Below are 143,659 nucleotides of genomic sequence, written 5' to 3' on the forward strand. Positions count from 1 at the left end.
AGAGTTGGGCTTATTTATGGTTCCTCTTCCTCCCTAGCTTTCAAGTTTTCTTTTTTCCAGGAAGAGAAGGAAACCCATCCATAGCACCTGGGTTCTTGACAGCCTGGCCCCAGGTTAATTACCTTACTCCTAGTCTGCATCTCATGTACCAGGTGACAGTGAAGCCAGTGTAGGACTTAAAGGGCAAACCTGGATTCTTGTCTCAACTCTGTCACCAACTCACGACATGATATGGGACATTTCATTTCACCTTTCTGGGCCCTGCTGTTCTGCTATATCAAACAGGAGGCTGAACTTGAGGTACTTGCCGACAATGAGATGCCATTATGAAGGTATTGGGCTGTTCATTCACTAAGAGGCTAAGAGATATGAGGGCATATAGGGGAAGAGAGTGAAGGAGTAGGATGGGGATTGGAATAATTGACATTGGGTGCCTATTCTGTTCATGGCCCTGTGCTGGTCATCCCCATTGCCACCGTGACCACTTATTTTTTACCATTTAAGAATTTTACCATTCTTATTTTGAGAATTTACCATGAGCCAAGAATTACACCAAATGCTTTACATGTTTTATGCCATCTAGTTCTCATAACCCATATCAGGGATCTCCAGGACCACCTTCACATTCAGAGATTCCCTAGAAGAACTCACAGGACTCAGCATATAGTTTTACTCATGACTAAGATTTATCACAGTGGCGTACTAAGGATACATAGCCAAATCATAAGGGAAAAAGACACACATGGAGTCTGCAAGAATCCATGTACAAGCTTCCTAATGCTTTCTTGAAAGAAGCATTTACAAGAGAAATTAGAAAATACCTTGACATGAACGAAAATGAAAACCAAAACTTATGGCATATAGTGAAATCAGTACTCAGATGGGAAATTATAGTTGTAACTGGATATAGGCAATTATAGAAAATGATTATAATGATCATGAATTATGAGGTGATAACTCCTAAGGTGATTTTGGCATGACTCACGTGTCAGAGGGTGGGAGATGGTCTAGGGTGTTACATGTTTTATAAGTAGGAACTTCTGAGCTAACTAGGGATGAGCTGAAGCGTATAGTGTGGGAAGACATGGGGAGGATTGGGGAAAAGGTGAAGTAATTGTTGCAGAGACTGGTCGTAATGATCATGTGGCTGTGGAAGGAGAGGAACAACCCTGGTTGGGAAGAAGAAAACACCTTAGACTCTGAAGTCAGGGGCAGAGGGAGGGATTGTTAATCTATCTTAGGTTTTGTCTGTGAGATATCTGGCCGATTTAACCCAGGCTTTTGCCACTACCCTCAGTTTGACTACTGGCCAGCAAATGATCTTAGTTTAAAAACTCAGAATCCTCCCAACAGCCATTGACTCCAGAAAGGAACAGCCTCATCAAGAAACAATAGAACAGGATTAACTTTGTGGACATTGACGTGATTCCCTTTAGCCTCATACTGTTATGTTGGACTCTCTTGTACATTTTTCACAGATCAGTGATTTTTCTAAATTCTCTAGCATGAATGGTAATGGACAATTGTATTGCCCTGGATTTTTTGCTAGCCAGTTTAGCTGGGGTATGTGCCATTGCTAGTTTTTCTTGTCTCACCTGGATTAATGACACATTTAGTTGGCTTGGCTCTGGGTGTGGAGCCTGACATGGTCTTTCCTCCAGTGAGCCTGGTTATACTACTGTGAGGCGTAATCATGGTCACTCTTGTCCAGTGCTACCTAAGACAAATGGAATATATTTGGCCCACTCCTCTATCTGTACAATTAATTAGAGTATCTGATGACCTATGTGGTAACTTGTGCTCCCGAGAATTCTTTCTGTGTTAGAAGTTAGGAGGTAAAGTTGTAGGGGAATGGCTCTACCATGGTGCCCTGGCAATTTCACGCATATCTATATAGGCCGTGCAGGCAAAGGCTTGAACTATAGCTGATTTGAGTCTTGGCAGATCATCCTGTGATCATTCCAGAACATGAGAGGATGAGAGGAACTTTACAAGATTTTGAGGCCATCTCCCACTTCTGTCCCTATCCCTGTGGGAGGCTGCCATGAGAGAATGTGTCATTGCCTCCCAGATTCTGATGAGGTATGAGGCTTTCTGCCCCACCCTCCTCAGGTTATAACTGCAGACTATAATACTGTTTAGCTGCAGTCTAAAATTGTCTCCTCAGCAAGGCGTATCCCACAACCCACGTTGCAGTCATCCAGCCCCCTTTCGTTTCCGTGTCATTGTTTTTGGTGTGGGTCAAGGACTTGGGGAACTGGGATATTTGGCTACTCTTCCTTTTGCTGTTTATGTAAGTAATCCATTATTATATAAATCTAAAAATGGCATGTTGTATCTTTACTGGTCAAATCAGTTAGGAGTTGGCCTTGGCCTTGCCTGCTGCTGTGTGTTTGACAGAAGAACAATAGAGTAAAAATATATGGTTAATTATGATAGACTATTCCTCTCCTCTTTAGTTTTCTAAAAGATTTTGAACCAAACACTGATCATAGTCATAAGAGACCTTTCTTCAGGTGGACGATGACTTAGTCATCAGTTATCTGAGGGCTCCTTGTTCTGAGCTAAAACTCCCATAATTGTTTTGTCACCAGTTCAGTTTTCTCCATCTGGTCCCAAAGAAAATCATGGGAACATTTTTTTGTATGCTCAACCTGCCTAGTGATCTTCCCCAAGTTAAGAGTCTCTGCTTCCTTCTCAGCACTCACAGACTATCAGCTAGTGTCCCTTTATGAGTCATTCCAGTATCCTCTTAGAAACAAACCAACCAGCCAACAATTCTGGGAGTTCATCTGAGGTCTCCTTTGCTCTGTGACTTTTCATAGGTATGGTATCTGTAAGCTCTCAGTACCTGGGTAGCTATAATGCATCTGAACCTGTAGACTTGAATTCCTGTGAAGCAGACATCATCTTTCTACCTTGTTCACCCAAGAGACTGAATATACAAATGGACAATGGCCAAACCATATAGAAAAATAGAACTCTGACCCACAATCTGCAGCAGCCCGTCCAAGAAACCAACCCACTATCTGCAATAACCAGTCCAAGAGTTCAAACTACTATCTGTAGCAATCAGTCCAGGAAGCCAAAATAACCCCTGTTGTAACCAGCCTCAAACAGCCAGAATTTGAATAATGCTTCCCAACCAATCACATAAGATGCTTTGCTTCTAGTAAGCCCTCATGCCTACAATCTTTAGTCAGAGCATACCTGAAGCCTTCCTTTTTTCCTACTACAAAGCTTTCCCACTTCTCTGCTAAATGCAAGTATGGTGGCTGACTTCCTTGCTATAATAAGCTCTGAATAAATAGCCGTTGCTTGTTCTCAGTTGGGAGGTCTTCCTTTATTTCCACAACTTTCTTTAAAAGCATAGCTTCCTGACATGCTGTGTGATGTTAGGTAAGTCGTTTCCTCTCTTTGGGCCTCACTTTCTTCAACTGAAAAACTGGTTCAACATTTAATCATGCTTTTATTCAACAAACATTCTATGCCACTTAAAGAAATTGGGCCCTAAGAGGTGCTAGACGTTGGGCGGATGTTAGAGGCACAAAGATGAACATATCAAGGACATAGTCTGCTCTCTGGGAATGCAGAACTTAGTAAAAGGAGGCAGATATGTGAACAGGCATAGTCAAGTGAAGGATGTGCTACCTTATACCAGCATCCATCCTACAAAGGTGCAACGAGGTGGAGAGGAGTGGTCAGTGGGAAGAAAAGGGCCAGGAAAGGATTCCCAGAGGAAGCCTCCTCCCCAGCCTCCCCCCCCCCCCCCCCCTAGCATTCTCCTTGATTTCTGCAGCGCCCGGAGCCCTCAGTGTCCCTGGGAGAGCTGGACCACTCTCCCCTCCCTACTTTGCATGGCGAGAAGGGAGTACCATGGAGACGCGGAGCCCTCCACCGTCCTAGAGAAGCCGGAATGGCAAGAGTGCTGCAGCCTCCGCCTCTCGCATGCAGAGACCTGGCCCACGCAGAAAGTGGGGAGCTGGGCATGGGGCTGGCTGGGGCTTGGAGCCTGGCTCTTGTTCGGGCGGCTCCCGGGCCGGAGGCCGCTATGTCAGGCCCGCCCGGGTCTGGAGCGTCCCTCCCTGACCCCGGGCAGTCCCCAGTCGGGCCTGGTGAGCGCTGAGCCGGCGCCACGAAGCTGGCTCGGTTCTGACCCGGGCTCTAGGCCCAGATGAGGGGCGGAGAGGAGGCAGTGCGGCTACCGATAAATCGGGGTACAGCCCAGAGTGGAGGGCCCGGAGGAACAGGCAGGGGCAGAGTGGATTCGACATCCCCCAGGCTTGCGGCGGCAGGGGAAGCACACGTGCAGATGCACAGGCATGAGCCAATTCTGGGACAGAGGTGTCCCAGCACAGAGCGCTGTGCGCGGCGACGAATGGCCAGAATTTCCACGACTGGTTTTACAGAGCTGGTTTTGTTTGAGGTGGGTCTTCAGAAGAACATGAGCTTGCAGGAGTAGGAGGAAGGATCTGGATCTTCAGGCCGGGGGTGGAGGGGGGTTGGGGACGGGGAGGGGTGTAGGTCCAAGGATACAGATCTGGGCAAGGAAAGGGTTTGGGTTCATAACGGAACCGTGACAGTATAGGGCATGAGGGTGGTCTTGCAGGAGATGATCCTTGGGAAGTAAGCTGGGTCCCTGAATGGTGACTGGAATTGTCTGCAGTTCAGAGGAGTTGGACTTTTTTAGGCAGGCAAAAGTGAGCCAGCCAAAGTCTTTGAGCCTTGGAATGCTGGGTAAGTTGCTGTGGGAACATTGCCGGGCAAGGACTGATGGGGATGGACCAGAATTGGCCCCTCCATAGTATGGAGATTGAGATCCTGAATGAGGCAGTGGCTGGGAATTATAATAAGTCTTGATGGCTCCAAGTTAGCAATGTTTGTGTTTCTCAAGGAAGAGAGTGAGAGAGAAAGGCAAGAAAAGAAAAGGTGCAGGAGCTAGGGCTCCCAGAAATACAGAAAAAGGAACATTGGGACTGGGATGTGGGGAAGAGAGAGTAGGGTAGGTACGTTAAGGAGTAGTCAGAGTTGGGCTCTGCCCTGTTGAATACAGCCTCTTGAGCAGCCTGAGTGTTCTGAGGGGCCCTTAGCTGCCTCTTTGGCTGGTGGCAGTGACTGGGAGGGAGAGAAGAGCCAGAGTCCTAGACAGGGGCGGCAGGGGTGGCAGGAGTGAGGGTAGAAGACAGTGTGCCAGAGTAGGTAAGAGCCAGAGAGTCCAACAGGCCTGAGTTCTGTCTCAGCTCTTTAACTCGGGGGATGTTAACCTCTGAGTCTCAGTTTCCCTTCTGTAAAATGGGTCTAATGTCCTTCTCACAGTCTGTGAGATGTACCCAGAGTAATATATGTAAAGTGCTTGGCACAGGCTCAATAAATGTCAGTTGCTCTTGTTATCAAGGGTTGGTGACCTCTGAAGGAGGATACACTGTGGAGAAAGGATGGCACTTAGAGCACATATGTTAGTGAAAAGGGAAAACTTGCAGAGACTCATGAAAAAGATGAGAGGATGTTTGCTGAAGTAAAAATGAAGAGACATGAGAAGATTGGTAGCTGATCCCTTACATCTTTGTAAGTAGGGGGCAAAAATCTGTTGAGAGTTCCCTTAGACATTCAGAATCCAGAAACTCAGTGGGCATCCCCTCCAGTACCTCTTAGTGCCTGGGTCTAGCCAGACTCCAGGCCTGGGTCCTGGGATTGTCCTAGGGCATTTAAACACGTGTTGTTTCAGGAGTCAGTGACCTTCGAGGATGTAGCCATCTATTTCTTTGAGAACGAATGGACCGGCCTGGCCCCTGCTCAGAGGGCCCTGTACAGGGATGTGATGCTGGAGGCTTATGGGGCTGTGGCTTCCCTGGGTAAGGGTCTTTCCCTTTGGACTCTGCCTCTACCCTTTGGAATTTCTTGGCTCCTTCTTCCTCAAAGGCTCAGGAGTCTTTGATAACCTCAGTCGAGTGGCAACTTCAGGCTCTTGGATTCTTAATGACCCAACCTTAGTGGTTGCTGGGAAGTAGGAAGTCCTGGTATCAATTCGGGCCTCACATAGGACTTCCTTACCCCCGGCTGAGAGCTTCTGTTCTCCTGACTCATGTGCTGTGGATACAGTGGGAGGAGAGAAGATTCCTGGTGCCCCTCTGAGCCCTCAGTTCCCACCACCTCAGTTTGGGAGACCCAGCCCAATACCAACCATCCTCATGCAGATGTCTGAACTTGAGAGCTCTCGGAGAGGGAAAGTGCAAGAAAGCTCAGTTCCTCAAAGAGTGAAGTCATCTATTTGCTCACTCACGCTGTTATTGAGCACCCCTTCTTCTCTGTTTCCTGACCTTTGTGAGCCTCCAGGCCCCTCTCCCCTGGGTCTCCTGTCCCTTTCCCCGGACTTCTTTTTCTTGTTCTCCCTAGTAATTTCCCTTCTTTCCCCTCCCGCCCCTGAAGACACAGGCCTGGGAGGAGCCCTGGGATTGCTCCGTGTCACCCTACTCACCTGCCTGTCCCATTTCCTTCCTGTCAAACAGCATTTCCATTTCCCAAGCCGGCTCTGATTTTCCAGCTGGAACGAGGGGAAGCACCATGGAGCTTGGCTCCTCAGGGAGCTCTGGATGGAGAGGGCCCGAGGGGCGTCTCCTCAGGTGAGTGAGGATACACGTGCCAGTCATCTGACCAGTTCCCTTGTCGTAATCTTTAAATTGTCATGGGTGTGTGTTCTCTTAACCTAGTGCTGCAGACACCAGTGGGCTTCCTTGTTTTCCTCTGTGTTCCCGTGGTTTTCCATCTTCTTGAGTCCTTGCCTTATTCATCCGGGCTCCTCTGTGTGCCATCGTCATACACCTGTTTTGCCTCTTCCCCATCTCCACTGTTCTTTTCAGGGCCGTTATGTATCTTTACTCCCTGACTTTTCTGTTTCCTTTCTGATCTGAGGTGGCCTTTCTACTTTCCTGGCCTGCTTATAATCTTCCAGCAGAAGATTCGGACTGCCGTTTGGGGTATCATGGCCATTTTTATCATTAGAAATCACGAAGTCTAAATAACCCTGAGCCAAATACTTCCTGTTCCTCAGCGATTTCTGGTGGGAAAGCCCTGGCATTTGTTTAGGCCCAACACAGGGCTTCCCTGCTCCTAATTTCCTACTGAGAACTGTGTCCTCTTATTGCCCCCCGGCCCCATTTCCTCTTCTTCCCACAGAGCCTCTTCTGTGGGCACAGGTGACTTGAGCTGTGCCCTTAGCTTCCCCACTCACACAGTTCCTTGCTGTGTCTGGAAGTCTTTCCATGTTAGGATACCGTTGATTGCAAGTAACAACCCTATTCAAACGGGCTTAAATAAAAAAGAGGAATTTCTTGTTTTGTGTAATTGGGAAGTCCATAGGTAGAATGGGCTGCAGGTACATTTGGATCAGAATTTCAGTCTCTGCTCTTTGTCTCCTCGTATGTTGGTTTTGTGTACAGTCTGGCTCCTCTCGTGGTTGTAAGGTGATTGGTAGTTGTAACCAGGACTGTGCTTCTTCACACCGATGGGGAGGAACAGAGCAGGCCTTCCTTAGACTTTAACCATTGTGAATCACAATCCCAAGTATTGCTCTGCTGCACCATCTTAAGTCTTATGCCGGCTCTAAATCGGTCTCTACAGCCAGGGAAAAGCTGTGCACTGATTGACTTGGCCTGGATTGCTGGTCCCTGAACGGATCCCTCATGTAGTGAGTGGGATGGGAGAACCTGTTTGGCTTAGCTCAGTGAGGGCCTGTACCAGGAGCTGGACTTGGGATCACTCCCACCCAAAGGGCCTGGCTACTCCCTAGTGGGGGAGGGGTAGAATGGATGTAGGGAGGCACCTACAGTGTCCTCTACGTTCTCTCAGGATCTCAGTACGTACTCTCCCTGCCACTCAAGGGCATTCTCATCTCTGCTTTAGGCAGAAAGCTAACGGCTAAGTTATTCCTTGAGCAAAACCCTAACTCCCTGACCTGCGGCAGCCCTCCTTGGAGCTCATGTCCCTACTCAGAGTCTTGAAGAAGAGAATACTCACGAGGCACGCAGTCCTTTGCCTCAGCAGCATGAAAGGTCATCATTTTTTTTTTTTAAAGTCCTCTCCATATATTTATTTATTTACTTAATTTATTTTTTTATACAGCAAGTTCTTATTAGTTATCCATTTTATACCTATTAGTGTATATATGTCAATACCAATCTCCCAATTCATCACACTGAAAGGTCATCATTTGCAAATTGCAGAATTGATCTGTTTCTTAGGAGGATTTAGCTGGACATTACAAAGAGACCAATCTTAGCTAAGTCTGAAGAATTTTTTAGAGTGGACCTTTGTAAATAGTGGTGTTTATTGTTAGAGTAAGAAGTGACTTCTGGGAATGGCTGAATGAGGCTTTGAGGCCATTTCTTATGGATGCCATAGAGAGACCCATTGTTGATCCTTTGTGAAAAGAGAAGGCAGTAGATAAATAGGTAGGAAGGAAGGAAAGTAAGAGGTGGTGCTTTCCCAACATAGCCTCAGGAACAGCTCCTTGCAATTCTGTCCTATCCTGATACTTTTCTATATGAATTGGCTTTCAACTCCTAGGGGCAGGTGCAGAAGAGACCTTAGTCTTTCCTGTTTCTTCTGGACATTTTAAAATGAGTGATAAGTTTTTGTATATTGGTGAACTGATGGAATCACAACCTCCCTGAACCTCTATTTCCTATCCTTTATATTCTTATTACTCTCAAGTTTCAGGTCATCTGTTTTACCAGTCTTTCCCCCAACCTTCATTCTCCCCTACCACTTCCGTCTCAGCTCCTTTCCTAATGGGCCCCACTTCTCCAGCTGAGTCAGCCTTATTTATATCTTGATCCTGGCAGGATATCCATTTCTAAAGCCTGCTGGGATCTCCCATCTTGAGCAGGTGGAAGAGCCATTGAAACCGAAACTGCAAGGAGAGGGTCCAAGCCTAATTTGTACCGGTAAGTGAGAGGGAAATGAGCACTTTTCTCCCAGTCACACATTTTTCTCCTGTCTTTCCTTTGTAAAACGTTAAAATTCCATTCCATTTATGTTCTAAATAAAAGACCGTCTAAAAATCCCCAAATCAACTAATTAATCAGAGGAAATGTAAACTCTAAACTTTCAGCTTTTATTTGGACAAGTGCAGATAATTAAATTTGGATGGATCTTTCATCTTAGGCTCAAACTGAACAGAGACTTACCTATCTGGCTGCAGTGGTCAATCAATACGTTAAAGGTAAATGCTGTATTTTTCTCATTGTGTTCATTGCTAGGGATCAAAAATCAAGTAATATATGGCTCCTATCCCGGAAAGGCTCACAGTCTGATGAGACATTATACAAAAATGTATAATTATAACAAAATGTGATGCTGTAACAGAGATTTGAATAAGACACTATGGAACAAAGAGACACTTTGCCCAACACTGCCTAAAGTAATTCAGGGAAGCACTTTTCATGGTGGACCTGGTGTTTGGATTGAATGAGAAGACTTTATCTCCATTCAGTGTTGAGAAGTATGAGAGAGTCTTCTTTGTGCTTCCCACCGTGTGTGATAAGCTCAGGGTCCCCAGGTATACCACAGATATTCTTTATTTCTGAACAGGTCCTCTGCTCTGAATCCTGGCTAGTTCTTCTCATGTTATAAACTGAACTACCTAGAAGGAATTTTGACTTAACTCCCTTAGAATTCAATTCAACTATTTCCCAAGAGCATCCCCCACCCCCAACTCCCCACCTGCCTGCCCCATGCTTGCTCTGGTGCTGGAAATCAGAGCCCTCAGCCCTCAGGGACTGTCTGCCTAATTTCTGCCTTTTTATTTTGGTTGCTTTCTGTGTGTTAGCTCTGTTTCACCGTTTTCAGCTAGGTCAGGGCCACTTAGACACAGGGGTGGCACTTGGAGAAAAATGGACATATTAATACCACTTGGTGACCTTAGTCACTCTGTCATGGGTAATGATGACATTTGCAGCTCTGGTTTCTTCTTTCAGAGTCTGTGTCCAAGAGTGAGAAAGAAGGTTTTATTTTGAAGGAGGATACTTTTGAGGAGGCACAGGACCACATGGTGCTATCAGGTGGACCCCAGTGCTGTGGTTCCCAGGAATTCTGGTTTGGAAAAACCTGTGAAGAGGAGAAAAGCAGGTTAAGGAGATGGCCTGCCTACCCCAGTAGGGAAAGTGTGGAGAACACTACATGTGACATTACAGAAGTGATTGTCAAGGATGAGATGATCTCAGTAGAAGAGCATTTGAAGGATGCTGATGTTTATACCCACCTTGTACCTCAGAAAGGTCTACATGAGCAGGTATTCTATATATGTGAAGAATGTGGCAAGTGTTTTGATCAAAATGAAGACTTTGATCAACATCAGAGAATTCATATGGGAAGAAAGTCTGTGGATGTAAGGAATGCGGGAAGACTTTCAGTTTCAGTCACACTGCATTGTACATCAGACGATTCACACTGGGGTGAAACCCTACGTATGTCAAGAATGTGCTAAAGCCTTCGTTTGGAAATCAAACCTGACTGGGCACCAGAGAATTCACACCGGAGAGAAACCCTTTGAATGTAAGGAATGTGGGAAGGGCTTTAGTCAGAACACAAGCCGTACACAACATCAGCAAATCCACACCAGGGAGAAACCATATACATGTAAGGAATGTGGGAAAAGTTTTACTCAGAACCCAGTCCTTCTTCGACATCAGAGAATCCACACTGGGGAGAAAGCTTATGAATGTAAGGACTGTGGGAAAGACTTCATGTGGAACTTGGATCTTGCTCAGCACCAATGGGTCCACACTGGAGAGAAGCCTCATGAATGTATTGACTGTGGGAAAAGCTTCATTTGCAAGGCACGCCTTACTCGTCATCAGAGAATCCATACTGGGGAAAGACCCTATAAATCTAATGAGTGTGGGAAGGCCTTCAGTCAGAATTCTGTTTTGATTATGCACCAGAGGCGCCATGCTAAAGAGAAACCCTATAACTGTCAGACTTCTCACTTTCTTGAACATTAGAGAATGCATAATGGTGATACTTGTTTATAATTCTTATGCTACAGGAACCCCAGCCACAAGATGAGATGACTGCCCACAGTTTGCTGTAACTGTAATAGCCAGTATTGTCTTGCCCCTTCTCCTGAGTAGATACCCTGTACTCCAGCAAGACTGGTCTCTCTGTTCAGCCATATTCATACTAGACAACATTTAGTTGAGCACCTACTCTATGTCAGGTACTGTGCTAACCATTTTACATACATTCCTTAACTTTTCTTAATCCTATAAGGTAGGTACTCTTATCCTCATTTTACAAATGAGAAATCTGACGTTGAAAGAGGTTATAAACTCATTCAAGTTCACTCAGCTAGTAAAGTTTAGAGTTAAGATTGGAACCAGGCCTATCTGACTCCCGAATCTATTGTTCTTTATCTGTGCACATTTCTGCTTCTGCCTGTTTTTATTTGCTCAAATTTCCCTGGGCTAAAAGTTTCCTTTCCTCACCTAAGACCCAGCTCCTTCAGGTGAACAGACCTCTCTTCGTTTTCTAATTGTAGGCAGTACCACCCAAGTTGGTATTTAATTATGTGCTGTCTTATATTTTTTCTAATAGTCTCATGCTGTTAGTCCGGCTAAATGACTCTTTGAGGATCAACACCGCATTCCTTTATGTTTTTCAAATTTTGAAACGTATTTATTTTTGACTAGCTATAACATACTCATGATAAAAAAAAATTGAAATAGTTCAAAAAGGTGTTCAGTGAAAAGTAAATTTCCTTGTCACTCCTGTCTCCCAGTCCTCCTCAGAGACAATACATTGTTTCTGTATCTTTCTGGGTACACGCCCGCACAACTATTTATTAATACTACTTTCCGTAAGTCTACCCCACTTAAAACCGTATTTGATATAGTGATATTGCTGTTACTTTGCCAACTCCAGGACCTTCTCTTCCTCAGAAGTTGTGGGCCTCCTTTAGGTCACCAAGGTAACTTAAGGAAAGCAGTGGAGATAGTCTGGGTTGCAGAGTCTTGGGAGACCTGATTGCCCTTGTGTTATAAGAGAGTACTCTGGGACTGGATAAATGTAAACCAAGTGGGTATTTTTTTTTCAGAAAAATCTGTAGAGCTACAACCCCTCTCATTGCACCACTATCCTAAATTCTCTCCTAGTCTGTCCCCTTCTCATCACCATAATACTTACATCCCGAAGTAAGCTGTGGGGCTATCACCAAAGGAGGGAGAAGTGGTCAATTCATGCTCTATTGGGTATCCTCAATCAGTTAGCAGTGGAAATATAATCCAGTATCTTGGCGTCAGGGTCACAAATGCCCTGCATAGGTCCAGGATCAAACATAAATGGCATGCATAGATTCTATGCAGCAAGTAAGGGGAAGGTGAAGAATTCCAAAATTAACTATACTTGAAATCAAGTCTGTAAAATAAAGTATTTTTAAAAAGGGGATACAGGCTGTTAAAATATTAACTATGAAGAAATGCAGGATATTAATGAATGGTATGAACCATCTTAAAGAGTCAGAGAACCAAAGACCCTATTCAGAGAAGAAGAACGCTGGCCAAAACAGGTGAAACATCCATTCCAGACTCCCCACCTTTAGAGCCATTTTCCAGACTGCAGTTTGCCCCATTGCTATTTAGGCATCCCACTTTATAAGCTCCCAGCCAGTGAATATAATTGTTGATAAAGGAGCAAGGAGGAGAAGCCAGAGGCCTGCTTGGACCAAACTTCTGCTTCCTGAAAAGTACAAACATACTGATAACTGAAGTTTCTGACTGCTGAAGCCAAAGGCCATGTAGTAAGTAGAACTTGGTCTGGTGTAGTCCAGCTAGAGTACCTCTAATAAGCAGTAAAAATTTTATTTTGTACTACACAGACGAGTATGAGTTCACAGACCCATTTCCATTATGAAATGGAAATGAGTGATGTGAGCACGTGTTTTGAGGAAGTTGTTTATTATGCAAATATTACCGAGCACCTGCTTGTATGCAAAGCACTGTGCCAGGTGCTGTAAAGGAAGGATAAGTCAGACCTGCTCCCTGCCTTCCTGGAACATTAATCTAGTGAAGATTAAAGGGACCAACCAAAAAAAAAAATCAAGTGAACAAGATTACTAAAGATTGCTAAGTGCTCTGAAGGGAATGAACAAGGTACAGAAAGTGGGGCCCTCTTTCTATAGATGCTCACAGAAGGCCTATCCTAAGAGGTAACATTAAAGGTACGACTCAGAGGATGAGAAAGAGCCTCTTGTATCAAGAACAGGAAGAACAGCAGGCAGAGGGAACAGCTGTGCAGACTCCCTGATGTGTGAAGAGTTTGACACGTTCAAGGAAACAGAAGGTTTTAGCAAAACAAACAGGGCATGTGTGGCAGCAGTTGGGATTATACAGATCGATGGGCCAGATCATTCAGTTCCACCCTAAGTGAAAAGAAGTCGTTGAAGGGTATTCAGTGGCGGAATGACATGTTTGATTCTTATTGTAAGGTGATGATGAGCACTCTGGCTGCTAATAGAAAATGGGTTGTAAGGGGACAAAAGTGAAAGTAGAAACCATGTTGGAGACTGCTAGCCGTCCAAGTTGGAGATGATGGTGGCCTGGAGAGGGTGGTGGTAATGGAAATGAAGAGAAGGTGGATTGAAGATACATTTTGGAAATAGCATCAGTGAGCTGCTGCCAATGGCTTAGATGCAAGGATAATGGACAGGGAGGAATCAGGGATCGCTTTCTGGCTTCTGACTTGAGCAGCTGAGTTAGACAGTGGTACCATTTACTGGACTGAATAAGACTGGAATGGGAATCGGTTCGGAGATGGAAAAGTCTAGAACTCTATTTTGGATTAACATTTGCGATAAGTGTGAGATGTACAATTAGAAATTTCAAGTAGGTGGTTTTATATATGGTCTGGACCTCTGGGTTAGTGATACCTGGAGCTGTACCTTTGAGAGCGGTCAAACGAACAGAAAGTATTTAAAGCCATAGGAAGAAATGAACGTAATCTCCTAGAGCTGCACTATCCAATACAGTTGCCACTAGCCACGTGTGGGTATTAAAATTAAATTTAAAATGTACGTCCTTAGCCACACTGGCCAGATTTCAAGCACACAGTAACTATATGTGGTAGTTGGCTACCTTATTGGATGGTGTAGGCGTAGAACATTTTCATTATTGCAGAAAGGTCTATTGGACAGTACTGCCCCCAGAGACAGTAGAGCAAAATATGAGGGCCCAGGATGAAGTCTTATGGAATACCAACTCTATTTAGGGAATTGGACAGGGGGAAGCACCAAGGAGAAATGCTAAGAAAGTGCATCATTGAGGGATTGGCAACACTACAGTACCAGTGGCAACATTATGCAGGCAGCAGCTGAAATAGGTTGACTTTCCAATTGGGACTATAAGGAGGTGCTCATTAAAATCCTAAATATTCAAAAGCTCCCAGAGTGCAGGTGATATATATGTTAGTATTTTAAAATGGGAGAGAGAGAGAGAATGAATAAGAATAAGAACCCATGGAAATGGAACTATGAAAGAGAAGAAACAGTTTGGACTTACAGAAGAGGATCATGGAAGTTGATCAACCCTAGGAACTCTCTTTCAAAGATGGAAGTGTTTGTAGGCAGAGTGGTGGAATGGCAAGACAAGTTTTAGAAGTGTCACAATGAGAGAATTAGCAAAACATGGCAAAAGATAGGTGTTCTAGGAGGATTAAGAAATAGCACGTGGAAATGGATGTCCAGTAAGACAAAGTCTCTAGCAGATATGAAAAAATCCTGGGCATTCCACATGATCTGACTTAAAACATTGGTGACGTGGCAAACCCAAAATTCACATAGGTAGGGTAGGGGAGCCTGGAAGATACCTCAAAGAGATTGGAAATTATCCACTGGAGAATCTGGAACTGAGAGTATATTTTCATCAAATTTGGAAGGTATGTTACGGTATGACAAACATTAGTCCGGTGGTATTCACGAAGTTAAGGTTAGGGCGTGAAAGGTACCTATTTAGACACTTAACCTCCAAGCAACTGAGATGAAATACAAATGAGGAGCTTGTGTGACCGCTAAGAGAAAATGTGATATTAAGGTGCTATACAAGAAAACAGTGCTTTCAAATATAAGCCAGGATCAGTATAATTAATTTGCAAATGACAGAAAACCCAAATCTAACTAGTTTAATAAAAGATGTTTATAGGCTCACATAACTGAAAAGTTCAGAGGTAGGACAATGTTCCAATAGCTATTGAGAGGGACAGAGTTCAGACCTAGAGAAGATTCTCTGATGTTGAAAGACAATTCCTCTGGCCAGTGATTGAGATGTAAATTACTTTATAGAGTGGAAAATTGCTTCCTTACTTTAGCAGAAAGAGAAAACAAAAAGAACTGGCTTTAACCATTTTTTTTCTCCGCAAGAAGGACTATATTTGTCTGGTGGAAGTGATATAGATGTTGGAGTTAAGCAACTGAATTGTTCAGCCTCTACCCCCATTTCCAGCATACGTAGTCCAGGCTAAGGTGTGCTTAGCATGAATGCAGCTGGAGACTCGACGTCTTCTGATTTCCACTGTATTGTACCCCCTAAAGCCAATAAAAACTTATTCATTGTCAAGTATATAACAGAAACTTTATTCTGTTGATAATATCAAAAGAAATGAGAAAGAACTCGTGTGAAAGAAGAAGCCAAACAGTACATTTGTCTGGCAGACGGTCAGCTGGTGTCTTGGGTTGTGTCTTATACTACAGATTTCTCTTCCCACAAGAGCACCCGGTAGAAAACTCGACATAGGCTTTTCACTCTGACCCCTTCTCTTTGAGGAAATATTAACTCTGAGTGCAAGGGATCTAACTACCAGGCCCCAAATTTATTTTATTATTTTCCTGGGAGGCTCAAAGGGTATTAAGGCAAATGGGGTTAAGCTCCCTTACTATTTCTGCCTTGGGGGTGGCAGATCAGATTCCCTGATGTTCCTTTGAAAAATACAAGCCTGGGTGAAGAGAAAACAAAAAGAGGGGAGTGATATATGCTGGAAACTGGTGGCAAATAAGATTCAAAACAAAAAGAACCCCCAGGATATATAAAAGGAAAGTATTCTGAAAAGGTGACAGATATACCTGAGGGAAGCCGCACATGGTGATGTTAATATGGAAACTGACAATCAACTCAGCACAAACATAAGAGGTGGGCATGGTCCATCCAGGGAGCCTTGATGCCGGCTCCACCTGCAGGTGGGGCTGGAGGCTGTTGCCCTGCAGAGTGGGAGTTGTTCTGAAAGACTAGTTCTGGTTCATGACAGCTACTCTCTATTTCTCTTCTGTCTGTCCACCAGCTCCTCAGCCCGTAGCAACTGACCTCTGCTCCCACCAAACTCGTTGAACTGAGGTTACTGCCAGCGCCTGGCTTCCTGGGCTTCGTCATCTACCGTATGTATCCCTGTTGATAATTTACACCCCTTGAAAATGTCCTCTTGGCTCTTGGGTCACCACTTTCTCCTGATGTTCCTGACCTGTTAGTTCCTGCCTCCTTTGAGTTTCCTCCATTTCTGTCCACCCTCTAAAGGTAAGTAGTCGCCTAGGGATCCAATCTTGTCCCTCTTCTAACTCTATACAGTGTCACCAGGTGACAGGATTATTTACCCATTTGGATTAAACTACATCTGGGGGACTTCCCTGGCGGTCCAGTGGTTAGGACTCCTCGCTGTCACTGCCGAGAGCCTGGGTTCAATCCCTGGTCAGGGAACTAAGATCCCACAAGCTGCGTGGTGTGGCCAAAAAATAAATAAATAAAAATAAACGACATTTGGGAGCCACATGTACAAAAATGAACTTATTATCCTTACCCACGGGTACACACTAACCCCTGTTTTCTCCACCACCTGCCCACTTGTCCAGGCCAGGAACCTCATGGAAATCTTCAGCTCCTCTCTGTCCTGCACCCTCATAAATAGACTACGTTTTAATGATTCCATTTCAAAGATGCAGCAGCTTGGCCATTTCATTTCCACATCCTCTGGTCTATTCTCCATAGTTATCACGTCAGAGTTTTGTGATAGCTGTTGTCTTTTCAATCCTCTCTCATTCTTAGATCAAGAAAATTTCCTTAAAATGAAAATCAAATCATATCACCCTCTTTCTGAAATTCCTTTAATGATTCTCCCTTGTCTGTAAAACAAAACCCAAGTTCCTTAGGTGAGTATTCAAAACTATGTCAGTGATTGGTTATAATCTATGATTTTATGCTCTCTCCTCAATCTCCCACTTAAGTCTCAACCGCACTCATACTTCTCTGCTTCTCATTCTCAACCACATCTTGCTCTTTCAAGGAATGTGTGAATATATCAGTATAGGTCGGTGGTTCTCAACTGGCAGTGAATTTGCTCCTTTCTCCTAGAAGACATTTGGCAATGTTTAGACACATTTTTTGTTGTTGTCACAATTGGGGATAGGGCTGCTACTGACATCTAGTGGGCATGTAAAGGCCAGGGATGCAACTAAATATACTACAATGCACAGGAAGTCTCCCACGACAAAGAATTATCTGGCCCCAAATGCCATTAGTGCTGCTGTTAAGAAAATCTCGTACAGGGCAACCACATGTGGAAGTCTGTTGATCATATCTACTGTATCAGACAAATAGGTACAAAGAGAAATAGAACACCCATGTCCAAGGAGTACCTATTTACTTTATTGGCAAGAAAACACTACTTGTGTTAATATTGGATAGAAGCTCTGTGAAATGAGCTTTACCTGTGAGAATTTGTGTTGTGTTTTCTTTTGTGTCCTTCAGTTCATGCTTTTAACTACTCTTTGTCCTTATTAGAGTCTTTCTACCAACAAAGACGTGGTGTCTAGCATCATCTGACAACTTTTCCCATGACCCACACGCCTTGCTTCCCTCACCTTCCTGGAAGTCTTTTTTCTTTTTCTTTTTGATTTTTATTTATTTATTTATTTGGCTGTGCCAGGTCTTAGTTGCGGCATGGGGGATCTTTAGTTGCGGCATGTGGGATCTTTTAGTTGCAGCATGTGGGATCTAGTTCCCTGACCAGGGATCGAACCTGGGCCCCCTGCATTGGGAGTGCGGAGTCTTAGCCACTGGACCACCAGGGAAGTCCCCCTGAAGTCTTTAGAGTCAGAATGCCATGAACTTGGGGAAACTGCAGGCCTGAAATTGGGTTGTGAGATTTTTGTCTTGCTGTTCATGCATGATGTGTGAGCAGAGGGAGGAGAACTGGGTGTGACAATCGCAATCATTTTGTCTCAGAACAAACCAGTTAAAGTGTAAAGGTCCACCAGCACATATAGTTTTATGCAGTTGGGAATCCGTGGTCTAACCAGTGGCAGCTGTTGTGTTGCAGGCATTGTCTTTAATGAGTGTACCTCGCAGAATCAATCCACGGCAGGATCCCTGTTTTCCAGGGGTGAACTAAGGAGCTGACACAGAGTGGGATTTGGAAGTAGGTCACTATTATAATACTATAATATTTGGGACATGCCTTATAACTTGGGATGTGATTTTAACATGACTACCATTCTTCTTTTTCCAACTTACCTTCTCCCCACCCTTGCCAGAGCGATAAAATTAATGAAGAATCTTAAAATCCATTGATATATCTTAGGAAAAAAATAGTAGTAGGGAGTCATCAAAATTTATTGTTAAACCATCTGTAAGTCTTGTTTCAGTTTTGTTCCTTTGACTCATTGACTTTATTGCTGAAAAGGACATCTGAAGTTGTCTAGTCCAACTATCTTATTTCAATACAGGAAAAAAGACAGAGGTTGAGAGTTAAGGACTTTTTCAAGGTCTTCCAGTGTTTGCCTGCATTTTTTTTTTTTGAGGAGTGATAGCATCTTTATTATTGCTGTTAATGGAACAAAAGGTACCTAATCACACCAGCTTCTCTTTTGAAAGAAAACTACAAATATCCTAATAACATCACATATCAAAGGGTAGTTACTTTTGCTGCCTTCTGTTAAAAGCAGTTACATGCTAGGAAACCACACATTGCTCACACATTGCCAGGAGCATGGAGGGAACTGAATAGACTGAATAGCATCAGTCTATTCTTATCACATGAAGCCAGACACAGTCAACTCTCAGTAAGCCATTCTCATGGAGGGAACACTGATAATTCACAATAGTTATATCTGCCATTTGAATGCATCACATAGTTTGTTTAGGCTCCTATAAAATTAATTTAAATTAAAAATATGATCCTTAAGCCAGTGTCGACACATGACAAAGAGCATGAGGTAATGGTGCTGGGGAGGCAGGGAAACATCAGACTAGTATTAGTACTGGGCCACTGGATAAACTAAAGGCACACCACACATATGTGGAGAACTTAGCCAAGAGTGGCTAGGAACTTCAATATATTGTCACTCTTTCTAGATTGGTTTTATATTGAGAGCTATGTTTTTCAACACACCGTATGTACATTTTGTTTGTTTGTTTGTTTAGTGGGCAAATTGATTCATTCAGTTCTGTCACTTTATGAGTATAATTTTACTGGGTCGTATTAATAGAAATACATTAATACTCTACATAAGCTAGGTAACATTGAGTACACAAGAATAAAGTACTTAAAAGGGCAAGATCACATCAATAGCCTATCCTTGTCCTGTGGGACAGATAAGGGGATCTTGAATTGAGGTTTTTGATAATAGAGCTTTAATCGGCACAGTCATACTACAGAGAGATGCAGTGGTGTTGAAAAACACAGGCTGTGGATTCAGTCTCGCTCTAATGATGCCTGCATATTTAATAAACGTTTTCCTATCTCTGGTGTGTAGTCTCTAGGGAACTCTATTTACAGTTTGGGGGCTCCACATTTCTTCTTGGCTTATTAATCCTCTGTCCATTATCTCCCCCAGCTTCCTCTCCTGGATGCTTTCCTGTGATCCTGTGTTTATGAATCTGGATTCATGGAACCTACAGTTTTCTCAGGCTCCTTCCTGGAATGATCTCTGCGTTGTCTCAGCATTCTGAGATGTGCCTGTTATCTTCCTCTCGTGAGCAGAGAATCATGCTGCCAGTAAAAACAATGTTAAATGCTAAAACAGAACCTGGGGTAGAGGTTCTTTATGGGAGATGTGATCAGTCCATCTTGCTGATGTATCGTTCTCTGCCTTAAGCTACTGAGAGTCATACTTTTCTCCATAAGAAGAATTGAAGAAGCTAGATGATGACAGCTTGTGTCCCTTAAAACCAAGCCTCAGGTGAGCTTTGTTCCCTTTGACCTCTGTCCACTTGAGTTTTGAGGTAAGCCAGCGCAGGCACTTCATGGAAACTGTGTCCAAGGTGAAGCTGCATCCATCTATATTCACCAAAAGAAGCCTCTGAGAGGTTTCACATAAGACAAGATAGGTACAGAGAAGAGGTACATCTGGCCTGAGAGGACAGGATGAAGCCTGGAACCTGAGTGGTGGCAGCAAGAATTACCCTTAGGACATGGGTGTACATGAGGACAGGCATAAACTAGTCATATGGAAACTCATTCCCTTATTCTCTTATTAAGCAACATTTGAATATATTGGTGTAACGCCAAAAATGTGGGATATTCTAACCAACATTTAGAAATGTTGTAATTGATGATTTGGCATCCATTGATCATAGGGTCAAACTAACAGCCAAAGTTGATTATATTTCCCCTTTGGGTGTGCAAAAATCATATTACAAACCTTCCAACCACAGACCCCAACATCTGTGTTTTGCTTCCTGCCCAGCAGGAGAACGTCCCCACCTAACAACTTCCCACCGCTCTAGTAATAAAGGCTTTTGCCTATGCTTTCTGCCCCCTCCTCTGCCTCCTGACTGACCCCATGGTGCTTCCCCATGGGCCCCCTGCGTGGTGTGGCATGCCCCCTCTTTTCAGGAACTGTAAGTACTTCTTCTTTCAAAGGCAGTTGTCTCCTTGTCTGTGACCTTACCATACATGATTTCTAAAAATCCTGGGTGTATGTTAAACACGGATGAACCCCACAATGTATAAATTTTTATGGCAAGTAATGGTAAATGCTATGAAGGATAATAAAGCAGAGAAGGGGTATAGAAAGGGATAGATAGAGTGATCAGGGACAGACTCTGATGAGGGGACATTTGAACAAGAGACCAGAGTAAAGTAGGGAGCAAGATGTGCTGATATTTAGGGGCAGCTTTTCAGGCAGAGGGAATAGCAACTGCTAGGGCTGAGGAGGAGGGAACATGCTTGGACCATGTACATAGGGAGATGGTGAGGCTTCGGTGCTTAGGAGCGGGATGGGTTCAGCATGTGGCAGGTGGACTGAATTGTGTCCCGCCCAACTTTATATGTTAAAGCCCTAACCTCCAGTACCTCAGCATGTGACTGTATTTGGAGACAGGATCTTCAAAGCATAATTAAGTTAAAATGAGGTTGTTATGGTGGTCGCTAATCCAATCAGACTGGTGTCCATATGAGAAGAGGAGATTAGGACACAGACACCAAGGGTGCACATGCGTAGGGGGATGACCGTGTGAAGAGGCAGCAAGAGGTTGGCCATCTGCAAGCCAAGGAGAGAAGCCTCAGAGGAAACCAACTAGCTGGCACCTTGATCTTGGACTTCCAGCCTCCTATACCATAAGAAAATTAATTTCTGTTAAGCCATCCAGTCTGTGAAATTTTGTCATGGCCTAGGGCTAAATCATGATGGCAAAATGTTACCTTGCAGTTATGGTTAGTTAGTCAGTGTGGGTGAAAGTTTGATCTGTGTTCTCCTGGCCCAGTGTTGTTTTCTCTAATCTTTTATATTGCTTATGTTTTCAGGTAATTTGCAAGCTTCGTGGTAGCATTCCTCACATACCCCTAAGTTGGAATATCTAAGTTATTTAATTTAATTTTTTGTTTGACATTTAATTGATGAAGAGGAGTCTCACCAGCCCACCCAACACAATATCCTCTTCACTTTTCATTCTTTTTTTGTCTTCTGAGGCCGTTCCCATGATCAGATTTCCATTTTCAACAATGTTACTCTCTTGCACCAACCATAATTATCTCGTCTCCTTTTGCATCTTTGGCCATGAGACCAGATGTAGCCCCTTTCCCTTTTGGGTCCCAGGGCTTTTCCTTGTCTTTCTTCATTCCCTATGCTCTGTGAAACCAATTTGTAAACATACAAAAGCTGTGTATTTACAGCATACAGTCGTATCTTTGATGATCTAGTTCCCTCTCTAACATTTGCATTTATTATTTTTTCTCAGGTTGTGAAATCAGGGCTGAATTTGCGCTTTAGGCCTCAAAACAAGACATTTCTGAGAAAAGTGAATCCCGTGGCTTGGCCTCAGAGGAACATTAAGAGACCTTCCCCAGGGACCTGGTTTTCAAGTTACCTGTGAATCAGAGAGCAAGATAGAGAGGCCTTCAGGAAGTCTCATAAGGGATGGAATGAAGAAAAATAAGAGAGATTCAGCAAAGGAGGGAGTAAATAATGAGAAAATTCCTATAAAAAATAGATGTCATGCACATAAGAAATCAGAAAAAAATGTTGGGGTCAGTTCACACATCTGCAATTTCCAGGTGTGTAAAGAGTGTGGCAAAGCCTTTAACTTCAACTCAGCGCCAGCAAGTCAGCACTGGAGAGAAACCTTTTAGATGCAAGGACTACAGCAAGGCCTTCAAGCAAAAAGTCAGCTTAAATCAATATCAATGGATCCAAAAGAAAAAAAGAAAAGGAAAGAAAAAAGAAAAAGAAAACCCCAATATCAATGGATCCACCCTTGGGTGAAGCCCTACAAATGCAGAGTGTGGGAAAGGCTTCAACAAGAGTTCAGGATTGAAGCAGCACTGAAGGCTTCATGTTAGAGAAGAACCCTGTGAATGTGAGAAATGTGGGAAAGTCTTCATTCAGAACTCAAATTTTATTCGTCATTGGAGAATTCATCCTGGAGAGAAACTTTTAAATGTAATCTTGTTCTGTGTGTCCCCCTAGTGCAGGTTAGCAGGCCCTCCCCTTCTTGGCCTGATTATCCCAATCCAGCTGTACCTCCTGCCCTCCCCAGACTCTGCTCCAGCCAGTCCTCTCCACTCACTGCAACACACACTGTTTCAGTTTCTTCCTCTGAGCTTGCGCTTTTTCTGCTCCCCCAGATGCCCTCTCCCCATCTCTTCCCCTTTCTTTGATCCTATCTAGCCTTAAGACTTTTTGAAGCTTACCACTTTGACTCTGCCTTTCTCACTACAGCCTCTTTTGTCTGTTTTCTTAAAGACAGCCTTATTATTATTTTCTTAAAAAAATTTTTGGCCGTGCCATGCGGCATGTGGGATCTTAGTTCCCTGACCAGGGATCGAACCCACGCCCCCTGCATTGGAAGGGCAGAGTCTTAACCACTGGACGGCTGGGGAATTCCCAAGACAGCCTTATTCTATTTACAATGAATTTATATGCTGGTTGTTTTGTTATTGTTGTTTCGTATTTTTATTTTTTGTTTTCCCTCCAGTTGACTCAATGTTATTTCCAACTCTGCAGTGGTGAGCTTCTCCATAGCAGGATTGGTCAGGAAGATGGACTGTCCCCAAAGGAGATGAATATAAGGAATGACCTTGAGAGTGTCTGTCTTTCCTTAGATTTTAGGTAAGTTGTTTGCCCTGAGACTTCAGCTCTCTGATGTGTTCAAAGAAAAATTTCAGATTATCTGGCTATTTTTTTTTTTTGGTTGCACCATGCAGCATGTGGGATTTTAGGTCCCTGACCAGGGACTGAACCCGTGCCTCATGCAGTCTTAATCTCTGGACTGCCAGGGAGGTCCCAGTCTGGCTATTTTTTGTTGTAAGGGTGGGGCCCTATTCTTCAGATTTTAAAAAAATTTTATTTATTTATTTATGGCTGTGTTGGGTCTTCATTGCTGCGTGTGGGCTTTCTCTAGTTGCGGCTAGTGGGGGCTACTCTTCGTTGTGGTGCACTGGCTTCTCATTGCGGTGGCTTCTCGTTGTGGAGCACAGGCTCTAGGCACACAGGCTTCAGTAGTTGTGGCACGCAGGCTCAGTAGTTGTGGCACATGGGCCCTAGACCACAGGCTCAGTAGTTGTGGCGCACAGGCTTAGTTGCTCCGCGGCATGTGGGATCTTCCCGGACCAGGGCTGAAACCCGTGTCCTCTGCATTGGCAGGCGGATTCTTAACCACTGCGCCACCCGGGAAGTCCCTTCTTCAGTTTTTCTACATCTTGAGAAGAGGTGGATTTTTGGATTTTAAAAATTTTCAAAGTGGACCACACTTAAAAAAACAAAACAAAACACTGAACAACAGTTTGTAGATATTCATTAGCAACCAATGCAATGTGATGATTTTTGAGAGAGATGAGACACATAACATGAATCTCACCTTCCCCAGACCTTCTCCTTGGGAATATTTGCCGAGCTGTGGCCCAGAGAGTTACAGCCTTTCTCAGTGTGTGGAGGAGACAGAGATCAGACCTGCTATATGTTTTTCTTTTTTTTAACGTATTGTATAAATATGGAGCAATGTGTTGAAAAAGCACCAAGTAGTTGACAAGGGGGAGGAGTGTGTGACATTACCGGTGGCTGAATCCAGAGCCATTTCCAGGTCTATCCTGTATGGTTGTGATAATCGTGCAAAGAGGAACTGGTCTAAAGGACAGATGGGAGTTGAAATCCTGCCCTTGTTCCATTTGCCGTGTCACGCACCTATGGGATTGTATCTCTTTAGGGGCTACTCTTCCCTAATAGGTAGCGATGTGCCTTATGGGCTATTCTGGCCTTTCCCAGCATTTTCCTCTGTTGCTGTCTTTCACTCTAGAGTATAGGAAAGCTAGATATTCACATTTCCAGTCTACCTTGCATTCTGTCGTGCAATGGACATGATAATGACTGTTACTCGTCACCTAGTCTCCATTCTCTCCTGCTTCCATAAAAATTGCTAATCTTCCAGTTTTTTCAGCAGGTGTGTTTGGCCATGTGACCAACCTCTGGCCATTGTGAAATGGTATGTGCAACTCTCTGGCCGTGCACTTAAATGCATGCCCAGCACCACCATTAGACCAAGGAAAACAGGGTCCCACCCCAGGGCATGTGCCCAGGGTGTGCAGGGGGTCCTGCACTTTTAGTTCCTTCCTCTACATTTTTTTTTTATTGGTTTACTTTTATCCTTTTATTTATTTATTTATTTTGGCTGCACTGGGTCTTAGTTGCGGCATGTGGACTTCTTAGTTGCGGCATGTGAACTCCTAGTTGCGGCATGTGGACTCTTAGTTGCAGCATGCAAACTCTTAGTTGTGGCATGCATGTGGGATCTAGTTCCCTGACCAGGGATTGAACCTGGTCCCCTCCATTGGGAGCGTGGAGTCTTACCCACTGGACCACCAGGGAAGTCTCCCTTTCCTCTACATTTTAAAAGTCATCTACTGTTGCCTGGGTGTGGCTAGGTCAAATAGGACTGTCACATGGGGTGCTCCGAGAGTAGATTGTGATCTCCATGGGCCCTGGGCTCTGTCTCTCCCATTTGGGGTGCTCTCTGAGCATTTACTCAGTGTGTGGGCTGACCAGGTGTCCTAAGGAGCTCCAGAATGCACACCTATAGGGTTGTGCCAGGGCCCTATGGCTGGACCTCAGTTCTAGGAGGGAGGCCAGCCTGGGTTTTTCCCACAGGATCACATGACACTGGGCCATCAGAATGATGCTGACTGATTCGGGGTGACTCATTCATCTTAGGCACAGGTTTGAATTCAAGACTCTGGGCTACTGTGGGTCTGCTGTCATCCCTTGGAGCGGGCTGCATGTGTGGGCCCCTGTGTCAGCTCTTGCTCTTCTGCGTTCCTACTGCAATGCTGCTTATGGGCTACAACACCCAACGACAACAGAGGTGGCAGCAAATATCCTTTATCTTGTGCATTCCCCACTCTTGGCCATGAGGGTGGTCACTCTTCCCCACACAACATGTCAGGCAGTTCTCTGGGGGTGGCCACGCCTCTCTCCTCTGAGGGCTTTCAACAGGCTTTCTGATAGATGTCCTCTCTTACCCCCCACTGATGCAGTGACGCCATGCTGTCCTGGGTCAGTCTTAAGCTGTGCTGGAAGGGGACATTCATTTCTTGGGTGAATTGAACGGCTCTTCTTACTCTTCACATGGGCCCATTGCTTATCCTCCCCGTTGCTGGTGGTGGTATGGAAGGGAGAAAGATAACCGACATTGAAAGACATCACATTCTAGGAACGCAATGATTATAGCAGTTGCTATGGTCTCAATGTTTGTGTCTCCTTCAAAATTCATACGTTGAAATCCTAATCCTGATGTGATGGTATTAGGAGGCAGGGCTTTTGGGAGGTGCTCTCATGAACGGATTAGTGTTCTTACAAAAGAGATCGCACAGAGCTCCTTAGCTCCCTTCCGTGTGAGGGCACCGCAAGAAGGCCCTGTCTATGAACCAGGAAGAGGGCCCTCACCAGAATTCGACCATGCTGGTGCCTTGATCTTGAACCTCCCAGCATCCAGAACTGTAAGAAATAAACTTCTGTTCTTTATAAGCTACCCAGGCTATAGTGTTTTGTCTAGCAGCCTGAATGGACTAAGACAGCAGTTTAAGAGCAGTTGTGGTTGTAAAATATGTGATTTCAATGATTAGACTATAACATTCCAAATGGTAAATTTAACATGACCAGAAAACTTATTACAATTCATATTTTCCTGAATATCCTGTGTAAGACTTGTATTTGCAGTTATTGTAATAACCTTTGAGGATGTCATTGGAAACCAATATTCTTGGGTGGCATGATGATGCAATGCCACTAGTAATGATCTAAGCAGCATTCAATAAATGGTATTAAAGAACTGAAGAGGCAAGAATATCTATATTGTTTCAATTCTGTGGTGAGTTCAAGGATTTGAGGGATGATCAAGAAAAGACAAAAAAAAAAAAAAAAAAAAAAAGAAAAGACAAGACCTGAAACGTATAATATTGTACATCAACTATACCTCAATACAAAAAAATTTTTTAAAGATAAGACCACTAGATGGCACTATTGTACAACAAACTACATTGGGCGGCCTCTGTACAGCTCGCAGGAGAGGGGATGTCCCTTACTGAAGGGCCAACCCAGCAGGGGAAGAAGGCAAGGGAATCCTGGGGAGCGGGTGGGGTGGAGAGGCGAATTGGAAAGGAGGCTTACTTGTCTAGGCAGTGTTGCTCAACAGCAAGGTGGGAGTCTCTGCCCTTCAGAGAGCGTTGAAGGGCAGCAGCGGTTTGGGGTCTTTTACGGCCACAGAGTTTGTCTTATCTATGGCTAGCAGACATTAGGTGCAGTTTCACGAGTTGTGCAAAGCAGGCAGGCTCTAAATGGCTAAAAATATGCTAATATGGGTTATGTTTAAAGCAATTGGATGAGTAAGAATTTGTAAAATGTGTAAAAATGTGGAAAAAAATATTGTGCCCTTAAAGCTTGTAAATATTGTACCCTTAAAGCTTGATATAAATTTCCTATGTTTATAGGTTATTACACAATTACAACTGAACATTCAAATTCGATAATATTCAAATTGCATTAATTTAATATCAGGAACAGTGATGTTTTGCTAAAGCTAGATTGCTGTTCTAAGATGAATATTATATTATAGGTTTTTTTGTTTGTTTGGCCTCACTGCACAGCTAGTGGGCTCTTAGTTCCCCGACCAGGGATCGGACCCAGGCCCTCAGCAGTGAAAGCTCAGAGTCCTAACCACTGGACCACAAGGGAATTCCCTGGCATAGGTTGTTTTGATTTTGCCTTGGCAAACCTACCTAACCAAGTGTCTTTGGTTGATGGGAATTGGGAATGGCCTACTCCAACTGTCAGCATGATTTCCAGGCTCCATATCTTCTACATGGAAAATATGTCAAAGAGCAGAAGCAGTGACTTACATCTGAGAACATCCCGGTGGGAGGGAAAGAGAAATCATGTTTATTCCTCAGGAATACTGAAGTGCCCTGGAGTAAGCTGACACTCTTCTGTAACAATGTTATCAGTAATGCTTTAAACTCCAGGTTCTTTTGAGCAGGGAAATCCTAACCCCTGGCCCGCGCGCCTAGAGCCCTTACTCTGCAACAAGAGAAGCCACTGCAATGAGAAGCCTGCGCACCACAACTAAGAGTAGCCCCCGCTCGCCACAACTAGAGAAAGCACACACACAGCAATGAAGACCCAACACAGCCAAAAAAGAAAAGAAAAAAGAGGTCCTACATCAAATCTTTAAAAAAAAAAAAGATGTTCCTAATAAACTATTTTCAAATTTCATTTTGACTTTTACTACTGTCTGTACTGTGTGGGTTGTTGGGATCTTTTTTTTTTTGTTTTTGGCTGCACCGTGCGGCAGGCAGGGTCTTCGTTCCCAGACCAGGGATTGAACTCACACCCTCATGCAGTGGAAGCGTAGAGTCTTAACCACTGGACCACCAGGGAAGTCCTGACTCTAGGGATGTTAACTGGAACTCCAGCTTTCTTTTCAGCCCATAACATTCTCTCCACTGTAGCACTGTTTGCCCTAGTTTCCTTTTCTGTCCTCTTTCCTAAGATGTCTTCTTTGGAGTACTGCAAATTAGTTTTGTCAGTCCACCTTTGCATCTGTTCGCTGAACCAGTCAGCTGAATATGTACCTGGGAAATTGTATGCTAATTATATTCTCCACACGATTTCTGTTTCTGTGCTCCCTCTTATGCCTGCTGTCTCACCTCTGTGACTTGAGAATTGCCACTGGTACGAGGCAATAACTAATGAATAGTATTGATAGTTCATGTAGCCCCCAAAAAGAATGGGTCTAGATGCTATATGCAAGAATTAGGGTCAGTAGAATGATTGTCACTAATGCTTCTTTCTTTACCTTCAGTTCCTGAGAGTGTTACCTTTCCCTGAGACAGGAATAAAAGAGGTCAGATGACGACAACAGCGTCCTTAACAACCAGGCCCCAGGTGAGCTCAGGGTTCCCTCTGCCCCTGCATGTATGCATGTGCATATGTACAGATATATTTATATATGCACATATTAAAGTGTACAAGTGTATATAAATATAAGTTTATATATGTTACATATGCGTATATAAAATATATGTAACATACTTTTATATATATGTAAATATGTAAATTTGCTTTCTCATTGAGGTATAACTTATAATTCATATAACTCGCTGTATAGCTCACTTTTTAGAAATATACACACCTGTAAGACCATCATTCATACTGAGACATAGAACATTATCAGTACCTCAGCAGACTCCCTCATGCACCATCCCAAGCAGTCCACCCCAAAGTTGAACTTTATGGGACTTCCCTGGCGGTCCAGTGGTTAGGACCGCACGCCCTCACTGCCAAGGGCCTGGGTTCAATCCCTGGTCAGGGAACTAAGATCCCACAAGCCACGTGGCCAAAACAAAACAAAGCAAAACAAAAAAAGATGACCATTATTCTGACTGCTATGACAATATATTAGTTTTATTTGTCCTTAAACTTCATGTAAATGGAATCATTCAAAATTTACTCTTTTGTGTCTGCCTTCTTTTGCTCAGTTTTATGTCTGTGAACTTCACCCGTGTTGTTGCACATAGCAGTAGTTTGTACTTTTTCATTGCTGAATAGTTTTCCATTATGTGATTATACCACATTTTGTTTATTCATTCTACCGTGGATGGACATTTTGATTGTTTCCAGTTTTCGACTACTATGAATAAGAAGGCAGCGAACATTCTTGCTTATGCCTTTTGATGAACACATGCATTTCTCTGGGGTGTATCTTTAGGAGTCAAATTGCTAGGTCATAGGCTATACATTTGGTTAGTTTTAGTAGATGCTGCCCAGCAATCTTCTGAAATGGTTGTTCCAATTTATACTTTTACCAGCAGTACAAGAGAGTTCCAGTTGCTCCACATCCTTGCAAATACTTCTCATTCATTCTTTTTTTTTTTTTAGAAATTCACGTTCTGATTGATTGATTGATTGATTGATTGCTGTGTTGGGTCTTCGCTTCTGTGCGAGGGCTTTCTCTAGTTGTGGCAAGCGGGGACCACTCTTCATCGCGGTGTGCGGGCCTCTCACTATCGCGGCCTCTCTTGTTGCGGAGCACAGGCTCGAGACACGCAGGCTCAGTAATTGTGGCTCACGGGCCCAGTTGCTCCGCGGCATGTGGGATCCTCCCAGACCAGGGCTCGAACCCGTGTCCCCTGCATCGGCAGGCAGATTCTCAACCACTGCGCCACCAGGGAAGCCCCCTCTCATTCATTCTTGATATCATATTGGGGTTTTTTAATTGCCTTTTCTCCATTAAGGAGTGATACAGAGCACCATTTCATATGTTTATTGCATACGTGGATGTCCACTTATGTGAAGTCACTGTTGAGATACGTTCCCATTGTTTCTTACATTGTGTGTCATTTTTTTTCCTCCAAGTTGTAGTAATTATGGATGTGAGTCCTATGTCAGATGTATGTATTATGAAGTTCCTTTTCCCAGTCTGTGGCTTGCTTTTTCACTCTCTTATTAATTTATTTTTTTGGCCGTGCCCCGAGGCTTGCAGGATCTTAGTTCCCCAGTCAGGGATGGAACCCGGGCCCCCTGCAGTGGAAGCGCAGAGTCCTAACCACTGGAAAGCAAGGGAATTCCCACTTTTTCACTCTCTTAATGTTGTCCTTTGATAAACAGACTTTTCTCTAGTCCATCTCAAGTAAGCAGTACTTTCCTGTGCTTCTCTAACCTCACTACCTCTACATGGGGGTGGGGAGTCATGGACAAATGTGAGAGCATTGTGCCTGGGGTAGTGAGAAAGGAGACAAGAATGAGAAGAACTTGGATGAAAGCACAATTGAGAAATGACAAGAATATGAGCAGCCCAAATAATCACCCAAATATATTATACAGAGTGGGAAGGGGCTCAGAGCTAAGGTAGCAGCCATATCCCGTTATATGTTAGTTTTTCTTTTATATATATACATTCATGCTCAGGCCCAAGTCTAGCGTCTATATTATAGTCTGTTTGGAGGTCGCATATGTTTGGAAGCTCATAGTGAAGATGTATTTTGTTCTAACTGGGAAAGTATGTGGAACTCTGGCTGGCTGTCTGCCTTTAATTTTTGTCCTCTTCCTCTACACCTTGCAACTTTTACACAAAAACCGCTCAGGCACATGAGGGACCCAGTACTAAATATACGTCCTTGTAGATGCTGTTCTCAGCCTCTCATTGACAGTTTTGACCATCACCAAAGTCCTGAGGCCTGGGATAGGAGGAACTTGTCGTTTTAGGAATCAGTGGCTTTTGAGGATGTGGCTGTGTACTTCACTGACAAGGAATGGGCCAGCTTGATACCTGCTCAGAGGGCCTTGTGCAGGAGCGTGATGCTGGAGAACTCTATGTAAGGCCTCTCTGCTGCTGTTCTCTCTGGGCCCTAAGAAGTTAAAGGGTTCTCTTATAACTATTAACTGACCCCAAATGGCGATGTTAAGAGTTTCCAGGTACACAGAGCCCTGGAGTCTATTTGGCTTCCAAGAAGGCTTTCCTTCTTTTTCCATTGTAAAAGCTGTCCTCCCTCTGCACCTGCCTTAGAGGTGATTCTCTGGGTACACCAGGGCTCGAGCAGTCTCTTGGTACCCTCACCCTAGTATTGAACCTCCAGATTATCTTGAGAGAACTCAGCCCCTTTGTCTCCATGTGGGAGTTGCTCCTAGGAGCCATACATCTGTTTTCCACAGTTAGAGAATTTTCCATTCTTTAACAAGGAAGGTAAAACATTTGTTTTCCTTTAAATAGAAATTCGCCTCCCAGAGTGTCTCAGGCTTCCTTGGAAACACTGTCCAAGATCTCCTCCCAGAACCCTTCCTGTACCTCTTTAGGGTACCTCTTGCTCAGTTCCCCCGGGGTTACTCTCCTCGCTGAGACTGACCCATGTGACTCTGCTCTTCATTGTGTTGTTTCTTCTTCCCTTCAAGCAGCATCGTCCACTTCCAAACTAGCTCTGGTCTCTCATCTGGAGCAAGGGAAAGAGTCACGTTTCACCCAGCCCCAGGGACCCCTAAGCAGGAGGAACAGGAGAGCAGGTTCTACAGGTGAGTTAAACAAGGAATGCCCTTTGTTTTTATTTGATTAAAATGAAAACGTGTGTTCTCTGTGCCCAGCATCATGGAGTGTTTGGGATCCTTAATCACACTGTTTCTGATTGGTCTGTTTTTCATCTATGTAAATGGAGTACACAACACCGTGCTTCAGTGTCTTACATACTAGGATGCTTTTATCCCTGGGGATATGTGGAAAGATTTTTCGAAGTACTTTACTGGTTATGTGTGATAACCATTTACCAGTTTCTCCCAGTTTTACAAAAATGATAAACTCAGTGCAGTATTGTCTTGTCAACTAATCAACAAAACAAATAGAAAAAATTATTTTTGCTTTTCATGATTATTAATAAGTTAAATATTTTTTAAAATTTGATTCTTATTTTATTTTGGAGTACAGTTAATTTACAATGCTGTGTTACTTTCAGGGGTACAACTAAGTGATTTAGTTATATATATCCATATACTAATTCTTTTTCAGATTCTTTTCCATATAGGTTATTACAGAATATTGAGTAGAGTTCCCTGTGATATACAGTGGGTCCTTGTTGATGATCTATTTTATATGTATATTAATGAGTATATGTTAATCCAAACCTCCTAATATATCCCACCTGCCCACCTTTCCGCTTTGGTAACCATAAGTTTCTTTTTTAAATCTGTGAGTCTGTTTTGGGCTTGTCAAGTAGTTCATTTGTACCAATCATTAGATTCCCCCTTACCCTTCACCTACCCAGGCAGATGCCAACCCCTGCAAAACCACTCTGCTGAGCGTGCTGTCGTCCTTGTCCGTACGTGGGGCAACTCTAAGGAAGGAGGCTGGAGGTGGGGACCTTACTGCTAGGGGACTTGGAGACCAGGTGACTTGTCAAAGCTCTTCGAGGCCAGCGGGTCCACCATCCTTTGGGTGCACTAGGCTTGGTTAAGCTGTAGGAGGGCCTGCCTGGATCTGGTGACGGTGGTCCCATGCAGAGGGGACCAGGCACTACAGGGCCAGCGGGAGCTCGTTTGCTGGCAGATCCTCCCCAGCTCCCTCAGCCCCAGGACCCTCCATCCTTGGGACCCAAGCCTGCGCAGGCTCCAGGGATGTGACATTAGCTCAGGTTACCAGGCCTGAGGGGAATATAGTAGGCATTTCTTTCCTTCTTCTTCTTCTTTTTTTGTTTTGTTTGTTTCTAATTTAACTTTTAGGTTATATTGGAGTAGAGCTGATTTACAATGTTGTGTTTATTTTAGGTGTAGAGCAGCTTGATTCAGTTATACATATCAATACATCAAAAGAATTCTTTTTCGAATTCTTTCCCCATTTAGGTTATTACAGAGTGCTGAGTAGACTTTCCTGTGCTATAGAGTGGGTCCTTGTTGATGATATATTTTCTATATATATGAGCGTGTGTATGTTAATGCCAACGTCCTAATTTATCCCTCCTGCTCACCTTTCCCCTTTGGTAACCATAAATTTCTTTTTGAAGTCTGCAAGTCTCTTTCTGCCTTGTGAAGTAGTTCATTTGTATCAATTTTTAGATTCCACGTGTAAGTGATATCCTATGATATTTGTCATTCTCTGACTGAGTTCACTTAGAATGATCACTTCTAGGTCCATCCATGTTGCTGCAGATGGCATTATTTCATTCTTTGTTGTTTTTTTTTAAATGTCTGATGGATACTCCATTGTGTATATCAACCACATCTGCTTTATCCATTCATATGTTGATGGACATTTTGGTTGCTTCCATGTCTTGGCCATTTTCAATAGGGCAATGAACGTTGGCGTGCATGTGTCTTTTTGAAATAGGATTTTCTGCGGATATACTCCCAGGAGTGGGATTGCCGGATCATTTGGTAGCTCTAGATTTAGTTTTTAAAGGAACCTCCATACTGTTCTTCACAGTGGCTCTTAACCAATTTCCATTCTCACCAACAGCGGAGCAGGGTTCCCTTTTCTCCACACCCTCTCCAACATTTATTGTTTGTAGACATTTTGATGATGGCCATTCTGACTGGTGTGATGTGATAGCTCGTTGTCATTTTCATTTTCATTTCTCTGATAATTAGCCACGTTGAGCATCTTTTCATGTGCTTTTATTTATTTTTTCCTTAAACAATTGAGTAAAAGTTACCTCTTGAAATGGGCTTCTGGAAAGTCTTCCCGTTTTTGAATTCTTCTCCTTCTATGACCTACCCCAGAACATTACTTGAGGGCAGGTGTCACTTAACGCCCCTCAGGCCTTGTGAACATTCAGTGCCCAGCAGCACCGGGTTTATAGCTGTTGTTACAGGAAGCGGCCACAAGGCGGCAGGATTTCTTCATGCTCCAGTGCGGTGACTCAGGCAACCAGAGCCTTAGGGGAAGTTGTGTTCCTGGCTTGTCAATGAGAGGGGAGTATGCCAGCACAAAGACTCAAGGGCTTGTGCCTCATTCCTTCTTCCCCTTACCCTGGCAGATGCCAACCCCTGCATAACCACTCTGCTGAGGGTGCTGTCATCCGTACGTGGGGCGACTCTAAGGAAGGAGGCTGGAGGTGGGGACCTTACCACTGGGGGACCTGGTGACCAGGTCCCTTGTCAACGTTCTTTGAGCCCAGAGGGTCCACCATCTTTTGGGTGCAGTAGGCTTGGCTTAGGTGTAGGAGGGCCTGCCTGGATCTGGTGATTGTGGTCCCATCTAGAGGGGACGGGGCACCCTGAGTCCGGGCGGGGCTCATTTGTTGGCATGTCCTCCCCCCGGCTCCCTCAGCACCAGCGTACTCCAGCCAGGGGACCCAGGCCTGCTCAGGCTCCAGGGATGTGACACCAGCCCACGTCACTAGGCCTGAGGGCAGTAGAGTAGGCATTTCTTTCCGTATTTTTTTTTGTTTTGTTTTTCATTTAACTTTTACTTTAAATTGGAGTAGAGTTGACTTACAATGCTGTTTTTGTTTCAGGTGTACAGCAACTTGATTCAGTTATAGATATCCATATGTCTATTGTTTTTCTAATTCTTTCCCCATTTAGGTTATTACAGAGTGCTGAGTAGAGTTCCCTGTTCTGTATAGTAGGCCCCTGTTGATGATCTATTATATATGTGTGTGTGTGTGTGTGTGTGTGTGTGTGTATACGTTAATGCCAACCTCCTAATTTATCCCCCCTACTCACCTTTCCCCTTTGGTAACCATAAATGTCTTTTTGAAGTCTGCGAGTCTGTTTCTGTTTTGTCAAGTTGTCATTTGTATCAATTTTTACATTCCACCTATAAGTGTTATCCTATGATATTTGTCTTTGTCTGACTGTGTTCACTTAGTTTGATCACCTCTACGTCCATCCATTTTGTTGCAGATGGCATTATTTCATGTTTTTTAATGGCTGCATCATATTTCATATATATGTACACTGCATCTTCTTTATTGAGCACCTAACGTGAGCCGAGTATTATTGTGTGGAGTTTATATTCTTTATCTCAATGGTATAATAGCTCTGTGCAGTAAGGGGTTATTATTGTCACAATTTTTTTTCCCATAAATAAATTTATTTTGCCTGTGTTGTGTCTTCGTTGCTCCCCGTGGGCTTTCTCTAGTTGCGGCAAGCGGGGGCTACTCCTCGTTGAGGTGCGCGGGCTTCTCATTGTGGTGGCTTCTCTTTCTGCGGAGCATGGGCTCTAGGTGCGCAGGCTTCAGTAGTTGTGGCTTGAGGGCTCAGTAGTTGTGGCTCACGGGCTCTAGAGCACAGGCTCAGTAGTCGTGGCACACAGGCTTAGTTGCTCTGGAGCACGTGGGATCTTGCCATATCCCCTGAATTGGCAGGCGGATTCTTAACCACTGTGCCACCAGGGAAGTCCTATTGTCAGAATTTTACGAATGAATACATGGGGGTTTACTGAGAGGTTTGAATTCAAATTCAGTGAGTATGTCTCCACGTGTGACCATGGTTGCACCACTTTCGTTTTTCATCTACCCCTATTGCTGCTTTGTGCCCCACTCTAGGTTCTTGAGGTAGGTATCCCAGGCTTCTCTTTCTTCACTACTCCTGGCCCTGCCGCTGAAAGACCTCCCGGGACCTGGCTCCCGCACACGGAGCCTGTGGAAGGGCCAGTCGCAGCCTCTGTCTCCCCTTGCATACTCAGAACTGAAGATCTTACTCAGAGGCCTTACTGGTGAGGAGTCAGGCACTTACAGAAAATAATAGGAACAAAAGACAGAAGAGTTGGGGAAAGCAACTGTAGAGTTTATCACAGCCTGGCGATGGAGAAGAAGGCTAGAGAACCATGTTGGCTGGCAATCGATGTTACATAAATGAATGTGCATGTGAAGATCTGATTGTTTATGTAGCAGAGCCAACTGTTGAGACAGGCATGCATGACAAGAAGCTGATAGCTGCTTGGACTTGCTAAAAATTGAATTAATTTTAAGCAATACAATGTTTAGTGAGGAGGAGTGGCTATGCCTCAGTATATTTCCAATGCCAAGAATATGCTGGTACCTAATTAGGCACCTGAGTCTTGTGCCACCCTGTGATAGAATCTGCACTGCATGCCATCCATGCCAGGAGAACCAACCACCAGTCCAGCAACTGGAATGGAGGAGAAGCCCTCAAATGGACACTATAAGGTGGAGGGTTATTGAGATAATACCTGAAACAATGTCCTGAGAGCACCATGTTGCTGGGTTTGACTTTAATAAAGTTTTTGCTACAGGCGTATTGATATCTCAGAAAAGTCTGTGTAATTATAACAAAATTAGAAGTTTATTTATTTTTTATTGAGTGTTGTAGTACAATGGGAACTGACAGCAAAATTTGTTAACATTGCTAGAAAGTGGGTTATGTCCTTCTAAATTTCACTGCATCTACCAACTTGTAGCCAATAGGGATATGGTACGACCAATTTAAATTTTATATTTTAAAATACCACTCAAAAATGTTTAACTTAATATGATGATTTGAGCACAGACATCCAACTCTCTAATTCCCCATCCTTGTGACTGATCTTGTCCTGAAAAGAATACAAAAGAGAAGAGAACAAATTGCAATATACTACCTTTTGCCTCAATTCTTAAGGACTTTTCTTCTTTCTTAAGGACTTGTGTAGATGGATCTGAATTGATCCTGAGGGATGACTCAAAGCCTTTTCTGAGAAAGTTTCTGTTTCTTAGGCAGCAGGTAGAGGAGATTTGAGCAAGGTTTTATTAATGTCCCTGAGTTTGGAGGAGCTAGGAGGGCATACTGAGTGACTGTTGAGGGACCAGATGAGAATGTCAGTATTTGTTGCAATAGCTCAGTAGTAATAGAAAGTCTATTAAACAAAGCCAAAGATGGACGGGTCTTCTCTCTGACTATCCTTTTCTGAAGAATAGGACAAAGAAGGAAAGTACACACAACATGGCCAGATCACAGGGCTTCTCGGTCAAAGAGAAAACTGATAAAGCCAGTACCTGGTGGATTGGCGTCATCAAATGTGAGAGACACTCTGTAGCTTCCCCTCAATTCCTGAATTCTGGTCGATCTTTGAATGGAAACGTTGACTTGCATCAAACAGTCCTGGAGCTTACTGTCTGCGGGGAGGACCGCTCATGTGGGCAATGAGTTCATATTGCCATTCACCAAAGAGTCACTTATTCTCTCTGGGGGAGGGTTATTCTTCACACTCTGTTGAAGTCAACCTTGGCCATGAGACTTGCTTTGGCCAATGCAAAGTGACCCTGACCCAGCCTCATGCACAGCGTCCCGTTCCCTTTGAGTAGAATGCCTCCCCTTCCCGAGTTGCCTAATTAGAGAGCTCCTACTCATCCCGAACAGTCAGCTGGCTCAGAAGCCTTAGCCCACCTATCAGGCAGGTGTCAAGGGAAGCCTGCTCATTCCTTTATGGTAGCTCTAGTCATATTATTCACTTCCACACCTTCTCTCTCCCACCTGGAGATCCTTGTGGGCAGAGGATAACGTTCTAGTCATCTTTGTTACCCTGGCCCCTTATATAGTTCCTGGCACATGGGAGATACTTAAGAAATCTTGGATCAAGAGGTGAGTGAGTGAAGTGATTTCTGCAATCAGTAGTTACAGCATATATTGGACAGTTCAAGTACTTTAACATTCATTTATTTGGCAGACATTTATTAAGCTCATTCTTTGTGCCAAGCATCGTGATAGGTGCCAAGATTACATTTGTGAATAAGTTAGTCATGGCATCTGTCCTCATATTGCTTAAGAAACCTACAAGAAGGTAGACAGCCATATACAGTGGAAGGCAGGAGTCTGGCAAGAAATACACTTTCATGAATCCCACCCACACTGAAAGATCAGAGGGCAGAATATAGGAATGGGGGTGGGGGACTTCCCTGGTGGCGCAGTCGTTAAGAATCCGCCTGCCATTGCAGGGGACATGGGTTCGAGCCCTGGTCCAGGAAGATCCCACATGCTGCGGAGCAACTAAGCCTCTGTGCCACAACTACTGAGCCTGCGCTCTAGAGCCCGCAAGCCACAACTACTGAGCCCGCGTGCCACAACTACTGAAGCCTGCGTGCCTAGAGCCCATGCTCTGCAACAAGAGAAGCCACCACAATGAGAAGCACACGCACCACAAAGAGTAGCCCCCGCTCGCCACAACTAGAGAAAGCCCGCGCGCAGCAACGAAGACCCAATGCAGCCAAAAATAAATAAATAAATTTATTTAAAAAAGAAAAAAAGGAGTGGGGTGGGGCTTGCTCAGGTTAAGGTCTGTACAATGCCTATGGTAAGAGGTTGTTGAATTAATGCCTATTATGAAGCTAGGAGGCCCTAGAGGCACAGTGGGCTCAGAGCCACAGATCTTCCCGGGGAGGAACAGATTGTGGGACCAACTGTACTCATTTTCCTGAATGTGTCCTAGTTCTGTCTCCACCCTTGTGAAGCCAGGACATGATACAGCAGTTAGGAGAAACCCCAGGCTGCATCAAAGCACAGAACAGCTTCCATATGGAATGTTGGCCACGCAGGGGTGCTATGTACTTCTTCAAATCCTCATTATTGAACACATTTCTCTTATACTCCTGATTCTGGGACTAGCCTAGGTGGTCTCTGTCAAACCCCACCTGCCAGCCTTGAAGTTCAGTGCATTTCCTCGTTTTTATACCTTCTGAGGGGATTGCTGTCTGTGACTGGGGAGAGCAATTCAGGATACCCATTACTATGCGTTCTCGGAATTCATCCTCAGGTCTTAAATGGTGTGATCAGCTAGACAGTGTCTGCTGACCTTGAGAAGAAGCGATTGGCATTAGGAAGCACGTTGAGCTGATGCTGCCCTTCATTTATTCTCTAGACTGCTGCTTGGTTCCAGGAACAAGGTAAGAGAATCATCATAGCTTTTCTGAGGGCTCTATGAGCAAGGCCTTGATGAGGCTGGAAGAGAAGACAGCTGTCATTCGATGAGCACCCGTTAGGTATTACGTTCCTTACGTTCGTTGTCTATTTAAAACTTTCTAATAAACTTCACGAGGTAGGCATTATATCCCCATTTTATAGATGAGGAAACTGAGGCTGGATGGGTACATTATTTGTCCAAGGTTATACAGCCCAAAGTGGTGAAATTCAGTTTTAAAACCAGGTCTGACTATCTCCACAGCTCCAAATTCTCTTTCTTCATGTGATTTGCAAGATGGAGACCCTGCCCTTGTAGCATTTGTAACTTGCTTAGGGAGACAAGATTCCTGAAAGTATGTTTAATAAAAAAATGTGACAGCAACATAAACTTGATGAAAGAGAGCTACTTTTATTGACATGGGAATGGTCACAATATATTGCTAAGTAAGAAAAAGCAAGCTTGAGAATAGCAAGGTAGGCTCCACTGGAGGCAAACAGTGAGGTGTCTCATGCCTCCTACCCAGATCAAGATAGCCCAGACAGCGTCCTCATGTCTCCTACAAGTCAACCTCCTCCCAAGGGTCAACCACTGTAATGATTTCTCTTACTATAGGTTAGTGTAGGTGACGAACAAAATAATTTAGTATCTGCTCTTTTATGTTTAGATGCTTTTACCACATTTTGTCTGTGAGGTTTATCCATGTTGTTACGTGTAGCAGAGGCTTTTTAAAATTGCTGAGTGCTATTCCATTGACTGAATATACCACTGGTTGATGGATATTTGGGTGGCTTCAGATTTGGGGCTTTTGTAAATACTATGAACGTTCTTTTACATGCCTTTTGACTGACCTATTCATGTATATCTCTTGAATATCTATAGGTAGATAGATACACTTATATAATTTTATATTAATTAATTATTATATGAGTGGAATTGTTGCATCATACAGGTTAGGCGTATGCTTGGCTTTGACAGATACTGCCAGAAGTTTTACAAAATAGTTGTAATGATGTATCCTGCTTCCAGCAGTGTATGAGAGTCTTAGATACTCTGCAGTCTCCTCCTTCATAGTCTTTTCTAGTTCCCCGAACACGGATTGAACCCACGCCCTCTGCATTGGAAGCACGGAGTCTTAAATCACTGGACCACCAGGGAAGCCCCTGGGTAGTCTTTTTAATATTAGCCATTCTGGTGTTAGTATAGATGTAACATATTGTGGTTTTAATTATATTTCCCGAATGACTAATGATGTTGAGTACCTTTTCCATATCCTTGTTGGCCATTTGGATATTCTTTGTGTGTAGGTAGTAGCGTTGGGGTGAGGGTTCTAAGTGTGCCTGCAGGGCTGGCATGGTTTGAACTTCCACTGGCACCAGCAGAGGGAGCCCGTAGGGTTTCTTACAGGCCTGTCCAGGTGTGGGGCGATAGGAGAAGAGGGAGGAAAGAGGCTTGAAAGCTCTTAGTGATCAAATATCTATAATGAAGTTATACCCTTTATTACAGTGTTGCTCAGATCTGTGGTGATAAGATAATAAATCTGAAATAGCCAATACTTACCTTGTTGCCTACACTTGGAACACAAGATAAATAAGTATGAAAATGAGATACTGATTATCTTAACTCTTTGGTCTGGACCAGGGAATTAGCCTTTAAATGTGATATGTCCTGCTTGGCTGAGCTGGGACTGTTTTACAAGTGAGAACTAGTGGTAGAATTTCAGAAAAAGAAAAAATACAGTCGTGACATAAGCATGGATCCTTGACTCCCCAAATAGTAATAAGCTTAAATAATCTGTCTTATGTAAATTATTTCTTCTCAATTCTCACAGAGACTGTGGAATAGAGAGGGGAAGGCATCATTTTATATTTGCTTTTATAAGGAATATAAATGTTAATTAGCTTGCCCATAGTTACTGCTTTCTGGAGCAGTAATTTCAGACAAAGATTTTGAAATACAAGGTCAAAGTGTATTTAAACATTTTAATAATGAATTAATTATTTTAACATTCAAGTACGTGCTGACCATAAGGTGGTTTACAGCCTCATCCCTGGTCATGTGCCTTGGGTCTAAATTTTCTCTGCCCTGCCACTAGAGACAAAGTTTAAGAATTACTGCATAAGGGATGCAACTCTTAATAAAACAAGGTCCTAATGTTCCAGAAACAAAAGGAGCCACCTGGAGGGTGCAAAGGGCAGTGGGACTGTCAGGCCCTAACTCACCTCTCTATAATTTGTTGTCTTTCCCTTAGAGTTACTGAATTTTCTCCTCTTTGCCAGTGTGTCTGACCCTTAGTTTACTCAGATATGGTTCCTCTCTAGCCAAGGGAAGGACAAAAATCCATTTTCCACTTTTCCCCAATTCCATGAGTGGTGGAGCCTAGATTTTGAGGCTTACTCTTTCCATCTATAAAATGGAGACTATAACAGCTACTTGTGGAGCTATTATAAATATTTTTTTAAAAATTAAATGCGCATGAAAAAACCTTGCACTATATACCTGATCATTGTGGATGTTCAGTAAGTATAGCTATACTCATTGAATCCATCCATTCTGGAAGTTGATATAACTGATATAGACTCCGAGCTTCCTTTAGGCAAGGGTGACTAACCCCCTGGTTTGCTCAGTACTATCCCAATTTTAGCACTGAAAGTTTAGAATCCCAGGAAACCCCTCCTCAGGACACAAAAAGTCCCAGTTTTTGGTGATGGATGTAGAAGTCTGGGGGAGAATATAGAACCCCACGAGGCTACCTGAAAAATAGGGGCTGAAGGCAATACTATTTTTAGTGTCAGATGGATATGGCATAGATTATCTGCCTTCTGTAGTTGCTGTTGCTTATTTTTTTCCCTTACCATTGATGCAGGCAACCATGATTTATGGTTCACAAAAATGGAGCATTCATTGTAACATCACTCCAAATGATGTGACTTAAGTGTCCATCTTAAGTGTGTTGTAATCATGAGCACTAACAGTCTATTTTTCATTTTGCTTGTGGATTAACTATTGAACTTTGTATTGAGATAGTGCTAGTTTAATTTTTGACATTGTGAATATCATGACCATGTTTTCTAAGAGTTCAGATAATGAAAACAAGAATGATTATCCTACCAATGCCAGTATGACCCAGACATCACTGAAAAAGAAGGCTAAATGACTTATTTTTTTATTGAAATATAGTTGATTTACAATGTTGTGCCAGTCTCTGCTGTACAGCAAAGTGACTCAGTTATACACATACATACATTCTTTTTTTTAATATTCTTTCCCATTATGGTTTATCCCAGTAGATTGGATATAGTTCCCTATGCTATACAGTAGGATCTTGTTGTTTATCCATTCTAAATGTAATAGTTTGCATCTACCAACCACAAACTCCCAGTCCATCCCTTTCCTCTTCCCCCTTGGCAACCGCAAGTCTGTTCTCTATGTCTGTGAGTCTATTTCTATTTTGTAGATACGTTCATCTGTGGCATATTTTAGATTCCACATATAAGTGATATCATATGGTATTTGTCTTTCTCTTTCTTAGTATGATAATATCTAGTTGTATCCATGTTGCTGCAAATGGCATTTCTTTCTTTTTTATGGCTGAGTAGTATTCCATTGTATATATGTACCACATCTTCTTTATCCATTCATCTGTTGATGGACATTTAGGTTGTTTCCATGTCTTGCCTATTGTGAATAGTGGTGCTATGAACATAGGGATGCATGTATCTTTTCGAATTATAGTTTTGTCCAGGTATATGCCCAGGAGTGGCATTGCTGGATCATATGGTAATTCCATTTTGAGTTTTCCGAGGAACCTCCATACTGTTTTCCATAGTGGCTGCACCAACTTACATTCCCACCAACAGTGTAGGAGGGTTCCCTTTTCTCCACACCCTCTCCAGCATTTGTTATTTGTAGACTTTTTAATAATGGCCTTTCTGACCAGTGTGAGGTGATACACATTGTAGTTTTGATTTGCAGTTCTCTAATAATTTGTGAAGTGGAGCATCTTTTCATGTGCCCAGTGGCCATCTGTATGTCTTCTTTGGAGAAATGTCTATTAATGTCTTCTGCCCCTTCTGCCCATTTTTCGGTTGGGTTGGTTTTTTTTTTTTTTTTTTTTTTGAGTTGTATGAGCTGTTTGTATATTTTGGAGATTAAGCTCTTGTTAGTTGCATCATTTGCAAATATTTTCTCCTATTCCATATGTTGTCTTTTCATTTTCTTAATGGTTTCCTTTGTTGTGCAAAAGCTTGTAAGTTTGATTAGGTCCCATTTGTTTATGTTTGTTTTTATTTCTATTGCCTTGGGAGACTGACCTAAGAAAACATTGGTACGATTTATGTGAGAGAATGTTTTGCCTATGCTCTCTTCTAGGAGTTTTATGGTGTCGTGTCTTATGTTTAAGTCTTTAAGCCAATTTGAGTTTATTTTTGTGCATGGTGTGAGGGTGTGTTCTAATGTCATTGATTTACATGCAGCTGTCCAACTTTCCCAGCACCACTTGCTGAAGAGACTATCTTTTTCCCCTTTTATATTCTTGCCTCCTGTATCGAAGATTAATTGACCGTAGGTGTGTGGGTTTATTTCTGGGCTCTCTATTCTATTCCATTGCTAAATGACTTATTTTAATGACAGATTGAAGGACGTGTACATCTGGATTAGGGCAGTGAATAACCAAACAGAGCATACTGCACACTGTGGAGAAAAGTTCTGGACACTGGAAGTCCAAGATTAAGGTGCCAGCAGGGTTGGTGACTGATGAGGCCTCTCTCCATGGGTTGCAGACGGCTACTCAAATGACCTCTTCTTTGTGAGGATGTGGAGAGAAAGAGAAACCAAGCTCTCTGGAGTCTTTTCTTATAAAGACACTAATCCTAATGGATCAGGGCCCCACCTATGACCTCATTTAATCTTAATTACTTCCTTAGAGGCTCCATCTCCAAATACAGCCACACTGGGGGGGGGGGGTTAGGGCTTCAACATATGAATTTTGGGGTTGGGGGCACATTCAGTTTGTAACAATGTCCTTCTTTAATTTGGAAATATATTAATGAGAGTGGAGAAAAGTATTATAGCAAAACAATTTATATGCTCTTTCTCCAAAGCTGTTTGATGATCTTTGAAGAGGCCACAAAGTCTGAAAAAGGATGAACTGAGTACACCTGAGTCATTTGATGTTAGGGATAGGTTGCAACAAAAACTCATACAAGCAAAAAATGACTTGATTTTTGGAAGTAAGACTGCTTTAGAACTCCAAAAAAGTGTCACCAGAAAAGGGCAGCCAGTTTAAACAGGACTTTCTCAATTAATTAAAAAAAAAATTTTTTTTAAATTGAAGTATAGTTGATTTACAATGTTTCAGGTGTACGGCAAAGTGGTTCATATACATATATATATCTATATATAGATATATATATACATGTATTCTTTTTCAGATTCTTTTCCATTATAGGTTATTACAAGATATTGAACATAGTTCCCTGTGCTATACAGTAGGTCCTTCTTGATAGTTATCTATTTTATATATAGTAGTGTGTATCCGTTAATCCCAATTTATTTATTAAAACTGTAACTGATTTAGAATTTAATTTTACAACTTCAGATTATCTCTGTGCTTTAAACTATTTTCCCTGAGAAAGAGAGGTTTAACTTATGACGACATCCAGCATGCTTCAGAGTGTTTAAAAATGATGGACATTTCAGACATAGATAGCCCATCTGCTGAATTTACAGATACAAAGTACCTGACTGACAAACAGCTGCTCTACCAAAACAAACCTGTAGATACAAAGTAGATGGACATTTTTGGAGAGCTGGAAACTAATTCCTATAAGTTTACAAGCCTGCTGTTGCAGGTTCATAAGATAAACCTAGTAAGTAAAATCCTAAGTTTCCCATGGGCAAATGCCTTTGTTGAGAGGATATTTAGCTTGATGTCATCACATTGGACTGATGCTAGGAATCAATGAAACATATACTTGATAAGAGCAGAGCTACAGGTCAAAGTAAAGTTTATCTTTGACAGGAGAGTAAAAATATACTACTATATTATGGGATAGAAGGAAGCATATTGTTATTTTTAAATTAAATATAGGTAATATCTGTTTAAGTAGTCCTATTACATTTCTGTTCTCTTTTTAAACTATCTTACATTTATATAGCTTAAGAATATACAATGATATAGTTTATATAAATATCCAATAAAGAGTTTAAATAAATTGCTATATGAGAGGAGAGAAAGAAACCAAAATTTTGTTATATTTTTCTCACACATATTTTTCATTGCTACTAATTACTATTGCTAAGTAGTACTATTTTTGTTTTGTTTAAATAATAGAATTTATGAAACAAAAATAAATAATATAGAATAATAGATAATTTAATATGACATCTGTTTCTATATTTTTATGTTGAAGTAATAGCACATATATGTATAATAATTTGTTATATATTATGTTATTATGGGACTTTTTGGTATGATAGGGCTCTTCTTTTGACCTGGGAACCCTTTTGTCCTAGATTGACTCTCTAAGCGCTTGGCCCTCCTACCTGTATGCCTCAACTTTTACTATAATAATGTCATGGAACAAACTTCTCTAAGACTCCGTGATTTCCAACCGCAGCGTTTATCCTCATGCCTCTGGGGCGGCTGGGTGTGACTCCAAGCAGTGAGTTGGGCTCAGGTCTGTCCCATGTGTCTCATTCTAGGGCTCAGACTAGAGGGTAGTGGCTACCCAGGGCTTGTTCTTTACATGGTGAACTCCCAGAATGAAAGCCAAGTGATGCTGCACAAGCAGATATAATGCCTCTACTTGCTCACATTCTAACGGTTATGGTGAGTCCATGGCCAAGCCAAACGACAGTGGCACAGACACATGCTCTGCTCACAGCAGGGCGAAGGGGAGTGAATATTTGCTGAGCGATAATCAAAGCAATGCCAGCCCCCTGGGAAGAGCTTCCTGTGGGCCCCACTCAATGACTTCCATTTACTTCCCATCGACTGTCCCTTTTTGCAGGTGGGGTTGTGAAATACGTAATTCTTTTGGCTGAGTACACTGCTGCCCTATAAAATACAGGGGTTCAGTGAGTGAAGATAAAAAGAGAAAATGTAAACTGGATGTTAGCATTCTCTGCCACAAAGGAAATTTCTTTCTTATTCATTCATTCCTTCATTCATGGATTCAACAAATGTGTTTGAAAGTTTGTCATGGCACAGGCTTTGTTCTGGATGATGTAATTTATATGAACCCATTATATGGTTGTAGGAATCCAGGGAGGTGGGCTGGGAAGGGATGATGGTTCTATTTGTCAGGCGAGGAATGTGAAGCCATTGGAGCAGAGTTGCTTTACTGAGTACCCATGCTTGGTGAGCAGCAGATTCATTATCAAACCACGGTCTTCTCTCTTATTTCTTCATTCAAAAGCATTTACTGAGCAGTTACTTGGTGCTAGGCAAGTGGACACAGAAGGCCCAGAATGGTCCCTTCCTCTAGGGAGTCCAAGGTCCATGAGAGAGACTAACAAGGTAATAACTTCAGGGAACACGCTGTGCTGGATCTTCAGAATAGAGGATTTGGGGGTGGGGGTGAATGGCGGTGGAGGTGTGTCAGGTTAGAAATGAGTGTATCAAGAAAAGGCTTTGAGGGACTTCCCTGGTGGCGCAGTGGTTAAGAATCCGCCTGCCAATGCAGGGGACACGGGTTCGAGCCCTGGTCCGGGAAGATCCCACGTGCTGCGGAGCAACTAAGCCCGTGTGCCACAACTACTGAGCCTGCACTCTAGAGCCTGCGAGCCACAACTACTGAGCCCACGTGCCACAACTACTGAAGGCTGCGTGCCTAGAGCCTGTGCTCTGCAACAAGAGAAGCCACCGCAATGAGAAGCCCGTGCACCACAATGAAGAGCAGCCCCTGCTCGCCACAACTAGAGAAAGCCCGCGTGCAGCATCAAAGACCCAATGCAGCCAAAAATAAATTAATTAAAAAAAAAAAAAGAAAGGAAAGGCTTTGAGATGGAGGGAATAGCACTTAAGAAGGTTTAGAAATGTGTAAGAGGCCTGAGAGGTCATCAGAAGTCAAACGCTGAAGGACCTTGAAAGCTATGCTGAGGAATTTGCATTTAATCCCAAGAGTTATGGGGAGCAGGCCAGTGGCAGGTCCACATTTACGTTTTTGTAGTGATGTGCAGGATGGATTGGAAGGAGCAAAAGCAGAGCCTGGGAGTCCCTCCAAGAGTACTGCGAGTGAGACAAGAGTTTGGGTCAAAGAAGTGGCAGTGAGAATGGATAGGAGAGAGATTCCAGAATCATTTAGAATGGTCATTTAGACATGGGAGCCAAGAAAGAGGAGTTGCTTAGCTCAGCAGTTCTCAGCCTAGCTGTGCTTTAGAATTAATTATGGTGCTTAAAAAATGGACAGAGGGCTTCCCTGGTGGCGCAGTGGTTGAGAATCTGCCTGCCAATGCAGGGGACATGGGTTCGAGCCCTGGTCTGGGAAGATCCCACATTGCCGCGGAGCAGCTAGGCCCGTGAGCCACAATTACTGAGCCTGCACGTCTGGAGCCTGTGCTCTGCAACAAGAGAGGCCGCGATAATGAGAGGCCTGCGCACCGCGATGAAGAGCGGCCCCCACTTGCCGCAACTAGAGAAAGCCCTCGCACAGAAACGAAGACCCAACACAGCCATAAATAAATAAATAAATAAATAAATTTAAAAAATATGGACAGATTCTCAAGCCTTGGAAAGTTTGATTTAGTAAGTCTGAGTTGGAATGAGACATGGAACCATATCAAGGAGTGGGCCAGTTGTGGGAATTCCCTGGTGGTCCAGTGGTTAGGACTCCTCGCTTCCACTGCAGGGGGCATGGGTTCCATACCTGGTCGGGGAACTGAGACCCTGCAAGCGCAGGGCGCAGCAAAAAAAAAAAAAAAAAAAAAAAAAAAATAGTAGCCAGTTGGGCAGCTGCCTGGGGTACCAATTTATAAGGAGCTCTAAAAGTCATTAGAGCAAATTGTAAGCCTGACTCCTTGGGAATGGTCAAGGTGAAGATAGATTCACTCTGCGATGAAGTAGGAAGCTCTCTCTGGTGGAAATAGTAAAATATTCCTCACTAGCGCCAACCTGTCTCAGTTGAATGTTTCTCACTTGCAAGCTCCACTGTGTAACCAGAGGCCCTACCAGTATCCTGGGAGCAGCCAACTCTCAAGCAGCCCAAGTTCTGAAAGTAAATACTGCCTGAAGTGCTGTTTCCTAGAAAGGAGGGATTTATTGGTTATCTAAATTTAATATAACTTCATAGGATTTCAGAGCTGGAAGGAATCAGTTTCAATTAGGAGTTAGTAAAGAAAGGGAAGGCAGGAGTCTAGGCAGGATCTTGTGAAAGGCAGGTGGATGATTGCAGATCCCACGTGCGTCCTCAGCTGGATAGTTTATCTGCTTCCTCAGCTGTGGTCATTCCTGGACACTGACTGCTCACATTCATTCTGGGTTATAAAAGTGGCAGTTGTTCATTTACGAATAGAATTCCTACATTCACCATCTGGGTAGTTGATCCTTCTCTGAGCAGAGTATCAGGTGAACAAAATGGTGCTGAGCTTGGGAGTCGGGCTTCAGAATGTAGTTTTCACTCCCAGTTCGTATGCGACACTTCACTCGTCGGGACCAGGTCCTGGAACAGCTTTTCCCAAGGGTGTCCCATGAGTCCTGAGAGATGACTCCTCTGAAAAAGAGTTCTACATCCAGTAAACCTGGGAAAAACTGGACACTCTCCTCCTGTCTCAGAAAACCTCAACATATATTAGCATCAAAGGCTCTGGCAAGTCCTACTGCCAAAAACAAAAACAAAAACCAAAAAAAACTGTGCTCAGTGTTCTCAAACTTGACCAACAAAATCCCTGCCTTTAAAATCCCTTTCCGGGGCTTCCCTGGTGGCGCAGCGGTTGAGAATCTGCCTGCCAATGCAGGGGACACGGGTTCGAGCCCTGGTCTGGGAAGATCCCACATGCCGCAGAGCAAACTGGGCCCGTGAGCCACAATTACTGAGCCTGCGCGTCTGGAGCCTGTGCTCCGCAACAAGAGAGGCCGTGATAGTGAGAGGCCTGCGCACCGCGATGAAGAGTGGCCCCCGCCTGCCACAGCTAGAGAAAGCCCTCGCACAGAAACGAAGACCCAACACAGCCATAAATAAATAAATAAATAAATAAATTAAAAAAAAAAAAAAGAGTTCAAAAAAAAATTCCTTTCCTATATAACAGATACATTCTGTAGAAGACCACAAAGCTCTTTGAAAACATTAAAGAAATGTCTCTGTTCTACTCTCAAGTACAGTGTTTTTCAAACTATACTCAGTAGTGGATGTTAGAGAAATAGAGTAATTACAGAACACCATTAAAAATAATTAAGATGGAATAGAATAGAACATATTGGAGTGCACTACGTGTAACAATGATTTATAAAACTTTGTTTTAGTTACGTTTGTACGTGTATGTTTGTGTAAAAGGTCATGACAAAGAATGTTCATCTTATGTGGGTTGCAGTCAGAAAAGGAGACTCAAAAGACCACATCGTCTCCCCAAACATCTGGACAAAACACAAAAAAGTTTGTTCTGTCTGTCCCTCTCCCCTTTCCTCCACATTCCTCAGCCAGCACTCAGATTCTCAGTTCTCACCGTCCTCCCTGTGCACAAGTAAGCTCTAGTTTTCAGCACTGCATCCTGCCCCCTGTTCCTGGCTTATCGATTTCTTCCTCTTTCTCACGTGCTCTAGCAAGTAGACTTTGGTTTGCTAAACTACTAACTGACTATCTGGCCTCAGGAAAGTCACTTCAACTGCCTAATCCTCAGTTTCCTTATTTGAAAAATGGTGGTAACAAAATTTCTCTCTTAGGATTGCTTGTGATGATGAAATGAAATAACCTCTGGAAAGCATCTGGAACAAGATAAGGACTGAAAAAAATACTTTCTTTTCCATCTGTCGTAGCCCCAGCACACACACACACACACACACACACACACAATTTAAGGAGACCCTCTTAAGAAGCACTGTCATCAGTGACAACGTCAAAGCATTCTGTAGCAGGGAACTTCTGGGAAGATACCAGTTTTTGTCCGTCTAATAATGGTTCTTACTAGTTTCAATCTTGGAGGGTAATTATTTTAGCCTGGTTCCCAGATTCTCTGAGTCCTACTGCTGACTCTATCCCCACCTCCACCTTCTTGCCTGCAGGCTGTTAAGAATCCTGAGATACAACGTTGGGCTGCTTAGGGACACTGGTCTCAAAGAGGTCCAGGCACTGGTAGAAGGTCGCTGAGCTGTTTACAGAGGGGCCAGCCCCCAGTTCCAGGGCTATGGACTCCAAGCCCAGTCTTCTCTCCAACAAGGAGCATGAAGACCCAGGGGACACAGGGCCCTGTGTTCGCATCCTTAGCGGAGAGGTTGGTATCAGTGGCTTACTGCAGCAACTTAAACACTGATTAGTTCTCAAGGAGAAAAACTGTTCATCGTTAATGACCTTAAGTGGTCAACGGATTCTCCTTCCGTGTTGCCTTCCAAATCGCCCTTGGGGACTGGGCCCAAGCAAGGCTATGAGGTGCCAGTAAAGGTGTCTTTCTGAGGCTTTGCAGGGGAAAGCGATAGTTTGGGAGACCCTCCGCAGGAACCCCCGGGTTGCCACGGGCTCACAGTGCACCGCACCCCTTGGAGGCGAGATCGAGGCGATGTCCCCAGGCCTTGCGCAGCGCCCCTCGCCCCCCAGCCTCGGCTCATCACCCAGCGGACCGGCGGGCGGGGCCCATTCCTTCCTGGCACCTGGGCCCCTGCTTCAGGCGGCTGCGGCTGCTCGAGCCCGGGGCAGGGCTTTTATTGTGAAAGGAGCTCCCCCCTCCCGCGCTTTCGGGGAAGTGGGGAGGCTGGGCCGGGACGCGAGACCAGGACTTTGCAAGCGTCCCTAGCCTATCAAGGAGGCTCGAGGCTGCGGGAAGGCTACCGCAGAACGACAGATCCCGCGTGTGCATTCTCCTAGACCTCCTCTACGAAGCGTAACCTCAGAGCATCCCGCCGCGCATCGCCCGCCCCGGAGTTGGCCGCTAGAAAGCTGTGGCCCCTCGGTCCGGATCCCGCGTCCCGAGAAGCCGGGAGAGCCACGGTGCCGGGGGCGGGCCGGGCGGCGGGATGAGCTGGCGAGCAGGCTGAGTGCGCCGAGGAGCCGGTCCAGCCACCGAGGGGGACATGGTAGGAATCACGGGAGGGGACGCGCGTGTGGGGTGGGCACCCAGACAGGTGACCGTGGGCAGCGCACCCGCTCCGGGCGCGCGGAGCCTGCGCAGCCTCCTGGGGCCAGAATCGTTCCCCGAAAGTTGCAGGAGGGCGGGGACTTAGGACGCGGGCAATCGGCTTTTCTGCTTGCCTCTTGTGGGGAGGACCGTAATAAGGCGGCTTTCCTTGTGGACCTGCACACCCTGGCTGCGCTGTAACCCTGTGGCAGCGCTGCACAAACTCCATCCAATCCACAGCGCAGGGAGAGGAGAGGATTCCATGGGACACCCAAGGCAGCCTCTGATGGGTGAGACGCCTTTGGAGTCACTTCATTCCTCAGAAAAATGCATGTGAATTCTGTATTAGCTTATATCTTAGCCATGTTTTAATATTAAGAAGTAATGCCTTGGGACTTCCCTGGTGGCACAGTGGTTAGGAATCTACCTGCTAGTGCAGGGGATGGGGGTTCGATCCCTGGTCCGGGAAGATCCCACATGCCGCGGAGCAGCTAAGCCCATGCGCCACAGCTGCTGAGCCTGCGCTCTAGAGCCCGCGAGCCACAACTACTGAAGCCAGCACGCCTAGAGCCTGTGCTCTGCCAACAAGGAAAGCCACCACAATGAGAAGCCCGCACACAGCAACCAAGAGTAGCCCCCGCTGGCTGCAACTAGAGAAAAGCCCTCGTGCAGCAACAAAGACCCAACACATACAAAAAAAAAAAAAAGAAGTAATGCCTTACACTTATTACCATAGAATTAATTTGGCCCTGGTAAAGTTCAAATGCCTGTCTCCCAGTGCCCCATTTCCCACCACCTCCTGGGACCACAGGGCAGGTGTGGGAGCACTGGACGGCCTGGGGCATCATTCATGAAGCCAGGGACCTTGTGAACAGTGGCCCTTCCATCAATAAAACAAACACCAACAAGCAGGAAAAACAGACCCTTTGAGAATGTGGTCCGGGCAGCTTAAAGCACAGGTGCAGCCTCAGGAAAGGGGCTTCCCTCAGCACTGGATGCTGATCAGCTCTGCTTCCAGGTAGAAGCTACATGGAGCTGCCAGCCCCCCACCGCTCCTGCAGTTCACCGTCCTTCCCCGGGGGCAGGGGCTGGTGTCAGCTACTAGGATGAGTTTGAACTCTGAAGGAACCCAGAGGGGCTCTCCTGTCTGCTTCTATGGACAGCCCTCCCCCTCCCCACCCCAAGCTCATAGAGGGCAGATTGGAGCCCAGGGGAGATTCTCCTCAAGGAGCTTAGCTGTGGGCCTGGAGTTGAGAAGGTGCCCAGAGATTCCCTGTAGGATGGACAGTCTCTGGGAGAATAGTTCCCTGTGTGCCAGGGTGTCCTGGCAGTGTCAGAACCAAAGGCAGAAGCCTGGTCACCAGGAGCGGGGGCCTATGAGGCTGGGTGTGTGTGTTTATTTCACTTTACCCCTGCATAACACCTTCTCCCCAATCCTCAGAGTTTTGTTTTGTTTTGTTTTTCCCCTCAAGGCTGCTAAAGAGGAATTAATAATGGAATCTTAAGGTTGGAAAAGTGGAGTGATCAGAGGTACAGGATGTGAAGTGTGGAGATTTTTTTACCACAAAATTCCCTGTTCGGTGGCCAGAGTGTTTCCAGAAGAGAGTACGGGCTAAGGCCACCCACTCAGGGCCGTTACTGCTGACTACAGGAGTATTCTGTCCATGGCAGAGCCTCTCAGGCCTCCTGCGGTTGGAGGCCGGTGCAGGAGGGAGAAGATACCTGCCTTCGGCTCGGGCAGCCTCTGGGCGCCACGATGATGTGATTGCTCCACTGCCAGGGTGGGCTTCCTGTTTCCCTGAGCCAGCAGCCTCCTGTCTTCTCATCCTCAGTTCTGGGGTGTGTTAGGAACAGGACTTGAGTCAGGATTTCACTGTGTCTGGGTCCACTTGCCAGAGAGAGGGGCCTGATGGGCAACCTCTGGCAGCAAAATGGCCTTGGACATATGAAGGTTTCCTTTGCTTCTCCCTCTGAATGAAGGGTGTTGTGGTCCAGAGGCCTGGGGGCCCGGCATTGGCAGGAACCAGTATAGGAGGAGACAGGGGACCAGGAGCCCTTTGGGGGCCTCAGTTTCTTCCTCTGTAAAATGAAAGATTAAACTAGATGTCCTTTGAGGTGTCATTTAGCTCCAAAAATGGATGATGCCTGAATAATTCTGCAGTTGGACCCCAGCCCTGGTGTTGACCTCTTCTTCTCATGGGTAGCTAAGAGGGTGTGAGGGCGAAGTGGTTCTCCGCACTGACTCTCACTGCTCCCTAGACCAAATCCAAGGTGGAACCCAGCCCAAGAAGTTTTTAAAAACGAAGTCTCTCTAGATGATCGCAGTGTGTAGCCAGGACTGAGAACCACAGGGCTAGAGGGCTGAGGGAACAGGACCTGCGCTTACGCAGATATCCCTGCATCTGTGGAACTGCTACTCTTTGAGATAGTCCTAAAATAGAAGGCTTTGGTGAACTTCAGCTGGGAAATGATATATGTTATATGCCCCTCTTGGAGGATCTTTCCGCAGAGAAGCTTCTTTCAATTCATTAAAACTGAGATGTGAACTTCCCCAGCTTGTTTGAATATTCAGTAATTCCTTAACACCATCATATTACTGATCCAAGGTACATAAAATGGGAAAGCCTGAGTTAGAAATATAAAAAGTCTGGAATCCTTAAATGTCTTTTTTGCAAAAGTGAACATTGAGCTGCGGGACCTGTGAGGGCATTTTTGATCATCATGAAGGGGCTGTGAGTCTCTGCCAGGGCTTGGTGTGTGTATTTCTAAAGCTAAGAGTGTGACACTTGTCCCTTTCCTTACAATAATGGTGGGAGACTTGATGTATGCTGAAGACTTTGAACTTGGATGAAAAATATTGATAGAAGAAGTTAAGACTATTACTGCCAACTTAAAAAAAAGTTTTCTTTCTGGTCCTTGGGGGATAAAAAATATATATGATAAAAAATACATGAAATATAATATATTTTATATAACAGCCATACTGCCAACTTCTACAGGTAACCATGGTTATCATTTTGGTGTATCTTCTACTCTCTTTGAGTATTATTTTTCATCTTGATCTTTTGTTAGCACTTTTATGAATTCATCAGTTTTTCATTAGAGTGCTGAAAATGCTTATTCATTCAGTTCAGCAGTACAGTCAGTTACCAGAAACCTGTACTTGTCAGAGTCTTTTCCATGAATTCCTTGAAGATGAAACCCTTTTATAGGAACATATTTGCAAAAGCATCAGAGTACACCCAGAACTGACTGTAAATGACGAAAGACTTAAAAATGACCACGGTTAAAGATTTGATGAAAGTTCATAATAATGCAGTTGACAAGAAAATTATTTCCGAGATATACATTTTAAAGTAATAACTAGGATTATGACTTATAACATTATACCAGAACATATAAGATTTTTAGAAATTTCATATAATGTCTGAAACATTTATATTAACATATTTCAATACAAATAACCCAATGAAAGTTTAGTATTAGTTGTTTTGTTTGTTTCTTTTTCATACTGCAGGTTCTTATTAGTCATCAGTTTTATACACATCAGTGTATACATGTCAGTCCCAATCGCCCAATTCAGCACACCACCATCCCCACCCCACCACAGTTTTCCCCCCTTCTTTGAGTATTATTTTAAAGAGTTGTATACCGAACATGCAGTTTTGCAGTCTGATTTGTTTTACTTCACTTTTTGTCAAAGCAAGTTTCCATGTGTACATCTCTAAAAAGATCTTCATTGCTGTACTTTCAATGCTCAATACCATGATTTTGATAATCATCTCCCTGCTTGTGGACTTTAGGTCATTTCCACTTTGGGGCTGTTTTCAGTGGCATGGGGCCAGCTTCTGATCATCCATGGAAATGGAGATCAGAGTGCCTGGTGAAGTGGGAATCAGGCAAGCTCACAAGCACAAATTCCTTCAGCCTCTTCATCAAAAATTTAACTGCAGCCATGCTTGAGGGCCCAGAGTGTGGGTGTAGGAGGAGTTTCCTCTTGTCTGTCTTCACTCTACTATGAGCATGTCAACAGGCAGGCCGTGGAGAGAAGGGGGTTCCAGGAGAGCCCACACATGGGTCAGTTCTCCTCGGAAGAACCAAGACCTCAAGTCCCTGGAGGTTAAGACTCAGAGGGGAATCTCTAGGTGAAGGGGCTAAGGCCAGGGAAGCGGTTTGACCTTCTCAAGGTCACTCAGAGCCGGGCTAGAGCCCAGGTCTCCTAGTTCTTCACTCCCCCACCCCAACACTGCAGGTCCCATCAGACACTGTGGCTTCTTCATATACTTGAGGCCTTTGGTGCAGCTTGGAGTGGTGGAGAAAAGGCACAGGGTTTGAAATCAGAACGAGGTTTGTGCCAGACTAGCTACCGTGCAGCTTTGAGTAAGCACTCTAGTGCTCTGAAGCCCAGGCCCCTCATCTGTAAAATGGGCTTATACTAAGGGGTTGCTATGTGGAGCAAAAGGAATGTTGGAGGTGAAACCACTTGGTACACCAAAGGTGGTATAAGAATGGGGGTTTCACAAAGAACCCACAAAAATAAGTTTTCTTTTTGTCAGGACCTAAAACAAACAGTAAGGAAGTCATCGATGTATTTCATTCAGTACCTGACTAAGGGGTGCTTCTGGGACTCTAAGTGTGGACCAAGTGTAGACAGATTCTAACCTAAAGTAGTTTTCTTGCTCCTTTAGATCTCTCTTCTCACCAGGCAGGAAATACCCAGCCCGTGGGAGATGTTTGCCATCTGTGCCCTGGGCCTCCTTGCTGAATGCTGGCTGAGTGAGAAGGTAGCCCCACTCAGCCGCAGCCCCTGAGTTCTAATGATGGGGTGCCCCGGGAAATCACCCTGCCGAAGGTCTGGGTGAAGCCCTCAGGTTCTCAGGCTCAGCCGGAGAAGAGAAGAGGTTAACCCAGTTTTGGAATCAGAACTGGGAATCAGGACTTCCAGCCCTTGGAGCCTGCAGGGAATTTGATACCCTCTCTTGTGGGCACCTCCCTCACGGAGCAGCTCCTGCTACATGCACGAGCCAGGCTCTGTAGGGCTGGCTGGGGGCGAGCAGAGGGGTTTAAATAATCTGCTGGTCCCAACCAGACCAAGCAGGAGTTGGTCCAGAAACAGGGGGTTGGGAGGGGTAGGATGGGGGTGGGGGAACTGATAGGCCTCACAAAGAAGTGAGCAAAGGCCTTAGCAGTTTCAGGGGCCAGGGAGAGAAATGTGCTTCAGATGGGCCTCAAAGATGCTGACAGTCCCCTCAGAAGAGGTCCGGGAGGCTAGCCCTCCCTCCCTGCCAGGGTGCTGACGTAGAAGCAGGGTGCTTCCGGTTTCCTTGAGGCCTGGGTGCCTGAGCCACCTGGGCTTTCTTTGCTTGGATTGTTTTTTTGATGTGACTGCTAAAGTGTTTCCATCTGGGGCGTTCGGGGTACAATCCCTGTATCGTCTGGATGTGTCTACATAGGCCTGCGTCTGATGGGCCACCTGGCCTGGGAGTGAGGATGGAGCAAGGGTTTGTGGGTGACCCCCAGACTGCCCGTCTCTGTGTGTCCCCCCAGCACCATGTGCACATATTCTTGGAAGTGGCCTTGGGGCTCCAGAACTGCTTACTGAGAGGGAGCCAGAAGGTGCTTTAAGGTAGCAGCCAGTGAACTCAGAGGTGAAGGGGGTTAAGAGTGAAAGGTGGGGAGAGGGCCTCCGCTGGTCTCCAGGCCTTGACTAGTTCTGAACAAACATGGGTCTCCTTTGGCTAGGGCCTGAGTCTTATTCCCCGGGGCTTTGGAATTCTTTTTTTTTTTTTAATTAATTTATTTAATTTATTTATTTTTGGCTGCATTGGGTCTTCGTTGCTGCACACGGACTTTCTCTAGTTGCGGCGAGCGGGGGCTACTCTTCGTTGCGGTGCACAGGCTTCTCATTGCGGTGGCTTCTCTTGTTGCGGAGCACGGGCTCTAGGCACACGGGCTTCAGTAGTTGTGGCACGTAGGCTCAGTAGTTGTGGTGCACGGGCTTAGTTGCTCCGCGGCATGTGGGATCTTCCCGGACCAGGGCTCGAACCTGTGTCCCCTGAATTGGCAGGTGGATTCTTAACCACTGCGCCACCAGGGAAGCCCGGCTTTGGAATTCTTGAGGGAGGTTTTTGGAGTGATGGAACTGTTGTGTCCTGATTGTGGTGGTGGTTCTATGCACATGTTCAGACTCATAGAACTGTATACAAAAATTTTAGTTTTACTGAAAAAATAATAGAAGAAATAGTTAGAAAATAATAATAAGAAGAGGCAAAAGCAGTCTAGCAGAGGGAACGACGTGAGCAAAGCCCTAAAGGCAAAGGTGAGCTATCAAAGTTGCCTGGGAGGGAGTTGAGGGAAACCTTCTGGAAATGGGGGAGGCAGAGCCTGGAAATGGGGCACGAGTGGTGTAGCCAACAGGGGATTTGTGTTATTATCCTGAGGACAGAGCGGGCAATGGAAGGACTTTGGAGCTTGGAGAGGTGGGACTGTGTTTGCATTTTAGAGAGCAGTTTCCAAGGGAGGGGAGACTCCGGGCTGTGGGGTGAAGGGGGAGCGTCTGGGGAACGATTACGATCCCAGTGGACCAGAGGGTGGAATGGCCCTGTGGCTGGCCAGAGGGAGCAGGGGCGGGAGATATTTGGGCAGGAGAACCTCCAACGCTTGGCAACCTGAGGGCAAGTCAAGAGCAACTTCTGTTTCTTGCTCAGGCATCTGGGTACAGAGGTTTCTGTGCCTTTCTCCTCTCTCCTCATCTTTATTTTATTTATCTTATGGGGTCCTTTAACTAGTCACATTTAGAAGTAACCATGATATAGAAGGTACTTATTTAGAAATGATACTAACCATTTCAGCTGTATAAGATGGATCACTATGGTATATTCTTAAGAGCCACGGTGAAGTATTTGACATTTCTCCCTTCATCCTCTGGATTGGTTTTGCCATTATAATCGTAAAAATAGGCTAGAGATAGTTGCAATAATAAGTGAGGACGGTGTTATTAATGCCCCTCCGGCCGCCTTGCCTGCAGCCCCTGAGGCCCTCTGCCAGCCGTCGCAGCCACAGAGGTCCCCTTCCTCCTGGCCCCCAGGCCCTGCTGGAGGGTGGGCAGGGCTGCGGCTGTTCCAGCTCTCCTGGCCCAGCTTCCCTGCCTGCCATGGGCTTGGCCTTGGGTTTCTGCTAAGTGGCCGCAGGAAGGGGCTGTGTCACATGCTGTTTACTTGCGGCCAGTTTTTGTTTGGCTTTCAAGGGTATTTGCTTGCAATGAGCAAACAGCTTCTTCCAGAACCATCTGGAGAATTCAAATCCTTCCATCTTGGCTTGGGCAGCATGGTCATGGTTCCACGTTTAGAAGCCAAGTCGGGTAGGGGTTTTTACAGAAATGCCCTCAGCCAAAGAACTGGTCAAAGACAGCAGAGGGGTTAGGGCTAGAAGAGAGAAAGGGAGAGAATAAAGAGAAGAGTAACAGCTGGAGGTGTATGGATGTGAGACGAGTAGGCTGAGGCTCAGAGACAAAAAGGACGGCCCCGGGGAGGCCCTTTCACCCCTCGGCACGCTTGTGGAGCCCACAGGTGCCCCTGAAGTCTGAGCATGCCAGGCGGGGGACACAGGATCGGGGCTGCGCTGGGCACAGTGCTCTGGGCTGGGTTTCAGCAGCATGCTGCCCTCTGGCAGAGCAGCGATGCCTTCCGCTGGCCTGGCTGCCTAGGGCCGACTGCCACTGCCTCTGTGTGCTTCCTGTGTCCCCGTGTCTGCCCTGTGCTCCTGTCAGGGAGCTTTATCAGCAGAACAGACTTGGTTGTCCAGCGGCTGGCCTTGCCTCTGTCCAGACTGGTTTTGCACCAATGCTGTGAGTTGCCTTCCAGTGCACTAGGCACTGGAGAATTCTCAAGACATTCTGTCTCTTATATCTCAGTCTCCACGTTTCCTGAAAGGAGTTTATCCATGAAAGTCCAATCCTCCATTCCAAGTTTCCTTCATATACACACACAGGCAACTTATACCTCCCTCAGTAATTTCTACAACCTAAGAACGTAGTGCAGCAGTGTTGCGTATGGTCATGTTCTCATCTGGACTGTAAACTAAAGGCAGAGGCCATGCCTTTCTTCTTCATTCTGGCCACGATTTAAAACTTTGCTTTAGTACTTTTAAATGCTTGGGGTCTTATTTGAGGTGGGAAGGGAAGACCCACATACAGTTAAACCTCTAACCTTAGAAGGTCATAATTTCAAAAAGTACAGGATCCGTAACCCCCTTCATCCTTTTCGCCAAAGGAAATGAAGGAACTCCAGCCCCAAGGATAATGTGATAACTGGTTTCCAGCCAGGTGGATGGAAGAGGCGGGGGGAGTAACGGACTCACGCTGTGCCCAGGCTGGGATGAGGGCTTTGGGTCGTGCTGCCTGGGATGCCTGGGCCCAGTGGAGGTGGAGGCTGCAGCCAGTTTGAGGGCTGGAGGCTGGGATGGCCGGTGAATGGGCCATTTGGATGCCCATCCCTGTGCTGGGAGGAGAGTGGGGGCAGGGCACACAGGCCTCTTTCTCCAGGACAAAGTGGCTCTGTTGTCTGTTCACACAGAAGCTCAGTGTGTACCTGTTGGGGGACCTGGTTCCCGGCTGGGGAACTGGCCACCGGCAGCGGTGGCCTCCTGGACAGTACTCCCTCCCGGCCTCCCTTCACACCCAGCCACTGTCTGCAGGCCCCAGTCCGAGTCAGCTCCTACAGTTCTGTCTCACCCTCCTTCCCCCTGCTCTCCCCACTTCTCCTGATGCCCTAGAGATCCTGTTGCAACTACAAAGATGCTATTGTATTCCTTCCTTTCAGAACATTCTCTCTTGAAACTCTAGTTAAAATCCCCTCATTTCCCTTTGGGAAGGGCGTAGGGAGGGCTGGGCAATGCCACCCTGTTCAGCCGCTTCTCTGGGTGTCAGGAAAGGCTCCTGGTCCTTGTTCACATTCACCCATCTCCTGGGCAGTGGCCCAGGGTGACTGGGCTTAAACTCTAATTGTCACAATACCTTACTTGGTATGGTTTTAAAGCATGAAGGATTCAGAGGTGAGTTGTAATCAGAACTGAATTCCAACCCTGCTTATCACCTGGGGCAAGTCAGTGAACCTTTAACCTCTCGGCCTCTGTTTCCCCTAAGATAACACTGCCTCCTTGTGGGGTTGTGTGTTCGACCCGTAATGAGCATAAAGCACCTCATACAATAGTCATCAGCACATAGTAAGTGCTCAGTTAATGGGAGCTGCGGTTACCTTGTCCCTAGACAACAGATATAAGGTGCAGCAAGGAGATGCAGCAAGGCCTGGGCCACCAGGACTGTTAGTAGGATCCTTCAGTGCATCAGGGGAGCAGGAGTTGGGGGGGGTATCCTTGGACCCTAGCTCCCATGCAGAAGGGGTTCTGGAGTGGGGGAATTGGGGGAATATGTGCTATAAAGGGCCTGCCTTTATATAAGCCATATGGATCTATTCCTATAATGGTGAACGAGAGAGAGGCAGAATCAAATGGTACCAGGTCAAGGGTACCAGTTCAAGGATTCTTGACCGGGATCCATGCCTAGAATTCAGAGGAGCCCTAAACTTGGATGAAGAAAAGTTCCATCTTTATTTTCTCTAATCTCTAACGGAAATTCAATTTCTTCAATAGTGAATGTAGGCACTGACCCAGTAGTGTTAGCAAGACCTGTGACTTTGTCACCAAGAGGAATCACAGAGATTTTACAACATGAGAGTAGAAGCAGATCCTTTGAAATATAGTCTTTACTCCTCACTACTTTGAAAGTGCATTGGTTATTAGATGTGCTGACAGATCTCATTATTTACTGTGTTAATAAAGAAGCACATGTATTATTATATCACAAATTTGTTTTTTGGAATATTTTGATGACTGTGTTTCAGTATAATTGATTGCCTTTGTAACCCTATGCCATTTATTTATACATTAAAAAAAAAAAAGCATCCTGAGAAAGAGCCATGTCTTTACCAGGTGGCTGAAGTAGTCTTTGGTACTAAAAAGATTCAGAAGCCCTGCTTCTGTGTAGATGTTTTTCTGTGTGATCTGATCTTGCAATATGCCAAGAGTCCCCTTCGTCTAAAAATGTCTTTCCTTACCTTCTACTCCGGGATCATTAAAAAATAATCTTCAACAAACTTCTAGTGAGTGCTGGCCTCTGTGCTGGCTGAGGGAAGATCATTCCCCCTTAGAACTAATAACAACAAATATTTGTGTTGGGCTTTGTAGCTTTCTTATCCATTATCTCATTGAATCTTTAATCCTTCAAGTGTTAAGGCAGGTATCATTAGATCCATTTTAGAGAGCAATAAGTAAAGTAACTTAGAGATCAGAGATGCTGTAATTGCTGAGGCATGCAGTGCGTACGTATGAAGGACTTTAAGGTGGGCCCTACAACCAGAAATCTGAATCTCTTTCCACTTGATCAACCTGAAAATTCTCACACTTAGATGCAGCTGTTTTCTTTTGGTGGCATCTATGGAAATTTTCTGTTGAAAGTAAATATTCTTGGAAATTAGTTTCTTGTGTAGAGCGTTGCCCTGAGGGTCTGGGTCCCGGGAGTGTCTTGTTTAGATGTAGGGGAGGGAAGGGCAGGGACTGGAGTAGGAGCCCTGGGAGTGGGCGAGATCTGGATTCGTGGAGAGGACAGAGGACAGCCTTGAGGGGCGTGAGGGCAGGAGACACAGGCAGTGGGGTGTGTTGGAGTTTGACTCTCCTTGTGTGTTTTGCTTGGGGAGCCTCTAACACTTATGCCACACATCAAAGCAGCATCGCCATGACGGGGCTGAGAGAGTCCCGATCTCTGCAAGCCTCTGAGGAGACGGCCTGGACTGGGCCGAGAGGGCACGCAATGGGCAAGCAGAGCATTTTCTTTGTATCGTGAAAACAGAGACCTGCTCCCCTTCTCTGGCTCTGAGAGGGTCCCTGTGACACCAAGGGGTACTTCCTGTCATCTCTTGTCGCTGGCTATGGCTTTCTGCCTGGTTAGATAGTGAACCGCTGGAAGGCAGCAGCTCTCCCCAGAGCTCCCAATGTGGCACAGACGTAGAACTCAACAGGTATCTTCACTGGATGGTAGCCTCCACATCTTATATTTAAATCTCTCCAGAGTCCAGCCCAGTACGACTTTCTGAGATGATGGAAATGTTCTCCTCTGCGCTGTCCACCACGGTGGCCACTACTCCCAGGTGACTGTTGAGTACTTGAAATGTGGTTAGAACAACCAGGAATGGAAATTTTTAACTTTAATTAATTTAATGTAAATAGTCACACGTGGCTCATGGCTCTCATATTGGACAGTACAGCTCTGGACCAAGAAGTATAAACTGAAGTGCTTTTGGAGCCTAGGCTGCTGGCATAAGTGAAAGAAGTGGGCTGGGTATAATGAAGAAAAAACCAATCTATGTTTTGTTTTCTCAAGTTGTCTTGAGCTGTGGTCAGAGAAGTGTTTATCTCCTATGAAAAACAATAAAGCAAGTGAGATTCCAAAGGCAACTGTCCTTCCTTCTCTTGGGAGACAGACAATAGGGAGTGGTGGAGCCTGTGGTGAATGGCAGAGAACATATCATTGAGAGAGGGAGCCATACTCGACTCCGGCCATATGAGAATGTGGGCCCAAGTGGTGGCTAGAACTTCCCCCTTTTCAGAGGAAGCTGGAAATCTGGATTTTTGTGGGAAATATCCTGGTTTTTAAACATTGGCTCGAATTTATTCAAAACATTTCAAGCCAAACAGAACACATCTGCAGGCCAGATTTGGCCCAAGGATCCCAGTTTACAAACTCTCCTCTAGGCCTTATTCTGGAGAAGTCCATATGACCTGCTATGACTGGGATGGATTTAAGGCAAAGAGTGAGGTGGATTTTCCCCTTAGTGTCCCTAATTGACTCAGCCCCGTGTTGTCACGGGTTTGGTTGGAATTGGGGGGAAGTGTGTATGTAGGACACAGACCTGCTGCCCCCCCACCAACTCTTCTCTGGGGCGTGTCCTTGCCTCTGAGCAGCCAGAGAGTAGAAATCTCTGGAAGGCTGGAACAGAATGGCCCAGAGAGAAACTTAGTTTTTCAGCCTCAATCCCCACTCCCAGGCCTGAGAGCAAAATGTATGGCTGTTAATACCAAGGCAGCCAGAGAAAATTTCCAACAAATGGCAGGGTCTCGAATATTCCATCAGGCCTGCGGTGTTCCCACACTAGTGCTCTTGTGAGCTGGAACAAAATGGTAATTCAGTTATGGGTATGGAGAGGGCCCTTGGGGCAGCCAGTGGGGCTGGAAAAGCCCCAACATATAATCAGCGTAGAGATTGGAGCAGAGCAACCAGTCGGCAGGGAGGGGGAGAGAAAGGACACGTCGTTGAGCCCCCTCCCATCTCGGGAGTCGGGGGTTCGCACGCCCACCTGATGGGCATGTGTTCTGAGCGCAGGTTCCAGGAACCCTGCCATGGAGGTAACCCCATGGGTCCTGCTAGAAAATTATGATCAGTTATGAGTAAGTATAACTATATTTCAGGTTCTGTTTTGAATGTTTTACCTACAACAGCTCGTATAACTTTCACAGTACTTGGTGGAGTGATCTTATTTTTATGAGTGACGAGTCACATTTTTTTCCCCACCACAATGTCACCATCATAAGGGGAGTGACTTTTGTCTGTTTTGTTCATGATGTTTCACTTCTGCCTGGAGCAGTGCTTGGCTCAGGAATATCTGCTCATTGAGCTAGTGAATGGTCCACCCTATGAGGGGGTTGCCATTCTTATCGCCACGGTACAGGTGAGGAAATGGAGGTCCAAGTTCACACAGCCAGGAGGCAGTGGAGCTGGAATCAACATCCAGGCAGCCTGGCTCTGAACCTGTGTGTCATTAAGGGGCTGGTGGTGGTAGATGAGCGTGGGGAGCTGCCGCATCCCTCTGGGCCCAGAGATGAAGCTTGCCAAACAGCTTGGGGACTGGGGGAAAGGTCGTGGTGAGCAGATTTGCCCTGGGGGTTGGTCCTGAGGTCAGGGACTGAGTGGGGCCCCCGGGGTCATTTGGATGTGGGTGTTCAGTCCCTTGCTCAGCCTATACCCGTGGGCTGTGGGCCGTCCTCACTAAGCCTGAGGGCAGGGGGCTCCCTGGAGAGTGTGCACAAACCCCAAGAGGCGGTTTGTCTTTCTGATGACAAGTAGGTCACTCTGTCCTGGAGCGGAGACCTGGCAGCTGTGCCCCTGCGGTGGGAAGACCTCTTAAAGACTGTACGGCCCATCCCTGCAGCAGCCAGCGTAGGGACTGTATTAGTTTCCCCTCGCCGCTGTCATAAATTACCATAGACTTCGTGGGCTAAAACAACACAAATTTGTTCTCTTACAGTTCTGGCCAGAAGTCCGAAATCAGTTTCATTGGGCTGAGGTTAAGGTGTTAGCAGGGCTGCTTCCTGCTAGAGGCTCTAGGGTAGAATCCTTCTCCTTGTCTTTTCCAGCTTCTAGTCGCCACCTGTATCCCTTGGCTTGTGGCCCCATCTTCTGTCTTCAAATGGCACGCTCCAGTCTCTGCTTCCGTCCTCATACTGCCTTTTCCTCTCCTGTAGTCAAGTCTTCTTTCGCCTCCCTCTTATAAAGACACTTGTCATTACATTTAGGGCTCACCCAAGTAATCCAGGATAATTTCCCCATCTCCAGATCCTTCATTTAATCACATCGGCAAAGTCCCTCTTCGCACATAAAGTAACTTTCACAGGTCCCAGGCATTAGGTCCTGGATGTCTTTGGGAGCCCTTATTCAGTTTACCATAGAAGTCATCCAGCTTCTGCTTTGAGGATCATGAGTTACTTCCCCCTCATCAGCTGGCCCTGGGAGGTCAGGCTCGGGCTGTGCTCTCCTAGGGGTCCCGTGGGACCAATGTGACTTCACATTCCCAAATCAGTAGTAATTAGGTATTTAACAAATAACTTCCAGAGTTAGGTTGACAGCTCTTCAATCGAGTTCTTTTTTGAGGCTGTGGAAACACAGGGAGCTGCAGAATCTCAGAAGTAGAAGGAACTTAGAGAGCGTATAAACCAGGGGTCTCAAACTGGTGGCCCCTGGGCCAAATTAACCAGATTCTCCAGGCTTGGTCCTTGTTGCTAAGGAGAGATGAAGGAATCTGGGAAATTGTCTTTCAAGACAACAGCCTCATCTACAAGTCTGTGTATTTCCACATAATTCTATTTTGCATGTCAGAAGTTAGAAGGTCTAACTCCTAGCACCGTTTTGTAACATTCTTCTATATCATGCCCAGAGAGATGGATAAGATGCAGCTCAGGGTCTCAGGAATGCAAGCAGGAATTAATACTTTGTAAACACTGTCCTTCTTACACTTGTTTCAGAGTGCTGCTCCCAAGAGATGAACTGTATAATTATCTAACAAGTGGCTGAGGTTATGGACAATTTCGTTTTAGATGTATTTGGGGATAGAATGGGGGCATAGAGGACACTGAAGACTAATTTCTCCTCCTTGCTAGTTTTGCCTTTTAAAGTCTTGCCCTGGACACATCTCCCTGACCAAATTTTACATTTTCTTGCAGACGGGGAAAAATCTCATTCTTTCTTTCTTTCTTTTTAACATCTTTATTGGAGTATAATTGCTTTACAATGGTGTGTTAGTTTCTGCTTTATAACAAAGTGAATCAGTTATACATATACATATATCCCCATATCCCCTCCCTCTTGCATCTCCCTCCCTCCCACCCTCCCTATCCCACCCCTCTAGGTGGTCACAAAGCACAGAGCTGATCTCCCTGTGCTATGCGGTTGCTTCCCACTAGCTATCTATTTTACGTTTGGTAGTGTATATATGTCCATGCCACTCTCATTCTTTTGTCATGCACTGGTGAGGTACCCAGCGGATGCCTGTCCCAGGAGGGAGATGGAGTTCAGCCACATTTTCCTGCCTAGGAGAGCTCTCTCCTTGGTTCCTCTTCCCTGTTTCCACCTCTGCCCCTCCCCCGGTGTGTCCACCGGACACACATCCCAGATGTTCCAGTGTTGGGAACACCCAGCACCAGATCTTCTCCTTGGCAGAACTCTGTCTAACCAGGGCTCTGGCACGTTTGCTTATTTATTCATGAATACAGAGCTGCAGATGGGGGAAACATCGATTGACTTTATCCCTTTCAAAGAGGAGAGCTGGGATTCAAGGTGGGGCGGGGGCGACAGCTCCTGACTTCCAGGAACACCTGATTTTGCCAGGAGCTTCAGTGAGAAATTAGGGAAACAACGTAGGTAAAGGTGAAGGTGGGGCCCTCGGGTTGTCATCAGAGGGCTGGCATTGGGGGGCGTCTGGGGCAACATTACTTTTAAAAATTTACATGACCAGTGAGAGGACAGTCAAGCTTGCTTTGGAGAAAGAATTTCTGCGGGCTAGAGAGGCTTCCTGCCAACTGGATCCTAGGCTCACTTCTTCCTCTTATCCTGCAGGCTGCCCCCCCTCTCCTCAGGCACCCTTTTTCCCACCTGAGGTTGTGTTTCCTCAAGGCCCCCAGCTGCCCTTGAGGCAGCTCCCTGACCTTTTTCAAGGTCGCACACACACCCCTCTCCTTTTTGGATTCTTCTTATTACCAGAAACTGCACAACACGGAAACTCTGCTGATTAGAAATCTGGTGTTAATTATTGCTAGTCTTCTTCCAAATGTGAGTGGAGCTAAGTAGGTCTGCATTCAGACATTCCTCCCCCAGAATCTCTTGGTAGACGGTCCAAGTGTTTCTCAAGACACATGGTCTCAGAGGCTGAGTGTGCTACTGGAATTTCCCAACTCTGTGGTTTTATTTGTTTGAGACAAAAGACTCAGCCTCTTTTCTAAGGTTGGAGGAAAAATAGATGTGTATACATTTCTTTCTTTCTTAAGGGATTTTCAAGGGTAGTTTTGATCTAGACTTCATTTTTGCCTAATTTGCTCTATTAGAATCTAACTCTCCCATCAGTTGAAACCCCATCACACTGCAATTTTTATGCTTGCCTTTGTGTTTGTGTTGACAGCTGCATTGGTCCAAGTGATCTGGTGCTGAGGAGTAAACCATTTGGAAACACTGTATGTCTGAAACTGCTCTTATTTTACCCTCACAGTGGGATTGATAGTTTGGCTGAGTATAAAATTCTAAGGCAGAATATAAAATTCTAAGCCAGAAATCATTTTCTGTCAGATTTTGAAGGATTTGCTCAATTGTGCTGTAGCCTTCCATGTCGCAGTAATGAGGCCAAAGCCTTTCTTATTCTTGATTACTTTGTATAAAACCTGTTTCAGTTTTTTTCTTTCTCTCTGGAAACTTGTAGGGTATTTCCCTCAGTGTTCTGAAATTTCACAATGATGGTGTCTTGGTTTGTCTTCACCTGGGTTCCCAGTAGCTGAGCCTGAGGCAGAAGGTTTGTGTGCTATTGTTTTTTAAAATTTTATTTATTTATTTATTTATTTTTGGCTGTGTTGGGTCTTCGTTTCTGTGCGAGGGCTTTCTCTAGTTGCGGCGAGCAGGGCCGCTCTTCATCGCAGTGCGCGGGCCTCTCACTATCGCGGCCTCTGCTGTCGCGGAGCACAGGCTCCAGACACGCAGGCTCAGTAGTTGTGGCTCACGGGCCCAGTTGCTCCGCGGCATGTGGGATCTTCCCAGACCAGGGCTCGAACCCGTGTCCCCTGCATTGGCAGGCAGATTCTCAACCACTGCACCACCAGGGAAGCCCTGTGCTATTGTTTTGTTGGAGAGTGAGTGCAAGCTCAAGGAACACACAGAGACGCAGGGAGAGATGTTAAGAGGATCCATTTTTAAGCTGGCTGCTGCTAAGTGTAATTGACTGCAGCATCTTACAGCCCTACCAAGACGCTGCACAAATTGAATTCAGGACCACTTGAATTTATCCACTGGGTTCATTCTCCTAGTGATCAAAGGTTTGCTCCCCTCGACCTGAATTTCGCTGTGCTTCCACGTTGTGTACTCGTGGGTACCACCCACCTGCTAGTCATGGGGGCCAGGGGAAGGGCAGGTGAGAGGCATAGCAGCTGTGGTTAGGCTTTCAGGATGTGCCTATTGGTGGCTTAAAGAGCCTCAAGTAGCCACTGCTGTGGAAGCTTTGGCTTTTAATGGCTGCAGCAACAAACTGACTCCACGACTATGGGGACAAGCCAGGCCATCGCTAGGGCTGATCCATCAAAATGCAAGTGTGTGAATGTGTGTGTATGGTGGCGGGATGCAAATAATTGTGTTCACTACAACTGGAGTCTTCTTTTCAGCCATTTTCTTGGCTACCTGGGGGGGCCCCTGCAATATTTCAATGTTCAGTGTGTAAATGCTTTCTTAAAACTTCTCTTTTCAGTATAGTTCCCTGCCCTCAGTTGTGCCAGATGCTCCCCAGTATATAGATTCCCTGGCTTTCTCCCTCCAAGTCCTTAGCCAGGTGCAGGGCTGCATTATCTGGCCAAGCAGCATGGAACAAGGGATCTGGGGGGCTAGCTTCTTCTTAAGTAGACTTTCAAGCAACCCTCTTGTTTTTGACTCACCTTCACCCCCGCCTCTGGAGGTACTTGGTGGCACCATTTCTGGACATGTTGGGGTGGCTTCTGCAGGATAGATCATGGTGAGTCTTACCCTTCCGCCTTCCTGTTGAGAATTCAGCCTTCGTGGTCTGCTAAGTCCATTGCCATTCACTCACCTATTTTCTAGCGTCCTGAATTTAGCTTCCGTTGCCTCCTGCCCAGTTCTCTTTATCCTTGTGGGTTTGTCCCTTAAAAATAAGACCCCTTTACTGTCATTTTTATGAGGTTTCAGGAGGGCAGAGAGGAATGGCATGTATTTCATCCACCATCTTTAGATGAACAACAGCCTTGCTTTTTCTAAATTGAATTGTTTGGCTCCAATCGAGCCCTCACCTAGGTAACCTAATATCAGACAGAAAGCCTAGCTTAATTCACCTCTAGAAGCCTTGGCTTTTGAAAGCAAAGGCTTTTTATTCTCTCTTGGGGCAGGATGAGGCCAGCTTTCCAGGTTTGCTTGCTTGCTTGCTTGCTTGCAGAAGGGTGGCAGGGAGGGAAACCACTCTTGTTCTTTGAGGCTTCTGTAATAGCACGGACAGAATTCTAGTTAATACACTGATGGAGTCAGCCAGACCCAGGTTTGAATCCCACCTCTGCCACTTAGCTATGAGGCTGTGAGGATGAGACGCGAGCTCCCTGTGCCTCAGTTTCCTCAATGCCTGATATGAACAGTGATGCCTTCCCTAGAGGGAGGTTGCAGGCAATAAATGAGCTGTTGCGAGTCAAGTACCTGGCATGGAGCCTGGCACAGGAGGTGCTCCACAATGCTGGCTACAGCCGACGTCATGGAGTTTCCTGGAGGGAGGACCTCCGTGCCTCCAAGACGGTTCCATCTGTGCCCCTAGACACGGCTGCCCAGTTCCTCCCTAGTCCTCTTGAGCCCCAGGCCTCCTGCTGGAAGGAGCTCTATGCCTCATAGTTGTCGGGAAATGCCCCATGAGCCCTCCCACACAAGGGTCCCTTTATTTCCCCTTCAGCCCACAGACTGCCCATCTGATAAACTTGCTCAGATTCCAAGGGTAGCTTTGTTTCAACCCTCCCAAGGGCTAATCTTCAAGGCATTTCATGGCTGAGCCCTGCTCTCCTGCTGGCAAGCTTCTCTCCAAGAGTATTTAGCCCTCTATGGGGCTCCACAGCCAATGTCCAGAAGTTTGGGGCACTGAGCTTGCCAAGCTGGAGTCAGAGGCTGCTCTTTTGGTCACTTGAGCAAATGGTGGCTCTGAGGATGTATCTTAGCATCAGTTCCTGAGACTTCCCAATGCGCCTTCCTCTCAACCATGACTTACCCGTCCTCAGAGTGCTGTGACTTAACCGTTAACCAGCTGTTCACAGTTGGCGACAGTGAGGCACAGGATAGTAACCTAAAGAAGGTACTGGAGTCGCAAAGTTCTGCAGGGATTTAATAATCCTGGGATTAAATGATAGTGCTGAGTAATCACGATAAAAATACATGCAGTGCCCTGTTCTTAACAGTTTATTAAAAGTCATTGAATCCTCCCCACAATTCTTTGAGGTCGGTACCATTATCATACCCATTTTTCAGGTGAGGAAACTGATGTTATATGACATGCTCAGTAGTGGTGGAGCTGGGGTTTGGACCTAGAGAGTCTAGCTCCTGTGTGTCCTCCAGGGTGTCCTTTAGGATTCTGCCTTTCTGAAGTGGATGTTTGGAAAGTATTTATTGAAGGATAATGAAGCCCATCATCTCCCGTGTCTCGGCTGGTATCAGGTTCCCAGCTCGTGTAATGAAGAGACAGACGTAGGAATTTCTCAGGTCTTCTAAAGCCTTTTGCTGGCACTGGCTCCCCCATGTCAGCTGGGAGCATCAGAAATGCTTCTGAGAGAAAAACAAATACTGTATGCTAACACATATATATGGAATCTAAAAACAAAAATCATTCTGATGAACCTAGGGACAGGACAGGAATAAAGATGCAGACGTTAGAGAATGGACTTGAGGACATGGGGAGGGGGAAGGGTAAGCTGAGACGAAGTGAGAGAGTGGCATGGACATATATACACTACCAAATGTAAAATAGCTAGTGGGAAGCAGCTGCATAGCACAGGGAGATCAGCTTGGTGCTTTGTGACCACCTAGAGGGGTGAGATAGGGAGGGTGGGAGGGAGACGCAAGAGGGAGGGGATATGGAGATATATGTATATGTATAGCTGATTCACTTTGTTATACAGTAGCAACTAACACAACACTGTAAAGCAATTATACTCCAATAAAGATGTTAAAAAAAAAAAAAAGAAAATGCTTCTGGATGAGCACCCAAGGGCCTTAGCTAATCCTTCCCTCGTGTGTTCCCAAATCCCCAGGCCTGGCTCCTGTGTGCAGGAAAGCACTTGGTCTCTGGAGGCTGAAGACCTGAGTTGGAATCCCAGCTCTTCTATTTAGTTGGTGTGCCACCTGTGCAAATGGCTAGGTCTCTCTGAGCCTGAATTTCTTCGTCTGTAAAATGGGCATAGTGAGAATTCCTTCTTCCCTTCCAGGGTTGTTGTGAGAATGTCTGGAAACAACATCCTTCTAGCCATATAGTGAAAAACACTAAACAAATGTGAGATGTTCTCTGACTGTGGTGGAGTCCTTGGGGATTGGCACCCAGCTCTGCTCCCTGGCTTTCCATACTCTGCCATCTGCACCCCTTCAACCTTAGGAAGATAGATGCCCTGGATGTAGGCAAGGCCAGTTTTGTGGGGGGCTTTGGGGTGGCCAAAACTGGTTTGGGGCAAATGATTGTATCATTCACATTTTTACAATGAGACAGTGAGTTGCTTAAGGGGAGAGCCAAGCCTTCCTCATGCTCGTGTCCCTGTTTCCTGACCCAGTGCCTGCCCTATTGGGGTACGCAGAATAAAAGGGTAAGATTGTGATATAGCAGAATTTGGGGAGCGACACTTTTCCGTGCCTCAGCCCTACACTGTCCCTTTGGAGGAAGTTGCCTGCCTCCTGCCCTAGGTACCTTGAATCCCCACACTTGTGCCCTGAGGGTCTCAGAAGTGCCTGACATCACATGGCTCTCCCAGTGTCCTCCACTTCATGGTGCTCTAGTCACGTGTTGGTTTCCAGGCAGTTGTAGATAACAGCTCAGTTGCCACTGACAGAAATCACTACAGCGAACGATGGAGACTGAAAAGGCAAACCCATGCTCAGGTGTTACCCAGCCAGAGCCTCCCTCCTGATGGGCGGTGTCCTCCAGGAGAGCCCTAATGCTTGCAAGGGCCACTTCCTAGGCTTTCTTTTTTTTCTTTTCTATAAATTTATCTATTTATTTATTTATTTTTGGCTGCATTGGGTCTTTATTGCTGTGTGCAGGCTTTCTCTAGTTGCAGCAAGTGGGGGCTACTCTTCGTTGCAGTGCAGGAGCTTCTCACTGCGGTGGCTTCTCGTGCAGAGCACGGGCTCTAGGTGCACGGGCTTCAGTAGTTGTGGCACGTGGGCTCAGTAGTTGTGGCTCGTGGGCTCTAGAGCGCAGGCTCAGTAGTTGTGGCACATGGGCTTAGCTGCTCCGCGGCATGTGGGGTCTTCCCGGACCAGGGCTCGAACCTGTGTCCCCTGCATTGGCAGGCGGATTCTTAACCACTGCGCCACCAGGGAAGTCCCCTAGGCTTTCTTAAATCCCCAAATCTGAAAACACCTTACAGCCCTTTATGTCCTAAATAAAATGCAGCCAAGTGGGTGGAAAGAGTTGAAATTTCAATTTCTATTAAAGTTCTTGAAAAATAATTTTTATTTTGGCTGAAACCTTTGCTGAAACAATTTCTTGAATTGCTTTTCTTATTTTCATGAGGGTGTGGTGAATTCATTTGGATCATAGATGTCTGCTATCTCGAAATGTAACATTCTTCTCTTTATTGTTTTTAGAGCTGGTATTTTCTGGGGCTCTCCCCCATGTTTCTTTTCTTCCCCCGGAATGAGAACCATCACTTTCTGAGATTTCATTTGGTCTTCATATTGTTCAACCAGGAAGTTTCCATCACATCACAAGGTTACTATGTGCCTGAAGTTATGCTGTGAAAGCTAAGCGGCAGAACCTGGGCAGAGAGCCATGGACTCGTTTGCTTGGGGTGAATGAGATTCAGATCTGAGCCTTAGGAGAGCTTCAATTTATCCCCCATCATGAACCTTTAGCCCCCGTCTCTGCCATAAATCCCCCAAGGCAGAATACCTGTAGTGCCTTTATTTGTTCAAAATGCTTTACTTCAGGTGTGCCAAGGAGAGCATTTACTTGGGCAGATTAAGGAAAGGTGAAGAGGTAATGAAAAGAGATTTTCATTTTTTAAAAAAAATTGAGGTATAGTTGTTTACACTGTTGTTAGTTTCAGGTGTACAGCAAAGTGATTCAGTTATATATATATGTATATATATGTATCTATATATATATTCTTTTTCAAATTCTTTTCTGTTATAGGTTATTACAAGGTATTGAATATAGTTTCTCATTGTTTATCTATTTTAAATGTAGTAGTGTTATCTGTTAATCCCAAACTCCTAATTTATTCCTCCTCCCACCCCTTCCCCCTTTGGTAGCCGTAAGTTTGTTTTCTATGTTCTGTTTTGTAAATAAGTTCATTTGTATCATTTTTTTAGATTCCACATATAAGTGATATCATATGACATTTGTCTTTCTCTGTCTGACTTACTTCACTTAGTATGATCATCTCTAGGTCCATCCGTGTTGCTGCAAATGGCATTATTTCATTCTTTTCTATGGCTAAGTAATATTCCACTGTATATAAGTACCACATCTTCTTTATCCATTCCTCTGTCAATGGACATTTAGGTTGCTTCCATGTCTTGGCTATTGTAAATAGTGCTGCAATGAACATTGGGAGTGCATGTATCTTTCCGAGTTACAGTTTTCTCTGGATATATGCACAGGAGTGGGATTGCAGGATCATATGGTAGCTTTGCTTTTAGTCTTTTAAGGAACCTCCATATTGTTCTACATAGTGGCTGTACCAATTTACATTCCCACCAACAGTGTAAGAGGGTTCCCTTTTCACCACACCCTCTCTAGCATCATTTGTTTGTAGACTTTTTGATGATGGCCATTCTGATAGGTGTGAGTTTTGATCTGCATTTCTCTAATACTAATTAGTGATGTTGAGCATCTTTTCATGTGCTTTTTAGCCATCTGTATGTCTTCTTTGGAGAAATGTCTGTTTAGATCTTCTGCCCATTTTTTGATTGGATTGTTTGTTTGTTTGATATTGAGCTGTTGTGTTTGTATATTTTGGAGATTAATCCCTTGTCAGCTGCAACATATGTGAATATTTTCACCCATTCTGTAGGTGTCTTTTCATTTTATTTATGGTTTCCTTTGCTGTGCAAAAGCTTTCAAGTTTAATTACATCCCATTTGTTTATTTTTGTTTTTATTTCCATTACTCCAGGAGATGGATCCAAAAAGATATTGCTACAATTTGTGTCAAAGAGTGTCCTGACTATGTTTTCCTCTAGGAGTTTTATAGTATCCAGTCTTACGTTTAGGTCTTTAATCCATTTTGAGTTTATGTTTGTGTGTGGTGTTAGAGAATGTTCTAATTTCATTCTTTTACATGTAACTGTCCAGTTTTCCCAGCACCACTTATTGAAGAGACTGTCTTTTCTCCATTGTATATTCTTGCCTCCTTTGTCATAGATTAATTGACCATAGGTGCGTGGGTTTATCTCTGGGCTTTCTATCCTGTTCCATTGATCTATATTTCTGTTTTGGTGCCAGTACCATACTGTTTTGATTACTGTAGCTTTGTAGTATAGCCTGAAGTCAGGAAGCCTGTAAATCTTAATTTCTATAGTTGTAAATTCATCATATTTACAGTACATACTTTGTGGGGTTTTGAGTGTGCTTGGAGCATGGTATATGCTTAGTAAGTGGCTGTTGTTAATAAGATCTGCTATAGTCACTTCTCAAGTCAGATATGTTCAATTTCCTGGCTACAGTCTTGAGAGTGCTTGAGCTGAAAGGAACTTGGGCACCATCTTCTTTTGGATGGAGCAGGAGACATAGAACCTGCATGGTTTTGAGTCAAGCCCTAGATTTAATTTGAGGATAACAGATTATTAGAAACCCGCTTCTGATGTTACCTCTCAAGTATGCCCAGAGTTGAGTGGGTCAAATGGTGGCATTTTCTCACTGATATTCTTCTATTTAATAAAGTAGAGCATGAAACACAATAAGTTATTTTCATTTCGAAAGAAGAATAAATGTAGCCTGAAAACATTTTATTTTCCCTCAACTTGTCCCAGTGCAAAAAGGCTGTCACCTACCATTGATCTCACTCAAGCTTCATTTTACAGATGAACTGACCAATCCCAAAGAGCTAAACCTTTGAGAGCAGGGCCCACCCCTGAGACCCAGTGCAGTCCTCTGGAATCAGAGCTGGAGCAGGGGCTGTGGGTAGCAGCCCCTTTCCAGAGTGACCCAGTTATTAAGTCACTGGCTCTGGAACCAGATGGCCTGGGTTCATGTCATGACACTGTCCTCTGTGAAGTTGGGGTCACCTCATTTCTCTATGCCTTGTTTTCCTTACCTGTAAAATGGGTTAGTAATCCTCATATCTACCTTGCAAGACTGACAGAGAGATTAAATGAATTAATAGAAGTAAAGTTCTTCAAATAGTCTCGGGCTCATAGTGAACACTGAATAAATGTTAATTATCATTCCTTTGGGTTTCCCCTGCCTAGAGATTGGCTGGACCAGAAATTACAGGGGCAAAAGTTCCTTTCTTGTCTTGAAGTTGCTGATGTGGAAGGAAAATCGCAGCTCTCCAATGGAGCTGAGCAAGGGGCCTGGCTGGGTGGTGGCTTAGGAGACAGGCGGCCTGGGGTTCTGCCCACAGTAGCACGAACAATTCCGGCCTCCCAGGACCCAGAGATCTGACTGGGAGAGGGACGCCTTGTGCCTGGAGGGTCCAACTGGCTGTGCCTGTCGCCTTTGCCCCCAGAGTCTTGCGCCAGCCCAGCTCCCCCTGCCTAGGGCCTGATTCTGGGTTCAGCCAAGGGAAGCAGACATTGAGCAGGTCCAGCCTGCAGTGTTACTCACAGGACCAACATGTGGTTTTAATCCAGCCCTCTGAAAATATGCTTATGTATTCCCTCTCACCCGAGCCATGGTTTTGTTATGAAAATTATTTAACTGGTCTTTAAAAAATGGAACAGAAATTCCAAATTGCAAAATCTCTGCCAGTCTCACCCAGAGTCTGAGTAGTGATGAATCAGTGATCAGCCAGTGGGGGCTGCTGAGTAGAGGGCAGAGGTCGGGGGATGGAACAGAAGGGGCTGTCACACCTTAGTGATGACTCCAGAACTAGAGCCAAACTTGATTTTTATTACACACACACACGCGCACACACACACACACACCCCCCATGTGACTTCCCTCTGCCCCTTCTCCCACCCAGGAAACTCCCACCAAGAAACACTGTACAAGTGCTTTGTGATTCTGTCTGTTGTGATGGGGAGAGGAACATGCGATCTCTGTATTTTCCCCACCTTCCCTGCCCTTCATGTTATCCCACCTGCCAAGGCAGTTCAGTGGAGGACCAGGTTTTCGATGTCTTTTTTTGACATCTGGGAGTTGAGAAAAGACGGCTTTGCCTCTGTTCCTGCCAGCTCGTTCCTGTGCAGCAGCCGGTGAAAGTCATATCTGATGAGCCTGGGATGTCAGGGTTTACAGCAGGGCGTTCTGGGAGGTGGTCTGGGGAAGGGAGAGCTGGTGCCCCAAAGTGAGGCCAAGTCCTGACTAATTTCCCCAAAGAAGAAGAGCATTCCTTTTCCTGTGGCCCTTTAGAAATGAGAAAAAGTCTTCTGCTGGTGGTTACAGTACTAACTGTAATCAAGTCCTTTTCTCTAAATGTTCTAGTTTCTCAAACTGTGTCTGTGCAGAGGCCACCAGTGTATGTTGGAATTTTTCCAAAAAGTTCTTCTCAAAAGACCGCTCTGGTTTTCATTTGACAGAAGGCGTCCTCCGTGCCATCTGCCCATCTCATGGGGGAAACTGGTTCACGGGATGTGTCCGTGACCAGGTTGCACCATCATCATCGTCAGAGCCTGTCGTGCATCTGTAGTGACACCACCATGCCCTTATTAGTCAAGGGAAGGGCACTACATTGCTAAACTGCCTTACTGTTTTCTGACAAAGGGCACACATTGAGCCCAAAAGAAATCACCACAGGATCTGTATTAGTTAGGGTTTGCTGTGATCATGCTGCATAGCAAACAGCCCCACAATCACAATGGTTTACAACAGCATACACCCTGATCTTGGTTCCAGGGCTGTGGGTATGCTGGGCCCAGTAGGGGGTGGCTGGGTTAGGTCCAGGCTGGGGACTGAGTTCAGGTCTGCTCCACGTGCCTTGCCTGGGACATGCTCCTGTCATGGTGGAGGACAAGTTTGCAAGGCGGCAAACACCCCACAAGCACATTTAAAGCCTCCAGTAGGACGTGGCCTGTGTTTTGTCCACTTACATTCCATTGGCAAAAGCAAGTCACACGACCGAGGTCAAAGACAGTGGGTGAGGAAGTGTATTCTATCTTCAGTGAAGCCATGGCAGGGTGAGGAGGAAGGAATAGTGAACAAATGATTCCATCAATGGGGACTTCCCTGGTGGTCCAGTGGTTAAGACTTCTCCTTCCAATGCAAGGGGTGCGGGTTCGAACCCTGGTCAGGGAGCTAAGATCCCACATGCCTCATGACCAAAACACCAAAACAAAAACCAGAAGTAGTATTGTAACAAATTCAATAGAGACTTTAAAGAAATGGTCCACATGATTCCAAAAGTGACACTGTCTTTCACTTCATGTTTAAGAGCTGCCTGCACCCTGTATGGAGGGAGGCAATGATGGGGAGTTTGGTGGCGGCTCCTGTGTCCAGCCCAGCACAGCCCGCAGCTTCTCAGTGGACCGGGCTCTTTACTACTCTCCTGGGTCCCCTTCCTACAGTTGTTAGGGAAGCCAAAATCTCAGTCTTTTCCTTTTAGGCCTTGTGCGTACATCCTTCTTGGTTCCCACTCTTTCTCTCCTCAACTTCCTATACACTTCTTTTTTTTAATTTTAATTTATTTAGTTTTGGCTGCATTGGGTCTTCGTTGCTGCGCGCGGGCTTTCTCTAGTTGCAGCGAACGGGGGCTACTCTTCGTTGCAGTGCACGGGCTTCTCATTACGGTGGCTTCTCTTGTTGCGGGGCGTGGGCTCTAAGTGCGCAGGCTTCAGTAGTTGTGGCACGCGGGCTCAGTAGTTGTGGCTCAAGGGCTCTAGAGCACAAGCTCAGTAGTTGTGGCACATGGGCTTAGTTGCTCTGCAGCATGTGGGATCTTCCCGGACCAGGGCTCGAACCCGTGTCCCCTGCATTGGCAGGCGGATTCTTAACCACTGCACCACCAGGGAAGCCCTCCCATATACTTTTAAGCCAAGTGATTCCTTCCTGTTCCATCCTGGATTATCTTTGGATGGCGCCTCTGCAGGGCAAGACCCTTCTCACTGCCCAGGTGGCCTCCTCCTAATTTATGCTTGTGGTTTTATGATGAAAGAGTTTCTCTTTCTGTCTCTGCCTTGAGCTGTACTCCCAAATGTCCCCATTGCAATATGCCAAAACCCAGGAAGGGGTGGTGGTGGAAATTTTTCCGATCCCAGAAAAATAGAGGGAGTTCGGAAAGTGGGGACAGAAACCCTGATCCCACCATGTAAATGTACCAAACTATGTAGTGGGTCCTTTCTATATTTTGACTCACTTTTTTCTTGTGCCAGTCTTTGGAGGGAGGACTTATCTCATTCTCCCCCATTTTATAACTGAGGAAATGGGGCAGAGTGGTTGTGTATCTCACCCATTGTAACTCAACCCAGAAGGGCACAAGCTAATCTAGAACTCAAATGTGTCTTCCCCAAAGTTTTCCTGGCTACTCTCTTTTTTCACCCCGATTCCTCTGCAGCTGTGAGCGGATGTGTCTGCTGGTCCAGTGGGCATCTTCTCTGAGAAGTTAAGGGGGGAAGTCTTGGTGAAAGGGTGGGAGGTGAGATTTGAGGAGGGAGGAGAAACAGAGCAACTGTAGAACCAGACACCATTCTCCTTTCCCTACTGCCACCAGCGTCGCAAGAGACAGTGCGTGTGTTTTGGATGGGAGAATTGGGGGCGGGTTCCACTGGCCAGTGCATAGCAGTGGAGTCAGTTGGGTTCCACCAGCAAACTTTCTAGTACATTGTGCATCATTCTTTACTACTTTCTCTAAAGTGCTCTGTATTATTCAGCTGAATATTTCTCTCCAGAGGATGTTTTTACAGTTCAATCAAAGCAGCTTTTCTTTTCCCAAAAGCTTTGCTTGTGTGGCCCTACAGGGACATCTGCTCATGGCCGTTTTGAACCTTTCTCTCTGCACAACTGCACAATTGCCAACTTTCCCCAGGTTGTCTGAAGCCAAGTGAGGCCTAGAGAAGGATCAAAACAGTCTGTCTTCTTGAAACGTTTTTAAAAGATGATTTATTTTTCCCTAGTGGTATCCGGAACTTTGAGAATCCAGATTATGAATCCAACTTGAAAACATAGTTTTCTTTTTATTGTAGAAGGAAAAAACAAAACCAAACAGACTTCTTTGTCCATGGCCTTTTCTACTTTTAGTTTTAATTAAAAATACTGGTATTCTTGCCAGCTGTTTGACCCTGGGCAAATTAGCACTCTGGACCTTTCAGTTTTCTCATCTGTAAAATAGGAAATGGAATAATTCCCATTTCCCTACATTGTTGTGAGAATTAAAGGAGATAATAACTCATATACAATTGAAAAGTTAACATCAATAATGGGATCTGCAGTTGGTTGAATCTGGGGATGTGGAACCCATGATTATGGAGGACCAACTGTGTTATCTGGGTTTTTCACAGTGCTTATCTATGCATGTATTACACATATGTGTGTGTGTTAAATAGTAATAAAGATCATATTAAAATATATCTAATAAAGGCAAAAAGTTAGACTCTCACTTCAAAAGGATCATCAGCTAAAGGCATCTTAGGGGGAGACAAAGATCATCTGTTTTATAGAAAAGAGGCTCAGTCCCACTGGGCATATCCTGTGGCATTATATAGAATGCCTCTCAGAATTGTCCCTTTGAAGGATGGAGGCTGGGCATTTATTTACCCACTGACTTTTGTCACCTATGTGTTGAGGGTTGTCCCCAAAGGTGTTAATTTCCTCTGTGCCTCCCTGAGAGTGGGCAAGAAAGCAGGGAATGGTTCCGGGGCTTGAGGTGGGGGGATTGTCCACTGTGAGGGCAGCTGGAATCAGTCGGGGGCCCAGGGGAACATAACACAGGGCACAAAAAGCATACTCTATAGAGAGGGGGCCCCTGGAACCCCAAACAGAAATTGGAGGAGCCCTTCTGAGGATTTATCTGAAGGAAAAGAAATCTTGAAGAGATATCTGCACTCCCATGTTCATTGCAGCATTATGCACAATAGCCCAGACATGGAAATAACCTACATGTCCTTCGATGGATGAATGGATACAGAAAATGCATACTTGTATACAATGCAATATTACTGAGCCATAAAAAAGAAGGAAATCCTGCCATTTGCAACAACATGGATAAACCTGGAGGACATTATGCTAACTGAAATAATCCAGACAGAGAAAGACAAATACTGTATAGTATCACTTGTATGTAGAATCTAAAAAAAAAAAAAAAAGACTTTCAGCTATAAAATGAATAAGATCTGAGGATCTAATGTACAGCATGGTGACTAGCTAGTATTGTATACTTGAAATTTGCAAAGAGAGTATATCTTAAACATTCTCACTACACACAAAAAAAGTAATGTGTGAGGTGATGGATGAGTTAACTAACTTGATTGTGGTAATCATTTCACAATCTATACATAAATCATCATGTTTAATAATTTAAATATACACAATTTTATTTGTCAATTATACCTCAGTAAAGCTGGGGAAAAAATGAAAAAAAAAAAAGGGAAGAAAAAGAAAGGATTCTTAGGGCTCCGAGGCAGGGTAAAAAGCCAGTCTCATCTTAGATTTCTCCACAGCACCATTTGATGTTAGAAAACTGTGGAGCAGAACCTACAAGCTATTCCAAGAAAGAAACTGTGAGCAGTATTGTATATCTCGCCAAACTTTCTTTCAGGTATGAATGCTATAGAAAAATAGTTTTGAACATGCAAGAACCCAGAGACTATTATACCCATGAGTACTTCTTGAGAAAATTATGGAGTTTTAACTTCAGTCAACCAAGAAATAATGGAAAACTAGGGCAAAAGGGGACAGGCGTATGCAAAGAATATATTTAACTGAAGAACTAAGACCGAACAAATGTGAGTATTGGAGTAATAGGGTAGAAGGGACATGTTTTATATTCTGACAATATAGAAATGACACAAATAGAAAACTTTGGAAGGTGAATGAGGGAAAAGTGGGAGAAAGAATAAACATGCTGTTTGTGAATAATAGCTGGGGACCAAAGAATATCATTTAAAGCTGACAAAATATAGTAAAAATGTAAGCATTTTTAATTGTACAAAGGTAAACATTAAAAAAGATAATACTAGTGATTAAAATTGAATAGCAAAAGAATGGTAGGGAATGGGGGAAAAGGAAATAATTTTATGATTATTCTTTCTAGGGTTTAAGAGCTGCTGTTTAAAGAACTAGACATTTAAGGGCATATAATCATAAAGGTAATCATTAGGATCCAAATCAAAATTTCCTAAATGTTATAAGAAATATATACCACAAAACAAAGTAAACATAACTGAAAACATAGTGAAAGACGTCAAAAATTATAAATACAAAAAATATACCATAAAATATTACGACAGAACAAAGACTAAACGTGTATGGAATCTCAAGTAATGGAAATGGGCTAAATCCACCCAGTGAAAGAAGAACAGAGAGCTGGGCCAGGTCAGGTGTGGAACCAGAAGCTTCAGGAAGCTGGGCAGGTGCTCCCTGCTGTTTAGGTTTCTGGTTTGCAGCTGTTCCTTCTCTCTCCCTGCATACTGGCTCTCAATAGCCTATGGCCGCTGCTGTCATCGTTAGCTGGGCAGCCGTGTGCCCCTGATCTCAAGTTCACGAGCAGAGCAAGCCAACCTTGCTGACTTGTCACAAGCCTTTGTTCCCGGGGCAAGGTTGGGGCTGAGGAGCTATTTGGCGCAGTGTAGATCAGGGTCCAGGATGGCCCCGTCAGCTTTGGTCAGGGTCAGGGTGCCTGGACTGATGTAGCTGCTGGGGTGTTGTAGGGGATGGGGATGGCGCCTCAGGCTCACAGTTAGGGGGGCTCCAACATACAGTGGCTTAAACAGCTTTTGCCAGTTCTGCTCCCAGGGGGTCATGCAAGCTCCCAAGTTCCTTCCTTCTGGTGGCTCCACGGTGCCCAAGCATCAGAATCACCCGGAGAACTTGTTAAAACACAGGTTGCTGCGCCCATTTCTGATCTAGTGGTTCCGGGGTAGGACCTGCGAATTTGCATTTCCGACTAGTTTCCGGGTGATGCTTATGCTGCTGGTGCAGAGATCACATGCTGAAAACTCACTGCCCCAGGCTGTGTCCTTGCCAAGACGTGTGGAGCTGGCACTGCCACACCTGTGTGCCCAGAGAGGGGAAAGCCGGGGCAGCCAACTTCCTTTTGGCTGCTTTGGGCCATAGGCAAGGACTTAGTCCCAGGGTCACACTTGGCTGCTAGGGAGGCCGGGCAAGGTCATCTGTAGCTGGGTGGCCGTGTGCCCCGGAAAAGGGAAGAGCGTGCTTGTGGGAGACGACTGCAGGTCCGCAGAGTGGGATCACGTAGAGGTGAAACGACAGGGGCCGCACTTAGTGGTGGGGGAAGATGGGGAAAGGCTCTTAGTGTGCTTGGTGACTAGAGTCATAATGGCAGTTTATTCAGAGAGGAGAAGCCTAATCTGCCTGCAGGCATCGGCCAGGGCTGTCCCGGAGACAAAGCAGGCTGAGCTTTGAAGCAGGAGCGCAGTTGGCGGCTCCCATGCCTCTCTTGAGGACAGCTAGGTGCTACTCCACCGGGCTCTGCTCTTTTCCCGCTTCGTTCACCCAAGATGTTCCTTCATCCACCGTCCTGTTGTTTTGTGGGTTATGGCTGATGTTTTCGCAGGTCTTAAGCTTTCTTTTTCTACCCCGTCCCCCAGGCATCTTGGCTCTGGAGAAAGCTGCGTGGCAAGAGGCGGCTGGTGATGGCATTCTGCCTCTTAATGGCTCTGTCTGTGGTGACTGTCACCCGCTTCCCTCCACAGCACCCAGCCGCCAGCCCAGACCCTGGTCCCGTGGAGCCCCAGCGGGTAACTGGTGCCCCTGCCCCCCAGAGCAGGCAGGCTCTGAGCTCTGGCTGGAGGCAGCGGGCAAGAAACCTGAGGTTCCGGAGAGGCTGGGCCTTGCCTGGGAGCTCCATCCTGGTGTGTGCTGAGGAGCAAGGCCACGGAGGGAGCGTGGACAGCAGGCGTCCAGGGAGGGTCAAGAGGGGCATTACTTTGGTACCTCCAGGAGATTTGAGACTCAGTACCCGGCATCTGGTGCTCCTGAGGGAAGATGAGGTCAGGGGTCCAGGAGCCAAAGACCTGGACCTCCCCTGGCACAGTGGTCCCCTCTGGGAGGCACAGAGTGAGACGGGCACCCCAGATGGCCCCCTCGCAAGACACCACATGGCAGCATTACAGACTTGGAGAGCTACTACTGGACCGACCCTCCGGCCTCATCCAGCAGAAGGCAGGGATCTGCCAGGAGTGAGGAACAGAGCCTTGACTGGTGGACGACAAGCAGGGGGTCCCGCCCCGGCCACGGGGGCTCATCAGTGGCCTGGCTCTGTTGGGGAGCTGCAAGGATCTGTGTGGTGTGACGCTGAGACCTCCAGGCTGTCGAGTGGCTTGAGGACCAGCGAGCAGGTGCCCCCGTGGCTCACAGAGCAGGATGTGCAGACCCTCCAGCTGCTGGCGCAGGGGCAGGTGGTGGGCAAAGCCAGGGTCCCTGGCCACGGGCAGGTGCTGCAGGTTGGCTTCTCCGCCAAGGGTGCCCTTCAGGACCTGTCTCCAGGGCTCAGCCACCTCTGCTCCCAGGGGCTCTGTGGCCTGATCAAGAGGCCTGGGGACCTGTCTGAGGTCCTGTCCTTCCACGTGGACCGCGTGCTGGGGCTGCGCCGGAGCCTACCTGCCGTGGCCAGGCGCTTCCACAGCCCCCTGCTGCCCTACCGCTACACGGACGGTGGCGCAAGGCCCGTCATCTGGTGGGCACCCGACGTGCAGCACCTGGGTGATCCAGATGACGACCAGAACTCGCTGGCCTTGGGCTGGCTGCAGTACCAGGCCCTGCTGGCACGTGACTGCAGCCAGCCGGACCAGGCCCCATGCCTGGGCATCCATCACGCCGAGTGGGCACGCCTGGCACTCTTCGACTTCCTGCTGCAGGTAAGTGGGTCCAGGCGGGGCGGGGGTGGGGAGCAGTGGAGGTAAGGGATTTGAGGTGAATTGAGACGCCGGAATTGTCCACTTGAGGATGGACGGTGACTTTCCCCATAGTCCTTGTCTTTTGATCACCAAGCACCCGTTTTTGTTATTTTTCTGCCTCTGAGTTCATTCATCCAGTGGTGTGCTGGAACGAGCTCATGTCGGCTCACAAGAATTTCATGACCTGGCTGTGAAACACAGGCGTTATTAAAATTTAAATTATATAAGCTCACAATATAGTAAGTTATATTAGAAACAAAGGTAATAAATACTCCGAACTCATTGCTTCATAATTATTTTACAGTGTACTATTATCTGAGCTCTTGAGGTTTTTTGCATCTACCTAGTAAATACTACATAATGCTGAGTTACTGCATATCTCTTGCTAGCTCCACATTCATCCATGTTGGTAGCTTGAAACTGGCCAGCGTAGGAGTATTTACACCAAGGGAATCAGCAAATGCTACAAATCAGGACTCCTCCCTATTCCCTGAGAGCTGGTTGTTAAACATTTATCAGCACGTTACTGTTTGTAATGTTTTATCCTTGAATCAAGAAGGATTCAAGATGGTTGCATAATTAGAAAAAGAAAGTCTAGGTGGAGGAGAGACAGAATGGGAGAGGGGAGAGATAAAGGGATGATACTGGTCCAGCTTGGGCCCTGAAGAATGAGGAGGAAGCCACAGGGCCAGCTGAGGTCCCTGCTGGGCCAGGAGTTAACCCTGGAGTTTTTTGGGGTCCTGGAGAAGGGGTTGGCGGTCAGGGTCCTGGAGGAGGGGTTGGCGGTCAGGGCCCTGGAGGAGGGGTTGGCGGTCAGGGCCCTGGAGGAGGGGTTGGCGGTCAGGGTCCTGGAGGAGGGGTTGGCGGTCAGGGTCCTGGAGGAGGGGTTGGCGGTCAGGGTCCTGGAGGAGGGGTTGGCGGTCAGGGTCCTGGAGGAGGGGTTGGCGGTCAGGGCCCTGGAGGAGGGGTTGGCGGTCAGGGCCCTGGAGGAGGGGTTGGCGGTCAGGGCCCTGGAGGAGGGGTTGGCGGTCAGGGCCCTGGAGGAGGGGTTGGCGGTCAGGGCCCTGGAGGAGGGGTTGGCGGTCAGGGCCCTGGAGGAGGGGTTGGCGGTCAGGGCCCTGGAGGAGGGGTTGGCGGTCAGGGCCCTGGAGGAGGGGTTGGCGGTCAGGGTCCTGGAGGAGGGGTTGGCGGTCAGGGCCCTGGAGGAGGGGTTGGCGGTCAGGGCCCTGGAGGAGGGGTTGGCGGTCAGGGCCCTGGAGGAGGGGTTGGCGGTCAGGGTCCTGGAGGAGGGGTTGGCGGTCAGGGTCCTGGAGGAGGGGTTGGCGGTCAGGGTCCTGGAGGAGGGGTTGGCGGTCAGGGCCCTGGAGGAGGGGTTGGCGGTCAGGGTCCTGGAGGAGGGGTTGGCGGTCAGGGCCCTGGAGGAGGGGTTGGCGGTCAGGGCCCTGGAGGAGGGGTTGGCGGTCAGGGCCCTGGAGGAGGGGTTGGCGGTCAGGGCCCTGGAGGAGGGGTTGGCGGTCAGGGCCCTGGAGGAGGGGTTGGCGGTCAGGGCCCTGGAGGAGGGGTTGGCGGTCAGGGCCCTGGAGGAGGGGTTGGCGGTCAGGGTCCTGGAGGAGGGGTTGGCGGTCAGGGTCCTGGAGGAGGGGTTGGCGGTCAGGGCCCTGGAGGAGGGGTTGGCGGTCAGGGTCCTGGAGGAGGGGTTGGCGGTCAGGGCCCTGGAGGAGGGGTTGGCGGTCAGGGCCCTGGAGGAGGGGTTGGCGGTCAGGGCCCTGGAGGAGGGGTTGGCGGTCAGGGCCCTGGAGGAGGGGTTGGCGGTCAGGGTCCTGGAGGAGGGGTTGGCGGTCAGGGCCCTGGAGGAGGGGTTGGCGGTCAGGGCCCTGGAGGAGGGGTTGGCGGTCAGGGCCCTGGAGGAGGGGTTGGCGGTCAGGGCCCAGGGGTTTACAGGGGGACTGCAGGCACCAGCTATTTACTAAGTGACCTGTGAACAGCCAGTGTGACTGTTCCGGCACCTGTGAGCTGGATGTCAGCCGTGGAGACACGCGTGGGGAAATGTGGCCAGAAAGAAAGACAAAAAACGATTAGAGCGCAAAGCAGGTGGATATGTGTGCTAAATGCACACCAAGCCAGCCCCCACTTCTGTAGGGACCCCTGTTGAGGAAAGAGATCAATACTAGCCCTAAATTTACCTACTGGGGTGAGTGGACGCACCACCGAACGAGTTCAGTGCCATAACCAGGTAGCCAGGGGCTGATGCACCCTCTTTGGTCCATATAAGGTTGGTTCGAAATGTGTTTTAGAAAATTCTCAGACCACATTTAATACTTTGGAGATTTCTCATGAAAATCCCCCTTCCTTTGAAACACTGGATGGTTTAGTAACATGGGGCCTTCATTGCCATGTGGCAGGAACCCTCCTGAGCTGAGTAGCTGCTGCCCCCTTTAAAGGCTGCCAGACTCTCCTTCTGGCCGAAGACCACACCTCTTGACTGTCTAACACCCACCCCCAAACGCTTGGATGTTACCTGTCTGCCTGTGGATGTTTGTCTCCAGTCACCGGACTAGCTGGGCTCCCACGATACTCGCAGCTGCTCTAGTCCTTGTCTCGTGGCTGCCCTTGTGGAGGGAGGAGTGTGGGCCCTGGTGCTTGGCATGGGCTTTGGCATCAGGCATACCTGGGTTTGAACCCCCTGCCCACAGGCCACTTGCCACTGTGTGATGCTGAGAAGATTAGTTTGCCTCTCTGAGCTTTACTTCTCTCACCTCTAAATGGGACTGGGTGTCCCAACCTTATGCCCTTGGGCACCTGGTAGCCCTGAATTGCCAGCACCTGCATCTTCGGGCTTGCTCTGGGCCCTGAGCCTGCTTTGCCCAGGGTGTGACAGGCTGAGGGCTGGGAATTAATGCCCTCCAGACAGTGTGACCTGCCATCTAGCCTGGGATGGAGGGGTTTCCCAGACCACAGACTTACAGTCCCGGGCAAACTGGGAGAGCTGGTCATGCTCCCTCCAGGAGCTGCCCTTCTGTGACTGATGGGAGCTGGTGTGTAAAAGCCCCGGCTCCCTGACTGGCATAGCTCTGTGGTGCGTATTCCGTATGTCTCTCAGTCCCCTACCAGGACCGAGCCCTAGTTAACCCACAATGGTCATTGCTGGCCCTCCCTGTCTCCCTTCCCTACTCCTTGCTTGTGTTTTTGAATTAGCTCGCAGATAAACTGGTTTTGCTTTGAATTCTTGTCTCAAGGTCTGTCTCTGGGGGAGCCCGGCTTCCATCAGATGATAACACTGACCTTGTGTGGTTTCTGCATGCAAGATCATTCACGTAATGTACTTCATACAGCGCCTGGCGGGTGGCCCAAGCTCAATAATAAACAGGCACTGTCTCCAACACTTTACAGGAATTAACTCATCCAATCCTCATGGTAACCTTACTAGAGAGATACTACATTTCTCCGTATTTTGAAGTTGAACAGTTGAGGCCTAGAGAGGTTAAGTTACTTGCCCAAGGCCATGGCTAGTGGAGCTGAGACACAGCCTGGACGGTCTGACTCCAGAGCTTACCCACTTACTCACAGAGTCCTCTTCATCTAACCATGAATGAGGGCAGGAAAAGGGGGTGCTTGCAGGGATGCCTCGGGGCTTTGAGCTCGGAGGCCCCTCCTTGCAAAGCCCCAGTCCAGCTGATGTGCACGCAGCAGCTTTCTGCCCACACAGAGCCCCTCTGTCCGTCTTTGGAGGCTGTGGTGTGGAGTCTTTCCCCAGCTGCCAAGCCCTGCCATGGGGGTGGAAGGTTCAACAGCCAAAGCACACGCAGGTTGGGTGTGTGGTCAGACGCAACTCGGCTGGCCTCGTGCCACCTCTTCCTGGGTTTGCTGAACACCAGGCAAGTCAAACACCCCTGTCTGGAGGATGCCACCTTCCTAGAAACCACGGGCAAGTTGGAGAGAGGTGGGGCTGTGGGTTTCCCAGCCCAGGAACCTGAGGTCCCTTCTGACCAGAAGCCAGGTACAAACTCCACACGCAGCCCACTCTGCAGTTTGCTTGCTCGTCTGTTTTGTCTCATCCAACCTAAACCCTTGTTATTCTGTGTTTATGTATCACAACATAACATTTGCCCAGACACAAAATACACAAACACTGTACTCAGACACATTCCTCGTACCCCACAAACCATACCCTGTACTTTGCAAATCCCCCATAACACTGTGCATTAGTGATTGCTGAAATAATGCCATGTAACAAACCTCTCCAAAACTCAATGGCTTGAGACACCAGCTCTTGATTTCTTGCTCCAGGGTCTGTGGGTCAGCTGGGCTCAGCTGAGCTTGGCCCCAAGCTGTGGGTTCAGGCCTGCTTGTCGTTTCTCATTCTGGAGCCCAGGCTGAAGAGGCAGCACCACCTGGAGCAATCCTTCTAATGGGGAGTGGAAGAAGCCCAAGGGCTCAACCAAACTGCAGAAGCACATTTAAGGCCTCTGCTGATGTCACTTCTGCTAATATTCCCTTGGCTAAAGTTAAGTCAATGGCCAAGCCCAATGTCAGGGAAGGGAAGTACACTCTGTTCAGAGTAGAAGGGGGACAGGAGCAAATACTTGTTAGACAATAGTCAAATCAGTCACACACACCCCCAAAACATACACTGTACATGAACTTACACATGAACATAGCCACATACATGCTATAGCCACATATGTGCACACCATTCACATCAACCCACATACTCTCCATGTGGTGCCCAGACACTGCTGTGGGCAACTGGGGCTCCATCCCGCTGAGACCTTTGGGGGAGTACGTAGAAAACGCCTCAAGTCGTCCCACCCAAGGGCCAAAGAAGCTGGGCTGTTCACCCACGAACTCCCAGCCATCACTGGTTGAGACTGCTCCTGAGGGCATTGACTTCCTGGAGCCTCTGGACTGGTCCATGCTCCTGCAGCCAGAAAGGGGCAAAGGCAGAGAGCTGCAGGCACTTGAGGTAGAAAGCCATCAGTATGCACAGGAGTGGTGAGTGCCAAGGAGCGGGGGTGGGTACCGATAGCATCTGCTGCTCCCAGTGAATGATAAGTCAAAACCAAGTTTCAGCAGGCTGGCGTGACCAGGATGGTGTTGTTGATTAATAAACTGGTTTCTCTAAGAAAGATAAAGGACTGATAGTGAGTGGGTGCCCTCCCACCCCACCCTGGGCTGTGTCTTCGGGAGAAGTAAGACCAAGAGAGACGGTCAGTGAGAAACTGGTTGTACTCGCTGGACACAATGGGTGGGAGAGTGTGTATGTGTGTTGCTGGGGGGAAGGGGCTCAAAGAGCTCTACTTGCCTTCCCGCCAGGGCTACTTGCTGCCAGAGTTGCATGCACTCTGGTGAGAGACACAAAGTCCTCCTCCTCTTGGGACGGTGAAGGTGGCACAGCCAACCGCGTTTGGGAGGAGCTATGACCATCACATCCGCCGTAAGCCAAATCCAACACAAGGGCTGTCGTGCCTGGACCCAAGAGGGCCTTCTACCCAGAGGCCAGAGGGAGAGAAGGAAGTGCTGGGGGGTTGGGCACATTTGCATTTTTCCCTTTTAGACAGGCTTCTTTTCTCACGCCCTGCTTCCTCTTAGAGGGCACGTGCTTGGCTCGACTGGGTGAGAAGCTGTGGAGAACTCGGACAGCCTGTGAGAGAGTAATGTTCGCTCACGGAAGTCATTCTGCAGCTTCTGCTTATGAAGGGCCTTCATGTTCTGGAAAGTCCAGACCCCAGGAAGCCTCGGCTCCCACCAACCTGGTCCAGGCCGCCATCTTTTCTTACCTGGACTTGTCTCCCTGCCTCCGCTTATGTCCCCCTCCAATCCAGTCTCCTTACAGAAGCCGGAGTGATGTCTTGATTTCATTTCCCCCAGGCAGACCCTGAGACCAGGATTCCACTGTGGTGGTTCATCTGCAAGGGGACCCCAGGAAACACCTGTAGGGAAGAGGAAAGTGAGATGGAGGGAAGGCAGCCAACAAAGGGCATGTCAACAAGCAGGTCACCACTGTGGGTGACTGGGGCTTAGTTCCACAGTAAAAGTCTGAGAAATGGTATAAAATACACATTCAGAGTTAGCCCACAAATAGGTGAGGGATGCGAGGTATTTATAGCCAAATCTCCCCTTGGTCTTTGGCTGAGGGCTGTTCCTAGAGGTGTTAATTCCCTGGCATTTGGAGAAAGCCCCTGGGCAAAGCTTACAGCAGCTGGAAGTTGGAGGGAGACCTCTGAAGTTCACAGACAACTGGTCAGGTAGAGAACATACCTCTTTTACGATTGTAAATCAGATTGTGTTACTTCCTCGTTAGATAAGGCAAAGCATCTCAACGCCCTCGGTATCAGGTTCTGCAAGGACCCACGTGATCCATCCCTGTCTGCTGTCTCTAGCCCCGCCTCTTGGCACGTGACCTCGGTCAGTTTCTTCAGGTGCAAGGGCCTCTAGCTCCGATGTACCTCCGACTCCTCCTCCCCGGGCCTCAGCTCTCCTGACTCTACTTCCCCGTTGCTATCCTCTTTCTCCTTCGTGCTATCGTATCTATTTCCTTTCTGACTCCCAGCACAGTATATAAGTTTTATTTTATTTATTTGTTCATTTCTGTCTCTGTGTTTTGTTCACTACCACATCCCCAGCACCTAGCACAGGGCCAAGCTCTTGGTTTGGTCCTAGATAAGCACTTGTTGAATGAGTAAATGAGTGGATGAATGGATGAACAAATCAATGAATGAATCCAGGGTCTCTGTATGACTTCCTATCTAGGTGCTGCTGTGTTCTTCTTCCTCAAATACCACTCCTTCCTCTAGACTGAAAAGAATCCCAGGGGCTTCTCCATTTCTTTTCGGGTCTGGTAGAGAATCTTAGAGGCAGAAAACAATGTGAGAGTCATTTGTCCAGCCCTTGCCTCTGGCACATAATTAACTTATTCATCCAGAACAGATGACAGCATAAAATGCTGCCTGACGTCCTCCACATCAGGTCCTGTGCCAGCACTTAGCATGTGTTGATGCATAACAGCCCTAGGGGGGGCACAGTATTTTTAGCTCCTTTCCACAGGTGAGGAAACAGGTTTAGAAGGGCTAAGGAACTTGCCCACAGTCACGAGGCTTTAAGTGTTGGAGCTGGGATCGAATCTAGTGCGGTTTGGCCATAGAGGGCATACCCTTGCCCTCTTTGCTGACTTAACTGACTCTGGAAAAGTCATTTCTTCTAGGTCTCTTCTGGGTAAGGCTGGCCCATTTCCTTCCTGGGGAGCCGGGTTCAGTCATTTGTGATCCTGTGTGTGTTCCTTATTTTGAGTTCAAGTCTATGGTTCATGGCATCTCCTCTGGCTTGGGCTCCCTGGAACATCAGGTGTTGTGGCAATTAGAGAGGAGCCCAGATCCGTGACCACTGCCGACCTCTCAGGCTTCCAGCCGGTGACATGAAATATAATAGTAGCTACCGTTTATGGAGTGCCCACACATGAGCTCCTTCAAGTCCTACAACAGACCCAAGAGATGGGTGCTGCACTCCTCCCTCCTGCACAGACAGTGCAGCCAACGATGGAGGGGTGAAACAGCCCGCCCGGACAAGGGTGTTTAAAGGGCGACATCAAGCTTCTTTACATATGTTTAAAAGCAGGACCTCGACTAGGGTGAGGTGTGATGGGCAGAATTCTAAGATGGTCTCCAAGATAACCACCCCCCTTAGTGTTAACTCCTGTCCTTGAGTAGGAATGAGACCTGTGAATAGATGGAATATCATTTCAGTGATTAGGTTATCAATCAGTTAACTTTGGGTGTTTTTTTAAAATTGAAGTATAATTGACCTACAACACTATGTTAGTTCCAGGTGCACAGCATAGTGATTTGATATTTCTGTACATTACAAAATGATCACCAAGATAAGTCTAGTTTCCATCTGTCACCATACAAAGTTATTACAATATTGTTGAGGTTACTAATCAGTTAACTTTGAGTTAATCAAAAGGGAGAGTCTCCTGGGTGGGCCTGAGCCAATCAGGAGAGTCTTTCAAAGACGAAGCATCAGAGAGATTTTCCTGAGGGCCTCGAGGAAGAAAGTAAACAGCCTCGCTATGAACTGCCTATGGGGAGGGGCGGCCTCTGGAAGGACCCTGAGATGTCGGGGAACATAGTCTTACAACCAGGAGGAATGGTTTCTGCCAACAACCAGACTGAGCCCAGGAGGGGAGCCTGAGTTACAAAAGAGATGTAGCCCCGCCTTGAGTTCAGCCTGAGACCCTGGGCAGAAACGGGAGGGACTTCCGACCCACAGAAACTGAGTTAATGAGTCATTTTTAAGTGACTAAGCTCGTGGTCATTTGTTATGCAGCAATAGAAAGTGAGTTCATGAGGCAAGGGAGGGGCCCCAGGTGCAAACATTTTAGGAGTGCCCGTCTCAGGTGCCGAGCCTGCTGTGCATGTCCCTGACATCGAGAAGCACTTTCTTCTGCCTCACCCTCGTCCTGCCTCTTTTTAGATTTTTTTTTTTAATCGTTCATATCCTTTGCCCCATTTTCTGTTGGATTGTTGGTCTCTTTCTTAATGACTTTAAGAACTTTATACAGATTAAGGAAATTAGTCTTTTGTTTTCATTGCATTGTAATATTTCTCTCAGGTTCCATTGTCAATTAAACTTTGTTTCTAGTCTTTCTGCCTTGCAGAAATTTAAAAATTTTTTTAATGTTGTTTACATTATCAGGTTTTTCTTTTATGATTTCTAGATTAGTGTATTATGTTTTAAAGGGCCATCCTCATTTCAGGGTTATTTAAAAAATTCTCCCAGGTGTTTACAGATATTTTTGATCCATCTGGAAGTTATTTTGGAATAAGAGATCAGGTGCAAAACAATGACTTTTTTTTTCAGATGGCAACCCAAATGTCCCAGCACCATTTGTTGAAAAATCATTCTTTCCCCCAATTTGAAATGCTGTCTTTATCATATAGCCAATTCCCATATGTACTCAAGTCTATTTCTGGACTCTTCTGTTCCAGTAAAGGGTCTGTCTATTTATGTGTCAGAATCACACTGTTTTAATGATCATGCTTTATATTTTAAGTTAATAACTGGGAGTGCTCGGTCTTTCTCATTGCTCTTTTTTAAGATTTTTCTGATATTCTTGCATACTATTCTTCTGTGAAATTAAGAGTCAGCTTGTTACTTCCTTTGCCTTCCCAAGTCCTTTTGGGACTTTACTGGAATCAAATTAAATTTGCATGGACTAACGTAGAGAGAATTTACATCCTAAAATACGGGGTCATTCTAGCCAAGAACAGGCTATGTCTTTCCATTTATTCCTGTTCCGCAGAAGCATCTTGACGTTTTCTTGTGCTAGATCTTCACTTCCATGTTGGGGTGATACTGTTATTTCATCTTCTTGTGACCACTGAAAATGGCCTCTTTCCTTCCATTATATTGTTACTGACCTGGGTTCTTGGACTCTTTAATCAATAGAAATTTTTTTTTAACATCTTTATTGGAGTATAATTGCTTTACAATGGTGTGTTAGTTTCTGCTTTATAATAAAGTGAATCAGCTATACATATACAACAAAAAGACAACCTTCAGAATGGGAGAAAGTATTTGCAAATGAAGCAACCGACAAAGGATTAATCTCCAAAATATACAAGCAGCTCGTGCAGCTCAATATCAAAAAAACAAACAACCCAATCCAAAAATGGGCAGAAAACCTAAATTAATAGAAATTGATAAGAAGTCAGATGAGAAATTCAGGCAAGGCTTTATTGGAGCTCGTGCTGCAGCAGCACACGGGAGCGAAAACAAGAAACAGGTGCCCTTGCTCACTTCCCAAGGCGAGGGCGAGCTGGTCCCTTAAATGGGGTGAGGCTGGGGGCGGATGGGTGGGTTGGACAGGAGGTGTAGCTTAGGTGGTCTGCACACCCCCTTGGTGGTGCTGTGTGCAGGGATCATGCGTGCGGGGGCCCTGCTTTTGCTCCCGGCACCTCAGAAGTGGCAGTTGGTTTGTGATCTTTTTGTATCTTATTGTTCATAATTTGCCCCACTGAGCCTGTGTGCAGCTATTTTTAGTCCCTTATAGTTTCTTTGTATTGCAAGCACTCTGGTAAAGGGTCCCAGGTCCCAGCCTATCTCAATATGTTCTGGCCCGTAGCTCTTGGCCTGTGTGAAGGATATTATGTTTGTGTCACAGTTGGTTACTGGCCCCTTGCCCACTTCGTACTGCTTCTAACAGTGGCTTGGTTTATCCCCTGGGTTTTCCAAGTATACGATCATTTCTTCTGTAATGAATGCACTTTGTCTTCTCATTGCCTCTTCTTTCTTTCTTCTTACCTCACTACAATTGTGGTGCCTCTAGATTAATGGTAAATAGTAATGGGATGATGGACTTGACTTGTTTCTATTTGGGACAATTTCTAGTGTTTTGCCATTAAACATCATGCTGGCTTTTGACTGAAGAACTATTTGCTATTCTTGCTTTATTAAGAGTTTTTCTTGTCAGGAATGGGTGTAAAAATTATATCCAATGCCCTTTGAGTGTCCATGGAGGAGCTCACAATACTCCCCCCTCTAGTGTATTGATGTGGGGAGTTTTTGTGAAAGGTGTTCCCATGGTGACTCATCCCAATTTTCTTAATTGGAACCTATTTTGCTGTGGTGGATTCATCTTTTCACGGCTGCTGGGTTTTTTGTTGATGTTTAAAAGGTAGGGTGATCTACAGAAGTCTTTTTAGATAAGATCTAGCTCTTCTCAGACCATCTCCTCAAAGCCCACCAGCCAGTCTATTCACCCACATCCAGAGCTGGTGCTGAGACCTCTGGCCTCAGGCTTGGGGCAGATGAGGCATCCAGATGTTCCTCCCCAGGGCCTCCGGGAAGGTTGCCCTCTGTCAGGACACAAGGGGAGCACTGCAGAGGGGGTCATCAGAGGGGAGTAAGAGTCAGTGCCGAGTAACCCATTCCTCCCCCACCCCTGACCTCCCCAAAGCCTCACGAATTCTTTAACAGGCAGCCAGTCAGTGCGGGGCCAGCCTGCTGCCCTCCTTGGACAGAGATGCTGCCGCTCTGGGGCAATCTGGCAGTGAGCTGGCCCGGCCAAGAGCCACCCTTTCCATCCAGAAGAACCTGGGCCTGTGACTGTCCCCAGGTGGGGGGAGGGTCCTGCATAGGGGGCAAGGCCACCAGGGACAGCAGGCAGTTCTTCTGGAATCCACCAGACTCAGATCAGGCACTGGCTGAGGAACGCGTCTTGGCCCAGGAGCCTGGTGGATGGGTTAGAGGACTCGGGCCACCCCTCGTGCCCTGTGCTGGGCTCCTCCCAGACCTCCCCCCCCCCCACCCACAGCTGGGCCTGGTGTCCCTCTTGGCAGACTGCAGGGTCTTGTCCCACCAGATGTCCTGTTTGGGGGCCCCAGAGCCAGGCCTCCCCCTGAAGCCTTCTGGTGTCGGTATCCTGGGCAGGGATGTAGGGCTCACCTGACGGGCAGGCTGTCAGTGATCAGTCCTCATGTGAAGCACCCCCCGACCCCGGCCCCAGATCCTTCCTGCTGTCAGCCAGCCATGCGCTTCATTCATTCATCCTTTCACTCAAAAAACCTCAACTGAGTCTCGTTGTGCAAAACAAGTGCTGGGGATCAGGTTGAACCACATCTTCTTCTTTGCATTGGGGAGCTTGTACTCTTTGGTGCCAAAAAACATGTACCTGCCACCCAATCTGACTCAGTGGTCAGAGCCAGACTGCCTGGGTCTGAGTCTAGGCGCCACCGCTTTCTTTCTTTTTTTTTGGCCGCGCGGGCATGTGGGGGTCTTAGCGTGGCGTGTGGGATCTTAGTTCTCTGACCAGGGATCGAACCCGCGCCCTCTGCGTTGGAAGCTTGGAGTCTTAACCACTGGACTGCCAGGGAAGTCCCTAGGCGCCACCACTTTCGCTCTGTGGGACCCTAGGCACATTACTAGCCTCTGTGACTCAGTTCCCTCATCTTTGAAAGGGGGATAATAACCGTATCTGCCTCCTGGCTGCTGGGAGGGGTTAAATGAGTGGTGATGGATAAAGCACTCAGAGCGGTACCCAGCACAGAGTAAGGGCTTCACGACTGTTTAACTAGAATTAAACAAAAACTTCACGATCATCCAACTCTGCTAGGTTCATCAGAAAACCAAAACTGCAAAGGATTATCAGTTTTTCTTGGTAACTCCTCATTTTTTCAAAAAGGGGGAAAAAAATCAAATCCTGAAGTGATTTGGGAATGAAGCTTAAGCTTGGTCCTGCTTGACTACTGCAGTTTAAACTGAATTTCTCTTCAGTGGAAAAAAGTTCCCAGACAGCGTGGCAAATTAATCACACTGGCAACTGTGCCTGGCCAGCCCCTTCCTGTTCAGCATTCAAATGGGTGTAGATTTGGGGACGCCAGCGCCGCCTGTATCGTATGGGCTGTTATTCCTTGTAGCTTCCAGCATTTCAACTTGCAACGCTGCAGCGAGTTGAAATCTGCACAGGGTCAGGGAGCGTTTGGCAGGAGGAAGGGGGTTTGGCTGGCTGTGCATCAGGCATCACGTGAAATCCAGAGCAGTTACTGTATTTCAGTCTTGCTAGAACTGTCCTGGCATTTATTCTCCCAGCCAAAGAGGACTTGGTAGGTAGTGTCCATCTCACAGATTTGTCTGCACTCCAGAAACCAGGCCTGCACGTAGAAGAGAGTGGCTAGATTGTCATGATGCTGCTTTATTTCAGACTCTGGTTCTCAGGCCTATAACTGGGGTGGGGCCGGAGCTTCTGGAGGGAGGAACCCCTGAGATTCCTCCAGGCCTTTGGGCCTGTCCCTTCCAGGGCTCTCCAGGACAACCACCCTTGCTTTGTTTACATCATCACCTTGTGTGGTCCTCAGTGAGGTCCTGAGGGAGTATCACTGCCCCACTTTGTGGATGAGAAAACTGAGGCGTAGCGGGGTTAACTAACTTCCTTAGGTCATGGAGTTAGGACACAGTGGAGCCACGATTCTCCCCCAGATCTACTGGGCTCCAAACCAGGGTGACAGACATGGCCCAGATTGTAGGCCAAATTCCCCTCTCTGCGTTTCTGTATGGCCCATGAGCTAAGAATGGTTCTAGCATTTTTAAGTGGTTGAAAAGATCAAAAGAAGAATATTTTGTGACATATAAAAATTATATGAAATTAAAATGTCAGTGTATGTAAATAAAGGTTTTTTGGAACATAGCTATGACCATTTGTTTGCATATTGTCTAGAATACGTACAATATGCACTACAGAAGCAGAGGTGGGTAGTCGTGACAGAGACCGTATGGCCTCCAAAGCCTAAAGTATTTACTGTCTGGCCCTTTATAGAAAAAGCTTGCCGACCTCTGTTCTAAACCTCTGTGTGGGCAGCCTCAGAAGGCTCCTGCTGAGGAAGGCGTGTGTGTGAATGCACGGAGGAGGACCACCCTCACCCGCTAAGTTCTAGGACCATATGGAGAAATATGGGGGCATGATACTAGCTTCAGGTGGATTTAAAAATAGTTGGAGGGCTGGGAGGTCTCTGGGCCATGCCGCAGGGCTCCGTCCTCAGCCCTGTCCCGGTCAACGCTTCTATTACGAGCCTGAGTGAGGATATTGGGGCTCCGGTGGACCCAGCTGATTGCTCCCATTCCTTCTGCACAGAGCCCTGGTGTGATTCACCTTCCCCCCATGCCTGGGCTCAGAGGTCTGTGCACCCCTGGCTGCCACTGGCCCAGGGATGATCCTGTGTCCAAATATGGTCCAGTCAGCCTGAAAGCAAGGACTTCTATTCCATGATTGTTGGGGGATAGCTTCCTTTTCTCTCCTCGCCTCCCCGCCCCTCCCTCCCTCCCTTCCTGTGTCTCTATCTCCTTCTCCCTAGACATGAACAAGGAAAAACATACCCACAACAGCCACCTGCAGGCTTCCTGAGACAACAAAGGGATGTCCTTAACATTGTGCGGGTATAGTGAGAAGCAGAAAGAAACCCGAGTCCTTACCGTGACAGTAGGAGCTGCTAAATCCCCCAGCCTGCCCTATCACGAGACTTCCTGCGGTAGATGATCTTAATTTCCCCTACAGTTAAAGCCTTTTTGAGCCAGGCTTTTCTGTTACTTGTAATTGTTGTTATCCAAAGTCTGGGAGACCAAAGCAGTGACTGTGTGCGCCGGGGGCTCATTCATGGGCTCGCTGCCTGGACAGGACTCTGGCCGTTTGCCCCCGGCCAAGCTGGGTCTGTCCTCCAGCTTTGGGACAGTAGTTGGGACTGTTTAACACTGTCTCATTTCTGGACTCTGGTTTTGTGAGGTTGATTGGTGAATAGAGCTATAGTTATTTTCTGGCTTGTGTAGAAGGAAATCGATTTTGTATTTCTTCAGAACATATGAGAGTTTCCTACAAAGGGAGATGGAAATGGAGGGAGACCTTTTCCGGCCAGCGCTGAGCTGGGGCTGAGTGGGCTGCGAGGTGGCTGGCCCGGCTTTGATGAGTGCCGCATCCTGGGGGTTATAGGTTGTGTCGTCCCCCCAACCCTGCCCCCGTCCCCTCTGCCATTTGTGGAGGGGGTTGGCTGCATGTGGCAGAGGGAGGCACGATGGTGGTGCTGGCTAAAGCTGGATCAGGTCTGCGGCTTGGGTTGGCAGAACAGTGACCGCAGAGGATGGGTGTAGACCATCCAGACAGCCCCTATGCCTGCTGCTGCCTCAGTTGTTGTCGTGGAGGAGGAGGATGGGCTCTGAGACTTCTGGTTCCTCCTCTTCCTCCTTCACAGTTTTGAAAGCTCTTCTCCAGCCTTGACTAGTGTAATGATGGGGACCCCACTTGACCTCTAACTGGCTCACCCTTCCTGACCTTCAGGGAAGCAGGGCAGGATAACAGAGGGCACTGGGCTCAAGCTAGGCAGACCTCGGTTCAAATCCCAGCTGTACTGCTTTCACATGTATGACCTTGGGCAAGCCTGGGGTCAGTGTCCCCCTGTGTAAATGGGGACAGTAATGTTTCTATTGCAAGGCTGCAGTGAGGAGTGGGTGAGGAGATAGAGATGCGGCAGTGGTGCTGGTCATCTGAGTGATGTCTTCTGACCCCACCAATTCTCCAACTCCAACTGGGTGTACAATTTGATTCTGACACTATCCACCTGGACTCAATGTCAGATGCCGCAAGTGAAGGGCTCATTCCCACAAGACTGCTGATTCAGACGCCAGTCACAAATCCTGGGCCACCCGGACTTCTGACCAACTGGCTATAAATTGGGGGTTCTCATGACCCCCTCCTCATGTTTAATAATTTGCTAGAATGGCTCATAGAACTCAGGAAAACACTTTACTTATGTGTACTGGTTTATTACAAAGGATGTAAATGAACCGTCAGTTGAAGAGGTACTTGGGGTGAGGTCTGGAAGGGTCCCAAGTATACAACCCTGTATGTCCGCACAGAGTCGGGGTGCATCACCTTCCTGGCACGTGGGTGTGTTCTCCAACCTGGAAGCTCCCCAAATCTCACTGTTCAAGAGTTTTTATAACCCAGTTTCCAGCTCTCCTACTCTTCCCAGAGGTTGGAGGGTAGGGTTGAAAGTTCTACTCTCTACATGTCTATCTGGCAATCAGCCTGAAGTTACCTAAGGGCCCTGCTGAGTCACCTTATTAAACTCTGATATGGTCAGAGGGTTTATTATGGATAACAAAAGACACTCATATCACTGAGCAAATTGCAGGGGTTTTAGGAGCTCTGTGCCAGGAGCCAGGGACAGAGACCATATTTCTTATTAAATCACGTCATGATCATCTGTGAGGGAGTGTCATTATTCCCAATTTAGGCATCCAGTGTAAGAGGAGCCAGGAACACGAATGCTCTCCTTCCTGACTTTGATTCAGGCCTCCTGCAGGGCGAAAGCACTGTCCTAGAGGCAGGAGCTGCCTGGATGGTCATTAAAAGATTTTTATCTCTGTGAAGGGAGGAATCCCTGATGTAGCATTTGCTGATTAAAGAAAAAGTGGTCATGTGTGGGTCTCCCCAGGTAGACCAGACAGTCAGCCCCAGGCTGGAGCTCAGGGCCAGTGGCAGAGATTAAGCAGTGAATGTTGGGTGGAAATCCACGCAGTGTGAGCAGGCAATCCTGGTGCAGGGCAGGCTGGCTGAGGAGCAAGCAGAAGCCCCATCACAGCCGGAGGCCAGCAGCAGAGCTGACCAGCGCCTCAAGATCCCTGAAGACGGCCCCCAGCATGTGGCCCCGGGGCTCCAGCGGCCCAAGTGCTGGGCCCTCAGAGGACGGTGTCCCCACAGGTCCACGACCGCCTGGATCGCTACTGCTGCGGCTTTGAGCCCGAGCCCTCGGACCCCTGTGTGGAAGAGAGGCTCCGAGAGAAATGCCGGAACCCGGGGGAGCTGCGGCTGGTCCACATCTTGGTATGTCCCCAGGTCGCCCCAGACTCAGGTCTTCCTGTCTCCATCAGCAGATGCTGTTGGCAAGTGTCAGAGATCACATGACCTTGGGGTGTCCCAATCCTGTTCTTTTCAGCAACAGAACCCTTTAAATGTTTTCAGGAAGCCTTAATATATAGAACTGACACAGGTGGAGCTTTGGGGATGTGGTTTAGATACGTATGGGGTGTGGGCTGGAGCTGTTGTCACTAACTCCTCTGAGCCCTGAAGACTCCGGGGACGCCCTGAGGCCCCAGGAAGCAGACTGTGATAACTGTGTGTCTAGTAGGACGTCCTCAATGTGCCAGTAAATATGGAAATTAGGGCCTGGAGCGGGGAAGGGGGCTTCCCAAGCTGCATGTCTGGTTGGTGGCAGCGACAGGGCGCTCTCCTGGCCCCTGATGGCTCACAGGCTGGGGCCGTTGGAGGAACACTGTGCTGCCTCCTGTGGAAACTACAGCCCAGGGTGGGAAGCCATGTGCCGAGGCCATCGGTGAGAGGCTGGTGGGGCAGAACAGCCGCTTCTCCTGCACGAGGAGCAAAGTGCCACCCCGGGGAAGGGCTGCTCTGTCTTCCCCCAATGAGGCTGGTGTCCTCACCGCCTCACCTTGGCCAGCTGCTTTGGAGGGTAGCTGTCAGATGCTGCCCTGGGCTGAGCGTCAGGCAGCCCCACCAGCCCGCAGGCCAGGGCTGCCTCGTGGTGCTGCTGGGCGGTGGGAACTCTCCCTCCCCTGCCCCAGAGCCACCTCTCTCCTTCCCCAGTAAAAGGCAAATATTCCTGGGAGAGGGAGGGCTTTTATATCCATCCTTTACCCCTGGTGGGCAGCTGTCTCACAGATCCTTCCCGATAGCAGTTTTTGGAGGGAGGAGTCATCGGGTTTCGAGAAATAGATGATCCCTGGTGTGTGCAGGGGGGTGAGAGGTAGAAGAAGCAGAGAGAGGGGAAGCTGAGGTCCTGAAGACAAAAGTTCATAATTGAAGCCCAGGTTGCTGAAGAGAATTATGGGAAACTACCAGGGAATCTTGGCGAACGTGTAGGAGTGGAGTGTGTGCATGGGGGTGGGAGTAGCGGGCCGGAAGAGATGGCCTCCTGTTCCCACCATACCAGAGCTTTAAGGTGCTAAAGAATTCCCTGCTGCTGATTTTAGTTTTGAAGAGTTTTCGGAGACCCTAAAGCTGTGGGGACAGAGGACGGGCAGTGCTCCCTGAGGATGAAGGGTGCCTGTGTCCTCGCTGATGCTCAGGGGAACGCCCGGGACGGGCACAGGGGGCACGTGGGCGGGCACGCGTGTGTGAGGGTGCACGTGTGCGATACATCCCGCAGCCTCAGCCCCTGGGTGGGCTACCTCTGCCCCTTCCCATTCCCACCCGCGCTCCTCACCCCTTCGGCCACCAGAACAGGAATCAGTCCCTCTGCCTTGCAATTTTGCAGAAGGTGCTGTGGCTTGTGCCTACGGGTCCAGGTTTGAACCAGCCAGCTACTTATTAGCTGTGTGAGCTTATGCAAATTACTTCTTTGTGCCTCTGTTTCTGTAAAATGAAGCTGATATCAGTGGCCACCTCCCAAGGTTGCTGGGAGGGTTCGCTGAGAGGGTGCCTGGATTCCCTAAGCACGGCAGCGGCATGGGGTGAGCTCACTGCTCAGTGCGAGGGGACCCTCTGGGCGAGTAGCAGGGTGGGCGGTGGGACTGACAGCTCAGGGCCCCCCAAGCTGCTGAGCCCCAACAGAGTCCAGGGGCACCGGCTAGGCTGCTCCCTGACTCTCCTCTCTCTCTGTCCGTCTTCTTGCCTGAGGTCCGGAGCAGTGATCTCTCTCACCTGGTCTACATCGATAACGCCGGCAACCTTCAGCACCCGGAGCACAAGCTGAATTTCCGGCTGCTGGAGGGCATCGACGGGTGAGGGTCAGAGCGGTCGGGTGGAGGTTCAGGGGCTGAGGCTTGATGGCCCTGCTGTAGACCTTGAACTGTGGCTCTGGAGCAGTCCACAGTCCATCAGGCAGAAGCTGCTGGATGAGCCTCAGAAGGGGGTGAGGAGTCCTGGGAAAGCTGAGGGGATACAGCCAGCAGGCCCTTCAAGTCCATGATGGGCTGCCCCCTCCCCAGTACCCAGAGGGCCTCCTGGCCCTGCACAACATGGGCTGCCCTGCTGGGGAGTGGGCAGGCTGGCCCTTCCCTGGCAGGGAGCTAGCCTGGCAGCCACCTTCCCTGCTCACACCTGCAGCGGCTGGGCCTTCCTAGGGCTCCTCCTCACTTCACCCGGGCCAGCAGAGTGGATTCACCCACTCAGGGGGGTGGGACCCATCGCAAGCTCTATCCCCTGCCTGCTGTCACAGCAGAGCGGGTGGAAGGGTTCCTGGATAACTGGTTAGCAGGTGGCCCCGGAGACTTTGCGGGCTGGCTTTGTGGGTCCCCAGCTGTGCAAGTTCTGGCCGACTGGCCTGGCCTTTCACGGAAACTCTCTGAGATGGCTTTTGCTCTTCCTTTCTGTTATGGGACTGGGGGACCTTCCTCCAGGTTTCCTGAGTCTGTCGTGAAGGTTCTCGCATCAGGGTGTCTACAGAATATGCTGCTCAAGTCACTGCAGACAGACCCGGTGTTCTGGGAAAGCCAAGGCGGGCAACAAGGCCTACAGCGGGTCCTCCAGACCCTGGAGCGGCGAGGACAGGTCCTGCTGAGCTACATCCGGACGCACAACCTGACACTCTTCAGGGACGAGGGCCCGTAAGCCCCCCACGGTCTGGGCGGGACTCTCACCTCACTGCAGGGGGAAGAAGGGGGGGGGGATCTCACGACATGACCTGGGTGGATAAGTGCCCATCCTCACGGCCACATTTTCTTGGGCTCACCTGTCTGGAAGACAAAAGGGAAAAGCCAGACATCAGGAGGGCACCATGGATTCCACAGGACGTGTCATCTGCTTGGGATGGTGGAGGAGGTGGTGGGTGTTGGGTTTTCAGTCTCATCACATTCTTTTCTGCCTGCTCAGCTCTGGCTGTTTACTCCCTTGCACCAATAAATACACAAGAATGTTCTATGAACTGCTCCAGGTGCTGTAAAGTCATGCATTCCACATGCACATGTGGAGCTGGGCAACTCTGTGTGTGTGTGTGTGTGTGTGTGTGTGTGTGTGCAGAGGTGTGTAGGTAGTTGTGCATGTGTGGTATGTGTGTATGCCCGCATGCACACATGAGATGAGCCTGATAAAGGATCTTCACGGAGTTGTACTTGTGGCCCAGAACTGCTCTGGCTGAAAGTGAAGTCAGGTCCAAGAAATGAAACACTAAGCATTTTGTCTTTATAGGCTTTAGATGTTCAATCCTTATTCACTTATGTTTTTGGTTTAAGAATTATGAAAGTAGGGCTTCCCTGGTGGCGCAGTGGTTGAGAATCTGCCTGCCAATGCAGGAGACACGGGTTCGAGCCCTGGTCTGGGAGGATCCCACATGCCGCGGAGCGGCTGGGCCCGTGAACCACGATTACTGAGCCTGCGCGTCTGGAGCCTGTGCTCCGCAACAAGAGAGGCCGCGATAGTGAGAGGCCCGCGCACCGCGATGAAGAGTGACCCCTGCTTGCCGCAACTGGAGAAAGCTCTCGCACAGAAACGAAGACCCAACACAGCCAAAAATAAATAAGTAAATAAATAAAAAATAAAAATAAAGGAATTCCTTTAAAAAAAAAAAAAGAATTATGAAAGTAATACATGCTCACTAAAAACAGATTCATAAATAATAGAAGCATATAAGATAAAAAGTGAGAGTTCCAGAAACCCCCTAGAGATGTGATACGCATTTTATTCACACTCACACTGCACGCAAATGAAAATATAATAAAGTAGGATATCTTTGTTTGTCAACTCACTATTTGTACTTTACTATATTTACTATGTTCTGTATCTGCCATCTGGGTTGACCCAATTCTTATTCATGACTGCATGGAACTCCCAGGCAGGGACGTGTCATATTTCATTTAGCTGTTCTCATTATGATGAACATTTAGATGGCTCAGACTTTTCACCAATTCTGGACAATGCTGCCATGAACATCTTTGCATGGTGTGCAAGTATTTCTGCTAGCTAGGTTTCTATGGGTGGGTTTCTGCATCAAAGTATATGGGCATTCTTTATTTTCAGAGAAACTGCCAAATTCCCTCCAAAATGGTGGTGTCAATTTATGCTCCTACACAGAGGGTAGGGGACTAATTGTTTTCCCTACACCTCATCAACACTTGCTATTCTCAAACTTTTTGTTTTTAATTCATCTGATAGGGAAACCTATTTTTAATTTTCATTTTTTATTGAAGTATAGTTGATTTACAATATTGTGTTAATTTCAGGTATACAGCAAGGTGATTCAGTTATATATCTATAGTTTCAGATTATTTTCCATTATAGGTTATACAAGATATTGAATATTATTCCCTGTGTTATACAGTAAATCCTTGTTGCTTATGAGTTTTATGTATAATAGTTTGTATCTGTTAATCCCAAACTCCTAATTTATCCCTCCCCATCCCTGTTCGCCTTTGGTAACCGTAAGTTTGTTTACTATGTCTGCAAGTCTGTTTCTGTTTTGTATATAGATTCATTTGTATTATTTCTTAGATTCCACATATAAGTGATATATAATATTTTTCTTTCTTTCTCTGGCTTACTTCACTAAGTATAATATTCTCTAGGTCTATCCATGTTGCTGCAAATGGCAGTATTTCATTCTTTTAAAAAAAATATTTATTTATTTAGGCTGCGCCAGGTCTTAGTTATGGCATGTGGACTTCTTAGTTGCAGCATGCAAACTCTTAGTTGTGGCATGAATGTGGTATCTAGTTCCTCAACCAGGGATTGAACCCAGGACCCCTGCATTGGGAGCATGGAGTCTTACCCACTGGACCACCAGGGAAGTCCCAATATTTCATTCTTTTTTATGGCTGAGTAATATTCCATTGCACATGTATACCACATCTTCTTAAACCAAATCTCCTGTTGATGGGCACTTGGGTTGTTTCCATGTCTTGGCTATTGTAAATCATGCTGCTATGAACATAGGGGTGCATGTATTTTTTTAAGTATAGTTTTGTCTGTACATATGACCAAGAGTAGGATTGCTGGATCATATGGCAACTCTATTTTTAGTTTTTTGAGGAACCTCCGTACCGTTCTCCATAGTGCCTGCCCCAATTTACATTCCCACCAACAGTGTAGGAGGGTTCCCTTTTCTCCACACCCTCTCCAGCATTTGTTATTGTAGACTTTTTAAGGCTGGCCATTCTGACCAGTGTGAGGTGGTACCTCATTGTAGTTTTGATTTGCATTTCTCTAATAATTAGTGATGTTGAGCATCTTTTCATGTGCCTGTTGGCCATCTGTATGTCTTCTTTGGAGAAGTGTCTTTTTAGGTCTTCTGCCCATTTTTTGATTGCGTTGTTTTTGTTGTTGTTGTTGAGTTGTATGAGCTATTTGTGTATTTTGGAAATTAAGCCCTTGTTTGTCGCATCATTTGCAAATATTTTCTCCCAGTCTACAGGTTGTCTTTTCATTTTGTTTATGATTTCCTTTGCTGTACAAAAGCTTGTAAGTTTGATTAGTTTCCATTTGTTTAGTTTTGCTTTTATTTCTATTGGCTTGGGAGACTGACCTAAGAAAATATTGGTACGATTTATGTTAGAGAATATTTTGCCTATGTTCTCTTCTAGGAGTTTTATGGTGTCATGTCTTATATTTAAGCCATTTTGAGTTTATTTTTGTGTATGGTGTGAGGGTGTGTTCTAACTTCATTGATTTACATACAGCTGTCCAACTTTCCTAACACTACTTGCTGAAGAGACTGTTTTTTTCTTTTTCTCTTTTTTCCATTGTATATTCTTGCCTACCTCTGGATCTATTTATATTGTCTGATTTTTTTTCCTTCCACTGTCTCTTGATATCCTGGGAATTTTGGTTGAATGTCAGACACTGTGTATAAAATTGCAGAAGCTCTAAATGAGCCTTTAGCTTATGGCAGGCAGGTAGAATTAGGATAGATTGTTTTAATCCAATCACAGAATGGATTGGCTATCAGTGTTTATAAGATTTGGTTTACTTCTTTTTTTTAATAACTTTAAAAATAATTAATTAATTTATTTATTTATTTATTTTGGCTGTGTTGGGTCTTCGTTGCTGTGCACGGGCTTTCTCTAGTTGCCGTGAGCAGCGACTACTCTTCATTGAGGTGGCTTCTCTTGTTGCGGAGCACGGGCTCTAGGCACGCGGGCTTCAGTAGTTGCGTCATGTGGGCTCAGTAGCTGTGGCTCGTGAGCTCTAGAGCGCAGGCTCAGTAGTTGTGGCGCACAGGCTTAGCTGCTCCATGGCATGTGGGATCTTCCCAGACCAGGGATCGAACACATGTCCCCTGCATTGGCAGGCGGATTCTTAACCACTGCACCACCAGGGAAGCCCTGGTTTACTTTTAGTTCACTTTTATTCCTAGGGTGCAGGCCTTTAGGAGTTCCATTTGAAAGCGTGAGGTGCTTACCAGAGTCTCTCTCTCTCTCTTTTTTTTTTTTTTTGGCCACGCAGCTTGCGGGATCTTAGTTCCCCAACCAGGGATTGAACCTGCGCCCCCTGCAGTGGAAGCGTGGAGTTCTAACTACTGGACCGCCAGGGAAGTCCCAGGAGTCTTTCTTGTCAGGACTTCAAAACCGATTTTTATCTTCCGTATTTCTGAGGCCACAAAACTTCTGTTGGCTGCCACTTTCTGCTTTGTTTCTCTCAGTCTGCACTGTTTGCGAACTGGTGAATGCCTTGAGATAATAAACACGTCATTTTTCTGTACTACTGGGAGGATCTTAGCCTCTCAAGCCGTAGCTGTCTTAATAGCTTGGAACTCTAATTTTTGCCTCCTCAGACCCTCCTCAAACTGCTGACATCTTTGCTCAGACTCTGTGTCACTTAAAAGCGTTTCTTTGTTGCTTAGTCTCTTTGGCTGTACCATCCAAGAACCCACATATGCTTTGAGGGGAAAACAGCATAGAATGTGACTCACCTTAATTACTTTTCCGTATATCTCTAATCTCAGATCCTCAAGCTGTGACTGTCTTGATAACTCTCCAGTCCCCAAACAGATTTGTTTTAGTCCAGCCTTTTTAGCTGTTTTCAATGAGAGTTTTTTTTTTTCCCTGCAACAAATTAATCTGGTGTTATCCGCCTTTTTTTTGTTACTCTAAATATTGCTTCAGTGAACATCCTTACACATAAACATTTGTCTATATATCTCCTATTTTCTTAGGGTAGACTTGCCATAATGAAAATTTCTGAGTCAAAGGGTACACATTTTTAAGGCTTTTGATACATATTGTCAAGTTGCTTTCCAAAAAGATTGTATCTATTTACATTGCCACTGTCTGTGTGTGAAGGTGCCTAACCCGAACTGTTAATTATTACTCTCTTATATAATATGCCAAGCTTCATAATAAGCAAGGATAGCTTCAAATGCCTGGAACCAATTTATTTTTACCCTTAAAATCAGAGTCGATAATCCAACATTTGTTGAAGATGGGAGCAGATGTAGTTATTGAAAACATAAAATGAGATAGGCATGTTATATATGTTACAAGAAAATATTTTGTTTTGTAGAGGCAGTAGATTGGATTGCTGCCCCAATTCTTGACCTGTCGCTACCTATGTTCTTTGCCATGTGCCTTTTCACTTCAAAGCAGTGTGGTGTACATTTCTATCCCTTGATTCTGAGTTCAGCAATGTGACTTTCTTCGGCCAAAAGAATTGTTAGCAGACACGGTACAAGCAGAGGTGTGAAAAAGCACTTATATACAGTTGGGCCTGTGCTCTTGCTGTTTTGCCGCATTCTTGAGAAGGTACACGCCTGCCCAAGTCCGTTGGATCCAGGAGGAGGGTGAGACGTATGGAAGAGAACTGCCCCAGCTAAGCTGCCGCAGTCAACTCACAGACGCATAAGCAAACCGATGGAGATCAACCAGGGCAGTCCCCTGCCTGACATACACACATGGGAGTTGTAATAAAAAATGACTGTTACTGCAAGCCTCTGAATTTTGGAGTGGCTTGTGGTGCAGCAATAGCCAACTGATAAGAAGGTATCACTGCATGCATTTTACGAAGGAAAAAACTGGGGCTTAGATAGGTTCAACAGGTTTCTAGCTTATATTATCATATTAAGATGTCTCAGTAACCTATGAAATACATCCTATTAATATTATTACCATTTATGGAGAGCAAGCAATTTGCCCGAGGTCACACAGTAAGTGGTGAGTCAGATGTTGAAGCCAGGCCTCTCTCATTCTAAATTCCATGCATCATTCACCTCATCGTGCTGCTTCTACTAAAGTGGGTATAAAAGGGTGGTGTGACATAGGTAGAGGCATAAGTTAAAAATCTTGCACCCAGAGAGCTTACAACCCAAATGAGAAGACAAAGTGTACAGACACAAAACATTAAATTAAAGTATACGGTAATTTTATATCAGTGCCCAAGACTTTCAAGGCCGTGTCTCAAGACCACTTCCTCTCAGCTTCCAACATAGTGATCTACAACTGCCTGCTTGACATCTCTTAGATGTGTCAATCGTTCCTCAGACTCAATATGCCCAGAGCTGACCTCATCATCTTTCCCTACATAGTCCTCTGCCAGCCTTCCCCATCTCAATGATTGTCCACACATCAAAGCAATTGCTCAAGCCATTAATACAGATGACAACCTTGGTACCTCCCTCTCCTTTCTTCCCTGTATGCAATCCATCACAACTATTGCCAGTTACCTGCTAAATATCTGTTAAATCTGTTTACTCTTCTTCATCTCCACCGGCTCCATCAACTTGGTCTAAGCCACATCGACCCTTATTTTTTAAATAGGCTTTTTGAGATATAATTGAAGTAGAATGAGTGGCACATATATAAAGTGTACAAGTCGATGAGTTACGGCATATGTATCCACTCATGAAACTATCACCACAATCAAAACAATCAACACATTCACTCCCCCAAAAGTTTCCTCGTGTCCCTTTGTAATCATTTCTTCCTGCCCTTCCAGCCCTTCCTGCCTAGGGAACCACTGATCTGCTTTCTGTCCCTATAGATTTGCATTTTCTAGAATTTTATCTGAGTGGAATCATACAGTATGTCTGACTTCTTTCACTCAGCATATTTATGTTGTTATTGATATCACTAGTCCATTCCTTTTTGTTGTTGAGTAGTATTTCATTGCATAGATAGACCACAGGTTATCTATTTATTTCTTGACAGATATTTGGGTTGTTCTACTTTAGCTATATGAGTAGAGTTGCTGTGAACATTTGTGTACACGTCTTTGTATGGATGTTTGCTTTCTTTTATCTTAGTAAATACCTAGGAGTAGAATGGTTGCATTATGTGGTAGGTGTATGTGTAACTTTTTTAAGCATTTACCAAACTGTTTTCCAAAGTGGTTGTACCATTTTATTCCCTTTAAGTAGTGTATGATAGTTCCAATAGCTCCACATACTCACCAGCTTTTAGTATAATTTAATTTTTAATTTTAGTCATTCTAATATGTGAGTAATAGTATCTCATTATGTTCTTTTTTTTTAAATTAATTAATTAATTAATTTATTTATGGCTGTGTTGGGTCTTCGTTTCTGTGCAAGGGCTTTCTCTAGTTGAGGCAAGTGGGGACCACTCTTCATCGCGGTGCGCAGGCCTTTCACTGTCGCGGCCTCTCTTGTTGCGGGGCACAGGCTCCAGATGCGCAGGCTCAGTAGTTGTGGCACACAGGCTTAGTTGCTCCACGGCATGTGGGATCTTCCCAGACCAGGGCTCGAACCCGTGTCCCCTGCATTGGCAGGCAGATTCTCAACTACTGCGCCACCAGGGAAGCCCTCATTATGTTCTTAATTTGCATTTCCCTAATAACTAATGATGCCAAGCATCTTTTCATGTGCTTATTTGCCAGTGACATAGCTTTTTTGGTTAAGTGTCCATTCAAATCTTTGCCCATTTAAAAATGTTTGTCTTGGGACTTACCTGGTGGCGCAGTGGTTAAGAATCTGCCTGCCAATGCAGGGGACACGGGTTCAAGCCCTGGTCCAGGACGATCCCACATGCTGCGGAGCAACTAAGCTCGTGCGCCACAACTACTGAGCCTGTGCTCTAGAGCCCGCGAGCCACAACTACTGAAGCCCGTGCACCTAGAGCCCGTGCTCCGCAGCAAGAGAAGCCACCACAGTGAGAAGCCCGCGCACCACAACGAAGAGTAGCCCACGCTCACTGCAACTAGAGAAAGCCTGCACGCAGCAATGAAGACCCAACGCAGCCAAAAATAAATAAATAAATTCATAAAAAAGTTTGTCTTTCTATTGTTGAGTTTTAAGAGTTCTTTATATATTCTAAATACAAGTCCTCTGTCAAACGTATGTTTACAAATATTTTCTCCCAGTCTGTGACTTGCGTTTTCATTTTCCTACCAGTATCTTTTGAAGAGCAAAAGTTTTTTGTTTTGATTAGGTCCAATTTATTAATATTTTTCTTTTAAGGGATATTTTATAGGGTTATCAAGTTATCTATTTTTTCTAGAATTTTGATACTTTGTATCTTTCAAGTTTCTATGGTTTTTAACTTATTGTCATTAAATTGTTCATAACTTTTCCTTATCAACCTTTTAGTATCAGTGAAATCTGTATGATGTCGCCTCTCTCATTCATAGTATTGGTAATCTTTTAATTTTTCTTTTTATTCTGCTCAGTCTTGCTAAAGGCTTACAAATTTTATTGATATTCTCAAAGAATCAGCTTTTGGTTTCATTGATTTTTCTCTATTGTTTTTCTGTTTTCTATTCCTATTTCTACTGCTGTTCTGATCTATCATTTCCTTTTCATCTGCTTACTCGTGGTTTAATTTTTTTTTTTTAAGTTTCTCAAGGTAGAAGCTGAAGTCATCAGTTTGAAAACTTTTTTTTTTTAAAACCTAGGCCTTTAGTGCTATACATTTCCTTTTAAGTACTGTTAGTGACATCTCACAAGTTTAGTATGTTGGGTTTTTGTTTTCATTCATTCATATTTTCTAATTTCCTTTTTGATCCGTGAGTTATTTATAAATGTGTTATTTAGTTTTCAAAAATTGGGGGATTTTCCAGGTATGTTTCCATCATTGATTTCAGATTTAATTCCACTTTGGTGAGAGAACCTACTTTTAACTTGAATCATTTTAAGTTTATTAAGACTTATTTTATGCACCAAAATATTGTCTGTCTTGGTAAATGGTCCATGTTCATTTGAAAAAAATGAATATTCTACTATTTGGGGTATTCTTTAAATATCAGTTAGGTCAAGTTGGTTGTCTTCTATATTTTTACTTACATATTCAAGTCTTCTACATTTTCAGTGATTTTCTCTCTGCTTGTCTTATTAATTATTCAGAGGGAGGTTTGAAATCTCCCAGCCCCGTGTGAGCTCTGGGAACTATTCCCTCTAATCCTTTTAGGTGATTCTTTCTTTGGTCTCTGGGAGTTTCCTCATACACATACACTGATCGATATTCAACCAAAAATTTGAGGGGGGACCCTATCCAGAGCTCTAGAACTCTCTCTTTTATTTTATTTTATTATTTTTCAAATTGAAGTATAATTGATTTACAATGATTCAGGCATACAGCATAGTGACATAAATATATAGTTTTTCTTTTTTAGATTTTTTTCCATTATAGGTTATTACAAGATATTGAATATAGTTCCCTGTGCTATACAGTAGGTCCTTGTTGTTTATCTATTTTATATATAGTAGAGTGTATCTGTTAATCCCAAATTCCCAATTTATCCCTTCCCCCCACTTCCCCTTTGGTAACCATAAGTTTGTTTTGTATGTCTGTGAGTCTATTTCTATTTTATAAATAAGTTCATTTGTATCATTTTTTTAAGATTCCACTTGTAAGTATTAACATATAATATTTGTCTTTCTCTGTCTGACTTACTTCACGTAGTATGATCATCTCTAGGTCCATCTGTGTTATTGCAAATGGCATCATTTCATTCTTTTTTATAGCTAGAACTCTCACTTTCTGTTTGAGTTCTCTCCTTTCCAGTACTCCGCCCTTTGAACTCTGGCTGCTCTGGCTCCCCAAGACTTCCAGCTCTTTTTCTCAACTCAGGACTCTGCCTGGTTTCCTTTTCTTTTGGCCTAGAAACTCTCCATGAAGTAAGCTGGGGAAATTATAAACTCTACCTCATTTGTTTATTCTCTCTCAGGGATCACTGTGCATCACTAAGCATGCTCGATGTCTTAAAAACCATGGTTTCATATGCTTTGTTCAATTTTATAACTATTTCAAGCTAGAGGATAAATCCGGTCCCTGTTACTCTATTTGGGCTAGAGCAGAAATCCTGCCATCAACTCTTGACTTCATGACTTCTTCCACTCTTTCCTACTCTGACCCATTCTCTGCCCAGCAACTATCTTTTCTTTTTAAAAAATCTATTAAATTTAAAAATCTAATTACATCACTTCCTAGCTTAACAATCCTCAATGGCTTCCACTGCTCTAGAACAGAGACCAAAACCTCGAGCACAGCTCACACAGCACTGCACAGTACATTTCATACTTACCTTTTTAGCCTTATTGAGCCCCAAATCATCCTCTTGCTCTTTGACCTCTAGCCTCACTACTGTGGCCCCTGGTGCCTCAGGGTCTTTGCACATGCTATTTCTTTTTTTTTTTTTTTTTTAAGATTTTTAGAAATTTCATGTAATGTCTGAAACATTTATATTAATATATTTCCATACAAATAAGCACATGCTATTTCTTCTGCCTGAAATGCTCTTCCCATCTCTCTCTCACCTCTAGTTAGATAACTCTCACATCCTCCTCAAAGAAGCCCCCCATGATTTCTCAAACCAGAGTATGTTTTCCTCCATCCTTTCCCTGAACTCGCAGTTCTTTTAGTCTACCTCACTTTTTCACTGATTTTATTATATACTTGCATGCTTATTTAATCAACATTGGACTTCTCTGCTAGATTTTAAGCTCCAGGAGATTGCAGATAGTGTCTGTGTTGTTCTTCATTGCAGCTACAGGATCTGGCACAGGGCTTCACACAGAGTGATGAGTTAGTGAGTAAAGGAGGGAAAGTACAGCAGATGCTGTCATTGCCTACCCACATCCCCTCAACCTTCCCCACTCCCTTGTATAATGATAGATTCTTAAGGAACACACCTGGGATTCTCCATCTGAGGGCTTTCTCCATGAGTGCAGGGCAGGAGTTTCTGAGACTCCTAGAAACAGCTCCTGCAAAATGGATAGGAGGTGGAGGATAAAAGCCTCCATTCCTACCCCACTCAGGCAAGATGACAATGAGGCGGGGTCTGTGCAGTCTCCAGAGCTCCCCAGTGGGACTGAGACACTGATTCCCACAGTGGTGGTATTAATTCCCCCTATATTAGCTTCCTTCCCTTCCTGTATCACTTCTCCAACCCTTGGCTGGAGCTTCCTGGTACCGCCTCTCAAATAAACTACTTTCTCTCAAATTCTTGTTTTGGGGGAACCCAACTTAAGAGAATGATACAACAAATGAAAGTCATAGAGGAGTGAGAGATTCCTGTAGGTGGGGATGATCCAGATGGTATATGCAGCATCTGGTGTGTTCACTGGGCTTTGGAAGTCTGGCATTGGAGGAGGAACAAGGAGTGAGCTCTATGTGCAAACCCCAAGGGCAGGTGTGGGAAATGAGCAGCCTGTATTGGATTTCCTTCCCTGCCCCAGGAATGGAATGACTTTTCTGTTCCAACAAGCTATCTTTGTTTTGTTTTAAGAATTCTCCTCTCTCATCTTCAGGAATAATCTTCCTCTTCTGAACTGATGAATCTTCATATGCCAGTGAGATCATTTGCTCTTTAGGCCACACTGCTGACGTCAGCCTCATTACTATTTCTGCTTTTACAAAATGTCTGTTTCACAAGCCAGGATCAAGTTCTTGACAGAGGAACAAAATATGGGACAGAGCAAGTTCAAGAGCCTGGTCTTCATCCCCCCAAACTCAGGCCAAAGGCTGGCGATTTCTCCTGTGATGGCAATCTAATGAGAGCAGGACAAACAGAGGGTTTCTTTTTCTTCCAGAATGATTTAGAATGTCTTTCAGATGATTGCCCCCTTCTAGCCTGGCTATGAATCAGGTAGATTCAATCAGACTAGAAGAGTTTTTCCAAAATTAAAGGAAGCAAAGCCAGCAAGCTTTCAACCTTGTCTTCAAATGCCTTCTCTGAGGTTATGTAGTCTGAAAATACACATTGAAGATCCCCCCCAAACACTGATCAATACCCCCAAATGATATATTGCACAGAGTGTTTGCTGAATGGATGAAATTGTTGAAGGATGGTGTTCCCCATGTAGAATTAGAGACCCAGAGGTCCTCTTAACTTCAGCGGGAAACCCCCAGCAGTGAGCAGCGCCGTTCCACATAGCGTCTGCGTGAAAGTCAACTTGCCTATAGCTGGGCCTCCACAAACCAACTACCGCCCTAATCAGCAGACATTCTCTTGCTAGGATTTGTGTGTGGTGCACAGTGGATCGTTTAGGTAGTTTGAAAAAAAAAAAAATAGAGTCTCCTTGGGCAACTAAACAACTGAGCTCATCTGGGGCCTCGTCCAAGGCAGAGACGTTATCCATCTTGCTGTCTCTCTGAGGTTTCACCTGGATGTAGTGCATTCTCTAGTCATGCTGCCTCTGGACAATCAACCAAAAAATGGTGAAGGCTGATGGAGATACACAGCAGAAACTAAGTCAGGGACTACCGACAACTCTGGAGTCTTGTGAAGGGCTGGCTCATTCAGAGGTTTCAATAGGTAGAGTCGACGGTAAGTGAAGTTGGTCATTCTTGCGGAATGAAAAGACACTCAGGGAGAAGTGAGATGGACCACAGGAAGAAAAAAATTAAAGATGAACACTTTCATTAATGGATCCTCCCCCCGCTCTCTTTGCCTGTTCTCCTTAAGCACCTTGGGTTGGAACTCCCACCCCCCAACCTTAAAGGGCCAGCTGGAAAGGTACCTCCTTACTGGTTAATAGTTAACATGTACTGAACACTTACTATATGACAGACATTGGCCAATAGCTTCACAGCCTTATTCTATCTGATTTTCATGCTGCCATGTAAAAAGATAAAGAAAAATGTCTTAAAATCTGGCAAGAGAATTCCTCTTATGAGAGGGACTGTCTTTTGAAAAGCACCTACATGAGGTGCTTGGTGAGGGTAGCAGATACAGATACACTCATCAGGATCTCACTCTGCCCTCACTCCAACCCCCTTCCACCAGGCTGTCCACACTGGAGATGGAGAAATACAAACTCCATCTTCCAGACTCTTTGCAACAAGGGATCCCTGGGACCAAGGCTCCACCAAGCAGATGCACCCTATAAAACGTGGAAGAAGGAAGAGAACGCCATGAGGTGGTACCCCTGCCGGGGGAAATGGTGGCAGAGGACTGTGGTTTCTCTATAGCTGGAAGAGTCAGTGGTAGCTTCCATCCCATGGCAGAGCAGCATGATCCCAGAGGTGGGGAGGCAGCTGCTCCCTCGGCAGTTCAGTTCTCAGACATTGCGGGAATTGTTCCTAGAAAACCAGTCTAAAGTCTGTTCCTCATACATCCCAGTGAATCTCTGAGTCACCTAATATTCCTTAATAAATCCCATTCTGCGTCCTCTTAAGGGCTGCAGAGAAACATTTATGCTTCCCTCCCTACTTTACTACTTTGGCTGAGACGGAACCCCCAGCCACATTCCTGCTCCCTGTCTCTACCCACCTCCTCCTCGGGAAGAGAAGTTGCTAATTGGATGGTCAGAGCCTGACATTCACTGAGACATTGCGCTTAGTGAAAATGCATGTCCATGAATCCTTTCCTGCTGTAAGAAACAGCTGTGGTGTGTAAGCACATGCAGATATATGAGAACACATCTCCAGTATAAATTCCTAGCAGGGGGATTTCTGAGTCAAGAGGTAAGTGTATTTAAATTTTTAAATTGTGATAGCTATTTCTGAATTGTCCTCCAAAAAGTCTGCACCTCATGGCAGCCTACCCAATATCCATTCTCCCTTAGTCCCTTAATAATCAAAAAGCTACATTTTGGGGCCTCCCTTGTAGATGGGGTGGCCAGTGAGATGGAAGCAGAAGTTTTGAGTGAGACTTCCAGGAAAGTCCTTTTTGCTTCCAGTCCTTTTTCCTCTTCCAAATGGTCTCTGTTGTGATGGCAGGAGCTGCAGCAGCCTTCTTGTAACCTTGAGGATGGACACCATGCACTAAGGAGTGGGGAGCAGGGAGGCCAAATGAGTCTGGGTCCTTGAAAGCCCTGTTAGAGCTTTCAAACAGCTCTGGGCTGTTTTCTCAGACCTGAGCAAACAAAGTCTTAATTGTTCTAAGGTACTGCAGGCAGCCCTCTGCTGCTAACAGCCCAAAGCAGTCCCTGACTTACTCACACTGATTTATATTCTCATCTGTAGTGTGTGACAGCACCTTTTCCCTCATACCCTCACCATCTACTAGTTATTACAACATACCCTATTATTTTAGCATTTAATTAATTTTTTATTGAGGTATAACTGGCATACAACATTGTATTAGTTTCATGTGTACAACATAATGATTCAGTATTTATATATATTGTGAAATGACCACCACAATAAGTCTAGTTAATATGCCTATACATAGTTACAGAATTTTTTTTCTTTATGATGAGAACTTTTAAGATCTGTCTTAGCAACTTTCAAATATGCAATACAGTATTATTAACTAATCACCATGCTGTACATTACAGCCTCATGACTTATTTATTTTATAACTGAAAGTTTGTACCTTTTGACTCTATACACCCCTTTCGCCCACCTCCCACGCCCTAGCCTCTGGCAACCACCAATCTGTTCTCTGTGTCTTTGAACTTGTTTTTTTTTGGGGGGGGTGACCTAGATTCCACATATAAGTGAGGTCATACAGTATTGGTCTTTCTCTGTCTCACTTATTTCACTTAGCCAATGTTCCCCGTTTTTAACCTCTAAGTTTCCAGCAAAATTATCCTCCAAGAAATTCAGGACATCGGGTGGGAGAAAGTGAAGTAAACCACTGATCTGGAGATTTCAGAAGCAGCCATGTTCAGCGGGTAACTGCAGCTATTTGCATAAATGAGCCAACAGAAGAAGACAAGCAAGTGACCCAGGACCGTCCTGTAGCAGGTGGGGCGGCCAGTTTGCCAGATTCTCAGGTATTCCCCACGTATGTGTACCAAAGGCACTGTTTTTTCTTTGTAACTGTGAGCATTTGCCACTAAAGGATGTGTCTTCTCTCTCACATTCAGAGTAAAATCTCTTTCTGGAAGCCTGCATGAGCAGGACAATTAAAATAACAGTCACTGACAGGAGCAAAAGGAAAAAGGCAGTGTTGGGGGAGAGGAGATGAAAGAATGGGATGATTTTGAATTATGCAAATTTTACATCTTCCTCCAAAACTTAAAGTTTATTAAAGGCAATCGTTTGAGCTTCAGTTTCAGGAAATTAATGTGTCTTTTATAATTATCCCTCTTCCTAAGTAGCATTTAATTATCTATACAAGTCAGTGTGTAGTGGGGGAGACTCCCCAAAGCTGTGATTATACCTCCTGCTTATCTGCGGGGAGCGCCCCCTGTGGGAGGAGAAGTGGAATGTCCCCATGGCAAACAGGCTTGGAGAGCCCAAATACTAGCAAAATGTCTTAACATGCCATCAGTGAGCTGGGCAAATATAACCTAAAAACATACACTAGGGGAGGTTTACAAAAAGTATATTTCCTCAAAAGTAATTACTAAAATTTTAAAAACATATTTTTTTTAATGAATGGTTAATTTTTTTTTTTACATATAAGTTTACTTATTTATTTATTTTTGGCTGCATTGGGTCTTTATTGCTGTGCATGGGCTTTTTCTCTAGTTGCGGAGAGCAGGGGCCACTCTTCATTGTGGTGCACGGGCCTCTCATTGTGGTGGCCTCTCTTGTTGTGGAGCACGGGCTCTAGGTGCACGGGCTTCAGTAGTTGTGGCTCACAGGCTCAGTAGTTGTGGCTCGCAGGCCCCAGAGTGCAGGCTCAGCAGTTGTGGTGCACAGGCCCAGTTGCTCTGCAGCATGTGGAATCCTCCCGGACCAAGGCTCGAACACGTGTCCCTCTGCATTGGCAGGTGGATTCTTAACCACTGCGCCACCAGGGAAGTCCTAGAAGCATATTTTTACAGCCATTGAAAACCTCATTCCGCTTCCATAGCCAGAGAAACCAGCCCGGCATTAACGGCTGGGTAGAAGGGCTCTTGTTCTCTGCCTCTTCTCTTAATCCAGCTCTCCGGGGCCTTGCCCTGGCCTTGTTTTCTGATCTGGGCGCAGATTCCATTGAGATTATTTGGCTTCCTGTTTAGCCATTTGCTTTGAGCCTGCAGATTCCTTTTAAAGATCCTAATACGGGGGCTTCCCTGGTGGCGCAGTGGTTGAGAGTCTGCCTGCCAATGCAGGGGACACGGGTTCGAGCCCTGGTCTGGGAAGATCCCACATGCCGCGGAGCGACTAGGCCCGTGAGCCACAATTACTGAGCCTGCGCATCTGGAGCCTGTGCTCCGCAACAGGAGAGGCCGCGATAATGAGAGGCCCGCGCACCGCGATGAAGAGCGGCCCCCACTTGCCGCAACTAGAGAAAGCCCTCGCACAGAAACGAAGACCCAACACAGCCATAAATAAATAAATAAATAAATAAATAATTAAAAAAAAAAAAAGATCCTAATACGGTAGATGCGTGGGTTTCAAACTGAGTACAGTAGAGCTATAACAGGTTGCTAGAGTTTCTCCCTTAATTTAACAAATATGTATTCTTTTTAGTCATATTTTTGGGGACCACCCTGAATCAGGAGAGTAGAGGCAAGGCTGGAAGAGGATGAGGGGGAGGATAAACATGGCAGGAATTTACGCAACTTGGTGGTGAGGAGAGAGATGGTGAAAGTGCCTTGGAGGTTTCAGGGCCCGGGAGAGTGTGGAGAGGCTGGGACGGAGTCACGCCAAGCTGGGTTCCACCTCCCTCCATTTGCTAGCTACTTGCCCCTGGGCAAAATGTTTACTGATTCTTAGCCTTTCTCATCTATAAACCGGGGACAAATATAAGCTACTAGGAAACCGTAAACAAGGCGAAAAGACAACCCTCAGAATGGGAGAAAATATTTGCAAACGAAGCAACTGACAAAGGATTAATCTCCAAAATATACAAGCAGCTCAATATCAAAAAAAACAAACAACCCAATCCAAAAATAAGCAGAAGACCTAAACAGACATTTCTCCAAAGAAGGCATACAGATGGCCAACAAACACATGAAAAGATGCTCAACATCACTAATCATGAGAGAAATGCAAATCAAAAGCACAATGATGTATCACCTCACAGCAGTCAGAATGGCCATCATCAAAAAATCTAGAAACAATAAATGCTGGAGAGGGAGTGGAGAAAAGGGAACCCTCCTGCACTGTTAGTGGGAATGTAAATTGATACAGCCACTATGGAGAACAGTATGGAGGTTCCTTAAAAAACTACAAATAGAACTACCATACGACCCAGCAATCCCACTACTGGGCATATACCCTGAGAAAACCATAATTCAAAAAAAGTCATGCACCACAGTGTTCACTGCAGCACTATTTACAATAGCCAGGACATGGAAGCAACCTAAGTGTCCATCATCAGATGAATGGATAAAGAAGATGTGGCACACATATACAATGGAGTATTACTCAGCCATAAAAAGGAACGAAATTGAGTTATTTGTAATGAGGTGGATGGACCTAGAGTCTGTCATACAGAGTGAAGTAAGTCAGAAAGAGAACAACAAATGCTAACTCATATATATGGAATCTAAAAAAACGGTACTGGGATTTCCCTGGTGGCACAGTGGTTGGGAATCCACCTGCCAATGCAGGGGACATGGGTTCCATCCCCGGTCTGGGAAGATCCCACATGCTGCAGAGCAACTAAGCCCATGTGCCACAACTACTGAGCCTGTGCTCTAGAGCCTGCGAGCCACAACTACTGAGCCTGCATGCCACAACTACTGAAGCCCGTGCACCTAGAGCCCGTGCTCAGCAACAAGAGAAGCCACCACAGTGAGAAGCCTGTGCACCGCAACAAAGAGTAGCCCCACTTGCTGCAAGTAGAGAAAGCCTGTGCATAGCAACGAAGACCTAATGCAGCCCCCCCACCAAAATAAATAAATAAATAAATAAATCTATTTTTAAAAAATCGGTACTGATGAACATAGTGGTAGGGCAGGAATAAGGATGCAGATGTAGAGAATGGACTTGAGGACACGGGGGGAGGGGAAGCTGGGACGAAGTGAGAGAGTAGCATGGACATATATACACTACCAAATGTAAAATAGATAGCTAGTGGGAAGCAGCCGCATAGCACAGGGAGATCAGCTTGGTGCTTTGTGACCACCTAGAGAGGTGGGATGGGGAGGGTGGGAGGGAGATGCAAGAGGGAGGGGATATGGGGATATATGTATACATATAGGTGACTCACTTTGTTGTACAGCAGAACCTAACACAACATTGTAAAGCAATTATAATCCAATAAAGATGTAAAAAATATGTATAATCTACCGCATGAGGTTGTTGTGAGGATTAAATGAGATCATTTCCATCTAAAGCCAAGCACATAATAGGTACTGAACAGATGGTATCTCTGATTATCATTATGGTAGCCAGCCTCCAAGAGGGTCTTCAAAGATCCTTGTCACTTGGTATTCGTACCCTTGCATGGTCCCTTTCCACATGCATCAGTGTCAACCTATGTGACCAATAGAATACACAGACAGGACATGGTATGAGGCCTCTGAGGCTAGGTCACAAAAGGTGTTCTTCTGCCTTGGTCTCTTCTCAGCTTCTGCCTTGGTCTCTTAAATCACTTGCTCTGGGGAAGCAAACTGCCTGGCCACGGGGACACTCAAGAGGCCGTATAGACAGGTCCACATGGAGAAGAACAAACTTTCCAGCCACGTGAACCAGCCCCCTTGGAAGCAGATCCTCCCGTCTCTGTCAGCTTTCAGTTGACTGCAGTCTCAGCCAACATCTGATTGCAACTTTATGAGAGACCCTGAACCAGAAGCAACGAGCCAAATCATTTCCAGATTCTGGCCCCAAAGAAACTGTGAGGTATAATAAATGATTATTGTTGCTTTAAGCCAGTACATTTTGGGATTTGTTATGCAGTGTTAGACAAGTGTAATACAAGGATATTATTTATCTAATGTTACATAACCATATTCCAAAACATAGCGGCTTGAGAATCACAAAAACCATGTATTATTTATTGTAATTTCTGTGGGTCAAAATTTAAACATGACAGCAGGAACAGCTTATCTGTGTTCTGTGATGTCTGGGGTATCAGCTGAGGTAGCTTGAAGGCTGGAGGGTGGAATCACCTTAGGGCTCATTCACTCACATGTCTGACAATTGCTACTGCTTGTCAGCTGAAGGCCTACTTGGGGCCGTTGCCTGGTACACCCATTGTTATGGAATGAATTGTGCCCCCCCCAAAATTCATATGTTGTGGTCCTAACCTCCAGTACCTCAGAATGTGACTGTATTTAGAGATAGGGACTTTAAGAGGTAATTAAGCTCAAACAAGGCCATTTAGAGTGGGCTCTAATCCAATCTGATGGACTTGTGTCCTAATAAGGAGAGGAGGAGACACCAAGGATGCTTGTGCACAGAGTAAAGGCCATGGGAGAACACAGAGAGAGGGTGGCCATCGGCAAGCCAAGGAGAGAGGCCTCAGGAGAGAAACCAAACCTGCCATCACCTTAGTCTTGGACTTTCAGCCTCCAGGAATGTGAGAAAATTAATTTCTTTTGTTTAAGCCACCCAGTCTGTGGCAGCCCTAGCAAACAAATGTGCCCATACATGCCCTTTCCATGTGGCCTGAGCTTCCTCATGACATGGCAGCTATGTTCCAAAGGCTACCAGAGAGACAGAGACAGAGACAGAGGTGTAGATGCTATGTCTTTTTTAAGACCTAGTTTCAGAAATCACGTATTATCGCTTCTGACATATTTTATTTATTAGCAGTGAGTCATTATATTATGCCACTAAGTGAATCACTAAGTTATTCAAGGGAAAAATAATTCAACTTCATCTTTTGAAGGAAGGAGAGTAAAATAATTTGCAGATCTATTTAAAATCATTACCATCATCGTCATGTTCATCACATAGACTTTAAGATGCTGTCAGGTAAGCCAGGTAGAAATACGCCCCAAGCAACTTGATCAGAAGTGTGGATCTGGAACTCAGGACTAGAGATGTGGATTTGGGAGTCATCCACATATAGAAATAAAAAGGGATTGTGACCCCAGAGGAAGGGAGAGGACTCAGTCATGAGGAATGCCAAACCCAGCTTGGTGCTGCATAAATACTTGATTTATTGAAAGTATTGGTTAAGACTTCAAAAAGACAGCTACTCAGCCCACCTTGGGTATTTACTACAAAGGAAAGTACTTGTTTTTTCCCAGTCTATTAAAGCTTCCTACCAGCAAGTAAAGCACTACCTAATGCTCCACAACCAGAATAGTTTTTAAAACATGATTGGCTCATAAAATGAAACATCATCCTTGTCTGCAAACTGGGTCCTAGGGGACCCACAGGCTATGTCCAAAGCAGAAGACTCTGCTTTGTGCAGAACTCAATCCCTTCCCACCTTTGGTAATAGGCTGCTTTCTTGGGCTGCTTGGTGCCTCTTTCCATCGGCTGACCATTACTGGCCTTCTTGTAGAGCAGGGTTCCCCAAGCCCTGGGCCTCGGACCAGGACGGGTCCGCGGCCTGTCAATACCCGGACCGCACAGCAGGAGGTGAGCAAAGCATCACTTGCAATACCGCGTGAACCATCCCCACCTCCGCCCCCCCTGCCCCCAACCCTGTCCGTGGAAAAATTGTCTTCCGCGAAACCGGTCCCCGGTGCCAAAAAGGTTGGGGACAGCTGTTGTAGAGAACTGTGAACTCAACCTAGGAGCTTTTTTAAAACTAAATACGACTTAAATTTAAACCTTAAAATTAAAATACATGTTTAGGGCGGGGGTGGGGGAGAAATATATATATATAGGTAATGAACAAGATGAGAATAAAAATCATCTATAATCTCACTACACAGGGTATGTGCTGACATCCTTCTGGACTCTTTTGCACAAATATACTCTTTTTAAAGAGGGGTCACTTTGAATGTTTTGGTGCTTTTTATAAAATTAAATATGATATAATATGAAATATCTTCCAAGTGTTAAGTGAATATTACTTTGCAACATTCTTTTAATGATTTCTCAGATGGTCCACGATGTTATTTAATCAATCCTGTATGGCTAAGGACCTAAGTAATGTCCATGGTTTTTGTTTGTTTGTTTGTTTCTTTTTAAAAACTTTTAATTTTGAAATAATTATAGATTCATAAGAAGTTGCAAAGATAGTAGAGAGAGGTTCCATGGAACCTTTCATCCAGTTTCCCCCAATGGTTACATTTTACATAATTATAGTACAGTATCCAAACCAGGTGTTTGACATTGGTATAAAGTTGTGTATGGTTCTGTGTCATTTTATCACATGTGTAGATTTGTGTAACCACCACCACAATCAAGCACCTCAAAGATCTCCCTCCTGCTACCCTTATATAGTCACACTCACCACTTCCCCCTCTACCCCATCCCTAACTCCTGACAACCACTAATCTGTTCTCCATCTCTACAGTTTTATCATTTCAAGAATGTCATATAAATGGAATCATATATATGTAACCTTTTGCGATTGACATCTTTTCACTCAACATAATGCCTTTGATATCCATCCAAGTCGTTGCCTGTATCAATTGTCCATTCCTTTGTAGTACTGAATAGTATTCTATGGTATGGATCCACTATGGTTTGTTTAACCATTCATCTGTTGAGGGACATTTTGTTTGTTTCCAGTTTTGGGGTATTACAAATAAAGCAGCTGTGAACAATGGGTACAAGTTTTTGTGTGAGTTTTCATTCCTCCGGGATAAATGCCCAGGAGTGTGATTGATGAGTCATGTGGTAAATGCATGTTTATTTTTTTAAGAAACTACCAAACTATTTCCACCAGCAATGTATGAGAGATAGAGTTCTCTGCATACTCACCAGCATTTGATATTGACATTATTTTTTAATTTAGCTGTTCTCATCATGGTATTAATTTGCATTTCCCTAAGGGCTAGTGATGTTGAACATCTTTTCATTTTTCATGTATTTATTTGCCATATATATATATATATATTCAGTAAAATGTCTATTCATGTCTTCTGCTAATTTTTATATTTATGGTCCAGGATAGAGTTTATTTTAATATATATACTGTGAGTGTTTGAAAAAATGTGTATTCTTTTGTTGTTTAATGGAGTGTTATGTAATGTCAATTAGATCCTGTTGGTTTTTGCTGTTGTTGAGCTTTTCTGTATCCTTGCTGACTATTTGCTTAGTTGTTCTATCAGTTGTTGAGAGAAGGATATTGAAGTCTCCAACTGTAATTACAGGTTTGTCTATTTCTACTTTTAGTTCCATCAGTATTTGATTCATTTATTTTGAGGCTCTATTGTCAGGTACATTCACATTTAGGATTATTATGTCTTGTTGGTGAATTTACCCTTTTGTCATTACATAATATCCCTTCTTATCCCTGATGATTTTCCTTGCTCTTGATTCTACTTTGAAATTAATATAGCCACTCCAGCCTTATAACTTATTATCATTATAAACAACACTGTTCAGCCTTTGCACTCATCCACATTTATTAGAATTTCTTGGTTAGAGGTCTGTATGTTTTTAAAGGCTTTTGACTGTATTGTCAAATTGCCCTGCATAAATTTACAAACTTTTACTGCCTCACCACTTGGGCATTATCATTTAAAATAATTATAAATGAAATACAGGGTTTTCCCAATTCGAGAGACAGAAGTGTTATCTCATAGATCAGTGGAGGTGCAGGTAATCATAGTTGGTGCACATCTAAATGAATAAAATTTTCATCTATACTAGCAAAAAGTCAAGAGGTCTAAAATTCATAAATGAAGAAGTAGGGATATATATATATATATATATATATATATATGTATATATATATATATATATATATATATATCGACAGTCGGCAGTAAATGCCAGATGCAGCAACCCTAAGACTTGGGAATGTTGCCCTTAAGGAGCAGGTGGGTCCTGGTGGGATAGAGTGGGGCTGGGGGATTGGAGCAAAGGAATGGTGCTTTTGTAGTAAGTCCCCCGTAGTATTATATATTTTTTAAAAGCATGTGAACGTATTAATTACTTTGATTTGATAAATGACATCTGCTTGTTGGTTTAACTTGCATTTAAGTTTATCATCAGGCCTCCCATAATTGTATAAACTTTACACCAAGCAAAACCGCCTCTCGAGGAGCAAACTACAACTCCCAGGATTCCGCGGGTTGAAGGAGCGGGCTGTCACCTGACGCAAACTGCAATTCCCAGAATTCCGCGAGCCAAGGAGGTGGGTCTGGCCTCGGGCTCAGGAGGCTGAACCCGAGAGCCTGCGCACGTGCACAAGTGACGCGCGGGCTCGCCAGCTGGGCAGGCGCACGGAGTCCACCTGCGAGCCCCGCGGCGGCTGACCAGACGGCGCGGCGGAACCTGCAACCCCTGCCTGGACCTCCACGGCTCAGAGCGGGCGGCGGGGGCGGGTTCGGCCAAAGCCAGCTCCTCGGAGGGCCGGCCTGGAAGCTTCAGCCTCGCGGAGCCCGGCTGCGGGGTGCAGGTGAGGTGCGCGCCCTCGCGGCGGGCTAGGGTTCCGCCACCCGGCTGGGTTTGGAATTGAGGGAGCGGCCCCCTGACCTCCCCCGGGAGGGAACGACAGGAGCGCTGGGGTGGAGAGGAGCCGAGGGGAATTTGCAGATCGGAGGAGTGACGTGTGATGAGGCTGAAGGAGGTGCGGGAGGTAGGCGAGGGTGAGGGGAGGTGGACCCTCGGGGTCCAGGTGCCGCGGGCCCTGGCGTGTCAGCTGAAGCCCTTAGCTCGGGCCTGGCACTGGCAGCGGGTGCCTACGCCCTTTTGCTGGGGAGATGGTGCGCGTGAGGCGCGGTGGAGGGGAGCCAGGCAAGGTGCACGGAGAGGGCCTGGGCCTCCTGAGCTCCCTTTGAAGGCAGTACCTGGGCAGCCCACAACTGATCCCTGGGCTCCTTGGGGCTCCATAGGGTGCCTACTGTGTGTCTAGTGATGAGAGCCTGCCACGGCCTGCTTGACAGTGCTCGGGTAGCCTCTGAAGGAGGGACCCGATGGACTCCCGGCCTTACCATGTGTGTAGGAACCTGTCTCCCGGTCACTGATGGGAATCCTCTGCTAAGGTCTAGGGTCCTCAGGCCAGAGTCCTGCACCTGGTGGTGGGCGGATAGGGTTGGCTTACTTTATGCCAACCAAGCCTCAGAACCTACTTTTGGGGGAAGGGAGAAGGGAATGGAATTGGTTATGGGGTGAACTTGATAGGACTTGGTGGCTAAGAGCACAGACAGAACAGGGTTCATTCACCAAATGTTTACTGTTACATGTGCTGGGCATTTAAATCCTGGCCCTCATTTACTAACTGTGTGCCCTTGAGCAAGTCACTTATCCTTTCTGAGCCTCTGTTTCTTTTATGGGGATAAAAGTACCTTCATCACAGGGTTGCTGTGAGGATTAAATGAAATCATGCTGCACAAATCCGAAGCCCAGTGTCTGGTGTACAGTGAATGTACAGCAAATGTTAGCACTTGTGGTTGCTAACAACAGAAGATGTTAGAGGTGAGATTGGAACCCAGGTCCGTCTCACTGGAACTAGCTGCTCCCTCTGACTCTCATGGATCTTGGAGATCTTCAGCTCATCCTTTCACATTACAAATGAGAAATCTGAGTCCCACTGGGTGGCAGAGCCAGGAAAGAGCACAGGTCCCCTCTTCCCTGGGGATGGACAGCACATCAGTTCCTGAGTCTTGGGCCCCCAGGCGGGGTGGGGTTGGTGGCGAGGAGCAGCAGAGTGGAGATCCTCATCAAAGGGGAGGATGGGGTGCTGGTGATGGTGAGTGTGGCCCCCCTCACACTGTGGCATGTGAGCATTCTGGTGGCCTTGATGTGGCAGGTGTCAGAGTGTCTTTCAGACCGACCTTCTGGTTGGCAAGTTCTTGCCTCTGAGCCTTGCTTTAGAAAATATTTAGCAATAAACACAGGCTTCTAGTGAATATTGAGCTAACCGGAAAATTAAATTACCGAATGCTTCAGTCCCCAGGGTTCCTTGTTACTCACAGTTGGTTGTCAGTGGATACTCTCCCCCAGGACCTGCTTATCACCTGATAGGTTTTTTAATTGGGTAAGATCATGAACACGAAAGGCAGAGACCACAAATGTCATCGTAGGCTTTGAAGTCAAACTTGGGTTCGAAGCCCAGCCTCACCACTTAATTGCTGTGCATCATTGGACAATTCACTTAACGATTCTGAGCATACTTCCTCAAATGTGGAATGAAATTGGTAACACCTGTTTTAGATTTGTAAGAGGGAACAAATGAGATAATTCACGTCAAGCACTTAGTATTGTTCCTGGCCTAGAGTAAGGGCCAGTGAATGGGAGTTATAGCATTATTATGATTAATAATAATTCTATAAAAATAATTGTCAGGCACTGTGCTTTGCCTGGGTTGTCTCTTTGAATTCACAAAACCACCCCGTGAAGTAGATATAATTGTGTCTTTTTTTCAGACCAGGAAATGGAGGCTTGCAGGGGTTAAGAATTGGTCCAGGCAGACACAGGACAAATACTATATGATATCACTTAAAGGATAAATTTAAAATAGTCAGACTCATGGAAGTAGAGTGTGGAATGGTGGTTGCCACAGATTGGGGTGGGGGGGTGGGTGGGAATGGGAAGGTATTAGTCAAAGGGTGTAAAGTTTCAGATAGACAAGATGACCAAGTCCTAGAGATCTACTGTACAGCATAGAGCCTATGTTAACAATACTGTATTATATACTTCAAATTTTGCTGTGAGGGTAGAGCTTATGTTAAGTGTTCTTATCACAAAAAAATAATAAATAAGAGGGCAGAGGAAACTTTCTGAGGTGATGGATAGGTTATGGCTTAGATTATGGTGATGGTTTCATGGGTATGTACTTATCTCCACACTTATCATGTCATATACATTAATCATGTACACCTTTTTATGTGTCAAAAAAATAAAAAGAGAGAAGAATTGGTCTGCAGTTACGCAGCTGCTAAGTGTCAGGACCAGAGCTCATATGCTGGAATCTCAGCTCCGGAACTGCTGCCATTTAATTCCCTTCCTCTGCTGCCCGGGGTCTTCACAGTTCTCAAAGTCCACCTGTGACCTGGGGCGGCCTCCAGTGTTACAGCAGGGGGTCTTGGACCGCTTGGAGAAGAGGCAGGATCCTGCAGCCTGGCTGAGTGTGCTTCCTCGCCATGTCTAAGGTTAGCCGAGGCTGGAGGGTGAAGCCTTAGGAAGAGGCAGCCAAAACGAGCCCTGTGGCCCCCAGAGGCTCTCATCACTGGACCACAGGGCTGGGGAAGGGCGTAAGCTGGGTGAGACCCGGAAGCCTGGTTTTGAGGAGAAATGATCGTGTCTAGGGGCTGGGAAGAGTCCTGGAGTCACGTACTTCTTCTGGGCCCGATGTCTGCTTTGGGGAGGGGGTCCGCCTGCGAGCTGTGGGTGTGAGGAGAGCCTGCACCCTCCTCTTTTCATCTCGGCTGCCTGTGAGAGTTCCCACTGCCTCTCAAGACCTTTTATAAAATAAAGAGTTGGAGCAAATAATTTCTAAGGGCTCTTTTAGCTATAAAAAGCCATGGTGATAATTCTAAATTGGTGGATTAACCCTGTCAGCACAGCACCGGGGCAGGTGGGATAATTGTCACCCCACTGTGCTCTCCAGACCTTCCTTGGGGTGAGAGAATGGCCGCAGCTCCCTGAGCCACCTGCCAACGCCGGGAATCTGCCTGGCCGGGTGGGGAGTAGTTACACAAGAGAAGCCTTGGTTGCTAAGTTACAGTTGAGGGCCTGTGGGTCTGCATTTCCAGAGCATCCACACCTGCTCTGCCCTTGAGTGATAAAAGCTCGGTGCTCTGAGGTCTACCCTGCTTCTCCATCACCAACTGTACTTCTGAGTCTGAAGCACTGTGGACCCTGGAGTCAGACACAGGTTTGAATTCTGGTGCTCCTGCTTGAGCTGCAAGACCTAGAGGAAAGTACTTAACCCCACGAAGCTTTAGTTTTTCATATTAAAAGAAAATGGAGATAATACGAGTACCTGCATTGGAGGGCTTTTGTGAGGCTTAAGTGAAAAGGGTCAGAGAAAGGGCTTAGAACAGTGCGTGGCACATAGTAGGTGCTCAGTAAAGTAAGATGTTGGTAGCATTAACGTCCACCCCCTGCCCAGAGGCCAGCATCCTCTTTTCCTGACCTGTTCAGAAGAGCTATCGATCCTTCCATGTTGTCTGGCTTCCCTGGGTACATACTCAGGGCCCAGGGTCTATCAGGGAATCACTCTGCCAGTGGTGATGACCATCGGTACAGTCTCAATGCTAAGAGTTGTCTCCTTTCTCCATTTTTAAAAGCTTAACAGAGGGCCCCTTCCTGGCTGGGCAGTGGGTACTCAGCCCTGGGCCAGGCTTCAGGGAGGGGCTGGGGACCTGGTCTGCTGTACTGTCACTATTACTGTTGTCCCCAGTACAGACCCTTGGGTCCGGTTGTTTTAGACACACCCAGCGACGAGACACATCTCAGGGTCCTTCAGTAGTGGCGGGTTTGTGACGGGAATCATGGCACTTCCTGGGGGGCTTCAGGAGTTACCACCGTTATGCTGGGTCCCAGAGCTTCCAGGAGGGATGTACAGTGGCCCCTGTAAGGGGCCAGAGAAGCAGTCCAGCCTTGCTCTGTTCAGGAGTTCATTTCTCAGGAGACCTACCTTCTGTCCGCGGGCCTGCGGGTGTGGACATCTGGTACAAGCGCCACCGCTGGATCTGACCTCTTCAGGGTCTCCCACCAGTGGCTACTGTAGACCCAGGCTCCGCTCGCATCCATTTAGCTGTGGCCTAGAGACCTGGGCTGGTTTTTTGCCACTTCAGCATTGTAAGTGATGCAGCTTGTGTGGGAAGGTGTCAGTTGGGGAACCTTTTCTCAAAAGGGGCTTAGAGTATGGCAGCCTTCTTAGGGTGCCCCAGAACATAGGCTTATGCACTGTCTTAGCAGAGGCTGGGAACAGGGTTTACTAGCCTTTATTGAAGGGGAGGGTTGTCCTTGGTTGTTTACCCTGGGTTGGATAGAAATGCCCTGCTGGGTATTTAGAAGCAGGGAATTGCAGAATTGTGGAGTGTTAGAAAAACCTCGGAGGAGTTCTTCTTAAAATTGAGTGCACACTAGAATCACCTGGAAGCTTTTTTAAAAAACACAGGTTCCTGAATCACCCTTCAGAGATTCTGGTTCAGCAGGTCTGGAGGGGGCCCCAGATTCTGCATTTCTCGTATCCCAGGTGTTGCTGATACTGCTTTGGGGGACCCCATGTCCAGCCCCCGCCAGCCCCACAGGTTGACCTCGGTTTACTGGACCACTGCCCAGCAGGGGAGAGGCTCACTGCCTTACAAAGTAGCCGATCCCTCAATGTTAGAACAGCTCTAACCCTTAGAGAAGCCTCTTCTTGCCTCCCACGCTGGAGTCCCCTTCCTGTGACTCCCCCTCAGGCCTTACTTTAGTGCCCTGGAGCGGCCCACACCACCGTGCTAGGTGCAGAGTGGCAGCCAGCTGCTGGGAATTACAGGTACCTGAAGTCCACCCTTCAGCCTGGGGCCTGGGTTGCACATGTCACCGTCATGCACATGTGTCCACTCTGTTAGGAGGGGTGCAGCCCCCCCTCTGGAGCAGCCTCACGCTTGCTGCACAGCCCCTCAGGTGTTTGAAGAATGCCCAGGTTCCAGGGGCTTCTCTTCCGCAAGGAAGGGGCCCTACTCCTTTGAGCATCCTACACAGGATGGGGTTTCTGGATCCTTCCTGATCCTGGCTGCCCCACTGGACGTATCCCAGAAGGACTCACATGGAATAGTCTCATATTAACAATTAAGCACGTAGACTCTGATTCCTGACAGAGGTCATATCCTCAGTCTAATCATGAGGAAACACCAGACAAGCCCAAATTGAGGGACACGCTAGAAAATATCTGACTCTGTTAAAAATTGTCAAGGTCATAAAAGGGAAGGAAAGACTCAGAAGCTGCCCAAAATGGGGGAGACGAGAGACATGCTACCTGGCCGCCAGGCTTCATCCTGGTTTGGATTCTGCACCACAGAATAGAGACCACGGATTCATAACAGTATCATATCAATATTAATTTCCCGATTTTGTGTGATATGAGAGAATGTTCTCATTCTTAGGAAATAGATGCCGAAGTGTTAGGGGTTAAAGGGGCAAGACATCTTCAGCTTATTTTTTTAATTTTTTACTTTTTTGGCTGCGTTGTGTCTTTGTTGCTGCGCGCGGGCTTTTCTCTAGTTGTGGCGAGCGGGGACTACTCTTAGTTGCCGTGTGCGGGCTTCTCATCGCGGTGGCTCCTCTTTTTTTTTTAATAAATTTATTTATTTTATTTTATTTTTTTGGCTGCGTTGGGTCTTTGTTGCTGCACGTGGGCTTTTCTCTGGTTGCGGCGAGCAGGGGCTACTCTTCGTTGTGGTGTGCAGGCTTCTCATTGTGATGGCTCCTCTTGCTGGGAGCACGGGCTCTAGGCGCGTGGGCTTCCGTAGCTGTGGCTCGTGGGCTCTAGAGCACAGGGTCAGTAGTTGTGGCGCACGGGCTTAGTTGCTCCGCAGCATGTGGGATCTTCTTGGACCAGGGCTCGAACCCGTGTCTCCTGCATTGGCAGGCGGATTCTCAACCACTGCGCCGCCAGGGAAGTCCCTCCAGCTTATTTTTAAACAGTTAAGAAAAAGAGAAAGAGAGAATGGTAAAACGAATGTGTCAAATTAGCAGTTGTTAGATCTGGGTAAGGATGTAGGAGAGTTCTTTGTATTATACATACAACTTTTTGTAAGTCTGGGATTATTTCCAGATAAAAGGAAAACAGATAACAGAGATGACAGACCCTGTAGCCACCCTGACTGCGTTAGAATCTCAGTGCTGCTTCCTGGGTGACCTTGGGCAGGTTTCTAACCTCTTTGCCCTTTGGTTCTACCATCTATAACATGACGATCATCATGTAAATTGGAGAACCTGGCACCTAGTGATTGGCCAGTGGATATCGGCTCTCATACGATGATGAAGGAGGTGGTGGAGTTGGTGGTGGTGATGGTGGTGATGAAAGGGAGGAGTTGAGGGTGACACCTTGGTGATGAGGCCAAAGGAAAACCCAAGCCGAGGCCTGTCACCTCCCTCCACTCACTAATGCTGGGCTCCAGGCTCCCTGGGTTTTTGGCAGGGACTGCTGTGACCTGGACACCGCACGGCTTCCCCCAGCAGAGGGCTTCGCCAGTGGTCACCTGAGCCCAAGGGGCTCCACTGGTGAAACACAGGTCTCCTGGCAGCTTCACGCCCTGCCTTCTCCTGGCACTGGCCACACTTGCTCTGCAGCCTGAGTGCCCCACTGTCTTATAAAGACAGTGCCCTTTCAGCTGTGCATGACTTCGGGCCTGGCCATCACTGCCCTGGGATGGGAGAGGAGCCTCTGCCTTGGTGGCCCCATGACTTTCTTGGTGGGCAGATGTGAGAACTGGGCACAGTGATGTCTGCTGTGGCTGGAGGTTTGTAGCAGTCATTGTCGGCAGGGATGTGTGGACACCTAATAGGGATACTCATCTTAGCCCCCAGACCACCAAAACACCTCCAAAACCTTGCTCAGAACTCCCTCACCCTTCAGGTAGCTTCCGTGGGTGGCCTCACGGAAGCTACTAGTAATTCAGGCTGCATTTGGGATAAAAGCGGTTTTTTTCAATAAATGACAATGGTGCCTCACAGCACCATTTCCTGCCAGGCACACTTCTTCGTTCTTCTTTGTGAATGTTTTACGCCTCTTGTAGTGAGTGGCCTTCTGAGCCTCTTGATGAATTCAATCTTCTCACATTGGACCTGAGGGCCCAAATGGATCTGTGTACACTTTGGGGACTGTGTAGTTCCTGTAAGAATTGTTTTTATTTGAATTTGCAGTTTCAGTAGAAAACCTGATGCAGGCGTGTTCTGTGTCACCTGGGTGAGCATGACAGCCGAGACTCACACGATTCTGTTCTCTGTTGCGTCCCTGTTTGTGACCACATTGGTGCGTAGTAGTGCTTTTCTGTTTTGCCAGAAAGGGCCAACACAGGCAGCTCTAACTTGCAAGTGACCCATGGGTGCCAAGCAAAAGCCAGGTGGTGACGCAGCAGGCTGTGTGAGCAGGGGTTTCCGCGTCGGTGGTAGGCTGGGCTCACCTCCGTCTGTTCAGCTGTCCCGCCTGTGCTGAGCGCCGTGGAGCCCTGGCTGTCCTCAGCAAAGCCTGCCACCACGTATCCTACCAGAGTCACACAGACTGGAATTCTCTTGCTCCTCTGCCCCCCACCCCCCGCAAGGAGTTCCATCCTCTTTAATTGATAAGGAAGTAGAGTCACTATCTTTAGCTTGACCCAGGATTGATGTCTGCAGCTTTGCCTTGCTTTGCCCGTTATACTAAAGCAAGGAGTTACTATCCATGTTAAATTAAGTTTTTAGTCTAAGCATGTGAACTCTTAACTGAATGTTAAATATGCCTGGTCAATTAAATGTTGGGTTTTACAAGGAGTACTCAGAGGCTGCCAACATTTTGCCAAAGGGTAAATGCTTTTGGCAGAAAACCTGATGTCTTGTCAGTGTTTCTTCAGGTTTGTCAATAGCATTGGATGGAGATCTAACTTTGGAGCCCATAGAAGCATGATGTTAGGAGTACCAGTTCTACACACTGCTTCTGGTAACAATAAATAGGAGGGGGAGGGAGCAGGGGGAGAGATCATTCTGAGGGTGTTTGAGTTATTGGAACTTGTTTGCTTTTCCTAACTCACAACGTGCGAGACACATCAGTGCAGGACAGAAAGCTTCCATAATTCAGCACTAGTATTTCAGGCTGCATTTGGGATAAAAGCAGTTTTTTTCAATAAATGACAAAATAAGAATTCTACGATTTTCAGTCGGGAGTATGAACAACCCTTAAAAGTAAGATTGTTATACTATTCATATAAAGCCTTCTGCAGGCGCTGTTGCCACCCCACATCTTGCCGTGGGCGCTGCTGGTCTTCTGAGCCTGGGTCTGGCAGGTGCTGGCAGTCCCAGGTCCCCCCATCCCCACAGCCCTGCTTCTGGGGGAGTGGCCGGTGAACAGTGGCTGGGTCTGGCAGTTGGGAACCCAGTGCAGCTGGCCAGGCCAGCAGGAGAGGGCTTCACTTTAGACCAGAGCTTACATCCTTGGTCCCATTGTACCAGCAACAATAAGGCCAGCAGCCCCAGCCCTTGGGCCTACCTGTCATCTTCACTCAAGTTGAATAGTTGCCAGAAATTACAGATTAGGACATTTCACATTTTAAATGGATTTCTGGCTTCTCTGGAAAAACCAGAAGGGTAGTGTTACAGCCTGAATTGTGTCCTTGCAAATTCATGGTGGAAGTCCTAAACCCCAATGTGACTATATTTAGAGAAAGGACCTTTAAGGAGGTAATTAAAGTTAAATGAGGTCATAAGGGTGGGGCCCTAATCCAATAGGACTGGTGTCCTAATAACAAGAAGAAGAGAGACTAGAGATCTCTTTCCCTCCAGCGCGCACAAAGAGGTCATGTGAGCACACAGTGAGAAGGTGTCCGTCTGCAAGCCATGGAGAGAGGCCTCAGGAGAAACCAAACCTGTCTACACCTTGATCTGGGACTTCTAGCCTCCACTACTGTGAGAAAATAAATTTCTCTTGCTTAAGTCACCCAGTCTGTAGTACTTGGTTATGGCAGCCAGAGCAGACTAATACTAGTAGGTACCACCAGGCCGCTTTCCTGCCAGGCCCTCGTCAGCTTGAACTTTAACCTGGGCGTTTGGTCTCCGGGTCACACTGCTCGCTCCTGGCTTCACTTTCCCCATTGGCTCTTGGCCTTAGTAAGCATGTGAGTCTGTACCCCCCGCTCTAGGCCTAGAATTCCTGAGGCTTGTACTCCTTATCAGATGCCGGGGCCCTTGTGAATGGCTTTTCTGTGCCTGTGTCTGGAGCCGGGCAGGGCCGCCCAGGAGTGGAGTCTGCACCCAGTGCGGGATGAGCAGCCTCGGACGGCAGCCTCCACAGTGGTGGCTCCTCCTGCCCGGCGCTTAGTGTGTCTGCAGGTGTGGCGGCAGCATCAGCACCTTCCTCCGGTGCTTCCTGGAGGAATCCCGGAAAAGGAGGATTTGCCGTCTGCGGGAATCTGATAGTACGTATCTGGTCTAGGAGCTGAGTAAAGCAGTTTTTGGGGGGTGAATTGGCAGTATCCTCTATCTGTCTCAGTTTCTAGAGGGCTGTTTTAAGCATGTTTTTAATCCCTTATTTCTTTTTTCTCATTTCTTTTGAAAAATATTCTTGTTTTTTTTTTTTTTTTAGCTTGAACCCATTCTTCTATGTATTGACTTGTCAGCAAAATTAAAGAAACAATAGCTAGATAAACATCTTATATCTACCAAACTTAAGTAGAGTACATTTCTTTTTGTTTTTTTGGAGACTTTTTAAAAATTTATTGTACCCTTCCTGTCTCAGATGCCCAGCTGAACTTTGAACTTTTTTTTTTTTCAAAGTTTTTAAAATTTTTATTATTTTTTCACATGAAGAAAATTGTGTAAATCTTAAGTTTTTTTTGTTTTTTTTAAAACATCTTTATTGAAGTATAATTGCTTCACAATGGTGTGTTAGTTTCTGCTTTATAACAAAGTGAATCAGCTACAGATTTACACACGTTCCCATATCTCCTCCCTCCCACATCTCCCTCCCTCCCACCCTCCCCATCCCACCCCCCCAGGCGGTCACAAAGCACCGTGCTGATCTCCCTGTGCTATGCGGCTGCTTCCCACTAGCTATTTATTTTACATTTGGTAGTATATATATGTCCATGACACTCTCTTACCCTGTCACATCTCACCCCACCCCCTCCCCATATCCTCAAGTCCATTCTTTAGTAGGTCTGTGTCTTTATTCCCATCTTGCCACTAGGTTCTTCATGACCTTTTTTTTTTTTTTTTCCTTAGATTCCATATATATGTGTTAGCATACTGTATTTGTTTTTCTCTTTCTGACTTACTTCACTCTGTATGACAGACTCTAACTCCATCCACCTCATTACAAATACCTCCATTTCATTTCTTTTTATGGCTGAGTAATATTCCATTGTATATATGTGCCACATCTTCTTTATCCATTCATCCGATGATGGACACTTAGGTTGCTTCCATGTCCTGGCTATTGTAAATAGAGCTGCAGTGAACATTTTGGTACATGACTCTTTTTGACCTATGGTTTTCTCAGGGTATATGCCCAGTAGTGGGATTGCTGGGTCGTATGGTAGTTCTATTTTTAGTTTTTTAAGGAACCTCCATACTGTTCTCCATAGTGGCTAGAGTACATTTCTGATGAAAATATTCTAACACTAAAAATATACCATTGAAAAACATTCTTGCTCTATCATTCTTTGTCCTGGCTGAGCCAGTAAGCTCTTTGTGCCCCATATCCATTGGGTCCTAAATGTGGAGCCTGAGGTAGAGGAAGCAGAGAATGACAAACGTGGTGATGTTTGAGTCCCCGGGACCTCTTTGCCCTGAATGCAGAGAAGATGAGGTCCCAGGGGTGCCTGGGCTGTTAGTGTAGACAGTGCTTACGCGCTCCGTGTTCAAATCCTGACGCCTTTCCATGCAAGCCGAGGGCCTTGGGACACATTACTTAGCTTCTCCTCGCCTCTGTGTCCTGATCTGTGAGATGGGGAAAATGTTACTGGTGCTTTGCTAGCCGCTTAGATGTTGGTTTTCCGATTAAATGAGGAAATGCACAAATCGTTTTTAAGTACCCTGCCAGCATAAAATGTTGAGGGTGGCAGGGGCTCTGCATGTTAATTTTGTACTGGAAACCGGCTGCTCAGACCAAGCAGAAGCGTCTTCTAAATTTATGGGGCCATCTTCACAGAGAAAGGAAACAAGTCATTAGGAAGACGGAGCAAAGCTGGGAGGTGGTGAGGGTGCTTCCCAAAGCAGTTGGGGGTTCAGCCCTTTTGGGAATTGGTCTGAGGCTATACAGTTTGGCACCTGTTTTTCGTTCACTGTTAATTTTAGGAGCCCTAATGGAAATACAATTATGACAGCTGATGTGCTTTGAGGCCTGTTTAGATACTCTACATGCTTTAGCTCACTTATTCTTACAACGCCCCGAGGAGGTTATTCTTCCCATTGTACAGATGAGGCCATTGAGACTTAAGGTGGCGGACGGACATGCCAAGATCATAAAGCCAGCTCACATGTAGTCTGAAGGAAGGTGAGCGTGAGCAAGAGCCTGGGAAGAATTCTTGACCACCACCATGAGGAAGGAGGCTTGAAATCTCCTCTGCCGTCTTGTGTGTGTCCTGACACCTGCACTCGCCCAGACTGAATGCCCTTCTCCGTGGTGTGGGAAAGCTGCCAGGGTTCCCAGCTTCCTAAGCAGACTCTTCTCTCACCCACCTGACGATGCTCTCCCTCTAGGGAGTCTTTTGGGGGAGACCAGTGGGAAACAGATCTTTAAGCAAAGGCCAAATGAGTGTCTAATCAGGAGGACCCAGGAAGTGACCAGAAGGGGGGTTGGGCTGGTCCCACTGGACAAGGAAAGCTTGTCGCCTGTACTGAGGGCCTCTCTGACATTCATGGGGCAGGAGGAGCGCGTCTAGCAGTGGGGGCCTGGCCTCACCCCCAGCAGTGAAGATGCTTCCTCCGTTAGCGCTCCCGAGAATGCGTTCCCTGCCTCTCTGACAGCTGCGCCACGTCAGGTGTTCACAGCAGCCTCTTGTCTCCTCTGCCACAGGGAGAACCTTGAGGACGGGGGTGTCTTTTTTTTTTTTTTTAATGTTTGTATCTCTTGCTCATACCCTACTCTAACTTAGGCTGATGCAGAGCCTCACTCCCGTTTTCTGCATGTTCTCCTAAGTCTTTGGACTCAGGTTCATGAATAGATATAGATAGAAATGGGTGGACATATGGACATATCTTCCTTTGGGTGAGTCAACGGGAAGTTCAGGCTGCCCTGCCCCGCACCCCGCCAGGGCTGCCCCCCGGAGGGGGAGGAGTGCCGTGGCTGGCTTCCATCCTGCTCGGCTGCTGGCTGTGTCATAGTGGTAGTTACGTAAGGTCAGCGCCCTGCCTGCCCACCTCTAACCGAGCCTGTTGTCAAGGGAATGAAGGAGGGAATCTCAGGACCTATGTCATGGACGACTCAAGGGCACGGCTTTCCACCACGTGCCACAGAACCAGGCCTCAGGAGGGGTTGGGGATCTGTTCAGAGCTTGCCTCCTTGCTGGAAGATAGGTGCTCTGGGCACGTGCCCTTTGTAAGCCTTGAGGCCTTGTTCTGTCTTAGCATGGCCGTCCTCCCCTGGTCTCCCTGCCACTTACCTCTCCTGGGAGAGGGTCCCCTGCTCCAGACCAGGCTTTGGGACAGAGTGGCTTGACAGGTAACTTGAGACCAGAGTGGTCTGCTCATAATAAGTGACAGGCCCCTCCCCTCCTGGGACCCCCAGGCCAGGGAGTAGGTGTGCTGAAGACAACACCATCCAAGCTATTGATGCCACACCTTAGAAGTCCAAGAGGGACTGTCTTTTCCATGTAACAAGTTTATTTCCAAAGAACACAGTTCTGTAGTCAGCCCTCGGCACCGCAAGCAGAGAAGGTGTCTCCAGGGCCATTGAGTTGGCCCCTTTTATTTGCCTCCTTGCCCCTGGCCAGCGTTGCTCTTAATCTGCCTCCGTAACGAGACTCCACCGGGGAAGGCAGCAGGGACACCGCCCTCCTCTTCCAGCAGCCTGGTACCTGGTCCAGAGAAGTTGTATCTCCTCGGCCAGCAGACAGGACTTAGGAGAATCTTGGCTTCTTTAGAGCCAGGGGTCTGATTAGTGTACTCTTTGTCTCCATCTGTTATCTTTTGAAAACATTTCTAAGGATTTTGCCTGATCTTTCTGTTCTCCAGGCATCTGCGGGCTGCTGCGGTGCAATTGGGGGTGGGGGGGTGGACAGACACAGAGGGGGGACCGTGGGGAACAGGCTGGAAGGACTTTATGATAAGCAGTGACTGCCTGAGTTCTTGTTGGCTTTCTCACTACCACACTTTGGCTGTTTCACAGCAGGGGAGAGTACAAGGGCAGCTTTCCATCTGTCTCCACAGGGGCAAAATACAATAATATCTGTGTTAATTAACATTCCCCCAGAAGCAGATTCTGAGACAAGGATTCAAGTGCAAGTAGATTATTTGCACTTGATCGCAATACACATGAACAGGGCAGTGGGGAAAGGAGACAGGGTGGGGAAGAAGGCTAGTTCCCACTGCGGGCAACTGTGTAATCCACTTAATCCATTAGGAGCTCTGGGAGCCAGTGTAGAAGACGCCTCTGGGCCATCTCATGTGGGGAGGATGGGATTGGGGGATTTACGTGACCGTTCCCATCAGATGTTGGCATTCCCATCAGATGTTGGCGCAGGCTGCTTGGCCCGTAAGTGGTAAAGTTAGAAACCCAGGCAATCTGACCTCAGGGCCCCATGCTTTAACCACCATGCTTTATTTCTAGGGAAATGTTCTGTCCATCCCCAGCAAACCTTTTCTCCCATTTTCCCTCTTGGAAGGGTAACTGGAAAGCCTGAAGCGTCCATGAGAGGTCCACGTGGGCGAGTCTGTATGTGTCCTGCCTTCTGTCAGCGCTGTTCCGGCAGGGCCTGGGGGTGGGTGGAGGACTTACCATCTGACTAGAAGCCGTCCTTCCCATTCCCCAGGCCCTAAGGCTGGTCTCTGCCTGGTTGCCTGTTGGTCTCACGAGGCCCCTACCCCCGTGTTCCCTGGTTCCCATAAGCTTTGCCCCAAGGCCCCCAAGCTCAGTGACTTAACTGGGATGGGCTGCTACACACACAGCCCCCCGGTCCTCCTGCCTGCCTGTGGCCCCTGCTCCACCTCCCCACCTGCTGCCAAGCCTGCCTTTCACCACGAGGACACCTGGGCGAGGGGCAGGTAGCAGAATGCTCACTGGAGAGGCGGTGAGTACCTGGGGGCCCAGATGCCTGCTCAGGTTGGAGGTGGGTCTTTCCTCATTTCCTGGGGGTCTTGCTTTCTGATGTTCCCCGGGTGTGTGTTTTAGCCTTAGCTGCTGTTGGACGCCGTTCTTGTCTACGGTCAGGGCAAAACATGCACCAGCTCGTGCCACGCCCTTCTGCCTCCCCTCCCTCCAGGGAAAGCTTTATTTTATTTTATTATTTTTTCTGAGCATTAATTTATTACTCATCCACTATCCAGTATTCTGTCATTTTGTAATAGTGATCTATTTGATTCTTTGTTTCCTTTTTAACTTTTCCTTATGCAAAATGTCAAACAAACTCAAAAGGGATCAAAAAAAGACCCCATCATCATCTTCAACTACCAATATTCTACTGTCTTCTTCCATCTCTCTCCATGCCTTTTTTGCTGGAGTATTTTAGAACAAACCACATACATGTTATTTTACCTATAAATACTTATGTCCTCTTGTTTCTTAAGTTATCTAATTTTTTAATAACTTTTTATTTTGAAATAATTTGAGACTTACATCAAAGTTACAAAAAACGCTTCACTCAGCTTCCCCTAATGTTAACATCTTACACGACCACAGTATAAGTATCAAAACCAGGAAATTAACACAGGCTTGATACTGTACCATGAGCCTTATTCAGATTCTGCCAATGTCCTACTAATGTCCTTTTTCTGGCCCAGGAGTCCACATTGCATTTAGTTGTCTTGCCTCCTTACTCTCCTCCAATCTGGGACCTCCTCAGTCTTCCCTTGTCTTTTATGACTTTAACTCTTGAAGAGTCCTGGTCAGGTATTTTGTAGAATATCCTTCAATTTGAGTTTAATGTTTTCTTTATTAACTAATCTATAGACCATATTCAGAGCTAGAACTGGAGCTAGAACCAAGTTTTCCCCATTTAGAAATATAGATTGAAGTTATGTAGTTTGGGCAAGAAGGCTCCAGAAATGAGGTACCCTTCTCAGCACATCATATCAAGGGGTACACGAGGTCAGTATATTATTACGGGTGATGTTAATGTTGATTATTTGGTTCAGGGGATGTCTGCCAAGCTTCTCTGCTGTAAAATTTCTATTTTTACCTTTGTCATTAATATGTACCTCATAGGGAGATACTTGGAGACTATGCAGATTTCCTGCTTCTCATCATACTTTCACCCACTAATTTTAGCATCCATCAGTGGATCTTGCCTGAAACAGTTATTGCTGTGATGTTTGCCAAATGGTGATTTTCTTTTTCCATCATTGCTTCTACATTTATTAACTGGAGTTCTGTAAGGGAGATCTGTCTCTTCTCCCCTATTTGGGTACACCAGGTTTTCTCTCTCGAGCCGCCTTGGTACTGTCTGTACCACAGTGGTGGTAAGGATAGTTGGTTCCCGTGGCGGGACCGTAGGACGCTGGTCGGAAATTGTCAACTATCAGCAATTTAACGTGGTTCAACCTTATAGCAAAGTAGTTCTTAGCTGGTGAGGCTGGGTGGAGAATTTCTAGATGGGGACACATATATTTGGAAAAGTATATGCAGCAATATTATTTTACATATTACAGATATAGATATAAAATATGAACTTCAGAAGGTAGAAGTTGATGAAATCCTGTTGTTTTGGGGACCAGATATTGCAGAAGAGAGTCTTGTGTGTGAGAGATTCTTGGGGGAAGGGGATGCTGGACTTTACAGGTCAGTTTGAGGCATGAAAGAGTTTCTCTGTATTATTAGTGGGTGCATGGGTTTGAAAAGACTGAGAAACGCTGACTGATGCTTAAACAGATTTCTCAGCTACGGGGTTTCTGGGCTTATAGAGACCCTGCCCTAGAGATGAACAGGGCTGACTGAAGGTGCAGTCAAAAGCCAGCTAAGAAGGCAGCTGCCCATGCCCTATTCTCTCACCCCATGGCTGGTGTCAGGTGCTACCCGTGCTGTTCCTGTGAGGGCTGAGGGTGAGATTCTTCGATCGTTTGAACAGTCCTGGGCCTCAGAGCAGGTATGATACCCTTCCTGGTGGTATGGAAAAAATGGGAGCAAATGCCCACAGCTCAGCCAGGCCTCCCTGTAGGTGTGTGTATGTGGGACAGGAAGTTTAACCCTTTGGAGGTTTTGCCTCAGTATACAAAACCATTGTCAGTGGTGATATTCAGACACAGTTCCCTTAGTGGACCACTGAGGGGACAAGTTTCTACCCATCTTTTCATGGAGATCTAAAAACCAGCAGGCGTGATTTCCAAACAGGAGCTTTAAGCAAGAGCAGATGTTCCCTATCTCCCCCATGCATGTGTGCCACGTGTCCTGAGAAGGGGCATGCGGGGTCCTGGTGTGCAGCCTGGGAACTGAGCTCACAGGCCTTCTGTCCCGTATGTGCCCATGGTAAGGTGAAGTCCTTACCTTGCAGTACCAGGAATGTCGGGCC

The 143,659-nt window shown here is 46.1% G+C and overlaps 2 protein-coding genes across 4 annotated transcripts in view; both read left to right on the forward strand.

Annotated features, from left to right (window-relative positions):
* The first annotated feature begins 30,451 nt into the window (after positions 1-30,451).
* Positions 30,452-107,771, forward strand: GASK1A (golgi associated kinase 1A). Of its 3 annotated transcripts, XM_007193466.2 has the most exons (8): positions 30,452-31,329; positions 31,907-32,020; positions 39,186-39,315; positions 83,280-84,548; positions 100,831-100,953; positions 102,763-102,866; positions 103,485-103,691; positions 107,521-107,771. In XM_007193466.2, exons 4-8 carry the CDS (start codon positions 83,325-83,327, stop codon positions 107,552-107,554), a joined length of 1,692 nt encoding a protein of 563 aa, XP_007193528.2. In that variant the 5' UTR covers positions 30,452-31,329; positions 31,907-32,020; positions 39,186-39,315; positions 83,280-83,324; the 3' UTR covers positions 107,555-107,771. The 3 variants fall into 3 exon arrangements, with proteins under 3 accessions (XP_007193528.2, XP_057411527.1, XP_007193527.1); XM_057555544.1 differs by lacking the exons at positions 30,452-31,329; positions 31,907-32,020; positions 39,186-39,315 and adding an exon at positions 51,232-51,552; XM_007193465.2 differs by lacking the exons at positions 30,452-31,329; positions 31,907-32,020; positions 39,186-39,315; positions 107,521-107,771 and adding an exon at positions 51,232-51,552 and having other exon boundaries at positions 103,485-104,004.
* An 18,736-nt stretch (positions 107,772-126,507) lies between these two features.
* Positions 126,508-143,659, forward strand: part of POMGNT2 (protein O-linked mannose N-acetylglucosaminyltransferase 2 (beta 1,4-)) — a 20,107-nt gene continuing 2,955 nt past the window's right edge. The window contains exon 1 of the mRNA XM_057555809.1: positions 126,508-126,765. The gene's annotated coding sequence lies outside the window, so the exon portion shown is untranslated. The remainder of the gene's footprint in view (positions 126,766-143,659) is intronic.

Source organism: Balaenoptera acutorostrata, chromosome 10 (assembly GCF_949987535.1).
Source record: "Balaenoptera acutorostrata chromosome 10, mBalAcu1.1, whole genome shotgun sequence".
NCBI classification, from domain to species: domain Eukaryota; kingdom Metazoa; phylum Chordata; class Mammalia; order Artiodactyla; family Balaenopteridae; genus Balaenoptera; species Balaenoptera acutorostrata.

Excerpts from the sequence above, each read along its gene's own strand:
- GASK1A (XM_057555544.1), top strand. Across the intron at positions 100,954-102,762 it reads TGCGGCTGGTCCACATCTTG|GTCCGGAGCAGTGATCTCTC; the intron begins GTATGTCCCCAG and ends TTCTTGCCTGAG. Across the intron at positions 102,867-103,484 it reads CTGCTGGAGGGCATCGACGG|GTTTCCTGAGTCTGTCGTGA; the intron begins GTGAGGGTCAGA and ends ACCTTCCTCCAG.